Raw genomic sequence first — 113,306 nt, 5'->3', positions numbered from 1 at the left:
GCATCCCGAACGACATCTGTGGTTGAAGTATGGTGGAAGAAAAAAAAGTGCATGTGCAGTTTTGGCTAAACTAATTAGCTAGCTATCCTACTCAACCAGATTTTTAGTTGAAATATAATTAATTTCAATTGTTCTTTGTTTCACTCTATTCGACCATTATGTATGCCGGTTAGTCTCGTTGAGTTAAACTAAAATGTTCTGGTCTATATTTCAATTTTAGATAAAGTTATAGGTAGCTAGCAGGTGGCGCTGTGCAGACTCAATTACTGTATGAGTGAAGTTTATTCATTTACTGTATGAGTGAAGTTAAGGAGCTAATATTAGGGTGTTAGGTCACGTGACAGAATGTGGACGCTAGGAATAATTCTACAAAAATAACATGCTACTACAATATCAAATGCACTTTTGTGGCATTTCTATGACAATATATTGTTACATTTCAACATAAAAATATACCTCTAAACTGGTAGTACACTCTCTGAGTAGAGCGCTGCAGGGGAATTTTACTGGCTGCACAGTGTACAGGTTTTTTACCTTTGCCTGCTTGTGGCTCTGTCAGTATGTGAAGCGCATTGAGTCACATCTTGTGAGAAATTAGCTATATAAATAAAACTTGATTTGATTTGATACAATGTCTGGAATCTAATTTCTTTCATTTGACATTGGTTTAGTCATAATATAAAAAAAATGTCTATAGTACAGCTAAGGGCTAAGCCTATTGAGTGTTGGCTGTCCTTTGATCATATATCATCTTTGATTATAACTCATTGTTTATTAAATAAATAAATAAATAAATAGTTAGCCTACATGAAAATGGGCTTTTCATAACTCAGCATGGTCACAATACTGATTCGCCTATTATAGAAATAGTTTTCATAATATGGATTTTAAATCACAATTATCACAATCACATATTACTAAAAATCATGTTCAACACAAAGGGAGCAATGTTACTTATACTATAATAGTATACTATAATAAGTTAACACTTTATTTTAAGTGATTGGGGTATATGGAGCCGTTAAAACGGTTTTTAATCAAGATTTTCCCACAGATCTGCGTAAATTAACATGTACATTTGCATATTATTCTTTTAATTAGCATACTATTTTCATATTTATTTATTTTAAATGTCATGCATAGTAGTTTCTATCATCCCTGAAAATGTCATTACAGTGTGACCAACCTATCCTAAGCTATGAAGTAAAGTATGTAAAATATAGTGATAAAAAGGTCCATTTGGTGCCATTCCGGAAGACAGGTGTCCATTGTTAGGTGCGCGTCCTTTTTGACCCTGTCTCGGTTCACAAAATGGGTTAAACAAAGTGCTCTGTGCTTCTGAGAGTATGCTCTAGATAGAACATGTATATCAATTGTACCAGCAAAAGCAATCTTTAAAATTGGTACCTAACACCCTACTAATATATAACATTACTCTGTGTTGTAAGAATTATCTCTGTGAGAGATATTTACCGTTTTATCTTACCTGGCTTGTTAAGGGCTCATGATATGACAACGCAGGGATGTGACTGAACATAAGTTATAGCCTACTGCACATACAGGGGCGCCGCTAGGGGCGTGGTAAGTTAGGACGATTCTAAGAGCCCAGCACTGACAGGGTCCCATGAGAAATGTGTTTTTATTTATTTATTTATTTAATATATATTATATCTATAAATATTATTATTATTATTATTATTATTATTATTATCATCATAAGGACGTTAATGTAGCCGAATTCAAATTATAATTATATGTATTTTAAAAAGTCACAAAAGAAACAAACTGGAGAGTGACAAAAAAGGGCGACAGCTAGTCACAAAGTAAAAAAAAAAAAAAAAGAAACTATTCATTCACAGACCTTCTTTTGGGGCCCATAACATGTAGGCTATCTAGACAACAGTGGTTTAGTGATCTAATCACTGTGTGGATGATCTAGTTAGCTCGCTATAGCTAATTAACATTAACTTCAAGTAAAGTTAACTTACAGTGCACTCTCAGTATAATTTCAGTTAAATAAATGTATGAGATGAGTGCAATTTTGGTCCAAATATAGATTATTAGAGCTCAGTGAATTTGTATCCAGCAGCTATGCACTCTTGCTATAGCTAGCTAACTAGTATAATGTTACATGCTAATCACGTCATGCACAGATGCAGACATATTATGAATTATGTACCTATGGATACTCCATGCCAGGGCCCTCTTCAAGCAAGGCAGCCAGAGAGGAGAGCAGAGGTAAAGAGGCAGAAGAAGAAGAGCAAGAAGTAACAAAGGACAATGACAGCAGCACAGCAAGTTGGCTTCATCACTAGATTTCAAGGATCTTATTAAAGATTTTGCTACTAAGAAGGCCCAGCGTTTAGCTTTGATTTGATTTGATCTCTTTACTCCTATCTTGAATCGTTGTGCATTAGGCTAGATATAGTTTTTAGCTCTCCAGGTATACTATTCCACAGTACTGCCGCAGTGTAAAAATAAAAATCTTCCCATTTCACATTCAATTTCGCTGGCACCATGTCTGTGTTGCTCCCTCTTGTATAAGACACGTTTGTCTTTGTGTGAAACAAGCAATGCTGAGTCAGTAAATATCTCTCTGCTGTAATTCTTCATTGATCTAATCCTGACAGTATTATGGCCAACTGATCTTTACAAGATCTACATTTATTTAGACACAATACCACCCCATTAAAATTATTTTTTTTACTTTTTGTGTGATTTATACTTTTATAATTGGGTTCCAATCTTCATTTAATTATACTTGTGTCCTTGTGTTGTTCAAGTCTTAATTTAATAAGTTAAAGAATGTTGAGATTTCTTTGCTGAATTGTTGATTCCTGTATTAACTGTAATTTTAAATTACATTTACAAAAGATGTCCATCATTGGATTTCTTGCAGTGCATCAATAGTTCATCAACTTCAACTGGGTTTAGGTTGATGGGTGGTTTAGGTGGGGGGGCCCAAAATGATATTCTGTCATGGGGCCCAGAATCTCTAGCGGCGCCCCTGTGCACATAACACATGTTGACCACAAGAGGTCAGCAAATCAAATTAACTGGACTGGTTGGCCTGATCTGAGGACGTCGAATGCTCCGCAGGCGTCAGTCTGCTTTTCAAGACTGCAGGTTTTCCTCCAAAGCAATCCACTTATTAGAATAGTGAAGCCTTAATCAAGCCCCCTTTAAACAGCCTACTATGCCTACTAGCTGAGTTTGGAAACAAATTGGCCCTAAGACTGACCCAGGAGATGCCATCAGTGAACTGTTAATTTGCACATCAATTGCTTTATGGGTTGATTGAAGTTTATACTGTCCCACAGACAGTCTCACAGAGACCTGTCTAATCAAGACAAGCCAAATTATTCCAGGGAAGATGGGAGGTGAAAATAGAGTCAGTCAAGTAACCTAGAAACAACATGATGTGCACTGTCACACCACTCTTAAGATTAAAGACCTCTTGTGTAGCAACTGAACATATTACACACACACACACGCACACACACACACACACACACACATACACACACACACACACACACACACACACACACACGCACGCACACACACACACACACACACACACACACACACACAGTGTCGTTAACCATCATGCATTGTTCTACAGTCCTTTCTGTCTGTGGGCTGGTTAAACAGCTGCTGGGGTTGGCTTATGGGGGAGTGGGGGTGGGGGTGGAACAGTATGGATGGTGGGCAGTCTGGTTGTAACTGGAAGGCAGGGGGAGTTTGATGGGGGTGGGGCCCCTGAATAGGCAGCTGTATTCACTGTTGGAGCACTTCTCTTACCTTTAGTTAGAGCACTGACAATACCACTCATGTTAAAGTGGTAAAAGTGTCTGTGCTTCATTATTATTTAGACAGAGACAGAGACTAAGAATTGCTTGCCACCCTATCAGTATGTGCTATGTTATTTTATATCTGCCCTCCTGTTCATACCTTGTATTAAATAGAGCAGAAAGAGGGAGATAATTTGAGAGAATATCCATGTCCTGTGCGCATGTTATCTGCTCTGGATTGACACACTCTGGAATGAGGCGTTTAAAAAAAATCCTTTATATTCCTCTGAAAACATTTCATGGCACTGATCCAGCTGATACATAGTATTAGGTACCCAACCTCATTTAAATTAAGGGATTTAATTAATTATGTCCTATTCAGCAAACTCAAACATGCTGCAGGGGGTTGCGTCTGCACTGGTCTAGTACACACTGAGGTACCACAGTAATAATTAAATAGTGCCTTTAAGTTAAATAAGGAAATAAGGAATAATCCACAACATTTAGTGGTTTAAGGATTCCAATGTATGTTGTATTTAGTGTAAACTTTGTTTGTGCTTTTTGTCTCATGTTTTGGGTTTTTTTCTTTCTGATTTCCAGTTGACCCCTCCAGAAAAAGCCTGCCACTGTGTTATAGAGTTGTCTGACATCTGGTGAAAAAGAGACATGGATTCGGAGAAGCAGAAAGAAAAGGGAAAAAATCAATCCATCGATCTCTCCTCTGCAAGTACAAGTTGGAGTTTCCTCCCCCTTTTCCTCCCCCTTTCTGTAGCCCCTGCTGACCTTTGTGCCCTCCTTCTTTATTCTGTTTTCACCCCCACCTGTTCTTGTTCCCTCGTCCCTCCTGCTCCTTCTTTCATCACCCATCTGCCACTGCCAGAGGAGCTCCAGGAGGAGAGAGGGGGGTGGGGGGTACCAGAGGAGCTCCAGCAGGAGAGAGAGGGGTGGGGGGTGCCAGTGAAGCTCCAGGAGGAGAGAGGGGGGTGGGGGGTACCAGAGGAGCTCCAGCAGGAGAGAGAGGGGTGGGGGGTGCCAGTGAAGCTCCAGGAGGAGAGAGAGAGGGGTGGGGGGAGCGAGGCACAGGGGAAGAGGTAGAGGGAGAGAAGACAGGCAGATCTGTCCCTCGACTTGGTCTGTATTCAATTATCGTCATGCCACCACATGTTACCAAACAAAGGACATTTAACATTTGCCCAATGTTAGGTCTTTTGCTCAAGCGAAATCATTTCATTTTCATTCATAACAACACGTTTCGTTGTCTTCATAATTAGATTATGCACATGAGTCTGTTTGTTCGTAGGAGTCTTTTATTGTAGCCGAGCACTGGCAATCTGTGTGGTTACCAACTCCTTAACTATGGTTTTTATACCATCGTTTTCCTGATCATTGCCACTGCAAAATTAGACCAAAGACTGTGATATCTGTGTTACACATTACACAAAAAAACAGTCTTAATCCATGTTCGCTCATGTCCCCAAATGAACCCACAGATATACTGTAGGTATTATGTCATTAAGAAACTCAGACACACTTACCCTCAAACGCTCACACATGCACATGTGCCGCATATCAATGACCACCCCCCTACACACACACACAACGCAGCCACATGCCCCAGCACAACCCTCCCCCCCCCCCTCCCCCCCACCCCCACCCCCACCCCCACTCCTTTTGTCCTGTCCAGAGTCAGACTGCAGGCTGGGGTTGGGAGGCTAGAGGAGGCCGGAGCAGCCTGGCTTCTCCCCTGAGGGTCTGGTCTGATTTGCACCAGCACCCGCTCCCCTTGGGGAGAAGGGTCTGAGCGGCTGTATTGTAAGTGAGGCAGATGCTGGTCATTTTTAATGGGAGGGCCGGGGTGACGGTGTGACTCCTCTCTCAGGTTCCCATGCCCTGTGGCACGCTTGTGTCACTTCCCTCGAGGGGATACAGATGACACAGCAGCGAGAGATCATCAGGCGCCCACTGTCCATCTGCTCTCTAACACAAAGACACTCAGATGTACCATAGATATGAAGCACATACACAAAGACACTAGGCGCAGGTATGCTTATTCGCTAAGGTACAGAGAGACAAGATTCCCCCTTTCAGTGATAACCTTAGTAAAGTTGCATAGGATAAATAGGGAGACTATAAAAGATAGACAGTCAAATAAACACTCTGTACTAGGACTCAATGAAAATAATAATAATCTGGGAAGACTGTTATAGGTAGTATACATACATTTAAATGTAATTAAAATTGTTGAGTTGATGTATTATTGCTAGAATCAAAGACATCAATATATGGACTAGATACTGTATCTGTCTATCCATCTGTATCTGGCTCCTATTGTGTAGATTGTGAGTTGTAATTTGTTACGGATGTTGTATTAATTAAGTCATTTATTTTAAATGTATGGCCTGCTTGATCTCTTGTCACATTGTTTACAGTAATTTTCAATTACCATAATATGATTTGGTGACAATATTGTTATCAGGTTGTTGTTTTTTGTCAAAAACGGTTTCCCTGCATCTGTTCTGCTGTCCTCCACTGTATGAAATCAATATGAATGTTTAGTTCTAAGTGTGCCTTTTGGAAAAAACTTTTCTGAAAAAGTCTTCTGTCTGCACTTCTATTCTCCTATGTACATTCTAAAGTGGTAATAATAGGTGATTTAAATCTAAACTGGTAGGATTATACACAAAAGGTCATACAAGCACTTCCAGCAGGAATCTTTTATGAGGATGTGAGAAACACTAACTATAGTGTGTCACGAGGAGGATCCGGACTATATTCATGAGATTATTTATGCAAATTGCTGACAAACATGCACCTTTGAACAAAACAAAACAACAACCATAAGTTAAATGTGCCCCATGGTACAAAACCAGTTGAGATTATTGAGTTGCCAATTATTTCAATTATTCTTTTATGAGCAAGGTTGATAATCTCACAAAGAACACAAAGAACACCCATTGATGGCTCCTCCCAATGCACACTAATTTAGAACTGTATGATGAAGGATAAAAACTGTCTATTTGATTTTGTGCAGGTTGACACCTCTGAGATCGATAAGCTGTTGTTGTCTCTGCTAAATCAGAAACCGGCTGGTTTAGACCATCTAGATGGCAAACTGTTACAAACTTCTACTCACCTATCTACACCAATTTGTCACATCTTTAACAAATACTTAATGTACGGGGGTTTGCCTGGTTTGGTTTTGAAAGAGGCAATGTAATTCCAATACCGAAGGATAATAAATCAACCTTCACAGGTACAGAGAAAACAGCTAACTGATGATTGGCTGAAGCAAATGGATAACAAGAAAATGGTAGGCACAGTCTTGCTTGACTTCAATGCCGCATTTGATGTAATAGATCATGATGTAATGATTACTAAACTAAGGAAATATGGATTTAGCAGTACGGCACTCTCTTGGATGGTCATCTATCTATCTGAGAGATTGCAGAGAGTATTTTATAATGGAAGCCTATGGGACTGCATATACAACAGCTGTGGAGTTCCACAAGGAAGCTGCTTGGGCCCCTTACTGTTCTCTATTTTCACAATGGTCTGCCTAGCAATTGAGCACTCTAACATGGTAATGTATGCGGATGACACAACACTGTATGGCACTGCTTCAACAAAACATTGACTAGTAACCATCCTGAATCAGGATCTAGAGAGAGTGTGTAATTGGGTGAAAAACAACAAGCTAGTCCTCAACATTGCCAAAACTAAAAGTATTGTTTTTGGCTCAGGAAGTATGCTTATTGGTGATCCACAGCTGCATCTACCAATGTCAGGGATGGCAATAGAACAGGTCAAGAAGACAAAACTACTGGGTGTAATGTTGATGGACTGTTATCGTATAGTCTGATCACATTGATGGCATTGTGACTAAAATGGGAAGGGGCATAGCAATGATTAGAAAGTGCTCCTCTTATTTAACATCCTCCATTATCAGTCAATTAATACAGTAATTGGTCTTTTGTCACCTGCAATAGTCCAGTCAGCGGCAGCTAAGAAAGGCATAAATAAACTACAACTAGTTCAAAATCGAGCTGCCAGATTGGCACGCTATTGCTCAACACGCACAAATATAGGTGGCATGACGTCATCGAAGTGCGAAACGGGCGCAAAGGGCAAAGGCTTCAAAGTTGCGTTTTTGCAAAAAAAAAAAAAAATCTGATTTCGTTTTTTTGTCACCAGACACAAGTTAAGGTTTTGAACTACCCACTCGTTATTTTTTCGAGCAGTTTTACGATAGTTAAATACGTGTACTTAGTCAACAAAATAAGCTTATTTTTCGCCTAAAATCTGCTGGGAAATCCTCCCTTGTGGGAGGGGTTCCAGGTTGTTTCTCATTGGTCGATCGACTGGCGACGGGGGAGGATTCAGGAAGCAGAGTGCTTTGTTTGTTTACAACAGAATGTGTTCGACCAGACTGAGACTCTGAGGTAAGATCTTCTATGTATGTACATAGCGCCTTTGTTAGTTAAGTTAGTTGTTAGTTACTAGTTGAAACCAGTGTGTTCGTGTATTTAGACATTTCTTTATTATTACCTACTAGCAACTAACTGAAAGCACATTGTTCCTGGCCACCATTGTTGTTAGCATTCTAGCATTGTAGCTCAGAAATGTCTGTCTAAGTTGAAAGTACGGTTAGTAGTATGTCTACGTTGTAAAACTCATGTTCAGTGTGTAATACTGGAATACTGTAACATGTCAAGTGTAATAGATTACAGAAATGTTAAAAGTTTAAAAACACGTGTTCCTTTGTTTGTTATGAACGAGCTAGCCGCTAGCCGCTAACACTACTCTGAATACTAGCCTAGTGACTAGGTAATTATCATTGTCATGTATTAGGCTAGCTATTTTATGAACATGGTATGGTAGTATTTTATGAACATGGAGTGCCAGTAACTGTAGGCAATATTTTAATGTACTATCTTCCTTTTGTTGCAGCTTTGATGCCCTCAAAATGCTTTTGATGCCCTCCACCAGACACAGCAGCTCAACAAGAGCTCACAGCCAAAACTAGAGGATGGCCCAAAAAAAAAAAAAATGAATATACAGAATATAAACTTGTGACTGACAGTCACATACACACACACAAAGATCATCAGCTATAATATAATACGAAGTAGGCCTACATGAGCACAAAAGCGGCTAACGTTACTGATTAACTGTTTACTGTAGTGCAGAGAGATGGTAGTCGTAGGCGGCGTATCAAATGACAAAGCTAAACGTTTAATGAAGGACATGAACGATTGTCAACAACACACTCAAGCAGTAAATAGAACAGTCTTAACAACTTGGGTACTACGGACGGAACAATAGTCTCAACCTATAGTTCCGTGCGTGAATTATGTCAACCCACCACATTACAGAAGTAAAATCACAGTCAGATGGAGCATTCGGTAAACAGCTGAGTATCAGCTGAGTTAAAGAAAACAAACTCTTACCTTTGATGAGACCCACATGAGTCCTGTTTTCCCGTACTTCTCCCGTGTGTCTCTTATTGTCCAAATGTTCCCTGAATTTTAGCTGCATGTTTTTCCAGCATGTAATTCCGTTGTCAATAAAAAAATCGTCTCCCCTTCTTTTCCCCTTGACAATACTGTGTCGTTGCTAAAGTGACGGCACATAAGAATCGTTTTTTGACTTGCTAATGTCTGCTAACGTAGCACTTGAAACTGGCGCCGTTCTCTGGACTGCAGCTGCTCCCGCGTTAGCATTAGCATCCATCTTTTCTTCTCCCTTCTCACCGTCACGAGCTCAAATGACACTTGTCGGCCGATCTAACTCTTAACACTCACTTACAGGACTTCTGACACCATGTCGTGTTATTCTATTAAACATACACGTGAGTCCTTCTGTATTTCAATGTAAGTGTCTTTATTTTAAGTCGCTCTGTAAGCTCTACAATACCGGTCTCTTGTTGTCTCGTCGTAACCTGCCCACCTGACCTGGGGGGTATTCCATCAACATCGCTAAAGGAAAATCCTGGCTTATTTTTGATAACTCTCGCGAGACCTATCAGAATATGCCTGGATATTTGTAAGAACTCTCGCGAGATTTATCAGACTAAACCTGGATTTTCCCTTTAGCGATGTTGATGGAATACCCCCCGGATGTCACTACGGTGGCCTGTACACAATAACAATAATACCACAGTTCACATTTAGACCAATCAGGAGCCCTTGTGTCACGTCGTCAACTGAATGTCATTAATCTGATTTTGGATCAGCGGTTAGAGAGAGATGGGCGTGGATTTAGGTGCACTTTTAGTCAACATCCATTATAGCGCTGATCTAGGATCAGATATATTTTAATCAGCTAAAATGTTCTTTTTTTTTTTTTTGGAGAACTTTTTTTTTTTTTTTGTGTGTGGACTGAATCAATTCGTGGCGGAGGAAATTCCATCGTGGCGGCCCGCCACCAATAAATGCATGTAGAGGAAACACTGGCATATATGAATATAGCATGTGAATATAGCATATATGCACCTGTCCTGTTTCTGGGGCCGATCTGCTTCATCCAGGCCTATTGCATTTAGAGGCCATGGTCAACTCCCAGCTAAGAACCTTTTTATCTTCCCATTCTATTCTAAATATGCACCAATCTGGCTTTAGACCTGGTTGTAGCACAGTCTCGGCTGCTGCACTTGTCTTAGACGATGTGTTAAATTGCTTAGAATAGAAAAAAACATTGTGCTGCCTTATTTATAGATCTGTCCAACGCTTTCGATATGGTCCACTGTTACCTACTTATTCAGAGTATCAGTTTGAAAATAATTTAATGGACAGAACGCATTGAGTCTTAACTGATGGTGTTCAGTATTATGGTGTAAAGTTTTCTGGTCATAACAAAGGGTGTTCAACAAGGATCAATTCTTGGTCTTGTTCTTTTTACTATTTACATCAACAATATTTGATTATTTGTAAATAATTGTAACTTGCATATATGCCAATGACACTGTTGTGCATAAATCCGATACATTTTTCTGTGATTTTGTAAATAACACATATTTAATTTTTCCAGAATCAAGTACCAACCTCAGCCCAACAAATGCTCTCTCCCATACAGCGGATGTAGACTAGCTCAGAAATAGCCTGGTCAATTGTGGCAATAGTACTTAAGGTGGTGCCCCCATTGAGCATGTTCCCACTTATGGATACCTGGACATTTGGTTTGACTTTGACTTGACGTTCAGAAAACCGCAGAGAACAGCAGACAGTGGACTGTGCAATCAACCTTCATGCCCTTCATGCGTGCTTGATTATGGTGATGTCATCTACAGCCACTACTCTTAAACCTTTGGATGCCATCTAGCGCCCTTTGCTTTATCACAGGTGATAGTTTTAATACTTCTCATTCTTTATAAAAAAGGTTGTCTGGACCTTGTTAAAGTCCTATAGATCTCTTCATTACTCCATTTTTCTGTATAAAGCCTTACTGAATAAACTCCCAGCTGAGCTTACCTAACCTCGTTATTGAAGTATAACAACATAAGTTACCTAACTTGTTCTCAGAGATGGGGCTCCACCAAATTGGGTAAATCCACTTTTAGTTGTGGCGCACCTCACTGCTAGAACAATTCTGCAGAGAATGTTTCAATTGGTTGGTCCGAGGCCGCTAGGGCAGTTTACAGTTTAGATTGAGGACCTCCTTGTTGAAAAAATTGTTTTTCTTGACTGTGTTTCATTATGTTCTAATGTTGTATGTGTATAATGTATTATTGTAAACTGTGTATGCAGGGCTCCATTGTAAAAGAAACCTTGGTTTCAATGGGACTCCTTGCTAAAATAAAGGTAAATAAAACATGTGTAGGCCTACTTTCATTTCGTTTCGTTACAAAGTACATCAATGTCATAGACACAATTCAACACAACTGGTCTTAACAATGAGAATGCCCCATACTAAATATAGTGCTTACTCCAAAGGATATATCTAGACCAGAGCTATATTTGCAGACAATACTAAACGTTGTTCTATTGAAATTCGTTCTCAGTGTCTGTGAGTTACATCTGTTAGTTATGTGTGCGTCTTTGGAGAGTGACGTGATTTATAGCGTATAGCAAAACGTGTGCCATGGATGATGTGTGGGTCAGTGATGGCACGCGTCCCTTCCTCATTACAATATTTAAATCCTCGAACATCAGACCCCCCTTCCCCTCTCTCACTCAAAACACACACACACACACACGCTTGTGTGAAGCACTTCTTTCAAGTGCACGCTGAAACAAGGTTTTAAAACAAAGATCTCTGAACATTAGGCTATTGCCCTCGGCGTTTGGATCATTGGATAGGCCAGAGCCTAGTTAGTTGATACGCGCCCGATAGCCACAGCAATATATCATATTCATATCGTTGAATAGTATAGAAAATGTTTCCAATTGTGTCTGTGCGAGCAGATCAAAAGTGTTCACAGAGACAATTCAACAGCCAGCAGGCCTACACGACGTATTCGCTCGAGCCTTGTGTGGATATTTGCCAAATAAGATCGATAGCTATACTTTATTGATCCCCGAGGGGAAATTAAGTTTAAAAAGTTTAAATTAGTTAGTTACATCAGTTAAGTAGCATATATGAACATCTAATTAATTCTTTCTATAGGCTATATGTATGAAAGGCTGATATAAAGCAATATACTCTAGGACCAGGAGTGACGACAGATGCTGAAAATCGTCACTGTTGGTGCCCCCCCTAAATCAATATGCGCAGTTGGGAAGGACGGTTCGAGAAGACAATAGATCATGTGGAACACCGCACGGTAGGCCTTGTGCCATTTATTACCATACAGCTGTTAGGATGAAGTTCACACAAAGGCAACTGCCATGATATCCCAAACTCTAGTAAGCTGCGAGTCGCTAGTCTTGCAGGAGCGCCCCATCCCCCAGCCACTCAACAAAAGACCCCCCCGCCTCCCCCCAATATCCGAGGCGCACAATGGAAGGGCTTGCCCGCTTTTGTCGACGAGCACGCGTCTGAGCAATTACAATTTCTGGACTGAAGAAAGAAAGTTCAACGGAACAAGCCATTCTTCCCTACTTCCTTCTGATCGATATTTAGTTATAACAAAAGGGCAAGGATTTAGGCTACCACTGACCAATGACGGATGTTAGAAGTTTGTGAAAACAGGCCTAACTATTTGGAAGTTATAGTGTAGACTACATATCATAGCTAAACAAATTGGTAAACCAGTGTCGTTATCGGGTGCACCTGCTTTCTATTGCCAAATCTAGCCTTTTACATCCCTACATAGGAGCCTGCACGCACATTTCAAGAACACATAGCCCAGCTAACCCTACCCCCCTAGTACTAGTTCTTCAAATTCTTCAAATTATCTTTTAGTCTTCTTATTCAAGTAGCCTAGAATGAAATGCATTCTGTTTAATTTCAGCCTATATTTTATTTCTGAAATGAACATGAAATCAGACCTACATGTTATTTGGTTATTTGTCTTCCACCATGAACGACTAATAATGAATTGAAAAGGCTTAATCATTTAACTAATTGAGTTTATAAATTGTAACACTTTGAAAACATTCCTTTGAGAAACCATATGGCTTCCAATCACTATTGGTGTAATATTAGGCCCACAGATTTTATGTAGCCTATGAGTGCATTGTTGTCACCTATACTACGTAGTGCATTTTTAATCTGCACCTTTTTAGTAGGCCTGAATAGATTTTTTCTCCAACCCTAATCATAAGCCTAAAATATATTTAAATGCGGCGTGCCAATCACACATGTAAGTATACCATACTCTGAGTGGGCCTTCTGCTTTAACATTTACCTCGCAAAAGTAATCATTTCCAAATACACACCCAGGTTCCACATAGCTTGTCCCCTGGGCCTTCTCCTGTCCCGCCTCCTGGCTGACGGGGGCGCATAAGGAGTATAAAAGCACTCTCTCGCATTACGCATCAGAACCAAAACAACGTAGAAACTGGCGGACAGGACAGAAGTAGGAGCAGGGACCTTTGGAACCTTTTCACATACCTTTTTTTGTAGCAATCAATGGTGTGATTGCAAGGATATTTTGAGCATTTTTTTTCTTATTCATTAGAATTTTGGGGGGAATACGCGCGCGTCATATCCAACTTGGACACAACGAATGCATACACCTGCTGATTGTTGAATAGCTACAGACCAAACGCTTGGCAACAATGGCATGCCTACCTCTTAGATGTATCTTGGCTTTAGCATTATTGGAAGTGGTAAGTACGACAAATTCATGAAGGAACTATTTAATCCTGCGCCTTTGGCTACTTTACGCAGCTTGTCTAATAAATGTTTTTCGTTGCAGGTTTTGTCATCGGGAGTGTTTGAGTTGAAGGTTCATTCGTTTAACACTGCCCACCGCATATGTAGACGGCATAGAGATTGCCACATATTTTTCCGAATTTGTCTCAAACACTCGGAGGATGTTATTTCGGCTGAGCCACCATGCACCTTTGGAACTGGACATACGAACGTCATCCGTGCAGACCAGACCTCAATTTCAAGCAGCGCTGCGATCCGAGTTCCATTCCATTTCAAGTGGCCGGTAAATATATTTTAAACTTCAATACAGAACGTTTGGCAATGACATTTAGAAGTAATTATATTGTATTTGTCTTGCATGAATTCTAATCCTGGATTTACCTTTGTTTAGGGAACCTTTTCTTTGATCATTGAAGCTTGGAACGCAGAAACTCCTACAGAATACACAGGTAGGTGTCTCAGTACTGTATACAGCCATACGTCTAAGTATCACATTCATAAGTTCAAAGTACTAGTCTTACAAACTTTACTGCCCTTCCAGACAACCAAAACAACCTCATCAGTCGTTTGGCAACTAGAAGAAGGCTAGCCATTGGCGAGGACTGGTCTCAAGACGTCCACTTTGGGGAGCAGAGCGAGCTCCGTTACTCGTATCACGTGTTCTGTGATGAATATTACTTTGGCGACAGCTGCGCTGACTACTGCAGACCCCGGGACGACACCCTGGGCCACTACACCTGTGATGAGGAGGGGAACCGAAACTGCCTGGAGGGATGGAAGGGCAACTACTGTTCTGATGGTAAGGACATCTCAATTGTACATGTTAGTGACTTTACATTATAGCCTGCTACACCAATGGGCCAATACTTGCCATTTTCCTTATTTAGAAATATCACAAGAGTGTGATAGTGTTTGTGTTGCCTAAATGATAAGTAGCAATATACAGTAGCAGTCAAAAGTTTGGACACACTATCTCAGAATGGGAAAATGTGTCCAAACCTTTGACTGGTACTGTATATCACACAAACATGTTTGTTTTTGTGTGAAATTATTTATAAAGTATCACTCTCTCTCCCTCAATGATTTAACTATAATCCTGTAAGCAGCCATTAGACATGCAGCTTTGCAGCAGTCTAAGATGCTCTACTTTCATCTCAAAAAGCTCCCGTAGTGGTCCTTTATAGTCCATAGCAAGAACGCTTTTGGAGTCCGATATGCCTTTTGTTCCCCGTAACAATGGGAGAAAGAGCTGTGACTCACCAGAGACGCATGTTGGAGGTGGTCTGGGTGTGTGTATGTGTGTGTATGTGTGTGTGGGTGTGTGTGTGTGTGTATGCACACACGTGTGTTTGTGTGAGTGCGCGTGTGTGTGTGTAACAATGAGTGAGGGAGAGAGAGGGGAGAAAAGAAAGACCATGCATTTGTTACCGTGGTGTGCTCACCAGCTGCTTGGTTTAATACTTAACAAACACTGAAGTCTGAGACAGGGGGGGGGGGGGGGGACAGACAGGGTGCTGTGCGTGTGTGTGTGTGTGTGTGTGATGTATGAGAGGGCGTGATCATTGTAATCACACACTCTCCCCTCCCTCTCACCTCCAGCCATCTGCTCAGCGGACTGCAGCGAGAAGCACGGCTACTGTGAGTCCCCTGGGGACTGTAAGTGCCGGATGGGCTGGCAGGGCCCCTCCTGCAGCGACTGTGTGCGTTACCCAGGCTGCCTCCACGGGACCTGCAGCCAGCCCTGGCAGTGCACCTGCAAGGAGGGCTGGGGAGGCCTCTTCTGTGACCAGGACCTGAACTACTGCACCAACCACAGGCCCTGCGCCCACGGAGCCACCTGCACCAACACAGGCCAGGGGAGCTACACCTGCGTCTGCCGGCCGGGCTACGGAGGCACCAACTGTGAGCTGGAGACCAACGAGTGTGACAGCAACCCCTGCAAGAACGGAGGCAGCTGCAATGTGAGTGATTGATTGATTCATTGATTGAGTGATAACAAAGTTTCAGGAGGAAAGGGGTCTTATCAGTTATCAGTTATCATGACTTTGAATGACCTTGTGTAAAAGTGTTAGTTATATTTTAGTGTTAGTTATAGTTATACTTTTTTTATTGAAAGCCTTATAGCATGTTTTTTGTTCCTTGAAGTTAAAGTTTGAAGTCAAACTTCATGGACAATAAAGGGTCAAATTGTATTTAGACTATAGTTTCAATTACACCCAATCTCGATGATTTTAAAAGACATTACATATCAGAGAGTTGATTAACAACCCTCGATCTACAGCAACGCTTTATCAAGGTTTCTCTCTAACAATTCTGCTCTCTCCCCTCTAGGATCTGGAGAATGACTACTCGTGCACCTGCCCTCAGGGCTTCTATGGGAAGAACTGTGAGATCATCGCTATGACCTGCGCCGATGGACCCTGTTTCAACGGGGGCACCTGTGTGGAGACTGTGGGGGGGGGCTACACTTGCCGCTGCCCCCCAGGCTATACCGGCTCCAACTGTGAGAAGAAACTGGACCGTTGCAGCAACAGCCCATGTCTGAATGGTGAGTCTGACAGCAAGTGCAATGAACATGATGAAGTGCGGTCTTGCTACTGGCGCCATCTAGTGGTTAAAATCGTAATCTGCACTTACTGACAGTAAAAAGTCGGTGTGGCAGTGAGTAACTATTTGAAGAGGGAATATGAATTTTGAGCACAACTTTAGTATAAAATCTAAATATAATTTGTATAAACATGTCACTTTAAAAAGATATAATGTGGGTAAACATGTCACTTTCATTACGAAAGGTGTCATGTTTCATGAGCAGTAGCAGCAGTCAAGAAGTGAACCACTGTGTTCAACCACTTGAAATATGAGTCGTTATATGAGGTTCGAACACAGAATACTTTACTATATTGATAAACTATTATATTGACAATAAAAAAGAAGCTAAAGGAAGATTCTGCAAAAAAAACTATTGATACCCCGGCAGATGGCCTTGAGCTGTAGGATGTTAACCTGAGCCCTTCTCTCTGGTGTAGGTGGTCAGTGTCTGTAGGATGTTAACCTGAGCCCTGTGTTTCTCTCTGGTGTAGGTGGTCAGTGTCTGGACCTGGGTGAGAGTGTGCTGTGCCGCTGTCGTTCAGGCTTCACCGGCGCCAACTGCCAGGTCAACATTGACGACTGTGCCCAGATCCCCTGTCAGAACGCAGGCACCTGCCAAGACCGCGTGGACGACTACATCTGCTCCTGCACTCTGGGCTACACGGGCAAGAACTGCAGCGTGCGCTCCGACGCCTGCGGCGTTTACCCCTGCCAGAATGGGGGCACCTGCTTCACCCACTTCTCGGGGCCCGTGTGCCAGTGCCCCTCGGGCTTCATGGGGCCCAGCTGTGAGTTCACCCTCCAGCCCAGCTTCAAGCCGGCCCCCTGGCAAAGCCAGAGGCCCTCCTCCGCAGCCCTCACAGTCTCCTGCATCCTGGCCCTCCTGGCGTTGGCCCTGGCAGCAGGCATCGTGGTCCTCAGACGAAGGCGCCTGAACGGCAGGAAGCAGTTAAGCGACACCGCCGTGTTCAATGACCTGGAGGCGGTCAACAACCTGGGAACTCTCTTCCCCAGCGAGAGAGAGGCCTTCCTGGGGCCCAGTGGCTTCTTTAAGATCAGCAACAGCAGTGATACACGCCTCAGCCTCTCTCTCAGCCCAGAGGACAGGTCTGGGTACAGGCACAGCTCTGTGGATGGGCAGGGGGAGCGTCACTCTCTCCCCCCTGGACAAGACTACTTGTGGAGGGGGGAGGGTGGCCTGGGTACTGGGGTTGGGCTGAGATGAGATGCTGGAGGAGATGGACACTTAGACACCTGGGTAGGAGGGAGGGACAGGGACAGGGAGGATCATGGGAATGTTAGCACTTCTTCTTTCTCTCTTTTTGAAAATTTTAAATGAATAAAGGAAAGGAAGAAAATGACATGAGTTGGAAATTATTCTGCTCATATTGAAGATTATGTTGCAAATGTAAACAAAGAAAACTAAGTGTTGGAAACGAACTACTTATTATGATAAAGATTTTACATACAACATTTGTAAACCTCTCTTTAAGTATGGGGAAATGTCCTCAGAAAGGTCTTCCATGTCACATAACCCAAAGAGACAAGCAATACCACATGACTGACTGTATATCGTACACTAGCCTGCAACACAGCCCTCTACAATGACACTGGAGGAACCGTTTGAACCAAATACAGCAAGTTCCAATACTCTGACCTGTACCCATGGAAGACCAGCCCATAATAAAGATGGGATGAATGCTTTTGCTGTATTTACCTATGCTGTTGTTTGAAAAACATTTTTTATCAGACCTCCGATACTATTGATTGAAAATTATGTTATATTTGTTTCTTATACATTTGATGTTTTCTTCAAAAAAATCCTAGAATCTGTATGTACGTACCATCATTTTATTGTTTATATTATTAATTTATTTAACAATTGTTTTGACATATCTTTGCGTTTGTTGTCACATATTCAGATATATATTTATATTATCCTTAATAAACGACTGTAACTGTTATAAATCTGTATTCTCTCTGTGTTCAAATGCACCAAGGATACACTGGGGAGAAACAGAAAATAGATTTTGTTACCTGAAACCGTTGCTGTTTCTGATAAACAGTAATTATGTAATTTTGTGTTCATGCCAAAGTTTGTGTTTTGTCAAGCATTTGCTGTCATATCATATTTATTTTGTAGTGTTTTTGATGTGGAATAAAGAAAAAAAAAGTATATTATCAGATATAGATGTATTGTTTCCATGTATTTATTGTCAGCATATAATAAGTTGGACAAAACAGACCAGTTCATCACGGGCCATGAGTTCCCAGCAGGACTACTCCAGGAGGTGCAGGAGGAAGGATCATACATCGACTGACATACTCCCCAGGTGGACCTGGTTCAATCTCCTGGTTCAATCTCCTTAGAAACAAAACAAAACATTACAGATTTAGCTATTCTCAACTCTAAAGTAACTGCAATGTCTGTGTTCCTGTAGCTACTTGTCTCTGCTGCCCTTTGACCAAAAAAAGTCCGTAGGCTATGTCCATTTTCCTTTTTTTTTTTTTCCGACATATTTGTGTTACCAGCTCACCTAGTAAAAGTGAGACGATTGATTGACAATATCAAAAAAATGCTTGCACATACATATAACTGACACGTGTGCGCTCCAGCGAATTGACGAACGCAGGCCTTGCCGTACCAAAACGACGCCTATGATTGTTAACCACTCCCACTTTCAGGTGACAACACCTGAGTCTCAACAATGTACTTGTATTTGGACTGTGTGTACCGTACAATACTATTTTGATTGGACAATATACTTGACTACTTACTTCACTAAATGCTTTTTGGAACGGCAAGATATCGTGACGTTAGAATTATACGGTTCTATCTCCATCTTTGGTAAAAATTTAGTTTTTTTACATTATCTGATCCATTAGGTGTTTATTAATGCCTGTGTGGTGTTATTTTTAAAATGTTGATTTTTGTTTGTTTGTTAGTAATTCATAAAATACAAAGGTTCCATCTCACAAAACATAATGGAATGTAAAAACGTTGACGCTAAATATCTCTGAACTACCCTAAACGGAGATAGAACCTTATCATTCTAAGCTCACGATATGTTATTTCACAAGTGTGAAATTCCTCCAGTGCCTCGTGCCTGAACTGCGCACATCTCTCCACAGGGTGCTGATGAAACTAGGACCCAGGGAAGAAGCCTCGTCTCACTCCGTACACATCTGTCTGGCAGGACATTCTCACTACAGCCCACACACACACAGCACAGCGCAAAACTCCAGAAAAACACTTTTCTAGAGAACCAGTCAGACGAGCCATGGCAGCCGGCCGGATCGGGAGTTTGCACGAACATGAGGTCGCTTCAACAGATGTTGGTGCGTCGCAGGAACACGGGGGCAATCTGCAAAAAAGACAAGCTCGTGTGACGGTGAAATATAACAGGAAAGAGCTTCAGAGGCGACTGGATGTGGAGAAATGGATCGATGAGTGCGTGGACCAGCTTTACACAGGAAAGGTGAGTACTGTTCTGTCTAGGCTCACTGGGGCCACCCACATGACCCAACCAGCACTTGCCTCAGGAGTAGCAGGCCTCCCAAGTCTTTAGTTTGGAGAAAGACACTAAATATTATTAGATTTAAAGGAAGTTAATTTAGTCAGGCAAACATTTCCTCTCTAAAAAGGAGATTGCACTCTAGAATTTACGTGGCTTTTTCTCCTTTACCGTCATTCTTTTTCAGATACTATGCTCATAGATCCTTTCATGGAGGAAATACTGAAATATCCAAGATTAATGCTTGGATGTGGACAGCAGTGCATCAAATATACATACATAAATTGTCTCATTTAAGATATAGTAATGTTGCAAGACACATGGACACCCCTGGGGTCCATAAACAATGTATAAACAAACTATTATAGTATATGTCACTCTGTTGTTGATGTTACATTTCAATCCCAAGAGTATTTCTCTGAAAACTATCTTCAGACCAAGTAAGAGTGGGTTTATTTCCAGCAGGCCCAGAGCCACAAACTTGCAGGTGGTTGCTGTGATGATGAACGATATGTATACAGTATGGAAAGGGCATGCTGTCCATAAAAGGCTATGAGCCCAGGAGGACAGAGGTACATCAGTCATGGACACTGAGTTACATCTGCAGTCCGTCCCTCCCTGCAGTCAGGCCCTGCTGTCTGCTCCTCACACACACATACATACATGTGGTTGGGATGATGCTCGCTGCCTTACATGGAGCCGTGCCTGGAGCAGGAGAGAGGGGATGAGGCATGAGAAACAGGAAGAGAGCAAAGTTGTGGAGGTTCCCTGGAGGGGGGAGGTTCGAGTCGACAGCTGTGCCCTGTGACATCTCTGCAAGGAGGTTTAGGCCTAGCTGCTCTCTAGGGGTGCCGAGGGTTTGGGGATACCACTGCTCCGACTCCTTACCGCTGATCTGATGGGAGTGTAGAGCAGGACTCTCAACCCCTGTGCCAGATTTTCAATATGCAGTATACTGTAGCCTACTGTATGCCAGATCTGAACTGATGTCATCAGCTGAGCATTACTGAGTTCTGAGTTGTCAACCTGGGGGACCAGTATCCAGACCTGGACAAACAGGTTCAGCAATAAGACTCCCCCCCATTACATCGTTTACGTCTGTATTCTATTCAGGCCTATATGATAAATAAACTTTGATTCGATTTGAATCAGTCAGATCATTCTAGAAAATGCATTGAGGACGAAAGCATCCTATTTCCCTAGATTTCCCATTGGAGCCCTGACTTAATCTAGTCAGTGAAATCAAAAACCTGCCACCTGGAACTGGAACCTGTGCCAGACAGGCAGTGTAATTATCCAGAGAGTGGGGTTGTGTGTGTGGGGGAGGACTGGATGGGGCTCGTCTGATGGGGCTACAGTGACGACACACAATGGACCTTTGTTCATTCTGACCAGGCCTGTGATACAGTTTTTACATGAGCATCATTATTATCTAACCCTCAACTCTAGGACTTTTAGCCCCTTGAATAGCTTTCCATCAAATCCTAACTTGGGAGAAGCAAATATTATGTATCTCAAACTTGTATGCATATTGATATCAAAAGGAGACGTGGGGCAATATACAGGTGTGATTCTCAAGTTGAATTACAGTTTGATGGGGTGTGTGTGTGTGTGTGTGTGTGTCTGTGTGTGTGTGTGTGTGTGTGTGTGTGTGTGTGTGTGTGTGTCTGTGTCTGTGTGTGTGTGTCTGTGTGTGTGTGTGTGTGTGTGTGTGTGTGTGTGTGTGTGTGTGTGTGTGTGTGTGTGTGTGTGTGTGTGTAGGAGGAGGAGATGCCGAATGAGGTGAACATTGATGACCTGCTAGACCTGCCCAGCGATGAGGACCGGGTGAAAAAGTTGCAGGTACAGTAGAAGAACCATGACCCCTTTGACTCTCTGCACGCTTTCATGTTGTGCTTTGTGTCATTACACATTTCAACAGCCTACATGTTTTTGTTCTGATGTCCAAACCAGACTGTGCTCCTAAAACAATGTTTGGCTGCTTATTCTCTGTTGATATCCAGGAGCTCCTCCAGAACTGCAGCAACAACACAGAGGTACAGTTTGATCAACGTTCCTTAGTTTACTTTACAGGGGTAATGATCAATGAAGCATTTTCTAATCTGTTAGAAATGTGTCATTCTGTTTGTATACTGGTTACCTTGATTTGAAAACACGCACGCACGCGCACACACACACAGACACACACACACACACACACACACACACACACACACACACACACACACACACACACACACACACACACACACACACTGAATTGCATACTCTCAGATGGAGGCAGCAGTGTCTGACACCTCCTACCACAGTCAGTCCATGTGTCTCACAATGGCTGTCTGTTCTAGCCCCTCCCTCTCCCAGTTCTCTGTTCTGGCCCCCACCCTCTCCCAGTTCCCTGTGACAAAGGCCTTTTGATCAAGTTCTGGGCCCACTGAGGCCTGCTCAGAAAGTATGTTGTCTGCTCGGTCACCTCTGCCACGCCCAGCTCCAGCAGCCCTGAACTGGGCCTAGGAGAGGGAGATGTTGTTTACAAAACAATACCATGAGAGATTGAAGAGCTGTTTATTTATTTTCATTTTCCTCTTGACTAACTTCAATTGCCCTCTGTGAAAGTTCTGAGTCATCATGGACAACTTTTGTTGTTGGTACTCAGCCGACCTGGAGAAAATGTCTCCATTCAAGAGATCATAGATCATAGAGACATGTGACATTAATGTATGTAAGGGCAGCCGGTGCAACAAGTCAGCAACCAGTGTAATTGTTCTGACTTTTATTCTGAAAAATATAAATAAATGTCAACGTTGTTGAAAATCTATGACACACTCACTAGTCAAGGCACACTATTGCAATGCAATGGATTCGGTGAGTAATCCCCACTACTACCTAGTTAACTGTAACACTGCTTTTACATTGTTAGCAGGCTCACAAAACAAGCAGTGTTAGTGTTAGTTGACTAGCAACAACATCGACATTTAACATTGACCCCCCCCCCCCACAGGCCTTCATCAGTGAGCTGGTAGGGAAACTGGAGGGCCTCCAGAAGCAGGAAGAGCTCCAGAGCGAGGGCATCGAGCACCCCAACCTCCACAGCCACGGGCACCACCGCCACGAGCCCTACCACTTCAACAACCCCAACCACCACCGCAGCCCCAACCAGACCCTCTGACCTGACCTCATCACAGGACCCTCCTCCGTCACCCCATGACTCCACCTTGGCCATGACAGACTGTCTCTACTCCCACTTACCTGAACCCGACTCAACAAACACCTGAACGCACACACCCATGTCACGCCACAACACTCTGGAGGCATCCAATCAAAGTCATTGAACTAGATTTTTTTTTTTTGGGGGGGGGGGGGGGGGGGTGTAATATATGCCAAGTTATTCTTCAGTACTTTTTTATTTATTGGTGTTATTTTTATTACAAGGAATAAGGAGAGGCTGACACACTGTGTTTGGTGTAAAATGGAGGTCATCCAAATTGCATAGTTGTCTGTTTAACAGAGTCAAGTGTGTTTATCAGTTCCTTTTTAAACTAAATATTATTCAGTGTGTACTCACAACAGTATGATCAATTCCTCCTCTTAACACCGGTAGTGTTTGTTCTGGTTTTATCCTGCCAACTTGTTTGAGTGGTTTTAAATTAATTAATCATATCAAAAACGAAAATGTGGACGTAAATAAAACATCAATCACAACGTCAATCACTTTAGGCCCATTATTTTCATTTTATGACCTGTGAAGACACATAAGCAGGCCACCTGTCTCCCCAGTGCTAGATGTGGTTAGATAAGTTTCATATTTTTGTATGAATCATATCTAGCCTCAACAGTTCTCAGCAGCTGATCTCTGATAACCACGAAGAGGGGGTTGCCACGTCGTACTGTGGCAATGCAGGTGACATGGTCCCACAGGTTTGACTGCATGACAGACAAGGGCAGGGTGGGAGGAATGGCATTTATTTTGTCAGCATTTCACAAACAAGCACATGCTACACAGAGCTGAGAAAGAGCTGTGTTGTGGGAGGAGTCACAGTGTAATATTTAGTCTTTCACAGCATTCAACACTAGAGGGCATAGAAGGACAGAATAAAACACTTGAGATTGTTAAACGAGAGGTATTAATTGTATTCAGGTTGGCATGGAATCTGTCATGTTGTCATGGTAAATTCAGAGAAAACTAACCTTTTCACCTTTTTTAGTATAAGCAAAACAAGCATCTTATCTTATAGACTGACAGGCACTTTTTAGGGTGAACAAACAACTATGGCCATATTATTTCTCCAACTGTCTGGTTTTTATCAATGCTGACGGTCTCAAAGTACATTTCTTTAATTGATTTGTCCATAGTAAGTAACCCCTCCTACCACAGTCAGAATCAATGCTGACGGTCTCAAAGTACATTTCTTTAATTGATTTGTCGATGCTGACGGTCTCAAAGTACATTTCTTTAATTGATTTGTCGATGAAGTTTGATTTAGTCAAGTCATGTAGAATTTAAAACTCACAGGCATCTGATAATGATTATTTGTTAAATGTTTGTTAGTAGTGCAGGCAAAAACCATTGTTGAATTCATTGCTTCACAGTAAAAAAATTACTGGAAGCAATCAGAGACTAGTGGCATCTTTACTCAGGGCAACACAGAATGCTGAATCACAATACACACACAAAGCAACTGACTCTTCAGACCAGACACACACACACACACACACACACACACACACGTGTCTGTAGAGGTAATAAATTAAATAGCCATATGGAGAAGAATGCACAGTAAAACCTTGACCACCTCCACTCTTGCAATTAGTATAATTGACTCTCCCTGTGGAGGAGTGGAGAGGGGACGGACGTTTCCTCAGGAAGACACATCATCTTCTTCTACAACACAGCAAAGTCAGGAAACAGGCAGACCACAGTGCTCTCCTGAGCCACAGAGGAGATACACACAGATACACGCACACACGCACATAGACTCTGCTACACATACATACAACACACACCGGGATGAAACAGCACTGAAACACTGCGCTCTATCCACACAAGGTAAGAAGAATCTAGAATCTAGACAATTCTTGTGTTACAGTGTTGTTTTTTTTATCTTACTGTACCAGGATTCCTATAACTGTCGATAATCTTCCTCATTCTGCTGCCTCTTCCCCCTCTTCTGCTCCCTCTTCTCTTCTATCTATCTTCTATAAAACATTTTTATGTTTGGTCTGTGATGGTTTTGTTCAGGTTTGCCCTAAAATGCAGTTGTTGGATTGTGTTTGACCTCAGTCAATGGAATTTGAGGTTAATGGAGGTTGTTGTCCATTACTTTTGAGCGATACCTGCTAATGCTATAGCAGTGTATGAGCAGAATATCTGATGATACTTAACATTAATGTATCCTTTGTAAAGTGTAACCAAATTATCTTATGACTGGATACAGTGTTTGTCATGTTTGTAGGCAAGTTCACAATATACCTTTTTCTGGGATATTACTGTCGTCTGACCAAGTCATCGTCTGATCTTATGTCTGACCTTGTATCTTCAGGAAGTTTTTGAGATTTCAGTCCCCATAGTCTCTTTTGTTGGAAAGGAAATAATATCATATCCATGCACTACTCCTTAAAGGTTCACAGAACACACAGTTCTCATTTAAAACAATGGTATAATTCCCCAGACTTTGTTTTTGTTTTGTCATGGTCTTTTCACATTGCATGGAACCTTCGTACAATATACTGTAGCACTATCTGATTAACCTTGGGGTCAATGCAATCATGTCATAATGAAAACAACCATGCATGAGTCCAACATACGGCAAGCACATACTCCCTAGAGTAAGACCTAGATGTCTGAGTTATACAGCTATCAGCATTACTTCAATGCCTGGTTCACTACAACAATATGCTGTGATTGTTTTATGGTTCTTTTTCAGGCTGAATGATACAGACCGATTCACTTTTTGTTTTGTTTTATTTAGTTCAGCACCATTATAGCACTCAATACATCATTTGAATATACACATTAGTTCTGAAGGAACCAGAATCATTATCCTATATTACCTTTCAAGTTACCACCTCTTTGAAGACATGATGATGGAAATGTTCTTCTTTTTTCAGAGAAAGCTAAAAGCTAAATCTGGGATAGAATTTATTCAATGAGACACACACATCACCATTTGACAGTTATATTTATGCTAGCTAATATAAATCTAAATAGTAAGTGATGTCTAAGGGTCCACGTTCATCTGTCTATCTTTAAGAAAAGAACAATTACATGTGAACAATCACACGTGAGACCAGGCATTAGCTTCATACCTCGAGAGCTGCAGCTGCAGGCTTATGCAGCCAGGCACTGAACCACTTCACCCAACTCATTGTTTCACCGAGAACTTAATGTGAAGTTTTAAGTGATTTAATCAATTCCTGGATGTTATATCAAACTCTTTAGTGGAAACCAAAGGAATGTATTAAGTTGATGTTAAGTGTTGTTGTGAAACAAAAGAATGCAGACAGACACACATATTTCCTGAAAGCCTGCCAGGACAGAAGCGTTCAGCTTTTGTTTATGGACAAACCTCCTGCTAGTGCTAGTGTTGGCATCACATGTGTCTACACCAGATGACCTCAACACAATTCAACATACACAAATGTGTATGTGCTCCTGAAGGGAGATGTTTGTAGTAATTTAGCTGTTTAATACACAAATATTGTAAAACAAATATACACAACGTTTCCCTAGACACATCGATATTTTACCACAATCATTTTCGTTTGGATTTGAGCTGAGTAATGGAATGAAAAGGAATCCTTCATATAAACACCTCCATTAGCTTTTGTAATTGTGGAATAACTGTATATAGCCACTCTGCTATCAACCTCCTTCAAATCCAAACTCATATCCTCTCATACTCACTCACTCACTGAGCTGTTTCAGGCTATTTGCTTCCAATGCCCAGAAGCTGTCATGATTCTCATTGAAATTGTGACCAATTGAATTTACCAAATGAGCTCACAATAACTCTTTAAGGATTGATATCAATCTCTATACCCTGTTGCTTAAGATACAATTGAAGCCCACCTCAGCATTATACATAAGGCTTATGCAGGCGTATGATGCTACAGCATGTCCTGTCCTCAGGGTATAGGTAGAGGGTATGTGAGTTCAGCCACTTTGATTGTGATGATTCAATTGTATGGCAAGGCAAGTTTATTTGTATAGCACATTTCATACAACAGGGGCAATTCAAAGTGCGTTCAAAGTGTATGGGAAACACAGTGTAAATGCTCCCTGTATACTGTAGACTTAGGAACCTAAAACACATTTGTATTTTTTTATTAAACCTTTATTTATACAGGTAAGAAACACATTGAGCCCCAAGGGCTAATTTTTAAGTGTGACCTGTTCACAGGCATACAACATCCACCACAAACAAATACAATACAAAACCTGGCCTACAATGTCTAAAAACTAAACAAAAAACGACATAGTCTAAAACTAAAACTAGTCTAAAATAGTCTAAGATAAACTAGACTTTCCGTCAATATAGACTAAAACTAAACTAAAACTACATAGTCTAAAACTAGAACTAGTCAAAAACAGTCTAAAACTAAACTAAAACTACAAAAACCTAAAACTAGACAGCTAAAGATCTAGGGACAGGGAGGGGTCAGCAATGGGCAAAAGGGAGGGTCAACTTAATAGCAAGAACAAATCATGGACTCACACTGTATGTCTCTCAGCAAGAGCTTGAAACTGGAGAGAGGGATCAGCTGAGACAGTTTCAGACTCTGCTGTAATGAATTCCAAGAGGCAGGGGCTGCAAATGAGAACGCCCTTTTGCCTTTCATGGTCCGGACCAAGGGGATGGAGTATGTGATGATGTCCTGTGTGCGAAGGCCGTAGACGGATTGCTTGCGTGACAGGTGGTTAGAAAGGTAGGAGGGGAGCAGACCAAGGATGGATTTGTAAATGAAAATATACCAGTGAAGGGTTCGGCGGATAGAGAGAGATGACCAGTTAACCAGAGAGTATAGCACACAGTGATGTATAAGGGGTTTACAGCCTGTAATGAATCTTAACGCGCCATGGTAAACTGCATCCAGATGTTGAAGAGAGGTAGCAGAGGCATTCATGTACAAGACATCACCGTAGTCCAAGAGAGGCAGAAAGGTGGCAGCAACCAGACGTTTGGTCTGTTTAAAGAATACCAAGACAGTAGGAGTGCTGGCTGAAACCTCAATGAAACCTCTGTAAGAATTCAGAGCATTTGCTCCGACCTAATAACATTAGTATGTGTTAAACAGGTGGCCATGAATGAACATGTTTTATTTTCTTCTATTGAAAGAGTCAATATGCAATATGTTGTTTCTTTTCTGATCTCTGATTCATTCGACCTTTTTCAGCCAGCACTCCTACCGTCTTGGTATTCTTTAAACAGTCACTAATCGCTTACTGCTCTAACTGAGCTGTCTTCTATCTTGCAGTATTTGATCCTGAGTGCAAGCATGCCCATCCTTAAGAAACTCCCAGTAACGTCCAAGAGAGAGGTCACTGGGAACGGGGAGCTGATCCTGCCCAGGCTGAACTTGGACTTGAACCCCTTTGAGGAGGTGGACCTGGAAGAGGAGGAGCACAATGAGGGGGACAGGGATCACGTTCTGGGGGGGGGTGGTGGGGGGGGAAAGCCCCAACGCAGGAACTCCCGCGACGGGGAGGACGAGGAGAATGAGGTGAACGCAGAGAGGCACGGGGCCGGGACCCTTAAAGGAGGAAGGCCACTGAGGGGAACCCTGGAGCGGATCTGTGGCTCATCACCCCTGAAGACCCTGGGGAAGCTGGGGAAGGGGCTTCGTATGTCTGGACGCAGCGTGTGGGGGACCAGCGCTTCCCTGCGCAGCTGCACGGACCCCCACTCACGGCCACCAGAGAAGGAGAAGAGGAAGGGGCTCCGTAGGAGCTCAGAGGAGCTCATGAACCTCCTCCGGTGAGGGGTTGGGGTTATCTGGAGTTACAAAGACAGACACTACAGTGCACAGAGTGCAGACCTATAGATAGATAGACAGATAGATAGACAGATGTTACAGTGACATCAGCTAGATAGCAGCCCATTCATGCTCATAATAGGTCACAGTTTCCCTGTAGCTACAGTGTTGTGGTAGACAGACCTACCACCAAGCTACAACAATAAGGTGGAAATGCTCAATCCATAGTCTTACACAGCGTGTAATTATTTCGTAGTGGCTTATGTAATACCGTACAGCGACCTGTTAATGTACGGAACCCCTTTTGTTTACCAATGCTACTTTGTATATTTAAGCACTGAGGGAATGGGACTATTTATAACATGGACATTGTTGTTATTATGACCACAACAGCCAGGTTTAACACCCGAGGGAAACAAACATTCCAATCCAGGGTGCTTCCCTCTTGTTCTAAATATTAACAGTGTTTGGTCTAGATATTGTAGTCACCTGTAACATTTTACTCTTACAATATCTTCACACATAGCCGGTCTCTCTTCAATGCCATTATGTGGTGACAGTAAAAGCAGTAAAAGTAGTTGTAGAAGGAGTTGTTCTTGGATCAAGGAGAAATAGCTCAGAGCTTTTTTTGTTGAATCCTTAAAAAGTGTTAGTGGTTTGTCTTCTGATGATTGTACTTTTGTTGTAGACTGGCAGGGCGACATAAGGAGGTCCGCAGAGAGAGCCTGCCCTGTGGGGACCTGAGCCCAGACCCAGAGGCAGAGTCACGCAGACGCCCCTCCTTCCTGAAGATGGTCAGTCTGGGCAAGATGAAAATGGAATCGCTGTCGGACCGCATTTCCCAGGAGGCCGAGGAGGAGATGGTGGAGGAGGAGCCAGTAGTCAAACCAAGAGAGCCTCTCTCAGGTAAGAGTGTCACTCCAAACAACAAATCAATCAGAGTGGGATAATATTATTATTATTATTATTATTATTATTATTATTACTATTATTATCATATTATGAGGTAAAAGTTAAGCTTTCTACTAAACCAGCCAATCAAAGGCTGTAACTGCAGTTAACTCTTAACCTCCAAGGCTCAGAGTTACAACAGTGAATACCTGCAACAACCTTCAGTGTTCACATATGAGTTCTGCTCAGTGGTCACTGAAGTCTATCAACTCCAAGACCATAGGCACTTCCTGGTCACCTCCGGCAGTACTTCCTCCCAATCTGACTCTGGTCTCTGATGAGCTGTGAAAGGTCCCCAGACTCCCTGAGTCATTGAGTTCAATCAGCACCAGACTGCGAAAGCAGGGAAATTACCACATTTCCTCTTGCTGCAGATTCCTTCACATACTGTAGAACTTCAACCAGGCTACTGTTTACAGAGCTCCACAAGGACCTAGACAAAAGGATAGGACAGGGTTTATTTGACCTGCTCTCAACAACCAAATACTCAACAAGGCAATTACATACAGCACTTGCCAATACTGTACATAGGCAGGCAATAGGCATGTAATACAATGTGTTCAATGTGCCATACAGAGAAAAATTTTATCCTATCCTCTCTCTCTTACCAAACCCTTTCTTGTTACCCTCCTGCTGCTCTCCTTTCTTCCACTGTCCCTTTCTCTATGTTACAGCATTCATAGCCCACTTTCTTTATATGAGACCTAACTCTCTTTGTCTCTCTCTCTCTCTCTCTCTCTCTCTCTCTCTCTCTCTCTCTCTCTCTCTCTCTCTCTCTCTCTCTCTCTCTCTCTCTCTCTGTATGTCCCCTCAGTGTTGGAGATCCTACAGCTAGTGAACCACAGGGACCTTCTCCTAGCCGACACACACATCCAGGAGCTGGAGCGCGAGTGTGAGCTGCTGTCCCTCCAGCCCCCCACGCCCGCCACCACTCCCGGAGGGACCCCTCCCCCCCTGGACGACCTCTCCAGCCCCAACGCATCTCGGGATGCGGCCCGGCGGAAGGCCAAAGACGTGGAGCTGCTGTACGAGGCCCTGCAGAAGGAGATGTGGGACGTGGTGAGGGAGTCCCTGCGCCAGCCCAGCGCCGGCCCCAACCTGGGCTTGGTGGTGCTGGTCATCCAGCAGGAGGAGCAGGCCGACGCGGCCTGCTGGGCCCAGAGAGAGGAGACCTCCCAGCCCCAGACAAAGAGCTCCCAGCCCCAGCCGAAGCTCAGCCAGAGGCCCCGCAAGCTGAAGCTGAAATGGAGGCAGGCGGTGGGCCAGGCGGCAGACTGGAGCCTGCCCCAGCAGGTGGACACGCCGGCGGGGCAGCTGGCCTCCTACCTGGAGCGCCTGAGGGGCCGCATGGTGGACGACCTGGACGCGGCGCGGAGGAACGCGGTGTCCATCTACCCGGAGGAGTTCGCTGCCTTCCAGGTGTACGTGCAGAGCTACCACCGGGCGGTGGCCCGGCGACTGCACACCATCACTGTCTCGCCACTTCAGATCACTGACGTCTACTCCCTACTGGACTGGTTCTACAACATCTACAACAGGTCAGTGGCAGAACTGAATGATATAACACAAACAATGTCAAAAAACCCCATCTGTCTGACAAAGTTATCACATCAAGGAAAAGTGTGAATGTAAACAGTAATTCAGCAATTCAAAAAGACCGGCAGAGATGTCAGGGTTAAATGAAACGCCACTCACAACAACTATACTCTACCTCACCCTCCCTCTCATTCAATCTCTAAGGGATGTCCTGGGCACCATTAGCACGACCACACCCATTAACTACGCCCCACTGGAGCCCCTACTGCCCCAAGACACAGTGGACCGACTGGAGCAGGAATGCCTCAACACTGTCGGGGTAAAAATACAATACGCCTGAACCTAAATCATGTGGTAGATCATAGCCTGTGTTGAAATAGACCCTATTAAAGAGATAGTTTGCTATTTTACAACTCATAGTCAGAGAGTTCCTTACTTTGAAAATAGCCTATGGGCCAGGAGAAACTGGAATCCATGGTCCCGATTTGTTTACCAACTTCAGCTAACTTTAACCACCGCTAGCTAACAGAAAATGATGGATGGAGTGATAGGGGTTGAAAATAAGTGTTGCCAAATCACCTCAAAGTTTCTTCATTTGAGGTGATTTGGCCACACATGTCGAACTTTGTTTTTTGAACCGCTATCCCTCCCATTGTCTTGTTTATACAAACTGCTCACCTACAGAAGTTGTCGTTACACTGACTGCCCAGATTTTCTCTTAGAGGATGGTAATATTGTTTTGTGTTCTCAGGAGAAGGTGACAACAGAACTGACTCAGGTTCTGGATGAGGAGGAAAGGCGCTGGGCCCAGACGCTACACATAGAGGAGTACCAGTCCTCTCTGGCCCGTTCTGTCATCCAGGTCTGTCACACTCCAGAACAATACCAGTCCCCAAAATCTGTCTGATGTTACCTACATATCCTACGCCAGGAATGTCACCAAAATGATACAGTATATAAGGCATTTCGACATTTCCTAAAACACATTTAGTGTGAATCTTTAATGTGATATCTTCATGGACAATTTTGATTGTCCTATTCTGATCTGTGTGTGTGTGTGTGTGTGTGTGTGTGTGTGTGTGTGTGTGTGTGTGTGTGTGTGTGTGTGTGTGTGTGTCTGGGTGTTACAGAGACTGAAGATGGACCTGGATAGATCCACAGCTGTGAGCCAGTTTTTGGGGGCCAGAGTGGCCCGCTGCAGCCTGAATGGACTGGCTGATTTCCTGTACAGGTAAAGAGAGAGGGATCATACATCATTCATATAATCAGTTATAATGCAGAATACCTGTATGCTTTACTTATATGTCGTCAACTTTCAGAGAGGCATAGTAGGGTGCACTGTGCTGTATCAATATCTATTATGTACAATAGTACATACGGTGCTGTGTGTCCAGTTTATATCTGTTGTATATATGGTGCTGTGTGTCCAGTTTATATCTATTGTATATTCAGTGCTGTGTGTCCAGTTTATATCTGTTGTATATTCAGTGCTGTGTGTCCAGTTTATATCTGTTGTATATTCGGTGCTGTGTGTCCAGTTTATATCTGTTGTACATACGGTGCTGTGTGTCCAGTTTATATCTGTTGTATATTCAGTGCTGTGTGTCCAGTTTATATCTGTTGTACATACGGTGCTGTGTGTCCAGTTTATATCTGTTGTATATTCGGTGCTGTGTGTCCAGTTTATATCTGTTGTACATACGGTGCTGTGTGTCCAGTTTATATCTATTGTATATATGGTGTTGTATGTCCAGTTTATATCTGTTGTATATTCGGTGCTGTGTGTCCAGTTTATATCTGTTGTATATACGGTGCTGTATGTCCAGTTTATATCTATTGTATATATGGTGTTGTATGTCCAGTTTATATCTGTTGTATATTCGGTGCTGTGTGTCCAGTTTATATCTATTGTATATATGGTGTTGTATGTCCAGTTTATATCTGTTGTATATTCGGTGCTGTGTGTCCAGTTTATATCTGTTGTATATTCGGTGCTGTGTGTCCAGTTTATATCTGTTGTATATTCGGTGCTGTATGTCCAGTTTATATCTATTGTATATATGGTGTTGTATGTCCAGTTTATATCTATTGTATATATGGTGTTGTGTGTCCAGTTTATATCTGTTGTATATTCGGTGCTGTGTGTCCAGTTTTCAGAGGAAGGTGGAGATGTTTCATGAGACCCAGGCTGAGTTTGGGGACCGGGGGGATGGATATGTCTCCAGGAGCATCGCTCTGGTCAACTGCTGTCCTCCCCTCAGGTGTGTGTCGACAGGGGCGGGTCTTCTGGGACAACATTCTGTGTGTCTGTGTGTATTTTCTAGTGTAGTATAAGTGTACTTATTTATTTGTGTGTGTGTGTGTGTGTGTGTGTGCAGATCCTTTGTGCTGCGCTGCAGGCAGTGTGACCCACAGGGCAGTGAGGAGTCCTCTCAGAGAGCAAACTCCTCCCTGGATAGGATCATCAACCAGTCAGTCAGGGTCCTAACTGACAGACTGTTTGAGCACATCAGGGTGAGTTGTTGATGTTATTTTTTATTTTACACTGACTGACCCTTCCACTCAATATCAAAAAGCACATTTAGACCCATGCGCCATTACCTATGTGGTATATCATATTCCCATAGGCCTTTGAAAATAATTCACAAAATGTCTGTATATGTATATGTGTATTTAATCAACACATCTATGTAATTGATCCATCACAAACTCATATGCTCACATTGAATCTGAAATATTGCAAATAGTTTTGCCATCAAGTTAAACCTTTTTTTCCTGTTCCAGCCTTTCTTTGACAAGTTGGTGAAGAGGAAATGGCTGAACAACACCGAGGCCTTTGAGGCCATTGAAGCCAGTATCAAACAACACTTCAAGAAGTTCAGAAGAATGGACTGCCCACCGTATCAGGTACAATTGACACACATTACAAATGACACACATTACACTATGACACTGCACTTTATGCAATGCTGTATTTGGACTTGTGGTGATATTATTATTATTATTATTATTATTATTATATTGTGACCCTATTATCTTATGTTTGTATATTAAGTTGTATTGCACCTGACTGACTTGTAGATTGATTGATTGATTGATTGATTGACAGATACTGGTGGGAGAGGTGCACAGGCGTGTCCTGGTGGAGTATGTTCGTGCCATCATGCGTGGGCGGGTCATCTGCACATCTCTGAAAATGAGGAAGAGGATGGCCTTTCGCCTACAGGATGAAGCCAAACAGCTCAAAGGACTTTTCAAAGACCTGGTAAGTCATTATTAGCGAGGGGTGTAGACCTGTAATGTGATTGCCACACTGCCAACCAGTCAACAGACAGCTCAAAACGGAACAGCCAATAATGTTCACTGGTCCCCAGGGGCAGTGACACGTAGTGTCCTGTGTACTGTTTTCGAGAGTAACGAAAAAGGGGAGGGAGTTGTTGTTCTGGAAACATCTCTTCTCAAAGCCAAATGTAACCTCTCGCTGCCAGGGCTTCATTCAAACCCAATCGGCTAATAACAATTTCTCTGCAAGAACAACGTGAGAACAAAGAGGCGTGGGAACGACGTGACGACCCTAACTCCCCAGCACACAACATGACTTATATCACCACAGACTATTCTAACGGCTTCCATACAGACATTCTTATGAAAGCTGCATGACGTCGTATAATGTCTGCTTCCAGTCACACTATGGAAACCGTTATCAAAAAAACCAACCTATGACAGATTTCTCCCATGGCTTCAGTGACCTTGTACTGAAAAAGCCCTTAAACCAGGAGCTGATTCATAAAAAAGGAAACTAAAGGGTTAAAAGTGAGGAATGCAGGACCTGTCTGTTATGGATGGTGCCATGACCCTGGGGGTCGCCAGGTCAGGAATAACTCAGACAATGTTGATACGGAGCAGAAGGCTGGAGAATGGCCTGCCGTCAGCGAGATGGAGATGGATGAATGTTAGCATCCACTGGAGGGGAAGAGGGTCCTAGAAACTAGGTCTGCCAGCGTGGCATTTGCCCCCTCTCCTTGTGCCAGTTCAAACAACCGTCTGTCACCTTGGCTGACAACAGGAAGTCTCCGTGTTCTGAGGAACTTCCTGTTCCTGTCAGCTGGCCAGCTTTGATGTGATTGGAAACGGCCTTGATGGCCTTTTGGTGGAGGATCTGTACAAGGTGTCTGTGAACGCTGGGGGGGAAATTAGTTTTTAATCGCTGTCTAAAAAAGAAGAGGGTATTTTTAGTGAATGCAGAGGTTAAGTTTCGCATGCCGCGCTGCAGACTTTTTCCCCTGAGAAAAGTACTTCTGAGAAAAACCACAGCATGGGAAAAAATAGGTCAATCTGAAAATCATTTTGGCTGTGAGAAGCATTATGTTTGCCGTTATGTCTGTGTCAGTGATAATGGTATATGAGTGTTATTAATGACTTTATTTGTCCAAGCTTAATTATAGGAGGCGAATCTGTGTTGATTGTAGTGGTGATGATTTACTGTTTGCGTCATAATATTTGCATTTACTGTATGTTAAAGGTAGACGCAATATGAAGTCACCATGAATGCTGGATGACTTTAGAGATGTTTCAGATTCACTCAAGCAAGACGTTTCACAGGCCAGAAGTTCTGTTGGCGCATAAGCATGGCAGTGCAACAGTGTGACAGAAAGGCTGCTGAGTGAATTGTCTTTGTTTACACAAAATATATCAATCAATCAATAAATCAATCAATCAAACTTAATTTATATAGCACAAGTCATGCTGAACTTGAAAACAAAAGTAAATAAAATGCAATACAATAAAGCAAGAGGTAGGAGAAAAGAAATAGATAGAATAAATACAACACAATGAAAACAGGAATAAAACAAGAAATAGGAGTAAAAAGTGCAAGTTGATTTTAGAGTTGCTGGTCCATGTTAATGTAGGCTCATCTCTAGTGTCTCTCTCTATCTCAGGAGTCAGGATCGTCTTGGCTGGACAGTGTCATCTGTCACCTAGCTGACATCATTCTCCTGGAGGACACCCCATCTATTCAGATGGAGGTTGCGGTTCTGGTGAAGGAGTTTCCAGATATACGGTAAGGGTTAAAGTATACAGTATATATGTTACAGTACATGTGGGAATACGGTACATGTGGGAAAACTAGGGTTAGGGTTAGGTGCTAGGGTGCTACGGTTAGGGTTAGGGTTAGGATTAGGGGTAGGGTTAAGGTTAGGGTTAAGGTTAGGGTTAGGGTTAAGGTTAGGGTTAGGGTTAGACATGCCAGCATGTACCAAGTCACCCTAGCACCTAACCCTAACCCTAGTTTTCCCACATGTACCGTATTCCCACATGTACCGTAACCAGTGTTGCCACAGTTACTTTGAAAAAGTATTCTGATTACTGATTACTGATTACTCCTTTAAAAAGTAATCTAGTTACTTTACTGATTACTTGATTTAAAAAGTAACTAAGTTAGATTACTAGTTACTTTTTTAGTTACTATTGGCAGCTGCCTAGGCACCCGACCCCCCCCCCCCCCCACCCCCCGCAACATAAAAATGAAAACTGGTTTTGCCAAAACTCACTTTATTTTAACAGTAACTTAAATTACATAATTAAACTTTAAACAATAACTTAAAACAACAAAATAAAGAGTCTTTCTTTGCCTCACCCAACATAAATACTTGTTTTTAAACAATAAAATAAATATAATCTTTATTTAACACAGTAACTAGCAAGGAGTGGTTTCACAAAACCTAAAACCTACCCTGACCATTCAGATATGATCCTAATATAATCCTAATCCTAAACTGGGTGAGTCTGAGTTTATCAATGAAGAGTGAACTCAGCTGTCAAGACTGGAAGGAGGCCATGAACACGCTATGGAGGCCATGAACACGCTATGGAGGCCATGAACACGCTATGGAGGCCATGAACACACTATGAGTGAAACAGTGGAAAGGGGCGAGTAAACCAGTGGTTGTATCTCATTAACAGAAGCTTCTCAAACCTCTTGTCAGAAAGTCTGTTCCTTCTAGGCGTGAGCACCAAACCTCCCAGACTAAAGAGCCGCTCTACAGGAGCGCTAGATGGGGTTGGAGTGTTATACTTCAAGAAAATGTTCTTAATGTTTGGATACTGATTCAGAATCTGAAGCTCATGCCCTGACCTCAAGTAGTCCATGACTTCCTTTTCTGCCGAGTAGGTCTCCTCTGGCTCCGCCTCAAAAGCAAAAAAGTCCATCTCGCCTTGGTTGGCAGTCGTGGTGGGTACACTGGCAGGGCTCTGTGCTGCAGGAGCAGTTTTGCGACATTCTGCTGTGAGAAGCTCCTTTACTTGCTCCCTCCTACCTTCATCTCTCAGCCATCGGAGTTTGAATTTTGGACAACTAGCAGCTGCGAGAAGGGCATCTTTGTTGTCCAGCACACTGGCAAAACGAGTCTGGATAGCCTGAAAGATATAATTTGATATGTTTATTATTATCTAGTTGTAGCCTATAAGGTCTATTATTTATACCTTTATTTACTAATTATGTATGCAATTAGTTTGTGCAACTGACAACCTACATACTGCAGTATGGTGTGACTCTGCTCCATGTTCATGAATAGTGCAATGAAAATGTATTTATTTATCTTTAAGATGGAACAACATAGCATACCTGCACTATGGCATCTGGAAGGCCTGCAGTCATCTTGGATAGGGTGTCTTTCACAGCAAGGGTCTTCTGCATCAGGACTTCAAGTGTGGGCAGTAAAGTCCCATACGGACAGTCACCTTGTAGGATATCCAGTGCTATAGTTAGAGGCTTCATGACGGTACAGTACTCATGCAGGTACTGGTACTCCTGGTCTTTGAAGCACTTCACTCCCAGCTTGTTGCACAGAGTAGTCAGCTCATTCATGGGGATTTCTGCGATTCTCTTTATGGCTTCGTAAAAGGAATTCCACCTTGTGGATGTCGGTACCAGGAGCTTTCTTTTGTTAACCTCCTCCACCGTTTCTGACGCAACGGTAGATCGGCTTGCTTTCGTCCAGAGAGCTGTGCATTTTGCTGTGCTGCTCCTATACACAGCCTTGCTCTCTGGTTTGGAAGTGATGTACTTCTCCACATCACTTGTAGAAATAAGGTTGAGGGTATGTGAAGCACACCTTTGGTGCGGGGGAAGAATCAGCTGGCCATCACTATCATCCTCAGCTGATAGGATTTCTGACACATCTAAAAAAGTGACATCGTAACATATATATACAGTAAAACTGCACTGTATCTGAGTACAAATCTGGCAAGTACTATTACCATTCAAGGGGTTACAGGGGGGAACAGGGGTTGTTCTAATCTACGCCATGCCACAGTGCCCCCAAAAGGCCTACATTCTCCTTCTTTTTATCGCTGCACTTTCTCAAAGTGCTGTTTTTGACATAGGTAGGAACATTTACAGGACTTTTACACAATGGGTCAAAACATGGAAAAAAAGTTACGAAACAAATCTACATAAACAGTTATTTTTGGAGAGGGGAGAGAGTGGCTGTTTTGTGAGTGGCAGTGCCTGCCGGCCTCAAGGGGCCCCTCTCTCTATTTGTGTGATTCTTGGGGTCAGGCGCTGGCTGGCAGCATACCACAGTGTGTGACGCATGACCCGTGGCCGGAGCAGACAGGAAACTGCTGCGGAGTACTTCCTGTTCCTGCCACCCTGCGGGAGACAGTCTGGTGCCACACTCTGAATCAAAGAGGCAGCGGGAGCAGCGGAGTCAATCAGATCTGGACACATGTTAACTCGCTCAGGCACGAGGAGCTGCGTGTCCTTTTGTTCACTGCTTAGCACTTGCTTCTGGTATTTTAAGAGATCAAAGACTGCCGGGTCCTGTGCCGAGCACACCGTGTCACTCTCCCTGGGACTGTTTGTCACCTTTTCTTTTACCAGTTTCGTCAAACCACACCTCACTGATGACGGACCCTTTGTTCTGATGACGATTTAAGCCTGTGGTTCCAAACGTTTTTTCCTCCAAGAGTTTTCTTGTGATACAATAAGTAAACAAACCCAAGTTTTGTCAGAAAGCGGTGGCCCGAAAGGACTCTGCTGTGATCATGTACTGTAGCTCCTGGCTAACTGTCTCAGAATCACAGAAATGCTCTGACACTTGTCTCTCTGACCCCCCCCCCCCCCCTTACAGGCGTAGGCACGTCTCCACTCTTCTGAATGTGCGGGGGATGATGCGGCAGACGGAGCGTCAGGAGATCCTCAACATTGTCAGAGACTTTGAGAGCAGCGACAGCTCCGCTCTGTTGTGCCGGGACCACGCCCTCTTCTCTGACATCCCTGTCACGTCGGAGGTGCACTGCGTCAGCCTGGGCATCCTGCGTCTTGCCATGACCCTCTCCAACTGGTTCTCTGAGACCAGGCCCCGGCGGCACCGTAGGAGAACTGCCATGAACTGCAACACACTACCACCATCAGAACCCCAAATTAACGAGGAGGAATAACGTAAAGGAATCAGATCTGTGTGTTCTGTGTGTTCTGTTTTATGTCAAGACTAATTATTATGATGGAGCTTGGATGACCAAATGACTTTGGCTTTCTGCTCTGAAACAGAGAGGCAGAAGTTTGTTGTTGCAGACAATTTGACGAGTACTTATTCGATCTTAATAAAGCCTTCAATTTCAGTTTTTTCTACAACGGGGCAGAATCACAGAAATACTGTGTAACTACTGAGAAGGAATACAAGTGCAGTTTATGCTACACAATTAAAAATAACAAATACATTTCAAGAGAATGCAATGACAACACTTGACCTCAGGTACTGCCTATACTGTACATGCTCTGAAACGTAAAGCTCAGATAACTCTTCATGTTTCATTGTACATGTATGTACCAGTATGCAGATTAATTTCTCTGATTGGTTTTATGTGAAACATATTTGATTATCTATGAAGGTATCAATTTAAGGGCTTTTGAGCTGTTTCCAAGTGTCAATAGCTGTGAAAGAGATCTACAGTAAGACTATACATGATTGATTAATATCTTTATACATAAAATGTATGTTGAAATATTGATTTTCTTGTATATTGATAACTAAACATACTGTAATAAGCTATAGCCTATATGAATATGAATTTATTAAACCTTTCAGTTGAAATTGATACCTTGATGTTAGTGTTGACAAAAAATGTTACTTCTCAAGCTGTTGTCCTCCTATTATATAACTAATTATTGTGCAATTCACTGTTCTGTAGATTGCAATGCAAAGTATGATCTATGGCTAGACATGCTGTTTAATACCTCTTTATTCTATAGGTTGTGTAACCTGATCGTTTCTCATTGGGTGATGTGGACACTGCACAGTCTTTCTTTGCTAATTTTGTAATGTTTGGTTATCTTGATATGGATGAGAATATACTGTATTTGACATGAATTGTAAATGTTTTCACTGTGAATCTGATTTGTTGTGACAGAGTAAATAAAAACCCATTGATTGGGGGGATTGAACCTGTTCAACTTCTCATTTGTTGGGGCTGGGGGGGACGCACACTTTTGTAATACTGTATATAAAAGGCCTTTTCACACTACGCTTAGCCTCGGGCTAAGAGTGTTCACACTTGCACTTCCTTAAGTGGGTTAACCAGGGTTGCCAACTTTGGGTACCTGGCATGGAGTGAGATTTTGGGTAGCTGTAGTACTTGCCGCGGGGTGGGGGTGGGGGGTCATGGGTGCTAGTGGAGAAGATCGTTTTCGTTGATGGGGACGGACGATTGCCTGTTCATTTGTTTGGCCGTGGGAATTGTTTGGGCGTGGGAATCGTTTAGGCAGCATGAGAGGATGAGGCTGAAGGTGAAAGCGTGAGAGTTGGAAGCCGTAGCCCTGACTTTACCCTGACTTTAGCTGACTTTAGCATAGGCCTGCTCTGAAGCAGCACCAACTTTACGGGGTTAGCGCCAGAAATATTCCAAACAGGGTAGCAAAACCAGCCAGTGTGACATGGGGTCAGGGTCAGGGTTAACTGCAATGGAATGCTATCATCCAATCACACCGCTGGACTGTTACCATGGCATTTTTTCTGGAGACAATTTGTTGTCATGAGTAGCTGCACACAGTTGACTAGTTGTTACAAGATAAAACTCAAATATTGAATACATTTTATGTTTCCATGTCCCTCATTTCACCCAGTGTATGTTTCCTCTTGTCTATAACTTGTTGGCTTCTGTCCCTACTGTACTGCACTTATCTTTTGGAGGAAAAGGTGGTTCCCTGACCATGAGACTAATGTCTACGCACCCAGTAAACAGCAGCTTTAAACAATACATACCAGTCAGTCAAGCTGATATACTGTAGGATCTGACGCAGGACATACTGTACTTGTGGGTCTTTACGTCTCCGTTGTTTGTCTCTGCCCGACTCTGTGTTCTGGCAGCTTTGTTCACTGCGCTGAGATGTTGAAGGACGGGGCCCCACCATGGCTGCTGTATGGGGGCCTGGCTGCCATGGAAACTGAGGGGGGTCACACCCCATCCCAGCTTTGACCAAGGGGATGTTTTTCTGTAAACAAAGGCTTCCTGTTGTCCATCAAGGTGGCAAACGGATGCTTTTATTGGAGCCAAGTTTACGCCACGCACTAGGAGGGAACTTCCCTGTTGCTTTTTCGGGCGAGGGGTTCAGCCACGGCGGCTCTTTTTCATGTTTGATCAACGCTGTTAAGAATAAAGTCCGCTGACCCAGCCCAGTAGGGACTCTGTGTGTTCACACACTCTGTACTGTCCTTCTGTGGCCTTTATCTCTGAAACCTCACATGTGACCAGAGGATTTTCACTTTAAAACTCTCCTCTTTATGTGAACCATGGGCATTTTCACATATAGTGTAGTCTTCTCTAAAAGAACGGAACTCAGTCCTCTTTGAATGAACCAAGGATATTTTCACATTCTGCCCTTCTCAGCTAATTGGTGAACTCGCGGTTGGCTAGAATTTGCATACGTACAGACGTGGACAAATTTGTTGGCACCCTTACAGCTCATTGAAACAGTGTTTCATTCTTCCTGAAAAGTGATGAAATTAAAAGCAATTTTCTCATGTATACCTGCATGCCTTTGGTATGTCATAGAGTAAAGCAAAGAAACTGTGAAAAGAGATAGATTATTGCTAAAGAGATCAATTCTATTCTAAAAATGGCCTGGACAGATTTGTTCGTACCCCTTAGAAAATATAATAAATAATTGGATTATAGTGATATTTCAAACTAACTTTTTTCTTCAATTGGTATCACACATGTCTTCAATCTTATAATCAGTCATTCAGCCTATTTAAATAGAGAAAAGTGGTCACTCTGCTGTTTGGTATCATCGTGTGCACCACACTGAACATGGACCAGAGAAAGCAAAGGAGAGAGTTGTCTGAGGAGATCAGAAAGAAAATGATAGACATATACATAAAGCATGTTAAAGGTAAAGGCTATAAGACCATCTCCAAGCAGCTTGATGTTCCTGTGACTACAGTTGCAAATATTATTAAGAAGTTTAAGGTCCATGGGACTGTAGCCAACCTCCCTGGATGCGGCCGCAAGAGGAAAATGGTCCCCAGATTGAACAGAAGGATAGTGTGAATGGTAGAAAAAGAGCCAAGGACAATTTCCAAAGATGTACAAGCTGAACTCCAAGGTCAAGGTAGGGCTAAACTACCTGTTGACAGGTGCAGAAGTCTCATTGAGAGCTACAGAAATCGCTTGATTGCAGTGATTGCCTCTAAAGGTTGTGCAACAAAATATTAGATTAAGGGTCCCATAATTTTTGTCCATGCCATTTTTATTTGTTTTATTATTATTTTTATATATATATTTTTAAATAGCCAAATACTGCAATGCAATGGATTCGGTGAGTAATCCCCATTGCTACCTAGTTAACTATAACTCTACTTATAGAGCTCACTACTCACTACTTTACATTGTTAGCAGGCTCACAAAACAAGCTGTATTAGTTGACTAGAGAGTGTGTCATTGATTTTCAACAACGCTGAAATGTATTTACATTTTTCGAAATAAAAGTCTGAACATTAAATCTGCTGCCGACAATTGATCAGACCATGTCACATACAGTATGTGAATGACCCAACACCCCGCCTCTGAAGCGTACCTAACTGAGACCATCTTGGGAGGAGTCTAATGGTGCTTTTCCACTACAGGGCTGAAGTGGGCCGCATTTGTATCCGAGCCGTGCCGTGCCATGCCGTACTTTCAGAAACTCCATTATACGGAGCGACCCGGGACTAGGAGGAGTTACGTGTCATAAGAGCGCTTCACTGTAATAAGTGCCGCTATATAGCTCAACGGGGGGAAATGCGATAAGAATTATGTCAAAATGCAGCATTATCATGCACAGATCAGCCTTAAAACATGTAACGTTATGTGCCTGTTACTTGCTGCTTTCAGTTCGTCACATCAACGGGGGAAATGCGAGATGAACTCTATGCAAGTTCTATAAATTCCTCCGTTGAACGGAAAGTCCTAAAGTGTTTTAGCCATCCCCCTTTCCACTGGTAATAAGGAATGATGAAGCTCTGGACTATGGAACGGCACAGCACAACGGGGGGGAAATGCGATAAGAATCTCACATGTAGTCCTCTAAAAGAACCAAACTCAACCCAATCCAGTCTTCTTTAAGCAAGAGGTGAAAAAAGTGAACCCATTTGTGTATTCATGCTGCCTTTGAATGAGGACTCTCTTGCTGCCCATTTCAGGGAAATGTCATGGTATTTTCGGACTTGGCCCCTTTGAGCCAAGTTTTGTGAACTCCAATTGAACTCAGACCCTCTCAGGAGGTGGTCTGTGTTCGGTTCACTATAGATTTGCGGTCCTGGTCAATGTGCAATTACCCAAGATGCACAGCATGTAATTGGCCTGAGTTCCAATGGAAAATGGCACTGTGAAAGCAAAGTGGAATGAGACCTCTTCACTGCTAAGATGGACCAGCAATGACTCCTCATTAAGAAGGATAGTGTGAATACAAAAAATGTTCTTTAATGTTTCTTCACCTCTTTGTTCACTTAGAGGCCTGAGTTTGGTTCTTTTAACGAAGACTATTTGGAGAATTCACATACAGTATCCATAACAAGGTTGGCGAACTACTAAAAAGATTAACAAAAATGTGGTGTGAAAATACTCCTAAAGATGACAGAGTTTAGTTATTTGAAAGAGGAAGTGAAAATACAGTGATAATTGTACCCTTACAGTCTCAAGCCAGCGTCCTCTGTAATGCCAACAAATGTTACTGTTACCGAAACACCCAATTAACCTAGCAGTTCGATGGCGTGGGTGTGGGAGTATTTCAACTTGAGGAGTTTGTTTACCATCTTAACCCAGTTGCGTTCTGATTATTTCCCATGTGGAAATCACATCACATACAGTAGCAGCCAACTACTCAAAAGGTCCTTGTGAGTATGCTGCGCAGGGGGTTGATTTCTGTTACCTGATGAGTGTTCAATGATAACACAAGACTTCCTACAGTGTGTCCTCATGACACACACACACCAGACGCCCAGTTGTAGACTGGTGCAGCAGAGCATTAGAGTCAAGAAACAATAGTCAGGTCAGAGGTCATAGCAGCCAACTGTTGTCAGGATGGGCCTTGGCAGTCTCTGATGGTCCGTAATGCCAGAGTCCCCCCTTAACATTACTGCTGGAGTCCTAGACAGGACGGCTATCCTGTTATAAAGCGAGTTCCTCTCCCCCCAGTCATCTCCGTTTGTCTGTCAGGTCTGCCATATCTCCTCTCACTCTCTCTGTTTGGCTGTCATCACTCATTCTTAAAGTCTCCCCTTTGGCGTTCCCTCTCTCTGACTCCCCCTCTCTCTGACTCCCCCTTTCACACATTTGTTCTACAGAAACTATTACTACTTCTCCTACTGCATCTTGAACTAATGTTTCTTGCATCTTTCCTCTTCCTATGATCAGTAGTAATTATATTATATCTATATTATATATAATTATATAAATTATAATTTGCGGATGTTTTAACCGGTATTCAACTTAAATTCACAAACTTTGTTCGACATAGAATCTTTTTCTCAATTACCGTAGTAGAGGACAGGAAGAACATGATGTGATATTTGGCACTGAGCTGAATGTTGAGATTGGCTGTGTGACTGTGATTCATATGGATATTCATATCTAACAGCATTATCAGACATCCTTTCATATGGAGGACTAGAACACGGATGCCAGACGTATTCCAGGTATTCCGGGCAGGGACCGACCTTTCTGGCAGAGGCAGGCAGGTATGGGCAGGAGCCAAACACTCACGGAGGTTCCCCAGATCAGGCCCTTAATGGCGGAACAGTACAGAACATCACAATGAAGTCCCTGGGAAGCACTACCCAGCTTCCTCTAATTAACACGGACCCGGTACTGGAAAACACATCTGACGTTAAGCACCAACAATCCACTGTTTGTTTTCGGAAGCAAGGGCTCGCCGAACCCTGTCTTTGTTCGCTCGATCGATTCAATTTTTCGTGGTTCCTCTATTTTGTTTGTTTGTTTGTTTGCTCTTCGGGGGCCCTGGCTGTATCAAGGGGGTTGGGGGAGGGATGGTGGGGAGGGACGGACGGACGGGAGGGGTTGCTCTCAGGGCTGGTTCGATCCGGCTCGGCCTGGCCTGGAGTAGATCCCTCTATTTACATTTGTTTTAAATAGGAGCCCCTCTCTCTCTCCTGTGGGTCAAGCATGGCAGAAACATGGCCTTCTCTGCCAGTAGGTTCAAGAACAATGTCCCTGTAGACTCACATCACCACACAGTCCGCTATGCCACACTGCCCAACAGAGGAAGGCTCAGCAGAACCTCATGTCCTCTCCAATAGTGTATACAGACCACGTATGCTCTACAGTATGTCTGTCAGGATGGCTTCCCACTTGAAACAAAACAATGGTGCACTTTGTCAAACCTGATGGGATATCCTGATTTATATTATCAGAGTGTATCCATCAGGTGACTCTTTATTTAGCCTGTGGGATACATAAGGCCCTAGGAACTGAGAATATTATGACTTCTGTTTTCCCCAGACGGGCCACCCACCATGTTTGTGTTAGTATCAATGTCCACATTAAATCATTAGCCTCAAGTATAAGGAGGAGTGGCGGTCCTTCCTTCAGGGACAATATAAAATAAACTTGCTAAAATCTGATTTGGATGCACATGATTTTCTCTCTGAAACGTTATCTTATATACTGTACTAATGACACATTGTAAGACGCTGTCCTGTTTGATTCTTCATGATGTGTCTATGGTTGTCCTGTCTATGGCTGTCATGTGACATTTCATGCAGAAAAATACATGATAAAGTGTATCAAAATGGGTATGAGATAATACACAGCAAAACAATATTATATCACATTTCCACTCAAAATGAGTTCAATGCTTAGCAATGACTACTTTGCTTCCTTAGATAAAGCGATAAACCTTTTTTTCCACAGAATATTAATTCTGGCTTGAGGGCGCTTCCAATACATTCAGATGAAGTGTGTAATACTGCCCCATTTCTAACATGATGACAAAACAATGGCCTAAAACACAAGTCTGAATTAAAAGTATGTGTCAGTATAAATATTTGGTGCAGACAGCGCTTGGGCGATGCACTGACACTATAAACATCCAGACCTGTGGGGATATTTGTTTTCCTTTGTGTAAATTGTTTTGACGTTTGAATAATAGTGAGAAAAAAACAGGGGATGCTTCATTGGTTGTGCGTGCGTAGAGGCCTGTCTTTATTTACGTGACCACATCCGCTGGCTTCCGAGACCTGGCTGCCATACAGGGCATGGTCCACACTCCTCACACAAGACAACTCCTCACCTCTCTTTCTTAATAGTAGAGGCAAAGCCCCAAGAATGTCTATGGGGATCCAACACTGTCTTTTCCTGTCAATAATGATCATGCAGTTAACTGATTCTGAAACCAAGTCGTGACTTCACACACAAATCAGGATGGGCCAGGAAGTGTCTTCTCCTGTCTCATTGGGCATCTCACCCGTTCAGTGTTCTTTTTTTCTTCTTTGTGTATGTGTGTGTGTGCTTTTTTTTGGCACCGTTTCTATTGATAACAAAATTGTCCAAATAGTAGCATTAAAAAGTAATCACTTTTCAAGTCTATCTTAAATAAAGTGTCAAACCAGATTAGAGGTTGCCGTACATAACGGTTAAACGAAACAAACAAACAAAACATTTACTGAACACTGATATAACTAATACCCATTACCCCTAACATTAAACTATTTTCATTTACATTAAACTAAGTCCCAATTTTTTCAACCCGCAGTGGAAGATTGTCATTGTCAACATGCACGTGATTCAGCCTTACTGTACCTATGTCTCATCCTACAAAGAGGCGGGGAGAAGGTGGTGGGGGGGGGGAAATCAGATCAGGCGGTCTCTTAAAGCCTCCAAAACAACTTCAGGAAAAACGACCCTATAAATAGAGGAAGGGAGAGAGAGGGAGAGAGACAGTGAGTGACTGTGCTGTCAGATCTTTCATGGAAAACAGGGTGGACGAACGGACATCCTCAATGGCGGTGTATTTATTATGTATCATAAGGGGAAGTCCATGACCCATGCCAGGGGCTCTCATTCCCAACTTTACACTCCAGATGGAGTTTCTGTTTTTCTCACCCCAACACAAACATTATAAACAGTGAAAAGAAATGCTTTGTGGGGCAATCACTTGATATTGTAATATTCTCACCACTGACGTAGGCACACGAGTGATATGGTTCAGCCCTGTCTCCTCTTTGTTTTGAGAGTGTCTGAGAATGTGAGTGTGTGGCTGAGAAGGTATGATGAATGTATACATTATATAAAGTGATATACTGTATTCAGGGTCAGACAGTCCTCATGGCCCAGTGTTGGTTAAGAGTTCTCCCCGACTGCAGTGTTTTGTTTTGAGTTCACCTGCAGCCAACAAATTGTCTGTTTTCTGCAGAACAACAAATTTATTGGCCCGACCCGATCGCAGGAACGGAAACTACTTTGCATGGCAAGAAATAAGTCTAGAACAAAACAATGGTGCCTCTCGTGAAATATGGCAACAGGGGCTCACCTTTGGCTCCTTGTGCTTTCTCCCCTCGCCTTATTTACGTAAGCAGGTTGTGTTCTCTGCTCTCATACCCAATCAGGAAGAGGCGTTGCAGGAAATCCAAACCTGTGGTATATTTCAGGGTAAACTCACAACATTAGACCCCCAGTGTGATCTTATCTGATTTCTCAGAGATCTGAGCACAAGGCTATTGCCCACTTCCCCCTCCTGGGGTGACACACATAATGTGACCTATGGTCTGGAAACTGAAGGCAGACAACGTGTGACTATTTCATTTTTGATATCAGACATTGTTGTCGTCAAAATTGTATGTGTCTGTTGATTGTAAAACACACAGATCAACATGGATAAGTGTAAGGATAAGCCAAATAAATAATGTGGCAGGCGCATTTAGCTCTTAATTAATTAAGAGCCAAGCGTCCTTGGTTTTTTTGAAAGGCGCTATATAAATTAAAGTTATTATTATTATTATTATTATTATTATTATTATTATGGAACATTGTGCCTTGAACAATTCTATTTTCTCAGTGACCTCTCTCACCTCTGCATGAACCCGCTGGCATCTTTCACCATCAGGGAGTTGAGGTTTGACCCTGATGACACCACATCCTCCACACAGCCCTGCCGCCTGGTCCCTCAGAGTTCATACTGGCCTAGTTTATAACAAGACAACAAAACCTTTGACACTTGTGCCAACTACTCATCTTCTTTTTCTTTGTCTCTGCGTCTATCTGCATCCCACCCTGTGCTTCTTCTTCTTCTTTTCCATCCTGTATTTTCTCACTGCCTTTTTCCCCATCTTAAATAGTTTTGAAATGTATTTTGTGAAAATGTTCAGTAAACCATTGAGGGGCCACACGCTGACTGACACCAGTTAATCTAGTGATGAAACGTAGCTCATTATCGCCACCCAGGGGCTGGAGAGGTACATTACTACAGCTATACGAGTGCTGTATGTTGACGTCCTCTGAGTCTGAATCTAGCAGAAGACGCAAATGTTATTTAAGCTAAGTTAACCGTATATTCTTGTTTTTTTTTGGTTGATAATCTGCATTGTTATCATTAAAATTAAAATGTTACATGCACAATGTCATCTTTACTCTATGAAGGGTTGGTGGCAGTCTGAGACGTAGTGTTTTTCCAAGACTAACCGATTTTTATTACTGTGATTACTGATTATGTGTTTTCTCTTGTGCTCCTCAATCAGAGACAGACTCTGTAGTCTGGAGTCTGGACGATGGGCTAGCTAGTCAGACCGCGTTAGGGGACTTACTAAGGAGTGAGACATTGCTACCATCTGCTGGAAAATGTAAACCATTGCAGGCTAGTGCACCTGTCGATGATTTAACTCATTCCATGCCTGCAAGGATAGCCTCAGTCAGGCTCTGGCTAGCACCTACAAGATGAAACTCTTAGATTTTAAGGCAATTGTTTGCATGTCGGACAAAAATATACCTCCTGTATCCTATGTTTAATTTACTGAGTGTCCCCTTGTGCATGACATTTCACACAACGTGCTGTACATGAAATGTTCATCTGAAGGGAATTGAAAATATTTGCAGGTCGGGTCTTTTCAGATGTTTAAACTTTTCATTGAAGTGTGTTCCCTTCCTGCAGGATATACACATTGGCTTTATCCACACTCTCACCTCCTTATGTCCATGTAGGCCTACTGATATGTGCCTGGAGGACTGCTTTTGTAGAATAGTGTAGCCGACACTGTAGCTAAATCCACTATGGGCTAAAACCAAAACGGACAACACAGGTCGATCCTAATAGGTCTATGACAAAAAAGGGCCGTTAATTCATCGGTTAGGCCAGCTGAACATTACCCGTTGTCCACCTCCTCCTCCAAATGCACATTTTTACTCAATGTACTCAACAACCAGTGCATTGACCAAATTCCAGCATTGGGCAGCTCAATAGTGAACCTCCAAATACTACCAAAACATGATTTGTTTTTTATTGATTCTCCATTAATTCATTTAAACCAACGCATCTTTTATGATAAACTTATTCTGCGTGATTCCTGCATGGTCTACCACTATAGGGATATACATTAACCATCTAACACATTGTGTCCCACTTGGACTAAAATCATGACTTTGTAGTTAGTTACATAGACTGTTTGGGTGGAATATACAGTTCAGAAACAAGTGTACGATATCGTTCACACAAGATCCATTTAATGATGCAAATTGTAAATAGCAATAGGCCTACTATCATCATGAGTATCAATCAAATAATTAAGCGATTGCATAATTTCTTAACATGAACAATGTAGGCTAAGCCTCTGCGTTGATCAGACACATACGTCTTGTTACTTGTTACTGATTTAATTAATTTGGAGTCTACATTGGTCAGCTAAAATAGGCCTAATCCCAATTTGCGCACCTGCTTGGAGTGATGCCTGGTAGAAGACCTAACGGGTGGATTGGAAAGGGTTATGATGGGGTGGGGTGTTTGTTTATTTAAATAGTGTTAGCCTGAAGGTAACCAATCAATTATATGCAATAATAAATTACAATAGCCGTTTGAGGAAAAAAAAAACGCAAGAGCAAACAACACATCATGTGATATCAGAAAGAATGGCCTATTAGATTAATCGGAGATTAATCAATTTGAACTCGCTCTTTCCCTCTGCCGTCTGGAAGAGGTTTATTTTACGCTGAAGTTTACGCTCGTAAAATAGGCAGTGCGTTTTCGTTCGGTGGATGTGTCAGTCAGCGTCTCTGACGGGAGAAGTGGCGCATCTCACGGACCATCCGTCAGGAATATCGGGTTATGAACGAGTCGGCCTTTTTCGTGCATGATAGCCTCTGTTTTCACACCGATTTGATGCAAACGCGAACAGTTGCATGCAGGACAGCGATGGGAAATTGAAATAATAGCCTACAGTATTATTATGATAAACGGAGACGGTGCCTCCCGAAGCCGTATTTGTTTTGTATGCCGAAATGAGGCAGGGGGGTGGAGAGTCGCCACAGAAACGTTGGGCTTTGGCCAACCATCACCTTATTTTAGCACATTTAGACGTTTGGTCGTGTGTTTCCGTTGCGTTGGTGCAAAATTAACGATTTTATTTAACGCGAATTTAGCACGGGAAATGCAGCTTGCTTGAGGGACAGCCGAAGATATCCGTTGACTGCTGCTGCCATGATAGGCAGAGGTCTCCTCTTGACCACGGCTGTGCCGGCTGGAGAAGAAGCAGATTGATTGGGACATACGGTCGCAGCTGCGGAACGGCCGATGTCGGAGGTTATTATTATCAGTAGAGCCTGATCCTGTAAATATCATACGCGTAAACATACAGTCATTCGGGGGAAAACTCAGGGAAAATGTCTTCTCGTTCTGCGTTACCGTCTGGGAACGACAGGAGTACGGACCATGTAAGTGGAATGATTATACTCGAATTGTGTGCATTCAGGAATTATGCATCCTACAATAAGGGTGGTGATATAGCGCTTTGCATTCATAACATTTATTTGCATTGCAGATTATGTGGTGTGCATATATATTTTTGTCTTTAAAAAAAAATATAGGCCTATAGTCTATAATAAAGGGGCATGGGGTATGAGACTGTATGGATGTTCAGCATAGCGGGTTCTCTCAAAATGGGCCGTATCCTTGAACGTCTATACAGCGAAAGAGCTGATGGTGGGCAAACAGCCCGGGATGAGTCCATCCGCATACGATAACACTCAGTGGATATGCGCAGAAGCTTCATACTAAGAACCGTCGCCTCTTATTATAACGCTGTGTAGATAGTGATGTCACATACTGCCAGTGTATATTCCCCTTGTGTGGCCGAAATGTCGTATGACTGGCATATGTCGCACCCTAGGAACATTTGGATCGGTAGAAAAAGAGAAATGCCCCTATTTGTATAGTTTAGTTTTCATGCAAACCTTTCGGATTATTGCATAAAATGCTGCGCAACCTATTGCTGCGTAAACCGGGCTATCCAGAGCTAGTGGGGGTCAAACAGCGCCATCCGCGAGCCTCCTCTATAATCAAAAACAGTCGGGCCTGAAACAATGGAGATTTGCATGATAGACAGAATCTATCTATCTATCTATCTATCTATCTATCTATCTATCTATCTATCTATCTATCTATCTATCCATATCTATTGAGGCAATGCCTGCTGGCCACCATTAGGTCTCCCTACATTCCATTTTGTGGGTACTGATGAAATACCAAAATCATCTTTCTCAGGCTGAAATGATGTGTGATTATTAAGGGACTGGCTGATAGATAGCACTGTGTCATTTCCTTGCCAACATCTTTGTGGGGGACGTTCTATATCCCTCTTCTCTCATCACTCCGCTCAGCCCTGGTGGGAATAGTACGGTGGCTCTCCATCAAACTGCCCCGAAAAACTCTGTGATGCCAATTCAAGGGGGCTGCAATGCAATTCTTGGAGAGGGAGAGGAAGAGAGAGAGAGAATGACAAAGAGAGACAGGGACACAGAGAACAAGTGCTGTGTTGTGAAAGATTTAGAGGGGGGGGAATCAGTAATCATGGATTAGGGGTGGGGCTATTAAGAAGAGAGATTACCAGCAGGATAATAGTGGTGAAGGAGAAGAGGGGTGTTAAATTAACAGGATCCACTCAAGATTGCCAGGCTTGGGTTGAATGGTGAACCGTGCCATACTCACACTCGCATCAATCTCACCACAACTCTATACGTTCATGGGCATTACACATGGTACTTGACTGTACATGCGTCTGCAGAACATCACCGTTGTCTAAAATCAAATATTCAAAGTCTAAAATGGGAGGTTTTGGGATGTACAATATGTCAGATATACTCTGATACAAATGCCTTAAATAGTACTGGTTAGGTATCATAGTTGACTTGGCTAGGTGGAGCTGAACCGGCCATAGGCGGGGCAAGGGTGTGGGCAGGGAGAGTGGGATGGGGAGGGGTTATTTAAAGGTGGGGTGGGGGGGAGTGGAGGCTCAGAGCAGTCCCTGTTTTCTGTGCGGAGATGGTTGGGGCCTGGGGGAGGCTGAGAGGAGGATGGTTGGGCTGGGGGGAGGCCTGGGGGAGGCTAGGAGGAGGATGGTTGGGCTGGGGGGAGGCCTGGGGGAGGCTGAGAGGAGGATGGTTGGGGCCTGGGGGAGGCTGAGAGGAGGATGGTTGGGCTCGGGGGAGGCCTGGGGGAGGCTGAGAGGAGGATGGTTGGGCTGGGGGGAGGCCTGGGGGAGGCTGAGAGGAGGATGGTTGGGCCTGGGGGAGGCTAGGAGGAGGATGGTTGGGCCTGGGAGAGGCTGAGAGGAGGATGGTTGGGCTGGGGGGAGGCCTGGGGGAGGCTGAGAGGAGGATGGTTGGGGCCTGGGGGAGGCTAGGAGGAGGATGGTTGGGGTCTGGGGGAGGCTAGGAGGAGGATGGTTGGGGCCTGGGGGAGGCTGAGAGGAGGATGGTTGGGGCCTGGGAGAGGCTGAGAGGAGGATGGTTGGGCTGGGGGAGGCTGAGAGGAGGATGGTTGGGGCCTGGGGGAGGCTGAGAGGAGGATGGTTGGGCTGGGGGGAGGCTAGGAGGAGGATGGTTGGGCTGGGGGGAGGCTGAGAGGAGGATGGTTGGGCTGGGGGAGGCCAGGGGGAGGCTGAGAGGAGGATGGTTGGGCCTGGGGGAGGCTGAGAGGAGGATGGTTGGGCTGGGGGGAGGCTGGGGGTAGGGGGGAGGCTGAGAGGAGGATGGTTGGGCTGGGGGGAGGGGGGAGGCCTGGGGGAGGCTGAGAGGAGGATGGTTGGGCCTGGGGGAGGCTGAGAGGAGGATGGGTGGGCCTGGGGGAGGCTGAGAGGAGGATGGGTGGGCCTGGGGGAGGCTGGGGGGAGGGGGGAGGCCGAGGGGAGGCTGAGAGCAGGATGACATGCTGAGGGGATGTAAGTGTGATGCCTCAGGCCTTGGGGCCGGCCAGGGACCACTGTGACTGCATCTGCTCTCTTTTTGCTCTCTCTCTCTCTCTCTCTTTCTCTCTTTCTCTCTTTCTCTCTCTCTCTTTCTCTCTTTCTCTTTCTCTCTTTCTCTTTCTCTCTGTCTCTCTCTCTCTCTCTTTCTCTGTCTCTCTCTCACTCTCTCTTTCTCTCTTTCTCTCTTTCTCTCTCTTTCTCTCTTTCTCTTTCTCTCTTTCTCTTTCTCTCTGTCTCTCTCTCTCTCTCTCTTTCTCTGTCTCTCTCTCACTCTCTCTCACCCTCTTTGCCTTGTTCTCTCTTGCTTTTTCACATCTTTTTTTATCTCTCTCTCTTTCTCTTTACCTTTCTTTCTTCCTCTTTCTGTCTATCAATGTTTTTCTCTCTCTCTCTCTCTCTCACACTCTCACTCCCTCTCCTTATGTATCTCATCCCCTCTTATTTGAGGCCCTGCTTGGTCACATGACAAGGAGCGGCATTATACTGAAACACATTTAGCTCCTGTGAATTAAAACACATTGTTGTCTTTTTCTCCTCATCCTCCACTGCCTTACTGAAAAATTATCCTTGACTGTCTTCACTGCACAAAACAAAAAAAATCTGTTGTCTGTGGAATATACAGTACTAGCATGTAATACGATAATAACATTAGATAAAAAGGCAGAACTCAATATGTGTGTGGTTATATGTGGCATACATTATATAAGCCCAGTCAAAGTGTTTAACATGGACATATCAACGTAGTATTCCGTCGACCTCATAGCCCAAAACTGGAACAACATGTTCTATGAATTGTAGTATTTATCATGAAGTGCTCATGTGTTCAGTAACATCTGTTAACCTAGAAAGTAGTGTGTATTTACATAAGCCAGTCTCTTATAGTAAAACTGACCGACTTCTCTGACTACTCACCTAATGATTTGAGGCCAGACTAGAGAAAACACTCTGACAGTCTAATAACAACTAATTGCCTTTAAAGACATATTCATCTTTTCACCAATAAGGAATATTTCACAAGTAAGCAAAATAGTGGCAGGTATCAAGTCAGAAAAAATGAATCCATAAGTTACCTTGTGTGCCCCCCCCCCCCCCCCCCCCCCTCCCCTAATCAAAACTTGAATTCTTTGATCGTCTCAGTTTCAGAACTATGCTGTCAGCAAAACCTGGATGTTGAAACATCGATCTAACAACAACACTAGAACATCACAGTCTTTCTGTGTCACTCTTGAGGCTGTGACCTCATCCCCAGCATCCCTCTGTCCTCACTATGACAACACAGTGCAGCACTGTGTAAATCTCTCAGTAGGTCTTGGCGTTCCCATGCCCTGTCTGGTGGTGACCCCCTCTCTCTCTCTCCTCTCTCCTCTCTCCTCTCCCCCAGCATGTGTCTCTGGCGGCCAGTCGCTCAGACAAGGGCACCAGCCTGTCCAGCCGCTCGCTGGGCGCCCGCTGCAGGAACTCCATCGCCTCCTGCTCCGACGAGCAGCCGCACATCGGCAACTACCGCCTGCTGAAGACCATCGGCAAGGGGAACTTCGCCAAGGTCAAGCTGGCCCGCCACATCCTGACGGGCAAGGAGGTGAGGCCCGGGTGCACGGGGACTGGGAGGGCGAAGAGCGGGCAGGGAGGGGACCAGGAAGTAGGCGAAGGGAGCAGGGCAGTGGGTATTGATAGAGGATGGATAGGTGTGATGCTGGGGTATGGAGTTGGGATTCACTATAGGAATGCAGGGCAGACTTGAGGCTGGGCAGGTGAGACTGGGGCACGAGGAGGTAGAGAGGTGGATAGGAGGCAGCGGCGGGGGGCGGAGCTAGTTAGAGTATGGTGTAGAGGTGAGACCAGGAGTATGGTGTAGAGGTGAGACCAGGAGTTGGGGAGATGTAGGGATTCAGATGTACAGGGGCTCTGAGGTTGCGGGTATTATATGAGAGAAGAATGGCAGAAAGAGTACAAGACAGAGTGTGTAGTATGGTCGCCTCTCTCTCTCTCTCTCTCTCTCTCTCTCTCTCTCTCTCTCTCTCTCTCTCTCTCTCTCTCTCTCTCTTTTGCAAGACTTTTTTCTCCAGTCCATCTCACCCCAAGTTCTCTTTATCTCTTCCAGGTTGCAATAAAAATCATTGACAAAACTCAGTTGAATCCAACCAGCCTACAAAAGGTGAGTCTCTGTCAGTTTTTTCCATCAGTCTGTTACAGCGCATAGAAGCAACAGCATTAGATATCGTCAGGCTTGTGGATAATGTGAATAGCGTAAACAAAAGACAAAGCGGGTTAATATGAATCTGTAATCATAATGTTAATTGCATTGGACGTTACCACTTAATAACCACTTAATAACCCCCCCCCCGACCCAACCCAAGTGATATTCTACAGCTTCAGAACAAGCCCACACAAGTGAATGGCCCCTCTGAGTTCAATCCAATGAATAAAAAGACGTGAGTCAAGTACCTGGAATCTGAATCAGGATGAGGGTTTTTGTGGAGCGTTCCTCTCTTCCTCTTTGTCTCCCGTGTCAGGGAGAGGGAGAGGGAGGATGGGATGTGATGCTGTTTGGCAGGTGCTGTGGACTGGATGGGAGCGAAAGGCAGACCTCTGCTCTGTGGCTCGGCTCTGGTCTCTTTGGGCTAATCACCACAGCCCTGCGTGGGAGTGACTCATCTCCGCCATCATGGGTGGCCGCCGGGCCATTTTTAATACTAATTCATCTGCTCTTAATACATCGGCTTTGTTATAGCAAAAGAAAGTATTATCCCAAAAAACAATTACAGCGTGGGTGAGGAGGCGGGAGGCGGGAGGGGGGGGGGACGGGACACACCATGCACCCGATGAAAGATGCGAACAGCTGTGCTGTGGTTGTAAAATCCTTTGTTGTTAAGCCACCATTTTGTTTTGCTCTTGGGGGGGTGAGTTTGTAAGTGTGAGTGTTTTGTCTTTAGGAAATGCTGAGGTGTGTCACAGGGAGGGCGTTGATGGGTCGGCGTCTTTTTTTTCTTCTTTTTCTGCCGGTCAGCACGTTAAGACTTGAGCCAAAATGGTGGACGCTTCCGATTTTGTTGTGCATGAAGGGCAGACCCGGAATGGTGGACACTTTGGTTTGGCTGGCTCTGAAGGGCAGACCTGGAGCGGACACACAGGCTTTAACTGTGAACAAATAGAAGACCCAGAATGGTGGACGCTGAGGGTTTGCTGTGCATAAGTGGCAGACCCAGAAGGTGTCAACATAGCTGACAATAAGGATTAGTTGCCCTTGGACTCATCACATGTGGACAATCTCACTCACATGCTCAGTTCTGAATCATTCTCAGGTCCTGCCTTCATGGCAGCATTCCACATCTAGCACAAATAAGCAATAGTTGTAAATAAACAAAGGGAGAGTGCATAGAGGTAGACATATGTACAGTATGTACTGTACTGTACATGGGTAATATCACTGCAGAGATGACCTAAGCACAGCATCTCCCTGTCTGTGTCCGTCAGAGGCCTTGGCCGCTCGTTAGTTGGGCCCAGAGCGTGTAGTATGTTCGTCTTTCTCTCTCTTTCTGTCTCTCTCCCCCTCTCTCTCTTCTCTCTCTCTCTTCTCTCTCTCTCTCTCTCTCTCTCTCTCTCTCTCTTCTCTCTCTCTTTCTCTCTCTCTCTCCCTCTCATTCTCTCTCTCTCTCTCTCTCCCCCTCTCTCTTTCTTTCTCTCTCTCTCTCTCTCTCTCTCTCTCTCTCTCTCCTCACTCTGGGGCCGTGGCGGTACACATGAACTCTACTGCCCGCGGGCAGGAAGTGAACAGACCGGAAGGAGCCAATCAAGGATGAAATAATTGTTCATAGTGGTGCAGTGTGGGAAAACTATGGAGCGTCCCGCTCCACGTCAGGGTCTGACTACGGGACCGTTTGATATGAACAACACTAATAAATCGCAGTTCCATACTGTTGCAGGTAACAGCTATCAGTGCTGTTCTCCATAAGACTTGTAGCCTAATACTATTTGTAGTATTCTAATATTGTAATATGAAATGATTATGTTTAATTTCGCCAGGGGTGTTTTCACTCTGGATGGGATTCATCTGAAAACTCAACATGAGTCAGGTGCAGGATCATAAGATCATAAGATCAGGGCTCAAAGCTGCTATTATGACTTGAATGTACAACTTGATATGAGTATCGTCATGATATCGTCATACCTCCATGAAGATTGGACTTATCTTCATCCATTTGATCTCCTGAACCTGTCTTAACCATGACGACCAGTGAACATGACTCATGATCTTAGTCATATTCAGTGTACCCTGGCTAATGCGTGGCCTGTGCACTATATCCCTTTTTCTTGTGCAGTGTTCTTGCCTGTCTTAAAGGATATCTTAAAGGGTGTTTATTTAGCGTTGTTTGTCGTTATCCAATCCCATACCTTGGCATTACTCTTTATTCTCCTGCCTCGCTGCGATTGGCCAGCTGTGTGTGACAAGAACGCTCTGACTGGCCAGCTGTGTGAGACAGGTCACTGTGATTGGCCAGCTGTGTGAGACAGGACGCTGTGATTGGGCAGCGGTGTGAGACAGGAGGACGCTGTGATTGGGCAGCTGTGTGAGACAGGAGGATGCTGTGATTGGGCCATTGTTGTAAGAGACAATGCTGCAGTCAATCAGATTGAGCCAAGATCGATGAGAGAGATGTAGGATTGGCTAGTGATGGGAGTGAATAGGCTACAATTGGCCAGTGATGATAGCAGGCTGCTTTACATACCCGTGGGCTAGAGAAAATCCTTAGTACAGAAGACATGAAAGAGCCCATATTAGCATAATCTGGCCTGTTATGCATGTACAGGGGGGAGAGGGAAAGAGAGATGGGAAAGAGGGGGGAGGGGGGAGGGGGTTGGGGGATAAAGCGAGAGAAGAGATAGGGGGGGGGAGTGAAAGCGACGCAGCGAAGGAGAGGGAGAGTTTACAGTGGAGAACAGTGAACCTCAGCAGTTATTAAAATTGTTCTCTTGCAAGTCATAGATTAGAGGATGTCATCAATAATTTTATTAAACAGGGTTTTGTCAGTGTGGAATGTTTTGTTCAGTGTAGTAATGGTTTGAAACATAGACCATAGGGCAGTATGTCGATGGTCAATCTTTGTGTAAGGTGATCATAAATCACAGGCCACGCCAGGTCTGGTTGGCAGTTGGTCATCTGAAAGTGTTCGGTTCAAACCGATTTAGTATACCTAGTACTATTAAGAAGCTTTTGATTTCCTCACAGAACATATACTGCTAAAGAACATAATGTACTGTGTCTGTTTGGGTCTTGTAGTTCCGAAGGTGGCGATATGTCAGAGAGGTGGTTGTGTCAGTGAATCCGTCTGCTCTGCTGGGGCACGCACGAACCAGGGGAATTCTGGGAACACTAGACGAGACACATCGACTCGGTATCCCATGATTCCCCCTGGCACAGCTGGAGGAGTTGGGAAAGGGCCTAGTCTTAATATCTGGGTCGCTATGGCAACAGTGACGTCGGGCATTGCCAGAGGAGAGACCAGGGGGGGGAAAAAGGGATTGAATGAAGGAGGAGGGAATGGAAGGGAGACATATAGAAAAAGAGGGGGAGGATGGAGAGGAAAGCAGATAGAAAAGCTTATCACGCTATCTTTTTTAGAGTTGATGACGTCTGAGAGTTTGGAATGATGGTTCCTATGTTTCACACATGTAGTATTGTGCACTATAGAGGGTGTCTTGGGAGCCAGGTTAAAGGTTCAAACCTGATCTCTTGCTTTATGCTAAAGCATTTTGAACTGATTTCTTCCAAGAAATATACCACGATCTACATTTTATATTATACAATTATATTGTATTTATATGCTCAGTTCTAACACTTATTTTCTTCTTTTTTTCAGCTCTTTCGGGAGGTACGGATAATGAAAGGTTTACATCACCCCAACATAGGTGAGGCCCTCAAAAAATGTATGCTGGAATTATCATGGAATTATCTCTTTATTCGTGTGTTCACGTCTAAACTGTCAATAAAGGCTACACTGCCAGGTAGAAGTGACACAATTCAGATGTTTTGCTCACATGTGGCACAGATGGGATATGTAACATGTACAAGCAGTAAAAAAGCACATTGAATCTGATATTCTCAGATCCGATTCAGGCCTCAATGTGAAAATAAATCTGATACGAATCTGATATCTGTCATTTCAACAGCTGTTCAAAAGTGAAGTCCTCTTTCTTCTCTGCCTTAAAATGTGTGCAATATTTTGCGGACCTCTAGACATGTTTCTGAAAGCAATGGCTTGGATTCTAATTACTGTCTCATTTGCGTCCATTGCAAGTGCTGGCTGTCTGTTTACTTTAGTTTCCGGTAACCAAACCCTCATGTACACATGCGGGTTGTTTCAAGTGTTACGCAAGTAAGCAAATGTGAGCACAGGTATCGGATATGGATAATTTTAAAACGTAGAGTAAGCACGCCTTCATATCGTCGGATATAGGCAAAAAAATAATAAAAATGAACTAGGCATTACGACCTGCAGTGTAAATGCAGCCTTAGTGTCTCAAATGAGTGCAACAGTTTGTGGTTATATGTTGTTATATGGTTAATTTAATGCCTACGTATGCACAATATATAATATTATATTTATGCTTGTAGTATAGCCTACCCATCACCATGTAATCTATTCCATCATCGTAGTTGGTGCTGGTGTGTCTATACTGTGTATCTATACTCTGTGTCTATACTGTGTATCTATACTGTGTATCTATGCCCATCACAGTGCATGTTAACATGTCCAATATACTGTAGGCTATCTAGTCCTGGGTGTGTATGTTTGTTAACGCTGAGTGTGCAGTATGAGTGTGTGTGTTTGTGTGTGTGTGCACATGTGTTTGTGTGTGTGTGCATGCATGTGAGTGTGTGTATGTGCGTGTGCGTGTGCGTGTGTGTGTGTGCATGCGTGTGTGTGTGTATAGTCTAAATGGCTGCCATCCCTGTGTCACCACCAGACGGAGGCTTTTGTCTCGGCCTGTTCCCTGTATGTATAGAACAGGCCTGTCCCCTGTATGTATAGAACAGGCCTGTCCCCTGTATGTATAGAACAGGCCTGTCCCCTGTATGTATAGAACAGGCCTGTCCCCTGTATGTATAGAACAGGCCTGTCCCCTGTATGTATAGAACAGGCCTGTCCCCTGTATGTATAGAACATGCCAGTCCCCTGTATGTATAGAACAGGCCTGTCCCCTGTATGTATAGAACATGCCTGTCCCCTGTATGTATAGAACATGCCTGTCCCCTGTATGTATAGAACAGGCCTGTCCCCTGTATGTATAGAACATGCCTGTCCCCTGTATGTATAGAACATGCCTGTCCCCTGTATGTATAGAACAGGCCTGTCCCCTGTATGTATAGAACATGCCTGTCCCCTGTATGTATAGAACATGCCTGTCCCCTGTATGTATAGAACATGCCTGTCCCCTGTATGTATAGAACATGCCTGTCCCCTGTATGTATAGAACAGGCCTGTCCCCTGTATGTATAGAACATGCCTGTCCCCTGTATGTATAGAACATGCCTGTCCCCTGTATGTATAGAACAGGCCTGTCCCCTGTATGTATAGAACATGCCTGTCCCCTGTATGTATAGAACAGGCCTGTCCCCTGTATGTATAGAACAGGCTTCACTAGCAGATACACTAGCAGATACAGTACTGTTCCTCTGGCCCGGGGAGAGGGAGAGGGAGGGGGGAGGGGGGAGGGATTTTCTAAAGCTGAAATGTCATATGAAAAGAAGAAATAAGAAAAAAACACATGGCATGAGGCTCCACTGAGACAGAGAAATGATTTCGTTTTTTCAACGTTAGGGATTTATTTATATATACTTGATTTTAATCCTTATTCTTTTTTGGGCTACAGTGCAGCTGTTCGAGGTGATTGAGACGGATAAGACCCTTTACCTAATCATGGAATATGCCAGTGGAGGTGAGTGCATTTCTCTGTGGGAGTTCCACTAATATATATATATGATCTATAATCATGACACAATAAGTCATGACTGAGTCAGTGGGAGAGAAATTATAAACCAATGACGCAAATCCAAATAATACCAAATATGACCCTTCCTATTACGTCAATGTTATATTTGTTTAGTATGTGAAGAACATTATGTTGCACTTTTGTTAACCTTTCATTTCCCCACGAAATGATCTGGAAGTGGGAGGGGGGGGGGGGGGGTTGCTTTTTAATTTAGTTTATTTAACCAGATAAGACCCGTTGAGGTTAGAAACCTCTTTTGCGAAGGTGAATGGCAAGAAGGCAAAGCAGGGTGGCACCAGCGTCTGTTGGACATAACATATTTCCAAGATCCCAATACACATAAAAAGACAAGTGTTACACATTACCAATACATTTGAGGATTATAAATAACTGCAGCTATCATTTCATGATCAGAGTGTTAAAAACAGGACACTAGTTGTTCTTACTGTTAACTTTAAAATAATTTGAAGCTATAATAGGCTTATAGCTTACGACTGGGTTCTGAGTTGGGAGGGAGAATATTGCTAATGGATGAAATGTCATTAGGATAAAATCTATGAGGCAGCCGGCCACAACCCATCTGCTATGATGAAATCAGTGGGCCTGGAAACCTGGAAACATGTCAGCACATATACTGTACTACCATGAATGATACACATTCATTAGGGTGATGATATTGTATGTGTGCCAGGGGAGGCTGTTGGAGGTAGAAATCTGAGGACGGGCTCATTCTAATGCTTGGAATGGGGTTCCTCATTCTATGAATTCCTCATGTCATTCCATGCATTACAATGAGCCCGTCCTCCGATGTTTACCTCCACCAGCCTCCACGTGTGTATTTGTTGATATGGAACACAAAATTATTTTCTGCGGGGACGAATTTGGGTGATATAGTGTGTTTGAGATGCATTTTTGTTGAAGTTGATTCATCTATCCACAACCCACCCCTCCCTGGTTCCTATTAGGTGAAGTGTTTGACTACCTCGTATCTCATGGGAGAATGAAGGAGATTGAAGCCAGAGCCAAATTCCGGCAGGTATGGCTTCAGTGATCCACCATACCCCTCTGTGTCTCTTCTGTCTTCTAGTATCTCCATTCTCTTCTGTCTGTCTGTCTGTCTGTTTGTCTGTCGGTCGGTCTGCCTGTCTGTCTGTCTGTCTGTCGAATGCCTGCCTGTCAGTCAGTGAGTCAGTCTGTCTATCTGTCTGTCTGTCTGTCTGTCTGTCTGTCTGTCTGTCTGTCTATCTATCTGTCTGTTAGGGCTTTCACACCGGCAAAGAACCGGTTCTTTGCCGGTGTGAAAGCCCTATGTCTGTCTGTCTGTCGGTCTGTCTGTCTGTCTGTCGGTCTGCCTGTCTGTCGAATGCCTGCCTGTCAGTCAGTGAGTTAGTCTGTCTGTGTGTGTCTGTCTGTCTGTCTGTCTATGTCTATAATAATAGGTCTACTAAATGTCTCCTTCCTCCAGATTGTGTCTGCTGTCCACTACTGCCACCAGAAGAACATTGTCCACCGAGACTTGAAGGTGAGCGTGCTGATTATATAATATATTGATCATATAGGAAAAGAAAAGAGAAACAAAAAAAAAAGTAACATAACGTAGAGCTGGAAAAATGAAAAGTATGAAAAAATATACGTATATTGAATTCCTGAACATGAAGCACCGACAGATACAGCGTGAGTCACAAGTGTTTCCTGTGTAGTCTGTGTCCTGGGTGACGAGTGAGTTCTGCCTCCACCCCTGCCTCCCCCCTCCCTCCCCACCTATGTTTTGTTCTTCCTCCACCCCTGCCTCCCCCCTCCCTCCCCACCTATGTTTTGTTCCGCCTCCCCCCTCCCTCCCTCCCTCCCTCCCCCACCTACGCTGTGTACTGCCTCCCTCCCTCCCCCACCTACGCTGTGTACTGCCTCCCTCCCTCCCCCCTCCCTCCCTCCCTCCCCCACCTACGCTGTGTACTGCCCCCTCCCCCCTCCCCCACCTACGCTGTGTACTCCCTCCCCCCTCCCTCCCTCCCTCCCCCACCTACGCTGTGTACTGCCTCCCCCCCTCCCCCACCTACGCTGTGTCCTCCCTCCCTCCCCCCTCCCTCCCTCCCTCCCCCACCTACGCTGTGTACTGCCCCCTCCCCCCTCCCTCCCTCCCCCCTCCCTCCCTCCCTCCCCCACCTACGCTGTGTACTGCCTCCCTCCCTCCCCCACCTACGCTGTGTACTGCCTCCCTCCCTCCCCCCTCCCTCCCTCCCTCCCCCACCTACGCTGTGTACTCCCTCCCCCCTCCCTCCCTCCCCCCTCCCTCCCTCCCTCCCCCACCTACTCTGTGTTTTGGTGACTCAGGCTGAGAATCTCCTGCTGGACGCCGATGCCAACATCAAGATCGCCGACTTCGGCTTCAGCAACGAGTTCACGCTGGGCAACAAGCTGGACACGTTCTGCGGGTCTCCGCCCTACGCAGCCCCGGAGCTCTTCCAGGGCAAGAAGTACGACGGGCCCGAGGTGGACGTCTGGAGCCTGGGCGTCATCCTCTACACGCTGGTCAGCGGCTCCCTCCCCTTCGACGGACAGAACCTCAAGGTAAGGTGCACTGTGGGCATTTTTCTTTTTTTCTCAACCCTCCCAGTGCCTAGAGGTTGTAGTTTTCAGTGTTCTCCAGGTGTGTGGGTGGGTGGGTGGGTGGGTGCATGCGTGTGTGTGTGTGTGCGTGAATGACATAGTTGCTTGGCAAGGTTGCGTCAGGGCAGTTCAGGTGAAGTGTTTTGTGTGTGTGTGTGTGGCTGTGGCTGTGTGTGGGGTGGTGTGTTTGGTGATGTGTGTGTCTATATATACTGTATGGATGGATTTGACGTGTGGTTTGTCCCACAGGAGCTGCGTGAGCGTGTGCTGAGGGGGAAATACCGCGTCCCCTTCTACATGTCCACCGACTGCGAGGGGATACTGCGCAGGTTCCTGGTGCTCAACCCCACCAAACGCTGCACCCTAGACGTGAGGAAGACCAACCCCCTCCACTTTACATTAGATTAGATTAGATTCAACTTTATTGTCATTGTCAGAGTACAAGTGTTAGACAACGAAATGCAGTTTAGCATCTAATCAGAAGTGCAACATTTTTTTACATGATATTAAAAAACATGACAATGATAGTGATAGGTGCAGTAAGGCATGTACGGTAGTTTACAGGTATATACAGTTCTTCCCCTTCTCATACAATCCCCACAAAAGACGTCACATGAATATCAATGAAACACTTTAGTACACCCCAACATACAGTACACATGCCAGTCCCACACAACCCAACCGTGCCTATTTCCATTGTCTGTTCCAATGTCTAATGCCGTGTTTTTTTGCGATGTTCTCCACAGCAAGTGATGAAGGACAAGTGGATTAACGCAGGGTATGAGGGGGAGGACCTGAAGCCCCATATAGAGCCTATTGAGGACTACAGTGATGCTGCACGCATAGGTGAGCCAGCGACGCCGCTACATGTAGATCTGCATCCTCCATCATTGCACTTTTACACAGAGCATTGTGTGTTTGTCCTCCATCTTGGCTTACACAGGCCATTGTGTGTTACTTAGAGCGTTCTAACCTGGTCACTATGGCCCAATCCCAATTCACCCCTTGGCCCTACCACGTAGCCCTACCCCTCCTTTTGCGCGTTCACGTGTAGGGGTAGGGTGTCCCAATTCTTGTTGGCATGGAGGGGTAGGGTCAAGTGGTAGGGCAGTGCGTAAACATATCACAAATGTACATTTGATAAGTAAGTCATCTAGCTAAGTAAGTAAGCTAGCTAACTATGATTGGAAATGAAGTAGTATCCAGTTGTGGAATTCAATTTAGTAGTAGTGATATTCGGGGTCTGGGGCAGTTCTTATGCGCTCTGCGCTGTGGGCTCTCTCCCTGCTGATTGCGCGATGCAGCACAGCTGTGGGAGGAGATGGTGTGGGTGCTCCGTAATGCGTCTATGTCATAAAATGTACATTTGATAAGTAAGTAAGCTAGCTAACTATGATTGGAAATTAATCTACTACTTTGGCTGATGTGATGTGGGTTAACTAGCCAACTAGCGAACCAAAAGAACCAAGCCTTGACGAGAAACTATTCGCTGTGATTGGTTCACTTGTTTCATGTGAAAACATCTTGCGTCAGACATACGTAACCCTTTACGTGCCGGACCAGGCAATGTTCATGCTTCTGTTCACACCTAAGCCTTCCATGCATTTTCCATGGAATTACACCACATGGTCTTGACCAGGGAAATTCCCTGAGACGATTCCGTTCACACATGCCCCTTACCAGGTAAATTTAATTTGAAAGCTCTTATGTGTGAATGGGGTTTAATGTTACAACAATGTTTTAACCCTGATTTGTGCATGACACTCCCGCATTTTGACATAATTCCATTTCGCATTTCCCCCCTTTGATGGCATATGACACCTGAAATTTAGTTCAGCTGCAAAGTTGTTGCACTTGTTATCACTCTTCTAATATCAGTGCAAACTGGGAGGGTATGAGCACAGGTTGCTAGCCTACAGAGCACCGCTATTCTGTCATGAACTGACCTGGTAATGAAGCATTGTTCTTATTTTGTTCTCTATTTGATGACTTGTTTCATCGATTGATAGTGTAAAACTTAGTTGTGAAGGAATCGCGAGCGTCCATGCTTCTATGATACTACTGATGACATATCAGGGTCTTGAAGGGTTATCCCATTTAGGGGAAGATTTTCAACCACAAGCCGAAAAGCGAGTTGCACTCAAAAAATGAGGGGTGGGGGTAAAAATGAGAAATGGGATTGGGCCTATAAGAACGTCCTTTTTAGGCCCCCCATTTGTCCTTCTTATAATCAAATGTCATATAGCAACAGTATCCGTAGGCAAGCTATAGTGTAGAAGATACAGTATGTGAAATGATTTCTTAATTGTTTTTTTTTCTTTTCTTGTTCTCATCTCTCATCTGTTGTTGGCGTCCCTCAGAGGTGATGGTTGGGATGGGCTTCACTACTGAGGAGATCAAGGACGCTCTGCTCAACCAGAAATACAACGAGGTCACCGCCACCTACCTACTGCTGGGCCTCAAGAATGAGGTGAGCCGCCTGGTAAGCAGGGCCACTAAGTTGTTGAAGTTGTTGAAGTTCTTTATTTATCCCCAAGGGGGAATAACTTTCTCACAGCAGCAAGATTAAAAGAGTATGGGGGATAAAAAGACACATAATCGATAATGAATAAAAATAGGGAATAAATTGAATAAAAATAGGGAATAAATAGAGTAGACACAACAGTACGAGCTTCCCACGGCTGTCAGAACTGCAGAGTCACTCCCCATCTTCCGTTGGAGACTGAAGACCCATCTTTTCAGGCTATACCTTAACTGCTCCTCCTGAGCTACTACTCACTACTCTACTACCCCCCTGCACTGTATCTCCAGAGACACCTGCCCCCCCCTGACTGTGTCTCCTGAGATGTATACTACCCCCTTGCACAGACGGTTTATCAGGCAGCAGAAACCGCAAATACATTATCAAGCGGCGAAAATACACTTGATTAAACTATATACTGTATTATAAATTTATTACATGTTACATGAAAATTCGTTGATGATTACAGACATAATCAAATGTAGGCTACTGCAATTGCTTTGCTGCAGTAGCTATAGCATGCAACACACTTTTCACTATTGCGTATGTAACTTGGGTAAACCCTACTGTGGAAAGTCAGCTTCAGCTCCGACATTTCAAATCCAACGGGATGGGAGACATACTGTACATAGTTATCATTTTCATAACTGTCTGTACATATACATATCTTAATAACCTATCACTATTGCTATATATAGCCTATATATAAACACATTATGTTACAAATATCAATGTTATTCACAGAATCTAATTTAGCACATGCAGCACATGTGACTTCTTAGTGTCCCCCTGCGACCTCTGCTGATATGGAAGAGAATTGCAGCCTTGGAAAAAAAAGATGGCAGCCAAATACTAGCGCAAACACACAGAAACACACAGAAATACTGCAAAATCGCTTTATACTAGCTAGATTATGAAAATATAAGGATACTGGGTGGTAGAACGCACATATCAAGGAAAAGTCATGAAAGGTGGGTCCTGAAATTTGATCGAATGCAAAGGTAGAATTCATCTTTTACTCACAGGGGTCAAATGACCCCACCACGGCTGATCTAGTGTTAAGAACATTGTTAAAGATGTTACAGTCAGTGTGAGGTCAGAATAAGTGCTCTACAGTCCATGAACCCGGTGCTCTTCAGTCCATTAGAGGTGGCCATCGTGAACCCCAGGAACCACCACTGTTTCTTAGAACATGCGCAGCAGTCTGCTACAGACCTCAAAGGATCTGAGCCACCTCAGGTCTGCTTTGCCCCTTCCTGTAGAGTGCACCACAGTTATCAGTCCAGTCCAGTTTGTTGTTGAGTTGCACCCCCAGGAACTTATAGGACTCAACCACACCCACCTCCTCTCCCTTGACGGTGATGGGCGTAGGTGGCTTCCTCTTCCGATGGAAGTCAACCGACCAGCTCTTTGGTTTTGCTGATGCTCAGCTGCAGGTGGTTGTTGTCACACCAGCCGACGCACTCAGCCACCAGACTCGTACTCGTCCTCATTGTCTCCGGTGATGCAGCCGGCGATGTGGACGGGTCGTCTGAGAACTTCTGCAGATGTGTGGATGCAGAGTTGAATCTGAAGTCGGAGGTGTAGAGTGTGAAGAGGAACGGAGAGTAGGACCCTGGGATGCGCCCGTGTCGCACTGTGTCGCACCCCTGGACCTTGTTGTTTGAGACCAGTCATCTTCCCTCAGCACACTCCACACCTCCTTTGAGTTGTTCTGCTGAAGTCGCCTCTCAGCCGTCTCCCCCGTACGCACACTTTGCTTCCTTGATCTTTGTCTTCAGCTCTCTCTGGATGTAACAGGGGGCCGCCTCTCTGTCCCGAGCCTTGAAGGCCCTGCCTCCTCTTGTTGAGCAGGGATTTGATGTCTCTGTTAATCCAAGGCTTGTTGTTGGGGGAAGCAGCGGATTTCTTCGGTGGGGATGATCATGTCCGTACAGAAGTTGCTATAGACGGGGCGCTTAGGTGGCGTAGCGGGTTAAGCGCTGACCATGTAACCACAGGGTCCCCGGTTCGATTTTCTCTTGCGGTGCGTCTCACGTACTGAGTGAAGTTGGTCAGTGTGGAGGCAAGGGGGGGCATGGTTGAAGTCACCCGTGATTAACGAGATTAATGAGAGGATGCTGGATCGAGTGGATGACGTCACGTGACTCGGCTGTGTTTGCGGATGCATGTTGTCTTTGAAAGATGAAATGTTTCGTAGTTTCATTACATACATTTAAATAAATAATAATAATATGAGTCATAGGTTGAAACCAAACCCAGAAAGCCATTGCGCAATTGCGACGTTGGATGTGGTCACATGTTCAGTCCCGGCAGCTGTGTAACCTTCATTTCATTGGCTTGCTCACAGGACGGCAGCGAGTCTCGTACAGCCAGTAGCCTGTCCCTGGCCAGGGTTCGGCCGAGCCCCATCACCAACGGGACCAACAAACACTCCTCTGCCACCGCCTCCTCTTCCTCCTCCTCCTCCTCGCACAGCAAGACCCAGCGCAGTGCCTCTACTTACCACAGGCAGCGGCGGCACAGTGACTTCTGTGAGTGTTGTACTGTAACAAACCTCTCACCTCTGTTCCTTCCGCCCCCAGGGCCTGACGTGTCCTCTCCACCTTCACCACAACAATGCAGAACAGAGCAGCCAGCTACCAAGTGTTAATAACGCTAAATTGTGTGTGCGTGTGCATGTGTGTATGTGTGTTCCTGTGTTCCTGTGTGTCTGTGTGTGTGTTCCTGTGTGTTCCTGTGTGCGTGTGTGTGTGTGTGTGTGTATATGTGTTCCTGTGTATCTGTGTGTCTGTGTGTGTGTGTGTTCCTGTGTGTGTGTGTGTGTGTGTTCCTGTGTGTGTGTGTCTGTGTCTGTGTTTGTGTGCGCGCGTGTCTGTGTGTGCCTGTGTGTGTCTGTGTGTCCTCTGTCAGGCGGGCCGTCCATGCCGGTCATGCATCCCAAGCGGAGCCCCACCAGCACGGGCGACCGGGAGCTGAGGGAGGGCCGCATGCCCCCCCGCAAGGTCAGCAGCAGCGTGATGGGCAGCCGCAGCCTGCCCCCCTCCAGCCCCATGGTCAGCAGCGCCAACAACCCCAACAAGTCGGAGATCCCCGACCGCCGCAAGGAGATGACTGCGACCACGGTGAGGAGAAGTGTGGGTAGGATGATGTGTGGTCACTGGTCACTGATATTGTGGTATGCTGGTATTTACCGCACTCGTTTGGTCTCATAGTCTCATGCGGCCTCTCTGCTCTGACCCTGTCCCTCTGGGGTTTCCAGAATAATATCCCTGGAAGTGCCATGACCCGCCGCAACACCTACGTGTGCACGGACCGCACCAGCACGGACAGACACTCCCTGCTGCAGAACGGCAAGGAGAACAGGTACAGGAAGAGGACGTGGAGTTGTGTGTGTGTGTGTGTGTGTTTGACATTGAGGTTATCAGAGAACAGAGTCTGTGTGTCTGGGAGTAGAGTCTGTGTGTGTGAGTGTAGAGTCTGTGTGAGTATAGAGTCTGTGTGAGTATAGAGTCTGTGTCTGTGAGTATAGAGTCTGTGTGAGTGTGAGTATACAGTCTGTGAGTGTGAGTATAGAGTCTGTGTTTATGAGTATACAGTCTGTGTGTGTGAGTATAGAGTCTGTGAGTATAGAGTCTGTGTGTGTGAGTATAGAGTCTGTGTATAGAGTATGTGTGTGTGTATAGAGTATGTGTATAGAGTCTGTGTTTATGTGTATAGAGTCTGTGTTTATGAGTATAGAGTCTGTGTGTATACATGGACGGATCATCATGAGCACAGGTCCTGGGCACAAATTCTCCACGGGCCCTAGCCCAGTTCAGACCTAGGAGTCGCGGTGCAACGCAACGGGTCAGTTTTAGAACGTTTAGAACGTTGCAGAGAAAAGACTTGGCAACTACTTGCGACCGAACCAAAGATCTGTGATGAGACACAACGAGACACAGACGGCCGTTTCCATAACAACGACGCAAGTTGTGTTTACCCTGCAAGATGGCTGACAGCGGCAGTCAATAAGAATACTCACCGTCAAAAACGGTCCATATCCTCTGTTTCCTAGCTCGGCGTCTTTGCCGTTTATTGATCAGTGCTACTGCCAGCATGTCACTGTCAGCCACATTTGCAACGCGTTACGGCGAACGCGCACACACACTAGACGAAAACATAAAAACACATCGCTGCACTCATATTCAGACTCCATTGTCATGATAGACCTAAAAGTTGAATAAAGCCAGCTCCCTATATCACAACAACAGGGTGTTATCTATTGGCAGTTTCATGTCACTCACAAAGATGTACCTTTTCTCGGTGAGAGTTTCAAGAGTCTTGCCTACCTGTCTCCAAATGTCTTGCTAACTTTTCATCTTTCTCAGCAAAAGCATGTAATAGCTCAACATAGTCCCCACGATTAGAAGAGTTTGCACTCTCATCGTTACCACAAAATGCTAATTCCTGTTTGGCTCAGAAACGTCGATTAATAAGGTCCACTCCGCTTCTTGGCAACAGATGATGCTGGTCTGTGCTATTTCCTGATTGGCTGAAGAGAAATAGCAGATAGCATAAAATCTGGACGTTCCGCTGAGACTTGGCAAGTCAAATTGCTGGCGATTCCTTGCAACTGCCGTTGCAACAATTTTTGTCTCCAAAGTCCAAGGGCCCTGATTGGCTCCTGGGCTCTGGGCACGTTCCCCTTTTGCCCGTGCGGCAATCCATCTATATGTATATAGAGTCTGTGTGTGTGTGAGTATAGAGTCTGTCTGTGAGTGAGTATAGAGTCTGTGTGTGTGAGTATAGAGTCTGTGTTCATGAGTATAGAGTCTGTGTGTGTATAGAGTCTGTGTGTGTATAGAGTCTGTGTTTGAGAGTATAGAGTCTGTGTGTATAGAGTCTGTGTGTGTATAGAGTCTGTGTTTGAGAGTATAGAGTCTGTCTGTGAGTGAGTATAGAGTCTGTGTGTGTGAGTATAGAGTCTGTGTTCATGAGTATAGAGTCTGTGTATGTATAGAGTCTGTGTGAGTATAGAGTCTGTGTTCATGAGTATAGAGTCTGTGTGTGTAGAGTCTGTGTTCATGAGTATATAGTCTGTGTGTGTGAGTATAGAGTCTGTGTGTGTGTTTGAGTATAGAGTCTGTGTGTGTGAGTATAGAGTCTGTGTGTGTGTTTGAGTATAGAGTCTGTGTGTGTGAGTATTAGGGGTGTAACGGATCACCTAACTCACGGATCGGATCGTGTCACGGATTTTGAGTCACGGATCGGATCATTTTTCGGATCAACACAAAACATTTATTTTATTTTATAAAAACAACATTTTCCTTGAATTCTGTAAAAACACCACTTTTAATGTGTGAAACAAAAAAACAACATTCAAGATGTCAAAACTGATATATATATCACATATATATATAACATCTATATATAACAACATATATATAACAACATATATATATAACATCACTGCTGCAATCTGGTTGCCAAGTGAAACCTAACTTTACCTAAATAATAAAGTGAAATCCTTTAAACATGGTAAGAAAAAAAAGTAAATAAAGCAAAGCAGCCTCAAGCTTATAACTTCATATTCATTTTCAAAAATATGAGGATGTCCACATTGTCTGGGGAGAGGGCAGACCTATTTGCAGTCACTATGTCTCCTGCTGTGGAGAACACCCTCTCGCTAGGAACTGAAGTAGCCGGCACAGCCAGGTAGCGTCTTGCCATCATGGCAACGTGAGGGTACACACCGTAATTTTCTTATCGACCTCCCTCCTTCCATCATTATTATAAGTAACAGGGAAGCCAAAGTGCTCCCATACATGTGATTTCAATGACGAGGGAGGCCTTTCCAGTTCGCCAACGTTGCTAGCACTCGCCATGATACTTGTTGCTGTGGATTCCCAGCTTCACGTGGAGTGAGTACGTAACAGAGTACTTTTTTTGTGTGTTTACACAATCACCCAGGCTGCTTAGCGGGTGATATGACGTGATATAAGTGGGACAGAGATGAGTGAATGAATGTTGTTGTCAACTCAGTACGCATGCAGAGAGTGAGAATAAAGCGCACATGATTGTTTTTCTACCGGTTACATTTGAATGAATGAATGGTCTTTATTGTCATTGCTACAGTACAGGTACCAAACAACGAAATTTAGGAGGGGTGGCTCCCCTGGTGTTAGGAAAAAAAAAAAAAAACGATTTTGCTATTGATCCGCGGTACACATGCGTTCCGAACCGTGGAGGGCGATCCGAACGGATCACGGATTATCCGTGATCCGTTACACCCCTAGTGAGTATAGAGTCTGTGTGTGTGAGTATAGAGTATGTGTCTGTGAGTATAAAGTGTGTGGGAGTATAGAGTGTGTGTGAGTATAGTGTGTGTGTGTGAGTATAGAGTCTGTGTGGGAGTATAGAGTCTGTGTGCGTGAGTATAGAGTGTGTGTGTGTGTGTGTGTGTGTGTGTGTGTGTGAGTATAGAGTCTGTGTGTGTGAGTATAGAGTGTGTGTGTGTGTGAGTATGTGGGGCTAAAAGGGATAAGGAGAGAGTGAGTACAGTATCAGATCTCATGCCTAGTGCTTTCTATCCAAAAAACATCACTGTTTCATCACATGTCGATTGTCCCCGTTCTGTCCTGTCCTCCCCCTGCAGCTCCCTGTCCCACCGCCTGCCCCCCACCTCTCCCTCCACCCTCAGTATCGCCGGGGCCGGGGCCTCCTCCTCCTCCTCCTCCTCCGGGGAGCGCTGCCGCCTGACCCGCGGCTCTACCGTCCGGAGCACCTTCCACGGGGGCCAGCTGAGGGACCGGGGCCCCCCCGTCTACTCTGCCCCCCCCACATCGCCCACCCTGTCCCACGACGCCAGCCCCCTGCCCCACGCTCGGAGCCGCGCCACCTCCAACCTCTTTACCAAGCTCACCTCCAAACTCACACGCAGGTAAACAGTCACCGCCGTAGCGTTCAGCTCCAAACACGGGAGGACATATCACTCAAAGTTGACGATGAACTCAACATACCGGACACAGGTCACTAACCACTTTCATAACACCCCACAATCACAGCCGGGCAATGCTTACTTAATAACAATTAACTCAAACCTCACATATGATTGGTGATAATCTCCATAAAAACATCCTCACAGTCAGTACTCAAGTTGTAAAAGAAAATCAGGGGAGATGGTGGATTTTATCATATTGGGACAATTTTAGCATCCCCATAGCGTCAGTGACTTCAGTGTCAGTGACTTGGTAAAAATGTAATTGCATGTGTGCGTGCCCCCCCGCCCACAGTATTTTACTCAATATGCGCAAAACTAAATGTTGAAATAGCAGTAATACCACGTTCATTGATAAAATGACATAAGGGATGGAAAGGGGGGATGGCCGTTTTAGAAGGGGGATGATTTTGACCGTTTTTATTTCAGGGGGTATGACATCCCCCCTCATCCCCCCTCAACTCTAGTGCTGCTCACAGTATATATAGACAGTGGGGGGGTCTCTCTCCTGGGTTGGTACATGTGGGCCCAGTGCACTCCGGGTGCACTCAGGTGCTTTTGCCATGTTCTGCCTGAGGAACCACCTGTCTTTGTGGATGAACCAACAGTCCCTGCCTCAGCTGTAATCACATATGTCTAATCTAATCAAACCTCTGCTTTATCCTGGCCTATCAGCTCCAGCTGCACTCTTTTCCACCACTCCCTCTCAGATGATTCAATTATATTCTCTTTCTCCCCCCACCCTCCTCCCCTCTTCCCTCTTTCTCTCCCCTTATCTCTCGCTCTCCTCCTTCTCTCTTTGACATTAGGGTCAATCTTGACCCCTCTAAGCGACAGGGCTCAAACAAATCAGTCTCGGGTTGTACTCTTCCACAGGGATCAAAAACAGTTAGTAAGTTCCCATGTCTCTAGCTTCTCTCTGTCTGCCTGTCTATCTGCATACTAAATCCATGTGCCTGTCCTGACTGTTTGCCTGCTGACATACCTGTCTTTCTGGCTGCCTGAAAACACATCTGTTTGTCTGTGGCGCATGTCGAACTGTGTTCTACCTCCTGACCTGTATCTGCATGCCTGTGTAACTACTGTACCTGTGTGCCTCCTTACTTACCTGTCTGTCTGTCTGCCTGCCTGCCTGTCTATCCTACCTGTCTTTGCTCTGTAGCTTTCAAACAGCGTATTTGGTTCAAGCATGCCCTGGTTAGAATAACGTGCAGGTTTTTCCATTATCCATTACTTTGGTCTGGGTTGGAAAGGGGTCTCCATTCCAGGGGCAGTGTCTCAGTGGACGGAGACTGGGTCCACGCCGTCCTCTCATCCTGTGCGTAAACATACCTCACCAAGTGTCGTCTTTTTTCTTTTCATTTTGAACGGGGTGATTGACGTCTGGTCCTCTCGTTATGTGGTGTAATGAACAGTGAAATGCAGCCGGTATAATAGAATATACACTGACGCACGCCTGTGTGGTTCTTTCATCTAACCTAATAGATGTTAAAGGAACGCATTCATTCCAGCGCTGATTACTGCTCCTGGCCAATAGAATACGAGGAGCATGTGGTATTTTCACTCTGGTGTGCACGTCAAGACGCGTACACGTCAAGACCCGTACAGTCGATCTGTGCGTTGTTTTTTTTCCGTTGTCGTTGGCTTGCAGTTTACTCTTATGATTTCCCTTTTTTTAATGTCATCACAGTGTTTTGTGGATTGATTGGTGACTATCTCTGGGCACGAGGTGGACTTGGTGCCACCCTGCGTCTAGTCAGTCAAACTCAGTCCTAACTCTGGTCTCCGTCTCTCACGCAGGGTCACAAATGAACCTGAGGGAATCAGCAGATCTGCGGTCACAAGGTCGGTATACGGGATGTGGCAACACTCCGCCGCTCTAAGCCCCAAAGCCAACCACAACCCCAACGTAGCCATTTGAGACCCCCTTTTGAGGTCCAACAGTGCCCGTGGTCAATCAAATAAGAGAACAATGTCTAGCTTGATTTAAACCACTAATTTGATTATTGCTATGTTCCAACACTAGGTATTATTTTATTCAATCATTATTTCTTCTCTTTCTTTTTCTCTATCCCTCCTCCCTTTATTGTTCGTTGCCCCCCTGGTCTCCAAACACGCAAACCCCTCTTTTTCCCCTCCTCCTCTCTGCCCCTTTCCTTCATTCTTTTTTTTCTCCCCTCTCTACTCTCCCCCCCCCCCTTCCCCCACCTCATCTCAATCCTCTTATTCACTCTTTCTCACCCTCTACTCCCCCCTCCCCTTCCCCCACCTCATCTCAATCCTCTTATTCACTCTTTCTCACCCTCTACTCCCCCCTCCCCTTCCCCCACCTCATCTCAATCCTCTAATTCACTCTTTCTCACCCTCTACTTTCCCCCCCCCTTCCCCCATCTCATCTCAATCCTCTTATTCACTCTTTCTCACCCTCTACTCTTCCCCCCCCCCTCCCCTTCCCCCACCTCATCTCATCCCTCTTTATTCACTTCCGTTCACACCGAAACTCCTCCAGTTGCTATCTACCTGGGCATCAAAAAGCGGCCGAGCCCCGGGCCGTCGGACGTGGCTGGGATCTGAGGGGAGGCGGCCGGCGGGACCCTGCGGAGGTGGTGCTGGCCCTGCGGGAGGCGGCGCTGGGCTGTGGCTGCCAGGTCCACCACGCCGGCCCCTTCCTGCTGTCCTGCACCCACGGGGTGGCCGGGGGCCGTGTGGCCTTCGAGGCGGAGGTGTGTCACCTCTCCACGGGCACCTCGGAGACTTCGAACGGGGTACGCTACACGCGACTCTGGGGGGCACCGTTAGCTTTTCGTGACATCGCCACCCAAATCTCCAAGGACCTCGAACTCTGAAGAAGGGGTGTGTGGAGAGAGAGAGAGAGAGTGAGAGAGAGAGAGAGAGAAAGAGAGAGAGAGAGGAACAAGGGGCTGGACCCAAGAGAAAAGACATTTCCCAACTGTCTCTTACGTGGCTATAGACCTTCCCCCCTATCCACCCCCGTCTCCCCTCCTTCACGCCACACAGACTCAAGCACCCCCTACCCACCCCCCACCCCCCTCCAGCCCACTCACCCCCTCCACTGAACAACGTCACCCCACTGGATCTGGATCAGCGGGAATCCATCTTCAATGTTTTTTATTGTTACTCTAGCCATAATGACTCTTACTTTTGTTATTGATGTCATTGTTGTTTTTACCATCACCATCACCTCCACCACCGGCTGCATTCTTGTGTCTCACCGACGAGTCACTCACATTCGTGTCACCGTATGTATTTTCTCCCATTTTGCATCGATACCGACTAAGTAGTTATCTGAGGACTTTCAGTCACCTGTGGACAATTATGCACAATTATTAAGGGAGATGATCAGTGGTTTGACCAGCACCCCAAAAGGTTGCTGTGTTGTTGTTTTTTTTGGTGTGTGTGTGCACAGTATGAGCTAGGTGAGATTATTGGCAGCGATTGGACAGAACCTTGAATCAGCCAATCAAGGACCCACATGATTTCCCACCGGTATCATCAACTGGATACGGTAGTGGGGGACACTCACTGATACGCCTGAATCTATACAAACACTGTCCCAAATTGAAAAATGTATTGTAGATGTCAGCTACATCTACTATCGGTCAACACACACCATAATACGCAGATTTGTTAATGCATGTCAGAATATACATTGGTACTGTACACATATTGCTTTTCCTGCAACATTTTAGATATCAGCGCCAATATGAAAATGTAATCTGTTTTGATGTGATTGATAGTAGCCTACTACACCTTTCACCCCTATATCTTAAGATAGCTGTAGTTTTACTTGCTAGCTATCCCTCATCAAAATGAAATCAGCATCGCAAGGGATGCAAATATACAGAAGTAGGTCTACACACTTTCGCTCCTTCTCATATCAGAAAGGCTGTGTTTGTCTTCTGACTGGCTGAGATCAATGTCTGTGTTGGCACTTGTCATTGTCAATAATCTTATCAAGCAGTTTTTTTAGGCATTTTTATCTCTTACGACCGCAACCACAAGATCTCTCCCTTTCCCCTTTCTTCAATAGAGTTGCATTCAAGTCATGAAACAGTTCTGGAGTTGTTTCTCAGCATTTCCAATTGAGTCTGATTGCAGAGAGCTTTCAGTACGCTGGCTATGCTAGGAGGTACATGTTGTTTGATGCACCACTGCAAAGCAGTTCATTGCAGAGCATTGTCCATGAATCCCTTAATATGCCAAAATGCAAAGCTGTCAGACTTCATAGTGTTACCAAACTGGGAACAAGTCATATTATTTCAGTGCAATGCAATTGACTTTGGTTCTATTCTGTGCCATGTGATTGATCTTCAGTCATCTGAATACATTGACGTGCTCAGCTGAGTAGAGCCGTGTTGCTACAGCAACCGTCAGATCCCCGTCCCACTGTCACACACCACTGCTGCTCTGACATCCTGAAGCATTTTGGCATTGGTGAACTTTGATTAAACTAGCGTGTTTATTGTTGGTAACTGTGGGCTGTTGGGGTGAGGGGGAGTGGACAGATACACACGCCAAGGCAGTGTGGACGGTGTGTCTTCCTGTTCGTCCAGCTGTCTTTGACGTCAACCGTCTTTTACGCCTAACATTCAGTACATGTTCAATGTAAAAAAAAAACTACAAAAAAACACGAAAAAGGTTTTCTAGTCCCTCTCCCTAATTTGAGTAAATGACGTACTGTGATAGTGTAGGCTACAGACACCAAGATTTATGGATGGTGATTTACTATTATTGCTCGCTCTCTCAGTTGTGGCTTTGCTCATGGTGATCCCCCCCACCTTGCCCCCTCTCTACCGACCCTCAACCCACCAGTTCAACAATAACACATCTCTGATTTGAGCGGTCAGATCACCTTAAATGTAATGACGTTTGATCTCCTTTTCAACTCCATCCTCACAACGAGTGTTTTCGCTTCCTCACGTCTGTTTGTTTGCGATCCTCCTTTCATTTCACCCGGAAACACTCGGCTGTGACCCACTCACAGACACGTCGTTGATTCATCTCTCTGAGCTCCGCAGTCTTGTTGTTGTAGTCTGCTCTGGCCCAGGACAGGACCCCCACAGATGAGAACAGTACTACATTACTCCTCCTGAGCAGCGCAGACACAAACACAGACGCCTGGAGTCTCAGTTCTTGTCCCCCTCCCTGGACGTTATCATTGTGGTGTATATTAGCATTAGGTAATATAGACCTCAATGCACTTTGCTTTGACTTGAATCAGCTCCTTCCAGTGGAATCTTGGGTAATACCCAGACCTAGCCACTGGAGGGCGCCAATGTCTTAAATGTGAACACTTCAATTTATGGATATTTGCACAGGTACTTTATTTATTTTTTAGAATAATATCGTAAAAAAAACTGGATTTATATCAGTCAGTTTATGGCTGTATATAAAATATATGAATATAGTATATATCTTAGAGCTCAAGGTTTATTTATAGCTAGAGCAAAGGAAGTACTTCTAGTTTAAAGCAGTTTCTGTCAATGACAATGGGGAACAATACCAACCTGCAATCCTGCATGACTTTTGAGTTTGGAATTTAGGGAAAAAATGATTCACACCAATGGGTGGATGCTTTATGAAGTAAGATACAGTCCGTTTATGAACATATTAACACACATCGAACTGGACATTGTGCCAGCTATTTTCCCCCTGTTATGATTACAGATGATAGGTTTTGGGTCAGTTCCAATGATTTCACTTTATATTTGGACAATTTTCTTTCCTCAATTCAGAAAAGAAATATCCTCTGGATACTCAGAAATGTAATTTTAAAGCTTCAGAGCTTCTTTCTTCTTTCTCAACTTCAATTACCAAATTTAAATTCTAGCACTATCAAATGTTTTGAATTCAAATTTGCTGTCAATTACACTCATGGAAGATTGAATTAATGTTTGAATTCCAATCTCATTGGAATTCACACTACTCCGGGTAGACCCTGACATATATTGAAAGCTTTGGGTTGCATTCAAGCCATATACATTTATCTAAGTTGTTACTGATAGAAAGTGAGCATCTGGCTGCTGAGCATTTACATGGTGGCTGCTGAGGTGAATGGGGGAAAAAAATTGCGATCCCACCTTCTGAATAAATTGTGTGATTTTTATCTAGGTGGAATATAGCTGACAAACCTATGAATTGACCAGATCGTGTCACATATAGCTGACAAACCTATGAAATGCTTTTAGAAAGAGAGTTCAGTAAGTGCTGGTATGTCTATCAAGAGACAGTCTGTCAATGGTGTAGATGGTTGTTGGCTACAGTGTTATTTACCCGGGGGCTCAGTATTTAGTAATGTGCACTGTCCTGCTGGAACTGTTTTTTAACCCTTAATGTAATATGCAATAGAGGCCAATGAGATGGATGAAGAGAGGTGGTTGGACCTGGATGCTTAATTCTACACCCTTTGACCCCTTCAGAAACAACATATAATGTGAGATTGGTTCCCAAAGGCCCTGGAGCTTTTGGCAGACAGAGAAGTGAGAACATGGAACTGATGAGAAATAAAATTCACAGATGTTGGCGCTGTTTCTCTTGGTTTTTGTTAGTTAGTGACTGTCTCAATGGATTTCTCTGGTTGCTAATTCTTAATAATCTCTTGATTCTTGCTCATATTGTGAATAATCATCCATCTTTATTTTGATAACCTCACTATTTATGTTGTTGGGGTGGGAAACAACATCTTAATTGAATGCAGCATTCACGTATCAATGTGTGACCAAGAAAGACCAATCTGCCTACAACTAAATGGTTTCTTGGGGCCAGGTTTATTGAATCACAGTTTCAATAATTACTTTTTAAAACCAAAGTTAAAATGTAGGTGATTCCACATCTGCCAGGCAAGCCTGACTCTGTGGAGGTTGATCCCAGGACGTTACCAAGGTTACAGGTTAAGTGTTACCAAGGTTACAGGAGTAAGTGGAAAAATGGCAGAAGCGAAAAAAAGTACAGCAAAGGAGAGAGGAAAAAGTCAAGTCTCTAGGTGAGCAGCAGTTTCCAAAGCGTGAAGGTTGATTTGCTTGATTGCACATGATTAGACAATAGAAAAACAAAATGTCCCTTATTACTTCTGGGCAGGGATCATGCCATCAATGGCCTCTCCCTTCTCCAGCTTCTTCTCCATCTCCACCATGAGCTTGACACCATCAACCACCATCTGGACCTGGTCCACCTCGGAGGAGCCCAGACGGTCAGCGTTGGAGATGTCGAACACTCCACCAACGGAAGCGGTATCAACACCACCTGGTGACAACAGGGAGAGAGAGAGAGGGGTGTAAATCCATGTTGTCCAAACATTGTCCCAAATGTTGCAAATATACAGATGTTATGAACAAGCCCATCTTACCATTATTATGCTATTGTTGGTGTTTGTGTGTGCCTGTCTGTGTTTGCGTACCTGTTCCACGCTTCTGCAGACGCAGCCTCTTCAGGATCTCCTCGAACTTGGCATGTACGCTCAGCTTGGGCAGCTTGACGTGCACTCCACCACGCAGGCCAGTTCCCAGGTTGGAGGGGCAGGTCAGCACGTAGCCGAGATGCTCGTTCCACATGAAGCCGTGGTTGTGCTTCTTGAAGACCTCCTCAATCTGTCAGATGAGAGAAATCAGATTCTTCAACATTCTCTCTTTAACACTGAGTTTTCATGTAGTTTCACAGACTTAATTATGGGTTAAGACTATGGACCATGCATACCTTCAGCAGGCCAGTGCAGAAACGCCTGAAGACCTCCTTCATGTTGCCACCCTTCTCCATAGCGATGACACGCAGGTGATCCTCCTCGTTCACCCAGACCAGGAAGCTCTTTGCATCGTTGTGCCTGGCGGGGGACATCAAGTTAGGCATAAATAACATATCAACGTTGTCAAGATTCAATGATCTCCCTGCAGTGGTTAGGCAAGGGTTACATCTTTGTATAGCTTTGTATTGCCCTGATGTAGAAGATTTTTTTTAATTATTATTTTCAAGCTATGTTGAGGCTCTGCTCACCAGATGCCTCTTGCGTCGGGCCAGTCACGGGCCATACCAGCGCCCAGCAGCAGGGGGGAGACGGGCTTGTCAAACAAGAAGTGGTCAGCGATCAGCTGCTCCTGCTCAGCATCGGTCATGGCCTTCAGGGGGTAGTACCTTCCTTTGAACTCACCGTCCAGGCTGTTCAGAGCTGGAGGAGCACAAAACAATAGAAGATCAGATAATTCTCCACTCTTAATACATAAGTATTCCCGAGAGTTCACTGCATGGCAGCCATTTTGTACCAAAGTACACTAGTCATTGCAGCCTGGCGGTGAAGATTTATTTGTTCTCTTTTACCAATGACCTACCCTTCGTTAAGCGTAGGCCCAGCTTAATGCAAAATCTTGTGCATGCATATCTGGCTAATGATACAGTAACTGTAAGGCTCACATACAGAGGTAAAACACTAGAGGGCACACTCCCCAAATTGACTGATTATATGTAGTCTTCTTCGTTGTCTGTATTTTGATTGGACATCGAATGTTGATTGGTAATTCACTGGAGTGGTCACTTAGAATCCATTGGAGTGGGGTAGTATCAGCACAGCTCCAGTGTCTCAGGTCAGTAATTTATTGGCACCAGTAGATGGCGTCATGTCCCTAAAAGCCATTTCCAATCTGCAGATGAACCTATTGAAGAAGAACCAATTGGCTGATGCCAACTACGCTCATAGGAAGTCCCACCCTATTTGACTACATGGCACCCCTCATGCTGTCACACATGTAATGAATGGGAAAGGTAGCTGAACTCACCCTCAACAGACAGCCTCTCCACTCCTCTGCGCTCGCCACGGCTGTTGTGGGGGGGCAGGGTGTATCCCTTGATGCTGCGACCGGTACGCACGCGGCTACTAAGAACGTAGTTGGGGTCCAGGTCGTCACCTCCCTACCGAGAAGGACAAAGCCACACACAAAACATGGAAAACGTTTGATAGGAAAGCGTATCAAATAAGCCTGTGATGGCCTACAGTAGCCCTATGTCTCCCAGTGAGTTGCAGTATTGATCTTATTAATGTTCTAATTGAATTCGAATTAAAGTCCAAAGTCTACCTTCAGGTTCTTGTAGTTCAGGTCGGTCTTGTGCTTGTCTGTGGGCTTGTAGCCACTGTGACGGTCTGAGATGATGGGGTCCAACAGATCCTTGAAGACCTCGTAGGACTCCTCATCACCAGCCACGCAGCCGACGGTCATGATGAAGGGGTGACCTAAAGACAGGTAGAGCAGAGGAGAGGGGGGGCGGAGAGAGACTGTAAGACAGAAGCAACTCTACATTGGCACAAACTGGCATCAATACAGCATGGTTTGGTGTTACTGTATGTGTCCCCTAAAGTGAGTCAAATATACTAGGCTGGCCCAGGCCTTATCTATACTAGGCTGGCCCAGGCCTTATCTAGACTAGGCTGGCCCAGGTTTATCTAGACTAGGCTGGCCCAGGTTCATCTAGACTAGGCTGGCCCAGGCTTCATCTACACTAGGCTGGCCCAGGCCTTATCTAGACTAGGCTGGCCCAGGCCTTATCTAGACTAGGCTGGCCCAGGCCTTATCTAGACTAGGCTGGCCCAGGTTTATCTAGACTAGGCTGGCCCAGGTTCATCTAGACTAGGCTGACCCAGGTTTATCTAGACTTGGCTGGCCCAGGTTTATCTCTGGAGTAATGCAGCTGTGCAGCCCAGTTAAGGGTTTTGATTCTTGGTCCGTGATAGTTGAGAAAAGGGGTTTAGATTTGGTTTTGTGTTTGCAGTAGTTATTGCCTATTCTCAGGAGGTGTGGCACTCACCAGGGTTGTCAACACCGGTCTGGATGACGTCATCCAGGGTGAAGCCACTGGGGGTCTGCTTGTCCCTCAGCTTGGCGTACATGTCCTTGGTCAGCACCTTGGCCATGTGGTTGTTGTGCTTGCGGAGGTCGGGGTACTCCTCCTCATTTTTGTAGTTGAGTTTGAAGTTGTTGTGGGTGTTACCGAAAGGCATGATTGCGTTTCTAACACTGCAGAGGGGGAAAACACACACATGGTGCAAATGAGATTAGGAACCCTGGAGGAATTGTTGGTACAAAACCAACAGGAGCATGGAAGGAAGGTCCCAGCCAAACATCTCAAATGTTTTCTGGGAGGCCTCAGCTGGACAGCTGCAGTGTGGGCACCACTATCCATGTTACACACGCCAAGACGACACGCAATGTCCACGTCCACTAGATCAAGTTTCTGTTAGGAATAGATAAGGGGGAGGAGCACAAGTGGTTTGGGTATTTATAAACCACCCCCCCCCCTCCCACACCCTCCTTTACCACCAACTTCTACCTCACTTCAAACACTCAACATTCCTTCATTCTCTTCAACCCTTACCCCCGCCCCCATCTCTCTCTCTGAGACACACACACACACACACACACACTCCTACCCGACACTCTCTGCTCTCGCTCTTTATCACACCAATATAATCACATATGCAAAGCTCTTAGATGATGATTTGCAACCTCTCTTGAAAAATTGATTCAATAGATCTTGATGTAACCATTGACGCACCTGCTGTAACACCCATAAGTTACAGTAATTTAGCAATGGGCCATTTTCACATTATGTAATTACATGTTTTGCTTTATCCATAACTGGCCTGTTGGCTTGATGCCCAAAAGTCAATTAAAAGGGCCAAAAGCAATCAATGGACAGCTGATTACAAACCTTAGATTTCTTAAATTATTATTGTATTATTGTATTATTTTTTTACTTTATTTAACCAGGAAAAGTCTTTTAAAAAGAAATTTGGAGGCAATTCCAATTCCATTTAGATTTCCAAATATCTGCCACTCTTCCCACATACCAAATCCTAAGTAACTGATACAATGTGTTAAATGTTTGGTTTTTACCTGCACACCAGATACGAAAAGAAGTAACAGCTCTTGGGCCCAGATCCTGTTCACCCCAGTCAAAATTAGGGTCACCCAGCTCTATAGGTATTTGCCCTCTTCTTATATCCTGGGCTGACATGCAGCCATTGGCTGGACCAGTTTAGTGTATGTTGGGCTCTCATTGGCCAATGCCTGTTTCTGACATACTATTCTGTGTATGTATGTACCCTATACATCAGTGGGTTCTGATACCTTGCCAGTGACCACTGAAACCTAGCCACTGGCGGGCACCAATGTCTTAAATGTGAACACTTCAATTATGGATATTTGCACAGGTACTTTATTTATTTATTTGAATAATAACATTTATATAAAAATGCTTAAAAAAGGATTCATATCAGTCTGTTTATGGCCGTATGAATGGTATATATCTTAGAGCTCAAAGTTTATTTATTAGCTAGAGCATGGGAAGTAATTTGATGCTTGCATTTGGTCAACACAAATATGGATTGTTCATTAATAATGACGCAAGACACTCAACTCAACTCAGCCCCTTCTTCCGTCATGGGTGTAATTTGACACTATGCAGACAAAGCTGTGTTTTATTTTTGGACTGGAAGGAGTGCACTCATAGGGAAACAATCCACTTTGCGTTGGTGAACTTCCCTCACCACATGATTGCTTATATGGGGAGCACCATGTGGTCAACTTTCTTCATCATCTTCTGTGATTTGAGTGGGTGTATATCAAAAGTTGGTGATTCACTGCCACATGCTTTATTATCAGCTCAGCTCCAGTATCTCAGGTCAGTCATTCATCATGCACCTGAAAATGTACAATCGATAGATAAACCTTTTGAAGAAGAAGACCATGCATGCATCGATCCAATTGGCTGATGCCTTCCCAAATCATAGGAAGTCCCATTCTAGTTTACTACATGGCACCCCTAAAGATGTCACTGGGTCACAAACGCAATGAATGGGTAAGATGGGTAAGATTCAGTCTCTGCTGTCATCCATCCTTAATGAGCGATTAGAAAAGTGAACTGGTTATAAGCAGAACGCAGTTGCGCGCGCACACACACACACACACACACACACACACAGAGAGAGAGAGAGATGGGAGGGTAGAGGAAGATAATCATTAGATGTTGATTCTAGAAGAACGCACCAAGATGGCGATACATAGAAACGTGTACCTCGTCTTTGAAAGTCGAGTTTTAAAATCTCTCCCTCAAACTGATTTGATGTACAGCCTGCAGTTTTGTTAGTTGTGCACTCTACCTCTCTTTCCCCTTCTCATGCTGTCCCTATTTCCACCTCTTTCACCTTATCTGTCTCTTAACCACTTTATTAACTTAATTAAGATATCACCGGGGGGAAAAAATACTGCCCTTCACCTGATGTTCTTTTAACTTATTAACATAATATAATTATAGCCTACATGGGGTTTCTGCTTTGAAATAGATAGCGGAAGTGTCCCTGGATCAATGGATTTTCAAGCATGGCAAGTGCGTTCAGTCGCTGTTATCCCATTGCGTTTCTTGTGAATGTCTTAAAACTCTTGACACCAGTCGATGCCCAAACAGAGTCTCCACCAAAAAGCGTGCATGGGAAATAGAACAGCATGTTTCAAGGTGCTAGCAGTTAGCCATCTCTTCTTGACAAACCATTCGTGTTTGAACGTACGGGTCACTTTACCCCCAGCCTGAAGCAGGACCAAGTCTTCTGGTCTGTGTTCTCTTACAAACAAAATGTAATAAACTGCATTCTACAAATAATCTACACAATTCAGTGTTAGCTAGCTAGACAGACATACAGTAGATCAACTGAATTGCTTTGTGATTATTTCCTGTCACATCAGGCCATGTTAATGTCATTAGCGTTTAATATCTTTTCACCACCTGTTGCTAGGTAGAATTCATTGGGCAGAAACATTTAATCATTTTCCCCTTCTTACACCAGTCACGCTCACGTTCCCCTAGCAACAATGGGGCAGGGTGCTCCGCTGCCCTACAGCAGAGAGATAGGACAGGGGGTGCAGTCCTCAGTGCAAAAACACACACACACACACACACACACACACACTAGATACAGTTCCAGGTACTGTATTGTGTTCTGATTAAGGACCTAGAGTCTCAGTGAGGGTACATTTGGCCCCACTCGCTCTGCTTAAACCCCTAAGAGCAGAGCTCCCCTATGGGGAGGTGCTCCACCAAATAGAACGATAGTTACTGGAGGTAGACTCCAGTTCTATGAGTGGAGTGGGGGCCCCTATAGGGCTTCTGGCCCACCTCGACTCAGGTCGAGTGACAGGACGAGTGACAGGTGTCACTCCCTTATATAGCACCCATAAGGGGAAGAGACATAGAAAATCTTCAGTCACTGGATACCCTTAGCAGTGGAGGCTCCTCCATAGAGGTGGAGGAGGCCTGGCCTCCCCAATAATTTGAGAGAAGAGAGAGAGATTTAAAAAAGCAATAGTTATATTTATTTTATTTATTTATTTATTTAACATATTATATTATATTAATATTATTTCCGTTTTGTTCATAAATCTGAATTTTTCCATGGCTAAAACCCAATATTGCAATTGTAAAGCACCTACAGGCCAGAATCCCTATCCGTTTCTATTGAAGGAGGCCAGGCCTCCTGTCGGAAAGTCCAGGCCTCCTGTCGGAAAGTGGTTTCTCATAGAAGTCAATGTAATGCAATTTTTCTCATGGCAATATTTGATTGGCCAAATCACTGAAAATGGGTGGGCACAGGAGGCCTTGCCTCATCATGCATTGAGTCCAGGGCTGAAAGATTGACATTTTGTTCGTCCAATCACATGAATGCCAGTCACTTCAGTGCAGGACACGCTAGAACACCCATGGCTATTATCCCTGAAAATAATAGCTCATTTGGCCAAATACTTTAGCTTAAAATGACCTCGGAAGTCGGCGAGATTCTGGCGCGATTTATACATCGAATAGGTAGACAACATTTAGGATTTATTGAACAGTTTTATGTTTAATATTAATAATTAATAATTGTATGTAGTATGTTGTGGTGAATGTTGTGAGCCTGAGCAGAAGGGACAATAGCTGCTGCAGGCGGACCATGACCCATTGTGCAGGTAACTTATTACATATGTTGTTTGAGTTCTATGTTTTGGTGCATTTTGTAAGAGTCCACTCGTGGCGTTGCTAGCATTCGCGAGCTAGGGCATGGCTAGTCAGTAACGTCATGTTGCATTCCACGTGTAGTACCTTTTTCCGCCACACGCGTGTATGAGTGCTGTTCTGCAGGATAAATATTAGAAATGGATGAAGTATTGTTCTGAATTGTATATTGTGTGTCTGATTGACATAGTGTTTGAGTGCTTTTGACATGTCATTGATTGTATGTAGTATGTTGTGGTGAATGTTGTGAGCCTGAGCAGAAGGGACAATAGCTGCTGCAGGCGGACCAGAGATTCATGCCAATTGTTTTGTTTATTTGATGACCCATTGTGCAGGCAATAAAAGCTGCTTCATCCACCATCCTGAGAGTGTCCCAATCCCTTCAGTACCGCCAAACACAAATTAATAATTTTTAACATAGACAGATAAGAAGAACAGGGAACATTCCATCGCGAGTGAAGCGAGCAAGCGGGAAAAAAATTGGCCTCCTCAATTCTGGAAGTCACCAGCCTCCACTGACCCTTAGGTAGCAGTGTAAACCACTAGGACCAGAGCTCCCCTATAGGGCTCCGCTACATTCATAGAACTGAAGTCCATCTCCAGTAACTATCGTTTATGGCTGTATAAATGGTATTATATCTTACAGCGAAGTTTATTTATTAGCTAGAGCATGGGAAGTAAATTGATGCTATGCAGACAAATCCATGTGTCAATGCATGTTGCATTTGGTCAACAGAAGGATGGATTGTTCATTAATAATGACGCAACAGACTCAACTTTGCCATGTCTTCTGTCCCAGGTGAAATTTGACACTGCAGATAAAGCTGTGTTTTATTTTTGGACTAGAAGTCAATGGGATATGTCGCATTTGGTCAACAAAAAATATGTTTTTCATGAATAATATTGGGCATAGCTAAGCAACCTCCACTTTAACAATGCCTAGGTTGTTAAGATGGTGCTGAGTCAGCAAGTATATGTCATGTCATGTTTCTTGCTTCGAGAAAAACTGTTTTGAAGTTGTGCCTATCAACCATTCATAAATATGCAGATTGCTCTCGCCTTGGTGCACTGTCTAGGCCTTCTCATGAATACAATCAATTCATTAGTCGACCCTTCTGTCTTGGTGGACAATGATTCCCATAGAAAATGTGTATCTTGTCATATATTAACTGTCTTTGTTAGAGATACAGTGGGGTGCAAACATTTGGGCACCCCTGGTTTAAATGCCTGCTACAATTAATCTCCAAGTGATTGAAAGCAAACCTGAACACTAAATGCTACAAAGTTAAACATGACACCTTTCTGCAAATCGTGAAGCAAGTTTTTTAAATGATAAAAAAGGAAAAGAGCCCTGTGCAAAAGTTTGGGATCCCTTTTGGATTATTCTTTGTTACCTTTTGAGAAGATTATTACTAAGGCCCAGACAAACTCTCGCAACGTTTCAAACTACCCATTTCCACTGTCAGAAACATCATCAGAAAATGTTTTTCTGACTTTTATTCTGAAATGTTATTTTTCTGACTTTTATTCTGAAATTTTATTTTTCTGACTTTTATTCTTAAATGCCTATGAATGTGACAGTGCTGAGCTGCTTGCCTGTGCCTTTCATTGTCATGCTGTCCCACTGTCTTGTCTACGTAACCTTATGTCTATGTCTGTGTCTGGAGTGCCCATGCTGTGCTTCACTGTTGTGTGCCGCCCTGTGATGTACCCTGTCCTGGTGCATGCTGACTGTAATGTAGCTCCATGTGCTTTTAACCCTGTAATGTGCATGTTGCTTGTAAGGCGTTGTGTTGTACTATGTTCGGCTTTGATGTCTGTGCCTCTATGTAATATGTGTGTTGCTTTTACGCCTGCCTAACCAGTACTTTGTTGATATTTGTTGATAGGTTTCCAAGTGCCAACTTAACATCTGGCCAGGGACTACGGACTTAAACTAGCCTTATTGGCTAACTCAGGCATATTGCATTTGTGTCTCATATGTATTTTAATATGCACTGTCCCTGTGAAATAAACAATAAACTAAACTAAACTACGACCTCAACACAAAATTAAGCGTCTGAAGTATGCAAAAGAAATCAGATCAATTGACCTGCAAGTCGGCATCCAATTTAATGTTCAGACTTTTCTTTCAAAAAAATTTACCATATTTTCCAGACTATAAGTCGCTCCGGAGTATAAGTCGCATCAGTCAAAAAATGCGACATTAAGAGGAAAAAACATATATAAGTCGCACTGGACTATAAGTCACATATAGCTGACAAACCTATGACCAGACCGTTTCACATATAGCTGACAAACCTATGAATTGACCAGATCGTGTCACATATAGCTGACAAACCTATGAAATGCTTTTAGAAAGAGAGTTCAGTAAGTGCTGGTATGTCTATCAAGAGACAGTCTGTCAATGGTGTAGATGGTTGTTGGCTACAGTGGGGCTCAGTATTTAGTAATGTGCACTGTCCTGCTGGAACTGTTTTATAACCCTTAATGTAATATGCAATAGAGGCCAATGAGATGGATGAAGAGAGGTGGTTGGACCTGGATGCTTAATTCTACACCCTTTGATCCCTTCAGAAACAACATATAATGTGAGATTGGTTCCCAATGGCCCTGGAGCTTTTGACAGAGAAGTGAGAACATGGAACTGATGAGAAATTCACAGAATTTAAGATTTAAGCATCATCCATCTTTCTTTTGATAATCTCAATATTTATGTTGTTGGGGTGTGAAATAACATAGTAATAGAATACAGCATTCACTTATCAATGTGTGACCAAGAAAGACCAAGGTACCTACAACTGTATCTTTTCATGGGGCCATGTTTATTGAATCACAGTTTCAATAATTGCTTTTTGAAAACTTAAGTTCAAATCTAGGTGATGCCACATCTGCCAGGCAAGCCTGACTCAGTGGAGGTTGATCCCAGGATGTTACCGACTGAACAGGCGACAGTGGAAAAAAATGGCGGAAGGAAGAAAAGGAAAGGAAAAAAAGAAGTACAGCAAATGAGAGAAAAAGTTGGAAGGAAGAAAAAAAGGGTGAGAAGAGTCAAGAGTCTCGAGATGAGCAGCGGTTTCCTCTGCGTATCGGTTAGTTGACTTGATTGCACATGATTGGACAATAGTAAAAAAATTACGCGATCAACGTCCTTCTTTACTTCTGGGCAGGGATCATGCCATCAATGGCCTCTCCCTTCTCCAGCTTCTTCTCCATCTCCACCATGAGCTTGACACCATCAACCACCATCTGGACCTGGTCCACCTCGGAGGAGCCCAGACGGTCAGCGTTGGAGATGTCGAACACTCCACCAACGGAAGCGGTATCAACACCACCTGGTGACAACAGGGAGAGAGAGGGGTGTAAATCCATGTCTCTGCTCTTTGTCCCAAATGTTGCAAAAATACAGATGTTATGAACAAGCCCATCTTACCATTATTATGCTATTGTTTGTGTTTGTGTGTGCCTGTGTGTGTTTGCATACCTGTTCCACGCTTCTGCAGACGCAGTCTCCCCAGGATCTCCTCGAACTTGGCATGTACGCTCAGCTTGGGCAGCTTGACGTGCACTCCACCACGCAGGCCAGTTCCCAGGTTGGAGGGGCAGGTCAGCACGTAGCCGAGATGCTCGTTCCACATGAAGCCGTGGTTGTGCTTCTTGAAGACCTCCTCAATCTGTCAGATGAGAGAAATCAGATCCTTCAACATTCTCTCTTTAACACTCTGAGTTTTCATGTAGTTTCACAGACTTAATTATGTGTTAAGACTATGGACCATGCATACCTTCAGCAGGCCAGTGCAGAAACGCCTGAAGACCTCCTTCATGTTGCCACCCTTCTCCATAGCGATGACACGCAGGTGATCCTCCTCGTTCACCCAGACCAGGAAGCTCTTTGCATCGTTGTGCCTGGCGGGGGACAGGAAGTTAGGTGTAAATAAAACTTGTTGTCAAAGTTCATGGGCGTTCACACACGTCTAAGACAGGGTTGAGACTATGTCGGGCATGTGTCGGTTGCCCTGATTTAGAAGAAGTGTCTAAAACGTATATTGGTCATTGGCTATGTATGTTGCTGCTGATTGGCTCTGCTCACCAGATGCCTCTTGCGTCGGGCCAGTCACGGGCCATACCAGCGCCCAGCAGCAGAGGGGAGACGGGCTTGTCAAACAAGAAGTGGTCGTTGATGAGCTGGTCCTGCTCAGCATCGGTCATCTTGTTCAGGGGGTAGTACTTACCCTTGAACTCACCGTCCAGGGTGGCCAGAGCTGGAGGAGCACAAAACAATAGAAGATCAGATAATCCTCCACTCTTAATACAGGTATTCCTAGAATTCACTGCATAGCAGCCATTTTGTTCCAGAGTACACTGATACTTTAGTCATTGCAGCCTGGCGGTGAGGATTTATCTGGGGTTTTTTGTTAAGCGTAGGCCCAGCTTAATGCAAAATCCTGTACATGCATATCTGGCTATTGATAGCTGGAAGGCTCACCCTCAATGGACAGTCTCTCCACTGCTCTGCGCTCGCCACGGCTGTTGTGGGGGGGCAGGGTGTATCCCTTGATGCTGCGACCGGTACGCACACGGCTACTAAGAACGTAGTTGGGGTCCAGGTCGTCACCTCCCTACCGAGAATTGAACAATTTTGATAGAAAAACGATCAAAGTCTCTCAAATAAGTCTGCGATGCTAAAGTAGGCCTATGAGTTACAGTTACAGTAGTTATATTATTGATATCAATATTCTTTCCATCTACTGGTTTCCCCTGTCATTTGTACAGTTATCATAGGGAACGCTAAAGGAAAAAGAAAAAGAAAATCATAAACAAGTCCAAAGTCTACCTTCAGGTTCTCGAAGTTCAGGTCGGTCTTGTGCTTGTCTGTGGGCTTGTAGCCACTGTGACGGTCTGAGATGATGGGGTCCAACAGATCCTTGAAGACCTCGTAGGACTCCTCATCACCAGCCACGCAGCCAACGGTCATGATGAAGGGGTGACCTAAAGACAGGTAGAGGAGAGGAGAGGGGGGGCGGAGATGTTACTGTATGTGTCCCCTAAAGTGATATACAACTATACAGTAAGTTGTTCAGTAGTATCAATATATATATTATTCTGTCTTTTTGCTAAGGAACGTGATTGATCAGTGGCCAGGTTTTAGCTCAGTGGACCAAAGCAATTCGTGGTCAGTTATAGCTGACTAAGCATGTAGATTTGGTTTTGTGTTTGCAGTAGTTATTGCCTATTCTCAGGAGGTGTGGCACTCACCAGGGTTGTCAACACCGGTCTGGATGATGTCATCCACGGTAAAGCCACTGGGGGTCTGCTTGTCCCTCAGCTTGGCGTACATGTCCTTGGTCAGCACCTTGGCCATGTGGTTGTTGTGCTTGCGGAGGTCGGGGTACTCCTCCTCAACTTTGTAGTTGAGTTTGAAGTTGTTGTGGGTGTTACCGAAAGGCATGATTGCGTTTCTAACACTGCAGAGGGGGAAAACACACACATGGTGCAAATGAGATTAGGAACCCTGCAGGAATTGTAAAGTACAAAACCAACAGGAGCATGGAAGGAAGGTCTGACAGTGGAGCAGAGGGCTCTATCGACACTGTCCGGTTTTCTGGAAGGACTAGAAGTTGAACAGCTGCAGTGTGGACACCAGTGTCCTAGTTACAAGCGCAAAACGTCACTCAACGTCCATGTCCACTAGTATCAAGTTTCTGTTAGGAATAGATAAGTGGGAGGAGCACAAATCGGTTGGGTATTTTTAACCCTACCACTCACCCTTCCTTGTCCACCAACTTCTACCTCACAAACCCTTTCAACACACAACATTCCTCACAGATATTCTCTTCAACCCCTACCCCTATCTCACAAACCCACACACACACACACGCACTCTCACACACACACACACACACACACACACACATGCACACACACACACACACACACACACACACACACACACACACACACACACACACACACACACACACACACACACCCCTACCAGACACTCTCCTTTGCCCTCCAACTTTACAAACAAATGTATCCACACCAATACACTCACATACACAAAGCTTCCCTAGAGCAGTTTACAACCGTCACATCTGATTGTGAAACACATTCTTAATCATCTCAGTATGTTGAAAGGTGCAGTATGTAGTTTTGTCTGTTGCTGTCCCCACTGGTACATAAAAGCAAGTGCTCGACCTTGACACCAGATTTTAGAAAGCAATTTGATTAGACCAAAACAGTGCACATTCTTCATCATGTCTTCATCTAATTTCTTGAAGGCTACTAATTTATCACAGCCATTTAGTACTAATTGAAAGCTCAAATCTACATACTGGACCTTAAAGACAGAACCATCTGCTGGCACAAAGCCAATGTTTCACCAAAACGAAACTGCACAACGTAATTACTTAGTGAATCCCCAAAAAATATCTCCAAATTGACCTCAATGCATACTGTGACAGTATTACTGTCACATTATTGATTTTTCATTAATTTCCTCTCTTGCTGAACAAGATGAAAAAAACAGGATTGGCTGTCATCAATAGGCATGAAAACGAGCAGCATGACATTTTCAGCGATACTATTTCCAATAGTATTGTTGATTCCAATTCCATTTAGATCTCCAAATATCTGCCACCCTTCCCTCATACCAAATCCTAAATAATTGATGCGATGCGTTAAATGTTTTTACCTGCACACCAGACAAGAAAAGAAGTAACAGTCCTTGGGATCAAATCCTGTTCACCACAGTCAAAATTAGGGTCACCCAAATCTGTAGGTCTTTGCCCTCTGCTTATATACTGGTCCAACATGCAGCCATTGGCTGGGGCTGTTTAGCACTAGCTGGGCTCCCATTGGCCAATGCCTGTTTCTGATACCCAGTTTAGTGTACGAAAGGACAGGATTTACATCTGTCATCCAAGACGTGGCTAGCTGCCCCCTCACCCCCCTCACCCCTCTCACCCCTCTCACCCCCACTGCCCCATACATAGCGCATGTGGAAAGGGAGTCTCAGAGTGGGAGGGTTTGCGCGAATCGGGGGAGTAGAGTAACATACTCAAAAACAGCTGAGCAGTGCTTTAGCCAAACATGCCATGAATAGCAGGGGTCCTAATATCAGGTGCAAAGGTTGGGGGTGTTCTCCTCCCTTATCCTTGGGCTGTGCCACGTGAATGGGTCTCTTTTATATTGTGTTTTGTATATTACACATATATTTACATGGCAATCATGTGTGTGTGTGTGTGTGTGCGTGTGTGTGTGTGTGTGTGTGAGCGTGCGTGTGTGTCTATATATATAACTAGCCTAACCAAGCATTTCCACCCAGCCAGCGGATATGATTAGCTCATGTTTTGTTTGTTGTGCTGTTGTGTTTTAACCCAGAGAATATAGTACATGGACGACATCATTGGGAGGCGGGGATACGTTTGTTTCGGGGTGTGGGCAGGCCGATTACTGATGATCCAGATATGACAGGCGCCTCCCTGAGGGAGTGTAATGACCTCCCTAAAAAGCGATCACTACCGTGTCACATCAAACAGCCCTGGAGACCCGACAATAACAGCAAATCAGCAAGGAGTGTTAACAATGTGGTTTCATCGTCAAAGTGTCCTCTGACACAAGTTGTGTTCTTATTTTTGGCCACTGCATCGGCAGACTGCTCCTCTAAGCTCTGGGCTCTCAAAGAAAGAAATGATGGTGGGAAAGAAAACGTTGGAGGCCGTACAGATGAATAAGATGTGATATCGTGCACCTCTGAAAATACATGATCCGTTGAAAAGAAATTTCTTTCCAGTGACTTATTATAGCATTAATGGGGACTAACCCAAATGGAGCTCTAATCAAACCAACACCAATCCACTTTATTGACTTGCATCGATATGCTAACTCTCACTATCCCTGATGCGGGCTGTCCACCATTCAAACGTGGAAATGCCATTCCAAGGGAAGACGTACATTATTTACAGGGGGCACATCAAGATACTGTAATGCCTGGAACATACCTGATGGGTTGAACAAGTCTGCGTAAGGTACTGTCATACCCAAAACATACCTAAAGAGTTGAACAAGTCTGTGTAAAACACTGTACGTGATGCTAACTTTGTCATGTTGGACTTATCCCTCTCCTTGAAGTACTTTCTTCCATACAGTGCTCTCTGATGTTTCACACCATCTCGCCAATGCCTGAGCTGCGGACTTCTTGATGGATTGGTCGCCCCGCCTCTGTAGGTGTCTTGTAAGTGTATCCATAGTTGATGCATCTGCAGTCGATGCAATAGTTGTAATATGGGACCCCATAAGTGGACCACATTACAGTGCATCCATAAGGACAATACACACCGTAGCCTGTAAAGTTCCCTATATATTTAGCAGCCCATCAAGAAAAAAATATGAACTTTAAATGTCCCTTCTCTTATAAATACCCTTCTCTTATTCCAACATATTTCATGGTTCTTGATTTCTCCTGTTGCCATCCCCAGTGTCTCGGTTACCACATTGGATTTCCTCAGTTCCACCATTTGAACCTGTTTGAGCGTGGACAAAGAGAGACAGACATAGAGGCAGGGACAGTGTCATGAGCAGCCAAAGAGCATGGAGAGGGGCATCCCGGCTGGCTCTGCCAGTCTGCTGGGCACCAGGCCAACTGGCAGAAGCCTGCCCTCCTGGCACGTCTCACTGCAACAACACCTGCCTCATCCAATCACACCTGTCACTGCCCCAACCCCGTCCAATGTCACTCTGTTCCCTCATTCCAGCACACTGCTCACACTCTACGTACCATATTATGTGACAGGGTCTGGTGGAAAAAGTCCCCAAGAAGGGCATGGTCATTTTTCAGTTTTTTACAGATTATGAAAGTGCAGATTGTAAGCTTTCAAATGATGTTGAAGAAGATATGGTTATTTTAATGTTGGTACACTTCAAACCAAATACTGGAGAAAATCGCTTTGAATCAAAACATACGCGTTTGCTACCATCGTGTTGAACAGATGAACATCTAACTGCATGTTTAGCACATCACAACATGCTGATAGAGCATCAACATGCTAAAAACACATAACTACACATAATTAGATGATCACACAGTCCTTGCTTTTGAACACGTCCTAAAACAAACATTTGTTTACAAGTCATGTACACTATATGGACAAAAGTATTGGGACACCCGAACATCATACCCATTATGTGCTTGTTGAACTTCTCATTCCAAAACCATGGGCATTAATATGGAGTTGGTCCCACCTTTGCTACTATAACAGCTTCTACTCTTCTGGGAAGACTTTCTACTAGATTTTAGAATATGGTTGCGGGAATTTGCTCCCATTCAGCCACAAGAGCATTAATGAGGGCGGGCAGGGATGTTGGGCGAGAAGGACTGGCTCGCAGTCGGCGTTCCAATTCATCCCAAAGGTGTTTGTTTAGGTTGAGGTCAGAGCTCTTTGTGCAGGCCAGTCAAGTTCTCCCAGAACAAACTCGGCAAACCATGTCATTATGGACCTCACTTTGTGTATGGGGGAATTGTCATGCTGAAACTGGAAAGGGCCTTCCCCAAATTGTTGCCACAAATAGAATCGCATTGTATGCTGATGCATTAAGATTTCCCTTCACTGGAACTAAGGGGCCTAGCCCAAACCATGAAAACAGCCCCAAACAATAATTGTGTCCACATACTTTTTTCCATAGAGTGCATCACTATCTCAGTAGCCGACGAACCAGGACGGCAGACGATACAGTGAATCCAATTCACAAATTATAAATATTTAGTGATCCTAAACTGTTGTTTGTTACATTGGGTGGGCTCTTCAACACTTACATTTTCATATGAAAAAACACTGATAACGCATTATTTAAGAATACATTTTTAAGAAGCTTTTTGGTCAATTGCGAGACTTGAGAATTGCCGACATGCAGACCTTTTCACCAGATGGTGTCACATATGTTCCCCCATATTAACCCCCACCCCACAATCTCAGCCCCACTCACACTAACTCCCACTAGCAACTCACACCATCCACCTCCCTTCACTCACAAGCCCACCGCTCCACTACCATCCTACTCACAGCCCCCCTGCCTCCACTCCCACTGTCACAGGATATGGAGGGGAGGGCTGTTCATGGTGTCCTTGTCATGAACCGATACTTCGTGTCCTGTTGCACAGCTGTCTACTGCCCATCCACCTCCAACAGGGGGGTTACCAAATTAGTCTCTGTCTTGGCTCCCTGTGGTTCTCCATGCACACGTCCTCCAACCCCCAACCCCAGCTTTTGTAGGGATAGAATTATTATCTTTATCTGGTGTATGAGTGAACCACACCTCAGCAGCAATGGGCTTGATATTCTTTTCTTGTCAAGTATATATTGAGCTGTCGGTTGAGAGAAAGGAACGTAGTAGTCTGTGAAGGAGATTCCTGACAAAGCAGCTGCAAACATGTCACACACTGCAGCCACTCAACTAAGTTAGGACAGTTATGCAACAGGGCTATGATACGATGCCTGAGCACAGACAGACCTTCTCACCACACAGGCTACGAAAACCCTCTGGCTTTACAGGATATGGAAACCCTTCAGCTTGGGCCGCAGACATTCTCTCACCTCACAGTTCGGACACCTCACTAAATACGGTGGTCCTCTGTGGCTCAGTTGGTAGAGCATGGCGCTAACAACGCTTAGGTTGTAGGTTCGATACCTGCTGGGACCATATATACTGAAATGTATGTACTCATTGCAATGTAAGTCGCTTTGGATTAAAAGCGTCAGCTAAATGGCATATTAAACACTGTAGGTTACAGATACTTTGAGTGCTTGGCCCAGTGTTTGCAAAATGTAGTCTTCAGGGCACTGGCGGACTCAGGGAGGGGGGGCGACCGCCCCTCCTGGTGCCCCCACGGTTGTAAAACGTCTGTCTTAAGTGCCCTTTTGAGTGGCGAAAATTAGAGGACGTGCCCTATTGGTGCCCCTCCAATGGTCTAAATTTGACCATGTGCCCCCACAGTTGAAAAACTTCGCACTAAAGTGCCCTTTTGAGTGGCAAAGTTAGAGGATGTGCCCTATTGGCTGCCCTTCCAATGCTCTAAACTTGACCATGTGCACTGATGGGGTCCCATGTTGTGCAGTAGGTGCCCTTTTTTTCTTTTCGCCCCTGCCCTTCAAACAGCCTGAGTCCGCCACTGCTTCAGGGTCTATGCAGAGAGTTAGTAAGGTTCCTTTGGGTTACGCAGCAATGGAATTGTTGGAGCATCCATGAAAGATGCTACAGAAACCTCATTCCCCAATTACAGAAACAGTCTGAAGCCATACAGGAGGCCCAGGCTAAATCCTCCACTTGTGAGCTTGGAGTGCAAGGAAGCAATAATGTTTGCAGGTGCATGATGCCTGTTACATTGATGCCTGAGACTTTGTTTAACTGCTGGGGACACTTGACTTTGAGTTGAAAGGTGTGAGTGTTACAGAGTTGAGATGGTAAACTCACTCCTCTAGTTGAAATACACACACCTGCGGCATCAGCTTTTCGGTGGCATAGCTGGTTAATATCAGGTATTTCGGTGACAGTCGTGTGTTGGCAATATAGAGGACGCAGGCTTAATTTGGGAAACACAGCTTCACTTAGGACATCCCCTAGCCGTCCCAGAGGATAGCACAAGAAAGTGTGAAACTCTTTCCACTGTGGGCCTCATCAGTGATGTGTGTTACATCTTCAAGTCTTGCTTGGAATCCACATGACTTGAACCTTTGGACCTTTTCGACCTCCCACTCAGAATAGCATGGTGGCAAGATGCAGCTGCCTTTTGAAACTGACAAATGAATTTTAACATGGGACAGTGTTTAAATGTGTAGCTCAATGGGTTAGGTTAGAGCTTGCAGCTCAATATGTAAGTGAGACATTTCTCAGCTTTGTACATCAGACTGTACCATTGCATAGTGGTTATGTACTGTATTATGTGGTTTGGTTTGCAGTTACTACAGAATCTTAATAGTAGTAAGTCACCACCAGTAAGGTTTCTTCAAAGTTATAATTGGTTGGTATTTTATGTAAAGTGGTGTGCTCGGAACACATCTGCATTTTCACTACTCTGATGTGTTGGAGACAATTCCTATTGGTGCCTTCAGGAAGCCTTGCTTGGATTCCACACAACTTGAACCACAATCTTTCGAGAGGTATAACAATGTAAATCGAATAGCATGCTAGCAAGCTGCAATTGCCTAACATACTTTCAGCCTTCTGAAACTTTACACAAGAACAACACTATGTTCATTTTAAGGTGGAAAGGTATTTAACGGGGTGTCTCAATGGTTAAGGTTGGAGGAACACCATGGGGGCTATTTTTACTGTAACTATTTTTAGAACTTGTTAAATGTAAAATCACACCATAATAAATGTGTCCACCTGTCGTTTGAACATTGACAAAGAAAACAGTCTTAGAATTTTATGTTGGCCTAATATGTTGTAATTGAGATTCAGAGTAAGACAGTAGATGATGACAACACTTACCTTTAATTTACCCTGGGTATAGTTTAATTTTGTATTAATCTTTCTCCATGAAACAGGTTACAATGACGGTGTAAAGTTTCATAAGTTACAACCTAGATTTAAGTAATTCTGCAGCAATGTCATTATCAACAAATTTGCACATATAGTATAATGTAAGTGTACATTTAATCTCATACATCAGTATAGGTCCACTCTAGCCTCCAAATACCTTGAAAATAGAAAAACATGTTTTATTTAGTGGCATGTTTTATCTAGTGCATGCAATTTGTTGGTGTTTTGATCTTTCCCCTTAAATCAGGAGGTGGTCAGGAGGTGGCTATAATTATAACAGGGTTGCGTGTCCCCCTCCCCCATCAAACTTGGATCCCTACCACCACCTCCCTAAACTAGAGATTACATTTCATTGAGTCAGTTCTAGTCTACCTTCCATCCTTGAGGAACAAGTCTAGTATAACCTGTCCTCCAGAAACCCTGGTGTCAGTTTAGCTTAAATATGGAACATTTTGGAGACTTAATAATCCCCATTAGGGGATTATGCACACATCTTTTTTTCATAGAAAAGGTACCATGCACCTGATCACAGCATACCATATCTAGTGATAGTAGTAGCAGTACACAGCACATCTAGTGATAGTAGTAACTGTATGTGTAGCCTGCTACAGTATCCACCAGCCTTGCATGCGACCAGATATGCGAGACCAGGCACAATGTGTACGATACTTATGACATGTATCTTACACTCTCTAAGCCTGGCACAGTACCAGATCCTGAGGAGAAATATTTTCTTTCCCCTCTTTCAAGGGTAACAGAATCGTGTGTGAGTAATGTGTGTGAGTACTGAGTAGCTCACATACTTCCTGGGTCCACTTTAAAATTCCTTGAGCATTTTGCCATTAGTTATTGTATGAGTTATTTTAAAAAATGTAACGCATGAACCCCGCAACATTAATCACAGATAAAAGAAAATTAACACTGAATTTATTATAATGATATCCAGATGGAGAAAATGGAAGTGGACTGTTCATGTGTACCCAGAAGTGATGTTTCTCCTCGGAACTTTCTCTCTCTATATATATTGCGTTAAAATTATGTTATGAAATGTCTGTTACAATTAATCTCCAAGTGAAACAGTTAAAGTTAGACATGACACCTTTCTGCAAATCTTGAGTTTTTAGATGGAAAAAAAAGGAAAAGGATCCTGTACAAAAGTTTGGGAATCCTTTTGGATTATTCTTTGTTACCTTTTGAGAAGATGATTACTAAGGCCCAGAACAAGGTATTTACTTGTTAGGGCTTCAATGAGTCAGGTGAATATAATTCCAGGGTTGAACTATATTCTGAAGTAACTCCATGCCTTCTAAAGTATCTGACTGCGGTGGCTGTTGTGTCTGGTGTTTTCCTACGAACTCAACAAAAAATTAAGCATCTGAAGTATGCAAAAGAAAATCTTGATAAACCTGAAGCCTATTGGAACAATGTGCTTTGGCCACAACCAAAGAAGGTATGAGAGAAAAGGGTGAAGCATTTGTAGAGAAGAACACCGTGCCAACTGTTAAGCATGGAGGTTGTGTAGCAGTAGGCTTTGGGGTTGTGTAGCAGCTGGGGGCACAGGCAATATTGTGCGGGTGGAAGTAAGAATGGATTCCACCAGAAATTCCAAAAACAAGAATTGAACTCCTCAGTCCCTGCCACTATTCTTCACACGAGAGATGGTGCAGAAACGGCATTGCATGTTCTTTTTGGCCACTTGGCCACGTTATAGACCAATTTTGTAGAGTGACTGAGATGATGTTGTCCCAGTCCCCTCAGGCCTCAGGGTCGCATTCATGAGCAGTTTTGTTCCTCTTTGCTGAATGTATAATGACAACCTGATCCTCGCAGTGAGTAATTGATTGATTCATATGCAAATCAGAGACCTATAAAAACTGATATTTATTTAATTAAATGTTTAGAAATAGTTATATTCTGAATAGGAGGTTCACTCTAAATTGAGATAGTAAATGTCTTTTTGCCCTCCTCTGATGGCCTTGTTGGCACTGTCTCCCAGGGCAGAGAGGTGATAAAGCGCAGAGGATATCCCTGTCCACCCAGACTAGTGCTAATGTTCAAGCAACCACTGATGGTGAAGTAAACGGTTTATTCAACTGTCTCACAGCTTGAGTGGATCAACTTATGACCCCTACCCCTGCAGGGATCCATGGTTCAACCCTAACACACTCATATGGTATAACAACAATGACCCCTACAAGGTTGTGCAGGGATCCATGGTTCAACCCACTAATATGGAACAATGCACAGGAACAGACAACTGCTGCCAGCTGTCCAATGGGCATCACCTGGTGGGGGGAATAGATCACGGGGTAAATAGCTTCCAGCCTACGCATATACATTCCCTACATTAAGCCCTGGATCACTATATCTTTCCTAACCACCACACATACACTCTTGTATGAGTTTATTTGAAGGCACTCCAGGGATTGAGATACGCTGAGAGGTTAGCGGCTACAGGCCTACTTCACCACAGCGGCATTCACAGCCAGACTGAAAAGTAACAGGAACCTGTAGTGCTTATTTGATTAATTGTCAGGCTTGCTTCTTACAGCTTTGCGCTGATTTCTCTAAATATTATTGCCAAATTCGTTATTGCACTCCTAGCACTCCACTTTGCATCCTATTATGCCGTTTTTTATGATGAATCGGCGTCGATTTCGAAACTCCAAAACAATCTCTATGGCAAGACGCATCTTTCACTATAGTTTCATATAAATTGGGCCGATCGGTGTCATTTCGTATGGCATGTATGGCAACGCTGGGTTCTATTAAGCACACAGCGTGTTCTTGGTAGAGTCTGGGTTCTATTAAGCACACAGCGTGTTCTTGGTAGAGTCTGGGTTCTATTAAGCACACAGCGTGTTCTTGGTAGGGTCTGGGTTCTGGGGGTCTGGGTTCTATTAAGCACACAGTGTGTTCTTGGTAGGGTCTGGGTTCTGGGGGTCTGGGTTCTATTAAGCACAATGTGTTCTTGGTAGAGTCTGGGTTCTGGGGGTCTGGGTTCTATTAAGCACACAGTGTGTTCTTGGTAGAGTCTGGGTTCTGGGGGTCTGGGTTCTATTAAGCACACAGCGTGTTCTTGTACTCTATCATAGAGGTTTGGTGCAGATGTACTGCTACTTGGCTTTCAACTGTTTTAAGTGCAATTATATTTTAAAATGTACTCCCCCTTCTAAAATTGCCATTAATGTCCTATGATTCATATTTTTTCGTAAAAGTGCCTAGGCACAATGCAAAAATATCAAGCTTGAAGTACCTTTTACTGTGTTTCCCCACACTGACCTTTAGAAAAGCCCTGTGCTGCCCCCTGTCCCTGCTTCCCCCCTCTCTGTCTGCTAGGGTCTGAAAGGCCTTATAGGGTCTGGGTCTCTCTCAATGCCCTTAGCAGCTGAACCATAAATTAGCTTGTATAATACTACACACACACACACACACACACACACACACACAGTAGCACATGTAAACACACATTTTGGTAGCACTTTACTACTAATAATTACCAGTAGTTACCAGTAAGGAAAAGGACAATTACCTTGGAAATGGTAATACAATAATTTGGAAAAAAGCATCTTACATGCAAAATAATTACATGCACACAGTCTGCCTTACCTTAAGGTTGTTACATACTGGTAGGCCAGTTCACCTATCTTAGCTGACTGAATTTGTTTGTTCTTTCTCTTTTAGGAATAGCGTCAAATCAATACAATCACTTATAGGATTTCAAACAGTACTATTTGGCTCTCCCATAGTGCCAAATCTCAATTTACGACAACAGTGCACACTTCAAGTTAAAGCATAGGTTAAATGCCCTGATATTGTGTCTGAAGTCAGGATTATGACCCTATTGAATAAGTACTTTCAGTCGCTATCAACTCCCACAAGATGGTGCCATTTCATCATGGGCACTCATCTGTTCAACCTGCCCCTCCAAACGGTCAACATTTCCCATCACAGATTGTGCAATGTTAGTGTCAACTGAATCAATGAATAATCAGCTGAATCAAAATCAATTGAATAAGAGTCTTCGTGCCATTCTCTGGGAATGAGGAGAAATGTATTGGGATAACAGATGACAGGCAGGAGTGGTTCCGTGGTTGAATGAATGAATGAATGGACTTTATTGTCATTGCTACAGTACAGGTACCAAACAACGAAATTTAGGAGGACTGAGCCGTCCCAGAAGTGTCCTAGAAGTGTCCGTGCTGGTCCAGGTACAGAGCGCTTAGGCCAACGACAAAAGTGACCAGGCAGGGGACGATCATTCCCCAGGATGTCCGCTGACCATCTCTGTCCACCTACAGCACACAGTAGAACATATATATATATATATATTCTTTGTATACAGTATAACACATATATATATATATACTTTATTAGTATAACATATTTTTCTCTTTCTCCCTTCCTCTCTCACTCATCACTCCCTCTTTTTCAAACATAGATAATCACCCTTCTCTGTAGGAGCATGCTGTTGACCTCGTCCCCTATTGTCCTCATCGGGGGAGCGTGGGATTCCACCACTGGACACAGAAAGAGAGAAATATAGATGTAGTGTTGTAGTGATTTGTTTCCTTTATGAAAACATTCATTCATACATTTTTTCACACACTTTGGGAAACCCATCTCACTATTATCTCCCATAAACATCAACTTAACATCAACATCAACTAGAGGCCCTCCCCAGCAGTTGTTGTTACCCACCTCGCTCCCCTGTTCTCAGTGCAGGTGTGTGAGAGACGTGGGGAAGAGCGCTGATGAAGGTCTGAGTGTGGGTGTCTCGGTGGTAGCAGCGAGGGCCTGAGGTCTGATTGCCATCCCTGTATGGGATGTCCTGCTCTGGGGTCCGCATTGAAGGCAGATTTTCTACAGCCTCTTTATAATGGTTTATAAAAAGAATCAACAAGGTACAGTTGTATCAACAACACTGCAATGACTGCAATGTAATAGAATCTGGATTATTAATTTGAATACAGATGGGACGTTACATACGTATGTACTATAAGACTAGTTTTTAGAGTTAGATCAGTACCTGTAACTCTTACCTTACCAACTCTGTTGTACTTGTGCATTATGGTGCTTTCACGTAGCTTACCTGAATTGAGGACGGGGGCTGGGGCAGAGTAAGGTCGGTGGGGTATAGCAGTCAGGTAAGTCTGTGTGCCACCATCACACACCAAGGGCCTTGGCTGCTGGTATGCTGAACTTCTGTCCCAGACATGACACGGGTGCGAAACATTTAACTGTGATGTGGTTGTTCCAATGCTGTTTCTCTCCGGGGTCATCTTTGTCTTCTGGCAGCTAGACTGTCCTCCTGCTTTGTCTGTCCTGAAGCTGTCGTTACACAGGCTGCCTGGTCTATGGGCCATCCCAACACTCATTGGTCTGTCTATTCTTTCGATGGCTACCCCATTGTGACTTGTTCGGTGTTCGGTTCTAAAGTGGTCTGTATAGACTTCCCTGACACAGTCGCTCCTGGGGTAGTCTGTCCTAAGGTAGTCCATTCTGCGTCTGCTGTCTATGAAGCTGATGTCCTCTCCCAGAGGTTCGGTCCTGTAGCTGCGGTGGACAGATCTGGCTGTGCCCCCATTGTCTCTCACAAAGCTATTGACACCAGGACTGTCTGCCCTGACATTGTTTGCTCTGTCACTTCTGTGATGGTCTATCCTGACTGTTCTGATGTCAGGCCTGTCTGCAGTGAGAACATTGACTGTCCTGTAGTTGTAGTCGGTCCGCAGGTGTTCAGATCTCTCTGGCCTGTGGGCATTTATCCCAGGGATTGTTTGTTCTGCCATCCCTTGAGAGCGACGCCACACCAGCTGATCTGGGGAGGAATGGCCTGGGCACTTGAAGGGAAGGAAATGAAGCAATTCAGAATGAAGCAATTCTTCTTACAACATATGAAAATAATGTGTTTACTTCTTCAAAGTGTTTTACTCAGCAGTCTCAGGGCATCTCATTTATCTTAAAATAATGTGTTTAAAATTCATTTTCAGTAAAATGGTTTACCCACCGCTTATTTTGTTCAAAGTTGAGAGATGGGGCTGGGGAAATGATGTGAACCCTCTAAGATTCTTGGATACAAGTGTTCTTAAATTCATTGAATTAGCTACGTGATAGTTTTAACATATTTGAAAGTCATACATTGTCTGTTTAACATTAAAAAAAACTGTTTAAGTAAAAACAATACTTAAAAAATGTATATAATAAAAAATGTATATAATTTGGGTTCTAAGTTGAACCGTTATACTACTCATTAGGCATTACAGGCTACGAGAATCAGTGGTTATACATTATCATGATTTGACCAGTGACATAATCTTAAGTATCATATTCATGCATATTTCCATGGCAACTACCCGAAAGTGAGTTTTATCATATAGTTGGGGGCCTTAGGGCTATATGAGGCTATGTTCGTGCAAATTTGTGCAAAAGCACCAAATTCGGCCCAAATGTAGCTCAGAGTATGCTCTAATGATTTAGCCAGGGCGCCCGACCCAACGACCACCGGGGTCGCCATGGCAGCCAAATCAATATGGCCGCCCTCCGAAAAAGGTTTTGGCTATAACTTTTGAACCAAATGAACTAGAAATGCAAGCCTGGTGTCTATTTTATGTTTTATTAGAAACACATTGGAATGCTTATATTTATGATTGGGTGTGTCTGGACCCCTAATTTGCATATTTCCAAGATGGCAACTACCCGAAAGTGAGTTTTATCATATAGTTGGGGGCCTTAGGGCTATATGAGGCTATGGTGTCAGAATGGGAAGCATCTACCAGTGAGTGGGGGACAACTTTTGACCATCTAACTATTGCACAAATTGTTGTCCTGGTTGAGGATTCAGATCCTCCTTCACAATCTCCTATTACGGCAACTCTACAGGAACCTTATGAAAGATGTGTATCAAAAATACAGGTGGTTGTGAACCAAACACAAAACCCTGGGCATACATTTGAATGCAAGTATGTCTTTTTATTATAATCCTTAGTATGGAACTTAGTCACAGAAACAGAAAGTGTAAGTCTTCAAGATGTTATTTCGAGATGTGACTTTCTGCTGGTTCCACTGTGTGAGATCCTCAAGGTGCCTCCATGCTGACCTTAGTAACCCGCGACTCTTGAGAAACAGATTACACCTTATGTGACACAGTCTGATCCTTTTGGTCCGCATGTCGACTAAATCACTGACGTCAGACATTTGATTACTGCAATATCTACAATCTGGCCTCAGTCAGTCAGTCAGACCATCCACCTAATCTAATTTCACACAGCAAAAACATACAATCTACACTGATGTTTCTTTTTGAGCTGTGGGTGATATCACTTACTGGCCATCGGTCTCAACTCTTTCCCTTTCAAATCAGACTGGGTCTACAGAGAAACAGAACATAAGTCATCTTAGTTTGTTATGCATGCTGTAATACTACAACAGCACATTCATTGTTGAGTTCTATCTTCATGTAAATACTTTCTTGCTTATAGTTAAGTGGCGATGGATGTCACTAATCTGGAAAAAACGTTCAAACAACCGTGTCAGAGATTATCAAAAGAACGTAACCTCCACATTGGTATCAGTCCGTTTCTTCATCCTAGCAGTGTGTTGGGCATCAGACCTCCTCCTGGCCTCCTTGGAGATTCTAGTAGCGTCCAAGATTAAAGCTGGTGAGAACAGAGCAGACACAAACTGTCAGAGACAAAGCACCAAAAACAAACATCACCACAACCTTGGAGTAACCTTGAAGTCTCTGCTGATTGTCTGGGAACCTTGTCTTCTCTAAGATCCAGAGAAGGTTCCAGATGATTAAAGTCACAACAACTATAACACTGTACAGCATTAATTGATTCTCTTGTTTCACCTCAATAAAGGACTGCCATGTGCAACAAGAGAATGAATTCATGCTGTACACTGTTATGTTGAGCAATTCAACCATATAGGAGAATCCAGAGAAAACTGCTACTATAGCCTAATGCTGTACAGTGTACAACATTAGGCTATAGTAGCAGTTTTCTCTGGATTCTCCTATATGGTTGAATTGCTCAACAGTCATGACATTCTAGCAGTGGAAACATCATTATTAATGACATTCTAGCAGTGGAAACATCATTATTAATGTCAGAATGAGGAGCAATACAACCATCTATTGTAGACAGGTGCTAATATGGTGGTAAAAAGAAAAAGAAGGTCACATACCCATCACGATGAAGCCACAGAAAAAGAGACCCAAACCCAGGTTGACTTTCACCATGGGCTCAGCATAGGACGGGTCTGTCAGGATGTTCACCTTGGGTTTGACCCTGCCACTCCTCTGTGTCTCCCCTGTGTGAAACAAACATAATAGAGCTACTTCACAATCATTCACATCATCATCACCACCATCACCACCATCATCATCATCATCATCATCATCGTTATCATCATCATCATCATCATCGTCATCATCATCATCATCATCATCGTTATGTAAGACCAGGGTTATGTAGTACCAGGGTTAGGGTTATGTAAGACCAGGGTTATGTAGTACCAGGGTTAGGGTTATGTAGTACCAGGGTTAGGGTTATGTAAGACCAGGGTTAGGGTTAGGGTTAAATTCTGCTTTATTTAGATGATTAATTTGATCATTGTTGACTTGTCATGTGTAATATGTTGTTCTGAACTCTAGAATTGTGACTGCCAATGGCATCTGGTCCTAGCATAGATGTGTGTTGTTATGATGATGACGTATAGATGATTCACTTACTTTACACAAATGTACTTGTAAGTTGCTTTGGATAAACGCCTCTGCTAAGTCAAGTTCTGCTAAGTCAAGACGAGAGGCATTCCAGGAGTGTTGCTCAGATTCCAGAGTGATGTTCTCAATGGAGCTAGCTTAGTCAGCAACAACAAACATTTTACCCAATAAATAAACCACAAAGGTCATCTTTAAGCAAACCGTGGAGTTGTGCAGCAAGCAGAGCGTTGTTGGGGTAGTTTGAGGAGTCTTTCACCACAGTGTCGTTCTCTGAAGGAGTAGTCAGACCAACCGCCATCATGACCAGCAAACACAACATGAAGGCCCAAACCTTCATGGAACACAGCTTCTCCGCCATTTGGGTTGAAATGACTTCACTAGTTCACTATGCGACGATATTCATTAACTATTCTTTACAGAAACTGAGTTTGTGGACGGGTTATATATATATATATGTATATTAACTTGCTTGTTAGTTGACAAAGGAACCGTCAACATTAATGACGTCGTCTGGCTGAAGAGGACGTCAGGCAGGGTTGCCAGGGTTACCCTCTCCTCCAGGGTTGCCAGATGGGAACCACAGTCTAAAAACCGGCAAATCCGCCAGAAAAACAGCCGAAAACCTAGATTGTCTGAAAACGGCTAATTACTATTACTATATCTGACATTGTACTGTACATAGCTTACTGCTATTTCCTTGTAGGCTACTTGCCATACTTATCACTGATCACTATCATGTTTTATATCACTATAATTGCAACACATAGGCTTGCCAGAAACGTATGCCATAATAAATGAATTACAATTTACATACTATCCACAAGGCCTAAGGAGGCCTATATGTTACAAAGCTACAACTACTGCTGTAAAACAATTCCTTGGAAACAATAGTAACAATAATGGAATAATGTGTAACCGACTTGTTTGTTTTGTTTTGTATAGTATGATAATGCTGATTGTTTATAATAAAGAAAAACGTCTTCAATCTACGTTAGGGGAGGAGGGTACCATTGCAACATCTTTTCCAGGGTGAGTCATGTTAGGCTACTTAATACACATCATTTTACTTCCTGATTCACTGTCGTTCGTTAGCGCCGCACAATGGCCGACAATGAATGGAAAACAAAATGCGAGACCGAGTGGAATATCAGAGGGATATCAATGCCTGACAGTGTGGATTGGAAGTTCGTCTATCACGCAAAGCCCCTTTGCCGCAATTTGTTGAGGAACCCTGCGCCCCACGGTATGACGTCAGTCAAGTTGTATGTTACTGCGAGCCGAAGTGGCAGTGGAATCTACTGTGAATCCCATAGATTGTGTTTTTACGAACACTGTCACGTTTGAAGCGGTGTTTTCTTTGAAGTTAGGTCGTGGGATTGACCATAACCCTAATATTGTGAACTTTAACTTTAACGTTTTCAGTTCCCTTCCCAGAAAACATTTTTTTTGCAGTAGTGGCGGCTTGGCAATACAAACGTCTGCAATTGTATGTAGTCAGTCATAGAAAATAAGATGATACGGCAAGATACAAGTTAGCAACCAACACTGAACACCCAGTAGGCTATTCTAACATAGTGTAGTTGCTTTGGGAGAACATTACCGCAATAGATAAGAAGATAGATAGGAATAATGCCCAGATGTTTATAGGATCATAGGATCAAACACAACTTGCAGAGACCTGAACTGTCTCCTTCCCCACCCAGGTGTGACTCATGACAGCCCTCCTCCAGAGCCTGACCTACACGAGGCGCCTAGAGGTGGGCCTCCTCAACTTGACCCAGAGGGTAAGAGTCCATATAACACAGATAGAAACAGAACATTTGCCATTGTGCAGTTACAAGACTGGTCAATTATAGATAATGAAGATTGATTAATTGATAACATTTCCTCTGGTCCATCTCATGTCATTGAATCAAGGTGACTTTTCCAGCTGGACAACTAGCAGGGAGGACCTTCCCTGTGACTTAAGTGGCATACCACCAGGTGCTGTTGTGTGTCAGCTGCCCCAGGTCAGGTGAGTGAAACCCAGGCTAACCTAGTCATCATCTTCATCCAAACTTTCTACTGTTCTCTCTCCTGTCACCGGCCTGCCACCTCACCATCAGCTCATAATTACCACTACTACCACCCTAGTGTCTAAAATGAACATGTGCTGCTGTTTCTCTGTTCTCAGCTGGTTTTCAATGGAGCAGCGAGTGGACCTGAAGGCTGAAGGACTATGGGATGAACTGTTGGATGGTTTTCAACCTGACATCATCATCCAAGATTGGTGGGTCTCAACCTGATGTAACCCGACTCATTGACATAATAATAATAATAATAATAATAATAAGAAGAAGAAGAAGAAGAAGAAGACGAAGACATTTGTATAGTGCTTTTATAGACACCAGCTCAGTGGCCTTACGGTTAGTGTCCGCCCTGAGATTGGGAGGTCGTGAGTTCGATCCCCGGCCGAAAAAGACTATAAAAATGGTACCTGATGCCTCCCTGCTTGGCACTCAGCAAGACCCTGCGACATACCAGCGTCATGTCCAGGGGGTGTACTTGTACATCAAGCCGCCTCATGCTACGGAAACAGCTCCTGCTCTATGTGCCATTAGGCTCGAGAACCATCGGTTCTCAAGGCTATTTACTATTATAGACACCCTAAAGTGCACTTGAATTGTATGGGAGAGAACTCACTTTGTCCATTACCTGTATAGCACCCACATCATAATCCATGTGATGGAAGTGAAAAGTTTCTAAGGGCCACTCAACCATTTGGAAAAAAAGCAATGGGGTGTTGCAAAGTGTCCACAAATGCTTAGAAACGTCAAATACTTTGTATTGCGTTTACGGTCTGAACATGGGTAATGCTGTCCCAATTTTAACAAGCTAAACTTCACAGTTTCCAATGTTGCAGTCAGAGCTGATTCATGTCAGATGTTATCAAGTGAAGTCAGACAATGTTTAACCACGCAGTAGTCATGTCTAGCCAAAACCACACCGTCATGCAGCAAGTGCTTTCCTGAGTTTCCCATGTCATTCTTCACTCCTAATGTACATGTGTGGGTTTTGACCTCTCTACTCTTGTAGGTATGAGGAGAGCCAGCTGCATGAGTCCATCTACCAGTTGTGTGTGAGGTTGATGGGAGCAGATGGACAGACTGTGATCTCAGAGCACACAGTGAAACCCACAGAGGACCTCAGTAACTACTCACACACCTGGAAAGAGGTACGGTATAGTCCTACATTTCAGATCGTTTTTCTGATTTCTGATCTAAAAGATAGGACAAAATACACCCACAAAAAGCCTATCGTGTGTTTTCAGAGACTCAACTATGGCATATATTTATTCAGCT

At 44.0% G+C, this 113,306-nt stretch overlaps 7 protein-coding genes across 10 annotated transcripts in view; 5 read left to right on the top strand and 2 right to left on the bottom strand.

The window, feature by feature from the left end:
- Positions 1 to 13,951: 13,951 nt before the first annotated feature.
- On the top strand, positions 13,952 to 17,862 carry dlb (deltaB; the record flags this gene model as incomplete). The annotated part of the gene is made up of 7 exons (XM_080529255.1): positions 13,952 to 14,002; positions 14,092 to 14,331; positions 14,440 to 14,497; positions 14,590 to 14,847; positions 15,648 to 16,009; positions 16,380 to 16,596; positions 17,129 to 17,862. The coding sequence occupies 7 exons, from the start codon at positions 13,952 to 13,954 to the stop codon at positions 17,860 to 17,862; spliced, it is 1,920 nt and encodes a 639-aa protein (XP_080385381.1).
- Positions 17,863 to 19,918: 2,056 nt separating this feature from the next.
- ppp1r14aa (protein phosphatase 1, regulatory (inhibitor) subunit 14Aa) lies at positions 19,919 to 23,318 on the top strand (the record flags this gene model as incomplete). The annotated part of the gene is made up of 4 exons (XM_080529254.1): positions 19,919 to 20,116; positions 21,914 to 21,994; positions 22,156 to 22,188; positions 23,151 to 23,318. 4 exons carry the CDS (start codon positions 19,919 to 19,921, stop codon positions 23,316 to 23,318), a joined length of 480 nt encoding a protein of 159 aa, XP_080385380.1.
- Positions 23,319 to 28,645: 5,327 nt separating this feature from the next.
- Positions 28,646 to 40,054, top strand: exoc3l2a (exocyst complex component 3-like 2a; the record flags this gene model as incomplete). Its single annotated transcript, XM_080529253.1, has 12 exons — positions 28,646 to 29,124; positions 29,811 to 30,028; positions 30,888 to 31,611; positions 31,814 to 31,928; positions 32,361 to 32,471; positions 32,740 to 32,840; positions 33,760 to 33,870; positions 33,988 to 34,123; positions 34,394 to 34,516; positions 34,719 to 34,874; positions 36,550 to 36,671; positions 39,745 to 40,054. 12 exons carry the CDS (start codon positions 28,646 to 28,648, stop codon positions 40,052 to 40,054), a joined length of 2,706 nt encoding a protein of 901 aa, XP_080385379.1.
- Positions 40,055 to 51,973: 11,919 nt separating this feature from the next.
- mark4a (MAP/microtubule affinity-regulating kinase 4a) lies at positions 51,974 to 77,500 on the top strand (the record flags this gene model as incomplete). 4 transcript variants are annotated; one of them, XM_080528322.1, is made up of 18 exons in its annotated part: positions 51,974 to 52,024; positions 55,937 to 56,134; positions 56,657 to 56,710; positions 60,414 to 60,462; positions 62,428 to 62,493; positions 63,513 to 63,583; positions 64,013 to 64,069; positions 64,879 to 65,115; positions 65,404 to 65,523; positions 65,901 to 66,000; positions 67,515 to 67,624; positions 70,026 to 70,209; positions 70,589 to 70,800; positions 70,938 to 71,041; positions 74,313 to 74,597; positions 75,464 to 75,546; positions 76,455 to 76,514; positions 77,139 to 77,500. In XM_080528322.1, 18 exons carry the CDS (start codon positions 51,974 to 51,976, stop codon positions 77,498 to 77,500), a joined length of 2,403 nt encoding a protein of 800 aa, XP_080384448.1. The 4 variants fall into 4 exon arrangements, with proteins under 4 accessions (XP_080384448.1, XP_080384449.1, XP_080384451.1 ...); XM_080528323.1 differs by having other exon boundaries at positions 75,464 to 75,550; positions 76,455 to 76,499; positions 77,164 to 77,500; XM_080528325.1 differs by lacking the exon at positions 75,464 to 75,546 and having other exon boundaries at positions 76,455 to 76,499; positions 77,164 to 77,500.
- Positions 77,501 to 81,738: 4,238 nt separating this feature from the next.
- LOC308156915 (creatine kinase M-type) lies at positions 81,739 to 84,654 on the bottom strand (the record flags this gene model as incomplete). Its single annotated transcript, XM_080530368.1, has 7 exons — positions 81,739 to 81,917; positions 82,072 to 82,261; positions 82,368 to 82,491; positions 82,662 to 82,833; positions 83,438 to 83,570; positions 83,735 to 83,889; positions 84,462 to 84,654. The coding sequence occupies 7 exons, from the start codon at positions 84,652 to 84,654 to the stop codon at positions 81,739 to 81,741; spliced, it is 1,146 nt and encodes a 381-aa protein (XP_080386494.1).
- A 7,199-nt stretch (positions 84,655 to 91,853) lies between these two features.
- Positions 91,854 to 94,146, bottom strand: LOC308155111 (creatine kinase M-type-like; the record flags this gene model as incomplete). Its single annotated transcript, XM_080528355.1, has 7 exons — positions 91,854 to 92,032; positions 92,182 to 92,371; positions 92,480 to 92,603; positions 92,788 to 92,959; positions 93,184 to 93,316; positions 93,532 to 93,686; positions 93,954 to 94,146. 7 exons carry the CDS (start codon positions 94,144 to 94,146, stop codon positions 91,854 to 91,856), a joined length of 1,146 nt encoding a protein of 381 aa, XP_080384481.1.
- A 16,920-nt stretch (positions 94,147 to 111,066) lies between these two features.
- The window catches only part of nccrp1 (P1, F-box associated domain containing), a gene marked incomplete at its 5' end in the record, with an annotated part of 2,504 nt that continues 264 nt past the window's right edge, over positions 111,067 to 113,306 (top strand). Inside the window, 5 exons of the mRNA XM_080530446.1 lie at positions 111,067 to 111,208; positions 111,669 to 111,749; positions 111,883 to 111,979; positions 112,139 to 112,234; positions 113,041 to 113,179. Coding sequence (XP_080386572.1) covers positions 111,067 to 111,208; positions 111,669 to 111,749; positions 111,883 to 111,979; positions 112,139 to 112,234; positions 113,041 to 113,179 — 555 coding nt within the window. The remainder of the gene's footprint in view (positions 111,209 to 111,668; positions 111,750 to 111,882; positions 111,980 to 112,138; positions 112,235 to 113,040; positions 113,180 to 113,306) is intronic.

The sequence above is a fragment of the Nansenia antarctica genome (assembly GCF_963989245.1).
Source record: "Nansenia antarctica genome assembly, chromosome: 4".
In the NCBI taxonomy this organism is placed as follows: Eukaryota; Metazoa; Chordata; class Actinopteri; order Argentiniformes; family Microstomatidae; genus Nansenia; species Nansenia antarctica.
Note: the sequence above shows the minus strand (reverse complement) of the source record. Positions and strands in the feature narration are given on the sequence as shown.